At 38.1% G+C, this 116,193-nt stretch overlaps 2 protein-coding genes and 1 long non-coding RNA gene across 3 annotated transcripts; 2 read left to right on the forward strand and 1 right to left on the reverse strand.

Annotated features, from left to right (window-relative positions):
* Positions 1–48,732: 48,732 nt before the first annotated feature.
* Positions 48,733–66,698, reverse strand: PLA2G15 (phospholipase A2 group XV). Its single transcript, XM_066327827.1, is given in 7 exon segments — positions 48,733–52,871; positions 55,636–55,860; positions 56,278–56,376; positions 57,827–57,945; positions 59,331–59,487; positions 66,467–66,497; positions 66,499–66,698. Coding segments are annotated over 7 exon segments (1,275 nt in total). The 5' UTR covers positions 66,631–66,698; the 3' UTR covers positions 48,733–52,359.
* Positions 66,699–81,092: 14,394 nt separating this feature from the next.
* On the forward strand, positions 81,093–82,431 carry LOC136366319 (leukotriene B4 receptor 1-like). The gene is given in 4 exon segments (XM_066327305.1): positions 81,093–81,250; positions 81,252–81,416; positions 81,418–81,932; positions 81,934–82,431. Coding segments are annotated over 4 exon segments (1,011 nt in total). The 5' UTR covers positions 81,093–81,169; the 3' UTR covers positions 82,184–82,431.
* Positions 82,432–100,112: 17,681 nt separating this feature from the next.
* LOC136366320 (uncharacterized) lies at positions 100,113–108,018 on the forward strand. The gene is made up of 3 exons (XR_010744508.1): positions 100,113–100,225; positions 105,644–105,768; positions 107,855–108,018. It is a non-coding gene; the product is annotated as an uncharacterized lncRNA (long non-coding RNA).
* Positions 108,019–116,193: the final 8,175 nt, after the last annotated feature.

Below are 116,193 nucleotides of genomic sequence, written 5' to 3' on the forward strand. Positions count from 1 at the left end.
AGCTTGCCTTGCACACAGTCATGTGCACAAATTGATTTTTAATTTTACGGTAAAGAACTATTGTAATTATTAACTCAATTGATCCCTAAAAGGCTACTGTTAAAAGCCAGATGTTCTGCCCCTGCACCTCCAAGTTGCCTATTGGAAGGAGAGCTTTTGGATGTGAGATGACTGTCAGACTGCATTCAATCTATTCAACTTCTTTTTATTACAGTAAAGCACAAAATCTGTTAATCTGCAGCCTCTATAAGACAAATTGAATGCATGCTATCTTAGAAATTAATTGCATACCGGAACCCTGATCATTAGTACAAAAAAAAAAAATTTTAGAAAGAAAGCCAAGTCATTGAAAATGAGAAGAACTGTGTTTCTGTCCAGACTGGAGATTCTTTAATACCATGGGAATTTCTGTGAGTCTCTACAATTTTGCTTTTAAACACTTACCTTACTGCTCCCTGCAACTGTTTCTCTGGCTCTTTTCTTCTGACAATGATACAATGTAACATGGGGAGCGTGAGACACTTAATACACAAATTCTAGAAACAGGGCAGAAGTAAGTTAAGGCAAAGCCCTACGAGTATGCTAATGAGACAGCATTTGATTTTCTAAAAGGGGCTATTTTTTAATCTCAGTTTGGTTCTTCAGTTTCTTTTGCAAATCAGCACAGAAACTGTACAAGTTCCTGGTGTGACTCCATGCATCTCCTGGGTTAAACTTTTCTCGCCATCTACCTGAGGAAAGTGCTGAGTTTCTGTTTTGCCAGGCTTCCCCTTCCCTGCCACTCTCAGAAGTGCAAGTTAACCCGTCTTACCAACAACACAAAAAGGGTGCAGCTGCATCCTACTACATTTAGGGTGAAAAATTCTTTTGATAGCTCAGGAATACTCGCTGATCCTGTAACAGAAGGTACTACACATACAAGCGGAGAAGAACACTTGCTGCTTGATTATGCATGGTTAATATGCTCGCTCAATTCCCTATTCATCACCCAGCACTAAGAGGAAGCCTGAAGCATCAGGCATAACAGCACAATGCTCGGCTGTAAATGACTTCATGTAGGATGCAACTTGCCATTTGGCCTTAAATACAGTGGAATTTTCTCCTCTTTCTGACACCTTGTCACAGAAACACTGTGCCTGTTACTCTGACCTTCTGCTGCTTGTCCTAGCTCTTCAGTGGGGCTGGTAATCCACACGGAAAGAAGTAAGAAATTATTGCATTGCAAAATCTATACAAGCATTACAGTTAAGGAGGGTACTCAAGGAAACCATTTTGCAGTCTTGACTATAGCACTATCTTACCTGTATGACAAATACATCTTTTCCCTTGCTGAACCATGAGAATCTGATTCCATGAGCAAACTAATACACGTAGGGGTATTTCTCCCCTACATCTAAGTACAGATATTTGCAGTTAACCAGCCATTCCGCTCTCCCGTTCCCCACTCCCCGGAAACTAAAATACCGAAACTACTCAAAAAACATCTGGAATGTACCGCTTTGTTCCCCGCGGTCCGCCTCGCGGAGCTCGCTCCCTGCACACAACTCTCGCCTCCGGCAGCCTCAGGCTCTGGGCTCGGCAAGAGACCCCCGAGCCGGCAGCTCCGAGCGGAGGGCGGGCGGGGATGCAATGCGGATGGGCGGGAAGGGAAAGGCTTTACCTGCCGCCTTCCCCCGCGGAGCCAGGGGCGCCGGGAGCTGCTGCATCCACGCCGGGGCGCGGCGGGCGGGCGGGCGCTCAGAACGCCTGGCGGAGGCGGCTGAGCGCCGGGGCCATGGCCGCGCCGGGGAGCGGTGGGAACGCCGCCGGAGCCTCCGTAAGCCGCGGGGAGACTCAGCACCTGGGCGCTGAACAGCTCCACGGAGCGCCACGGGCGGGGCCGGCGCCGCGCTCCCGCCCCTGGGCGCGGGGGGGCCGCGCTCCGCCCGCCGCCCGCCGCGCTGCGGCCGCCCCGCCCCGCCGCGCTCCGCGGGGCCCCGGCCCGGGCGGCGCCCGAGCGAGCGGGCGGCCGTGACCACACTTCCCAGCCGCCCCGCGGACAGGAGGCGGCTTCGCTCCGGGGACAGCCGGGAGGTGTAGTCCTGGCGCTTGCGGAGCGCGGAGAGCGCCGGCTCGCTTGGGCGGTGCCGGGGGCCGCGCCGGGGCTGATCCCGGCGGCCGCGTCGCCTCTGCCCGGGCGGGAGCGCCGCCGGGAGAGCGCCTGGAGCCGCCGCCCCCCGAGCGGGGAGCTCCGCCCGCCCGGAGGCCCGCGGCTGCCCCGCGCCGGGGTGTTGGCACTGCGGCGCTGCGCTTTGTGTAGGGACTTTTCAAAATGTTTGTAAAGCACAAAATGGGCTACTCTGCAGCCTGTATAAGACGAATTGAGTGTATGGTATCTTGGAAATGAATTACATGTCTGAACCTTCAGCATTGGTCAAAAACAAAACAAAAAACAAACAAACAAAAACCACCACCAAAACAGCTGAATATAAGATATACTATATTTCTGTTCGGACTGGAGAACCTCTAATAACATCAAGTCACATCAACTTGATTTTAAACACTTGCCTTACTGCTCCCAGCAATTGTCTTTCTGGCTCTTCTTCTGGTTTAATATGGGGAGCATTTCCGTAACGTTTGACTGTCCTTTTTTGTCGGTTTTTTGGGAGAGGAAAAAGAAGTATAGTTCTTATGGTCTTTGAGAGAGTCCTGAAAGCTGTGCTGCCTTCCATCCTCCCACCAAGATTCAGAAGATAGATGATACGCATTGTATGTTGTATAATACATGTTTAGCTGTTTAAAGCAGCTAAACAGAGTCAGGATTCTGCCTCATCGAAAGCAAAACACTGCAGAAAACACTGTAGCAAAAAGGCCTGTAGTCCAGTTGCAGAGGGCTTTTAGAAAGGCATCTCTGATATCTATATTTGAACAGGGCTTTTCATGTGCTTATGAAGAATTTTCTGAAACAGGATGTGTTATTAGTTAACTTACAAATGAAATGGTACAGTATTTCCAAGCATTTTCCATTTAATTTCGCATCAAAAGAAAAAGTCATTATTTAGTGTAGTTTTAAACTGGAAGTTAATTTACTCTTTTGCTAATGGCTACAATAGAAGTATCTGTCAAGTGTTGTTTAAAAAGTAGTTAACAAGTTAATTTAGAAGTTTGGGCTCCCATCTCACCCTGAATCATGTGGTGTTGAAAGATGCTGGAGGCTTGTGTGGAGGATCCAGTATGTTTGAGCTGCATGAAGGTCCCTGCTTTTAATGCTTTGAAATCCTGTTTTCCAAGCATTGCCCTCATCTAAGAGAAGGTTTTAGCAACTGCACTGCCAGCTTTCAAGAAATATGACAGAAATCTGGGGCAGCCAAACAAACTGAGGAGTATGTTTTATTTATGCTGTGTTAGCAAAACCTTCCTCTGGGTTGTCTTCATCCCTGTGTGGTTTATTCTAAATTAGTGATGCAGGAGTTAGGTTTACTGCTTCATTCAATGGGTAGATATTATAATGATGTCTTTCCCACTTTTGGATGCTTTCTTGGGTAGTTCTTAAATGTAATAGGTTTCCCAGACAGCAACTGGATCACACAGTCACACCCTACTGAGCAAGATCTCTTCTGCAGCCATCCTGAAGGGATGAGAAGTTGACACTGATGTTACATTTTGCATAATGGTTCGTGGATTTAAAGTACTGGCAGATTTGTTGTAATGGATGCCTGATATGATATGACATTCTATGCCACCAGCATGCTAACTTGATCACAGCATAAGTCTTTGGAATATATACAGCTGCTTGATAATTATTCTCATCTTTGCTACATGCTGACTACTAAATTGCTTCCTGAAGTACCTTCCCCAGTGTTTCTACAAGACTCACTCAGATCAGAATTATATATTCTGTTCCCTACCTTGCTGAACTTTTCAGCATTAGAAAGCTGTAGCAAAGTATAGTAGATAAGTTTAAAGCAGCACTTACTTTATTACAACTTTGTTTGTTTGACTGGAATGTATTTGTAGATATGGAAAGTATTTATGAAAATATTATGGCAAACACTTCACTTTGAATAATGACTCTTGAGATTATTCTAGATGTGGGTTTGATATAGTAAAGAACAAATTACAGAAAACTGTTTCTTCCATTTGGCATCTCCTTCACGTTCATGTAACAATAGAATGTGCCTCCTCAAGGCTGGGGCTTTAGTGTGCAACTGGGGCTGTCTCTCCAGAAGGCTGCCTGAGACAGAGGCAGTGGGAAACCTGCCCTACCAAAGAGTCTGGCAGAGGCAAACACGAGGCCTGAGGAAAACCTGCAGGAGTATAGGCGGCTATAGGGCACTCCCAAATTACAAGACCACAAGTAAGCAAACCTTTTAATGCTAATGTGGAGGACAGCCACTACTCCCTGCTCATTGCTCTTTGTTTCCCCACCTCATCAGTCTTTAATTAAGCCAAGTTTGTTCTTTTGTTAGCTGAAAGGGTCCTGCTAAACTACTAACCATGTTCTGCTTTGCAAAGAGAAAAATAGAAATATAGACACATTAAAAATACATTTGAAATAGTTGTGAGTAATTTAAATATATAAGTTCAAACAGTTACAAAATTCAAATTATCTTTAATTAAAGGATTTGGTGACTGAAACAATTTAATACAATTTACTTTAGTACATAGTAACTTAGTTAATCAAAAGCTCACATCATTTCTACTCTCCTCTTTCATACCCCTAGTTCTGAACTGTAACTTTCTGAACTGTAACTTTCTGGGCATCAAAACAGAAGAACAAACACTGCTTTGCTTCTGAGCTCTCATAGAAATTCCTGAGAACTACCTTCAAATCTGGAATTAGGTCTGGCTAGGTTAAGGTTTTTACACTTACACTTGATTCAAGATGGAAGTAAAATTGGAATATCTTTATCAAATCAAATATGAAAAGTTCTTTGGGATCCTACACGAGGAGCCATCAGCCATTCAAGTACAGCTGAATCACTGGATTCATGGATCCTGGTTTCTGCTAACAGCAGCTGTAGTGTGCTGTTGTCAGCAGCAACCAATCTGCTTACCCTGGAGACAGTGACTCCCATTTTCCTGCACACATAAAATAGATTCAGGGAAACCCAGATAGAAGATTAAATTTCTTCCCAATTTCAATGAAATCCCTGCATTTATCTCAGTAGGTCATCTATCTTATGAAGGAAAGCAAGAAAAAAATTACTGTTATTTTCAACAGATACCACAATGTGTTTCTTCTTTTTAGGTTTTGTACATCCAAATTCTTGTTGATGGGCTTAGTAAACATTTAATTAGACATACTGAAGAATCACTGATCATTCTGTCTAAGGACTGCCCAATTATGCTTTCAAAGGTTTGTTCTTATTAAATGAAAGAACAGCAGATGTGATGATTCACCCTCACTACCTCCATTTTCTCATCCTCAGTAAATTATAACCATACAGGGTCAACATTTTCTTTGCCTTGTAAAGAAATAAACTAACAGAAAAAAGTAAGAATAATTTCTCTTAAGTTGTTAACAGAATAGAAATGCTGAGATTTTGCCTAATAGTATAGCTAAAATAAATGACACAACCATATAGAGTCTCATAAAATTGAACGGATATATAAAAGAAGAAATTCAAGGTATTTGCTCAAAAATACAACTGCTTTAAAAAATTCATAGATACAGCCTTGATGAGGCCTTAAGTAGTTACTATCTAAATAGGGCTTTGAAATTATTTTTAGACCTTCCAATTCACATAGAGAGTACTGCAGACTGGTTTGATGTGTCTTGCATAAGTCTTTCATGATTCTGCCATTGGAGGCTCAATGTTTTATCAGTAAGTGATACCATGGCACAGTATTCTCTGTGTGGAGTTGTAATGGTTTGTTTATCACTGCTTAAGCATAGATGTCAAATGCACAGACAGAATATACTGAACTGAGAAAGTAGTTGATCTTAGAGCATCAGATAACAAACCAGGAGAAAAAAAAAGTGTGAAATAGTTGCAAATGTGCAAGACTTCATAATTATGACAGGGAACTGTCACACAATAATGCTAAAAGACTTTAATTAGACAGTCCAATCTTTTGCTGTAGTTCTCAGACATCTGGAGATTCCCAGAAGGTGATCAAGTGGGCTTCACAGAAGATGACAACAGCTGTCATGTTTTCAGAAATGTAATGGAGCACAAGGTAGTATCTCTAATCGAGCTGTATTGATGGGAAGCAAGTCTGGTAAAGGAAAAAAGGAGAGAATGAAAAAAGCAGAGAAAGCAAGGTATAGTGAACAGTAGGGCTATAGGGTAGGTATTGGAATTGTTGCCAGCAAATTTTGTTCTTCTATTGCTATGAAGAGACATTTTTTAGTTATTCTATTATTTATTTGCATACTTTCATTTATAGTATCCACAGTGAGAAATTAATTTTTCCAGTCTAACTTTATGCTGGGCCTTCTGACCCTCACTGTGAATCCTACATGAATGGAAAGAAACTTGAAGGAGGAATATTTTTTCTACAGGGAAAAAAAATCTGTGTCTTGTTCATCATAAGGCAGCTGTGCTTTGTTTAAAGAAAAGAGAATGGATTATATTGACTGTCCTGCTGTCACCAAGGAAGGAAAAGGGGTCTCAATAACTAAACTTGTATCTGAAGGTAGTAGAAGGTAAAAGTTGATCCAGAGAGTAAAGCTAGGTAGGTTTTTCATTAATAGTGTTCTATGATAATGAAAAATATTTTACTGACATGGTCCCCCAAAAGCAGGTTTGCTTAATCTGCTGCACTTTTAGTTTAACTTCTTTAGCAGAGTAGTATTTCAAGTGTCAGTTTCCAAAGGCAGGCAAACATGTCATGTCCCTACAACTGAGTTTAGTAAAACAAGTGTGCTAATTAAACACTGAATCCTTAAAAATAATTTTTTTTCATTCATCTTCCTAAATGCAATCAGAATAATGCCCACAAATCCTGGCTTTCAAAATTACTTGGATTTTATTGACGTGAGAGTCTAAATTCAGCTTACCATCAAGAGCTGAAGACATCCATTAGTTGACAGTGAGTGTTCTCTTTTGGTATTTCTGGTACATGAGTTAGCTTGAGGCTGCCTATAACTTATGGATGGAATTTTTTATGGGTGTGAGTGAGAATTCTCTTCCTGTGATGGGGAAAAAAAGTGCAATACTTTTAATCTGAAATAATTTTTAACCATGACAGATTATTTCTATTTCCACGTAGGGGGGAAAAACCCACCACAACCTGTGTCAGTTACTGGGTGCAACCCAACAAAGCTTTCTTCACATCACCACCAAAACCTTCATTTTTTTATCAGTGTTGTGCTTGTAGCTACTAGTTTTTTATTGCAAGGCAATATGCTGTTGAAAGTTTCATTAATATAAATTGTAGTCAAATCAACTGCATAGAGCAGATTGCATTTAGAAAATGTTGAGAGTTAAAAATAGCATAATTAAGGCAACTCTCTTGTGCTTGTTTTCACTTAATACTTCTCTCAACTCTCAGAGTTTAAATTCAAGACAGCAGTATTACACTTAACTTAGTTAGCAATCATCAGATATCTGGTGCCAGAAAAACTTATTGAGGTCAAAATTGCAAGAGGTTTTATTACCTCTTGTAAGGTAACAAGGGTGAATGATTTATCCGGTATCTGGATATCTTCAGGGAACAAGATGTTCTGAAGTTTGTAGGTAGGTTGTTTTTACCTCATCAGAATTGGAAAGCAGTCTGAAATTTTTCCTTTTCTCTCTCTCTCTTGACCTGTATTTCTCTTATTTGCTCATTAGAAGTCTAAGAAATCTCATTTTAAATCTGACAAATATCTTGAGACCTAGAAAGGTCCTAGTGGAAGAAAAATGTAAAAGTGAAGGATTAAAATTACACAGTCACTCAGAAAAAACAGGTAAGCTTAGGCTGAAGAGATATTCCATTCTTATGTTCCTAGGTAGAATGTACAAAAGACAGTAAAGTAGGAGCCAAATGTGTATTTCCAGCTTCAGATCTTTTTGTTGCTCAGCAAATTGAATAATTATGGTTGGATCTGCAATTTAAGCAGTGTAATTATCCAGACTAGTAGACTATGCTTCAGATTTCTGGGAGAATGGGTATCCTTTTTCAAGTCCTACTGGCCAGGATAATTGTAGCTTCCAAGTGAGCAACAGACGATGATGATTGCTTTTAGTCTAGTCCTGATAACCAGAAACATCAGGGCGTCTCAAGCTCTTGTTCTGTGAACAGTTTAAATGACATGTAATAGACACTACAGACCTGGTTTCTCTGGGCAAATAAAAATGTCTCCCATTTTTGATTGTTTTGTTCGGTGCTGTACACTCATCTGTATTCCTTCTTGTTCATTTTCCATCCTTGGGAATGCAGACACATTCCTTCATTACTGGATTTATATAGCATATAAAAGTCCCCAGTAAAAGGGAACCTTGATTTAAAAAGCAAAAGCAAACTGGAATCAGTACAATGCACAGTTACCTCAGTTACTAAATGTAAGGATTTTCTGATTAGTCCTTTGTACTTGGAGTGTTTACTAGTTTGTGTTGATTTCTTTAAAAGCTTGTCCTTTCTTGATTTTTGGATTTGCCATTTAGTCAGAAATGAAATTAATACCAAGTAGTAGTTGCAATCTCCTAACTTGATTTTTGGCAGTTCTCTTCCCTTGCATAATATTGCCAAGTTTTGAGGATTATAGATATTTCAGAATAACAGACTATCTTCTCCTCACAACTCACATTGTATTGATTATTTCCCTTCACTTTTTAGCATCTGAATTTCCCTTGTCTCTACAAGGGGTTTGCAGAGCTTCTGTTCAAAGCTTGAAAAATTAACATTAAAGCAATAATTTGTCAGTGAATCTAAAAATTTGTTCTTACATTTGACTTGGAAGCTCTTCAAATCATGCTTAATGTTTATTTTTCTGGATAGCCCAGTGGTGCGGAAACTTAAATGTACCTACAGATCTCTCACACAACACTTGGGATGTATATTTTAAAAACTTAGACATTTAAGTGACTTTAGAGGAAGTGGTGAATTCTTTTGAATGCTTTTGAATGCTTTGAATGCTTTATTCCTTGGGAGTGCCTGATGCAGCTATTTAATGTTTGACCATTCAGGTAATTCTCTGAAAATGTTATCCTTTTAATGAGTTAGGCTGGACCACTTCTAGAAGAGTAGCTCTCTAGACTTGATGTCAAGAGCACAAATTGGAAAATGCTGCTAGACTCCAGTTAAATTCAGAGGTTCAGTTAAGTTGCTTTACATAATTGGATGTTTTTCGTGCTGGCCTGAAATGAGTTCTCTCCCTCACTGTGCAAGAGGCCAATCCACACAGAGCATTGGGGTATTTGATATCAGAGAACAGCATTAGTTAAAATGTGCAGCATCTTGTATATTTGAGTCTACTTGGTTCTGCTTCTTACTGTCCCTAGGAAGGATGTGTGTACCTTTCATCAGATGTGATCTTTTATTGGAATTCCACTTTCTAATGCAACCAGATAATTTCTTCCCCCACAGAGTGACTCAACCTTCTTCAGGGCCCAAGGCATGTTTAATAGCAGTGAAGACTGACAAGCTGAATTTTCCTTCTTTGTTGTGACCAAAGTTTCACAGAAATCATGAAATACTAAATGTTTTGTTGCTTTTTCTCCAAGTTCAAATTGTGTTAATAAGGTCCAGCCAGCCAAACAAAGCTTTAGAGCATTTGAACATCATCCTTTGCGAGGAAAAGTCAGTAAGCAAAATGAGAAATGCTGGGAAATGTTTGAGTTGCTGTCTCCTTAAAACAACAGCAACAGCAACAAAACTGAAATGAATTTAATTTCTGGCCGACTACCTTTGGCAATGCCTCCTGTATCTCACACTAAGCTTCTAAGAGGATTATTGATTGTGTATGGTAGCAGCTTCCAGTTTCCACATTAGCCTTAGGAGGAAATTAGATGATCTATAAGTAAATACTGTAAGCGTAAAAACTGTGCTGAAGCCTTTCATTATTCATTTGAATTGGATGTTTTGGTTTTTAGAAGACAACTCCATTGATGTTATGGATGGTTTTACTGTTTTGTTTAATGTTTTATTTATGTTGGAGTAGAAAGCCACTTATCATGTTACTTTTTAGTATAAAACATTAAAATATCATTACTCTTTTTGCAAGCTGTTTGTGAAATGAAAATCAAGTATTTACCCCATTCATAATCCTTCAAAACTACTAACTTTGTGCTAGATTTAATTAGTTAAGCCTTATTAGAGCAAAAACCAATTATTTAGCATATTTGAAAAGCCAGACCATTAATTTAGATTCCTAAGCATAGATCAAGCTGCCTACATTTGGACATCCAAGTTGGGAAATTTCAAAATTCTTTGTAATTCAATTTAGTTTAATATTGAATAATTGCCATAAACAGTTTACCTTATTAGGTTCTAGTAAAAAAATGGACTTTGATTCTCAGATTAACATTGAATAACAGATTATTTCAAGAATATTTGATCGGAATATAGATTATTAAGTAGTACAGGGAGGAGGGAAAGAATTAAGCTGGTTAAAACAAGATTCATTAGGTATTAGTCCATACTGAAGGCATATACTGCCTATCTGGTGAAAAAACTACTGTAATAAAAAGTTAAGGAAAAGTTTAATGAGCTTTATGAAAAATATTTAATGTCTGCTAAAACAGAAACCATTGAGAAAAAATATTAGACAGATGAGACAAAATGACCACATTGTGTTATAAAACAAATCAAAAGATCAGACCGAAGTCTAGAACTGAAAAGCTTCTCTATTTCCTTCTAGTTGTCTTGGTGGAAAACAAAATCCAACAACAACAACAACAACAACAACAACAACAACAACAAAAAAGCACAAGCAAGAATTTGAAGACATTTGTGGCTACTTGGGGTGATCTTGCAAGTTGGCTTTATTGTGTGATTCTTTCTATATTTGAAAGAAAGATTTTAGTGTTTATAACTGTATGTTCTATGATTTTTTGATTAAATATATTCCCACTAGGCAGTTGGTTTTTAAAAGTTACTGATTATTTAAATCCTTAATTCCTCTAAGGAATTAAGAGGAATCAACAAGTGAATCAGGAGGGAGAGTGAACCTGAACACATGAATTTGGTAGAAGTATCAGTGACTTGCTGACTCAGAATTTGCGAGAGGTCAGCATATTTTCTGATATGACATAGTATTCTCCTGTGAAACATTTTTTGGTTTCTACTGTCAGAGAGATTTGTTTCTCAAGTGATAGATTGCCAAGCTCCTTGCTTTTATCTCCTGCAGCACTTGAGTGCATTTCTTGAAAGTGTTCACTGTGGTAGGTGCAGAACTACCTCAAACTGTAGAACAGGTGCAAGATCATCTCACCTTAGGAACACTGTTCAGGTTGGATGCTAACTGAAGGCTGAAGACTTGCTTCAGACTGGATTTCTGTGATAAATATTTCCTTTCTCCAATGCTAACTAAAAGAATATGAAGATGACACACTCTAATTTATTTCTCAGAGTTCTTTTTCTGCATGACTTCATCCTTGAATTTCCAGTTCTAGCATTTTAGCAGTTTCACACCCTGTGACATAAAAAATGAATTGGGCCAACAAAACAATGTAATTGGTTTCTTATGATTTTATGGTACTTTCCAAAGTATCTTCAGTTAACCAAAAAATAAAATGGATTTGAACAGCAGGCAAATTGTTATTAAAAGGATTATGAACTTTTATCTATGCTGAGCATTTGCCACAAGCCATTTAGATGTGAAATTGAGAATGAACAGAAATGCGGTTTTGTTTAAAGCCCTTTAAATAACTCTTTATTTCTCCTTCTCAACAAATTTTTCATTTTTAAAATTGTGTCTTCACTGAAATTGGAATCAAGAATTGAGGGGCTGAGGGGGGCAAGGGGAAAGGGGAATGGGGCACAAATTCCTCCAAGAAAGATTTTTCCTCCTCCCCTTCACTAATGGCTTCCATAAAGATGTGTGCTCTGGAAAAGTAGCAAGTTGACGATTCGAGGGATATGATGGTAGAAGTGCAAGAAATTTTAAGCTATTTAATCACCATTGCTATTGGAATGTTTCCTGCTAAAAGCAAGATTTCCAATAGTCAAGTTGTGAACTTAAAATGTAGAAATTTTATTGTACAATACTTTAATTTTAGAAGAAGTGTTTATGCATAGAATAGTTTGGGTTGAAAGGGACATTTAAAGGTCAAGTAGTCCAACCCCCTGCCATGGGCAAGGACATCCAAAGTGTTGAATTTCCTCATGCTGATGAGGTGCTAAGAACCTCTTCTGCTAATTACTACATACCATTTAGGGCTGAGCAGTTTTGTAAAAGCAATTTGTCAATTCATTTCAACAGGCCTGCCTAACTTGTGCTGTGCATCCCTCCAGATCACTAGTGCCAAAAGTTCTGTCACCTATTTTGGCAGATGAGTGAAATATCTTTCATTTTCAAATGCTTAGAGTGCCCAAGTAAGCAAGGGAATTCTGCAGCTTATGCAGAAATAAATAGAATATACCCTTTTGATCATGCTTATGCATATTTTTTGAATGGAGTGTGAAGATAATTTCTCGTGGGAGAGGGAATGAGAACTGAAAAAAGCATTAGCTCATATAAGAGGTCTTTAAAACTTTTAGTGTAGAGTTTACTTTAAAAGTTTGTTCTTAATGACAGCAGGCTCAATATTAGCCAAAAGAGGTGGGCCAACTGTTGGGATGCTCATTGTTCATTTTTGTACATTGTGTGCAGAAGATTTTTGTTGAGATATGTATGATTTCTTCATTAAGCTTATTTACCTACTGGCAGTTCTGCTTTTGTTAGTGCTATGTGCTTTGCATCTTTAAAACTTTATTTCCCACATCTTGCAAGTTCATTCTTTCCAGGTGACTTCCTCAGGGCTGAACAAAGCATAAGTTCAGAACAAAGGAAGGCAGCATGAAACCTTTCCATTCTACAGGCAGACCTTTGTACAAACCCCAGACACACCCACAGGCTTTGCTCTAGACCATCACTTCACATTTATGCTCAGTACTCTCTTACCCAGGGAGAGAAGTCTGGGCCCTCAAGAGATCATCTAAACAAAAGGTTGCAGTCGGGTGAATATTCCAACTGGATTAGGTCATATCAGCTCTTACTGAAACAATACATTTCAGTCTCCTCTGCATCCCAGCAAAGTTCAGCAAATAAAAGACATAACATTATCTTCTGGTTTAGGAATTCACAGGTGGGTTTTGGAGCAGAAGATTCTCGTCTGCTTGCTGTAAAGCTCCTGTGAGCAGGTGCTTTGCAGTGTCATGGCAGAGAAGGGGAAATGCAATTTCTAATTATGAGAATCATAATTTTGAATTACCTGACTTTCATTTGAAACCTACACTAGCTTAACACAATATCAATTCTCATTTTCACATTTATTTCCCCATTAAAAAAAAAAAAATCTTTGTACCTGATCCTCTCTTCGTTCTGATATGAGCTGGGCTCTTCTGATGCAAGCTACCATCCAAGAGAGTGATGTGGGTTCTTGTAAGTCAACTGTGACACTGAATACAACATTAAACATTTCTTTATTTTCTGAATCTGGTGAAATGGATTTTTTTTTAATGTTGATGATAATAATCACCATTCCCAAAAGCTGTATGCTGTGGCACTTTAACACTATTTGCTTAGTTGGTTAACATTTGTTGGATTTATTTATGCACAATCCAGCGTCACTTGATATGAAAACTTGCCAAGAAATATATTTACTTACCATTTAATCTAACTAATATAGAAGAGGTGTAGAACCAATCATAGGTCATAAAATAAGATTGCTGTTCTTTTTGTTGTTATTAAAACACCAGAATGTTGTCATTACACATCATCTGCTAAGACTGATATCAGAGGACCAAGAGAAATTAAATTTTCAGTCAGGAGACTAAAATAGAAAGTGTTAAAATACACTTAGAGTCCTCTGGAAACACTTCTTAGTCACAGGTAGTGAACAGCATTAAAGTTTGGTGGTGGTGGTTTTCTTTCTTTCACTCTATTTTAAAATAATTGGGTATGGAATGTATTTAAGAATGAGCTAGCAAGCACAAGGACTTCATATTCTGTGAATTTTTTCAGACAAAAAATTAAAAAATCATGTGTGTTCTCATATGCTCTTTGCATATGTAAAGAAGCCCTGAACAGTTCTCAAGTCCTTTTATGTGTTTATTAACAAAGAGAATGGCAAGGAGACACACAGTTTGTCCTGCAAATTGGAGAAACTTTCTGCCAAATATCCTTCTTTTCATTCCTTTTTACTGTGTGAATCTTGACAACATTGTATTTTCACAGCTTCTGTGCGCAGAAGCTGTGCTGGAACACAACAAATTCTCATTATTTCTTGAAATTGCTACCTGTGTGCCAAAAATTAATAACAGCCATTGTCAACAGCATATTGAGAAATATAACCTCTTTCCTGAACTTGCTGGTTTGAATTTGATCTCTCATCTCTAAATGGTTTGCTTTCAGGGTGCAGCTCTTAGTGTTTGTTTCTTTGTTGATCTGTTCAGGTATGAAATCCCATCAACAAGGAAATGCTGAGGCAAACCTGCTGTCTGTCTGGGTGGGCAGTAGCTTGGATGTTAGCAGCCAGGTTTGAATTAACTAAGCCAAGGTTTTGGATCTTAATTTAATAGTGAATACCTGAGACAAGAGTTCCCTTTTATACTTCCATTAACACGTATAAAGCCTTGATTTCATTGTGATTGCAATGAATTTGTTTTTCATGTCAGAACACTGATGAACAGGAAAACCATTACTCTGCCAGCTTCACTTTTGATAGTAACTCCTCTTTTTACCCTGACAAATACAGAGTGTTCCTGCCGTCAATAGATCTTTATGGGATTGTTTTAGAATTATGTACATGATTTGTTAAATAAGAGCTACTTTGGTATTTGAAGTATGCTGGTTGTCTTGCTCACCTCAGAAATTCTGGCTTGCAGGTTAAGATTCTATTAAATGGCATAGCATTGAAACTAATCTTCCAGTAAATTAATTAAATGGTTTAATGCCATGAGCAGTGCTGAAGTTTTAATCAAATAAAAATGCAATCTCTGTGCAAAATGTTCCCATCTCTTTTCACTGGGACAAGCTATGCCTGGTTTTGTTTACTCTTCTTCTACTGTCATGCATGACCTGCAGCAGGCATCTTACCAGCTGCTACAAGAATTCACAAGAAACACCTAATTTCACATACATGGGTGGTTATAATATTTGTAGAACCAGAAACCTTTACCAATTATTAAGATGTTCACTTTGACATGTTTTTCTTTACCCTCTCTTTGCTCATATGCACTCTGAGTGCACTTGGTATGACAAACTAATACATTTCTCCAATTCTGGGGCCTTCTGTCTGCTTTATGAATCTGAAAGACTGAGTTATAACGCATGGTAAATGTATCTAAATGCAGTCTATACAATGTAATGGGAAATCTAGCCTAGCTCATACTATAAGCAAAAGCAGAAAACTGAAATAAATTGAGTTTCTCTGGTGTCTTAAAATGAGGTCTTGGGTTTGGGAAATTCATATGCAGGAATAATATACAGGCATCATGGAGAAAGAGGTCCGAGGTCTAAAGTCTTCACAGAAATTAGCATTTAGAGCAATTTTTTTAAAGTTTGTTATTTAAGCTCCTAGTGTTGACTTCACTAAGACAATAACACAGATATCTTTCACATAAGATGTATCTGAGAACTGGATGCTGTTGCATCACCATGATTATATCCTAAGAGGATCAAAATCACGCCCAGGACTTCAGTCTTTGTTTTACATGCTCTCTTTTCAGTTTAGAAAGGATTGCCTTTCTTATGTACTTCCTATGAACACTTCTCTGAAACCTTCCTTGGTTATGTTGCAGCTCTGTCCCTCCTGTGTTCACTCAGACTGGGCTCCGCAGGACCTGTTAAGTCTGCCATGGAGTTCTCCTCACCATAAATAGAGCATTTCACTTCCTCGCTTCCACAGGATCCCAGGCCATTTTGTGATCTGTAAAATTGCTCCCAGCATCCAGAAGCAGAATTGCTAAACAGCTGAGAAATGGACTTTAGAGCCCTCTGGAAAAGAGCCACTTCTAAGCTGACATAGGAGGTGCAGTTTTTTAGTTTTTCTAGTTTTAACTGCAGAACAGAATTTTGCCTTTTTGTACACTTTAGTATGATTGTTACTGCATTAATGTTGTGGGGTTTTAAGAATTACTAGAAAACTTTCACCTCCACAGCAAGCCCAGAGCCTAGAAAAGTAACTCACTGGTTGGCCTACAAAATGGATTCAAAATTGTTATGCTTTTGCAATCAGTGTCTGATATTGGCCAGCACTGGAGACAAGACTGAGCTAATCATAGGCATAATCAAGCTAATATAACGATTTCTGTCTTTCTAGCTTCTTGCTCAGTAGAGTAAAAATATCATCAGAAAGCACTAATTTTGAAGTCTTTGCTCAAGTAGATAACTTTATTCTCTGTGTATAAAATACCAGTTAAGCAATATTTAAGTAATAAAAATATAAAATAAAGGTTGCTACAACATCAGACACCCTGACTTGATTGAGATAATATAAGAAAAGAGGAAAGTCCAGTGGAAAGGCACTATGCATCATCCTATTTCTTTTTTCAGTTCTGAACTCTGTAAATAAATGTATTAGACATAATTGGTATGGGTTTGGATGAGATTAAAATCACTTTCTTTACAGTATTTGGACTAATTCTGATCTCTTCCATTATATTATGCAAGTTAGAAAAAACCACAGAAGACAACAAGAATATTTTAATTTCTTTGATTTTCCCAACTAAAACTCACAATTCTCTACATGTGAGAATGAAAAACTGTTGCAAATTCTTAGCTTGATTAGGTGGAAGACAAACATGTATTTCATATAGTATCTGACGTGAGAATTACAAACCTAAGGATGAAATCTTCCTTGAGAAACAGATGAAAGATTTGTTTAACAAGAGGCTGAAAATAAGGCATAAATTAAATTCTTATTTTCATCATTCACATGAAACTTTTTAATCTTTATGTGCTGGCTCTTTCTGAGAGGACACTAAACAATACAGAATTGAGTTTTGGCTTTTGCTTGTTTCTGTTAGTGAGAGCAATTTCCAGAAGAGGTTTTGTAATGACTCAGTAGTAAGTGATTTCTTGGCCTGTAAGTACGTGTAGACAAGAACCTGTGCTTGCAAGAATTCTGATTAAATGAACTGCAGTAACAGTTTTCTTGCAGTTAATGGTAAAGGATTTTTGTAGACTATTCCAAAGTAGTCAGTAGCCAAAGAAAGCTGTTACGTTTCATAGTAGCACTTTGCCTAATCTGTCCACTTAGCAAACCAGTAGCATATCATTTCAAATGTAGTAAACATGACCTTTTAAAAGATTTCTTCTTTTTTTCTCCTCTGGCAGGATCTCTGATCTCCTACCAGAGAATCCGTGGAATACACTAATACATTTTAAAACCATGGAGAGCATTACATAGAAGTGGGTTTTAGTTTTACTGACGTACAAGTGGACTATAAAATACACAAACTAGTAAGAACTTAGGCTATGGTTCCTAGGAGACTGAAGCCAAGCCCAGCCATCTGTGATCAGAAATTTGCAACCTGCTGCTGGTCTGACACTGGTGCATCTGTGGTGCTGTGATTGTGCTTTTAGAAAATTGCTCTTTGGTTTTTTCTTCTCTAGAAAATGTAGTTTTCTACTCCCATATTTGTTGACTGTATATGTCTGTGCTGCTGGAGGGGTAGGGGGCTGAAATAAATATCCCTTACAAAAGTGAGAGAGCCAGAATGCAGAGCCCATGGGTAACTCACTATGAGGGTACATTTCCAAGTCAGCTCAGGGAATATGCAATTGTGTTCTTTTCAACTCAACATGAGAGGGGGTTTTGCTTGGATCCTGGTTCTAGGTCTGTTTGACTGGCAGGATGCTGACAGCTGTTGGGCTGCATTACCATGGAATTCTCCTTCAGAATCCCTAAAACATCTCTAGCTTGAAATAACTGGGATAGATGAGATATTTTAGGATTAAACTGCATTGGTTTATGTAGATATAATGCTCTTTAAATCCTAGAGGATGTCAGAAATCAATCAAGTGTCATGGACAACCTTGGTAGGGGGACACTTTCCTGCTAAGTTGGTCTGTTCAGGTGGGATAGATTTTTTACTTCTTTTTTGATAATGCCAAATATTTCAGCAAGAAGTTCATGTTCTTGTCTACTGTGGCAGCATCACAGGGCTGGCTGCCACAGTCTACCAACCTTGCTTATTCCCAGGATTTTGCTAGTTCTCATAGCAGCTTTGATACACCAGCATCTTTCTTCTTGTGATATGTGGTCTATTATTGATTAAAGTAGAAGGGCCAAAGTTCTGCTTCGGTTATGACATTGAATAATTCCTGTTTGCAAAATCACTTTTACAATTATGTTGGATAGAGTTTGAGCAGCAACTGCAGTGGCTGAGTTACACCCAAAATCTGGCTTGAAACAAACTGGCCTGTGGTTAACTACTGCTGAGGAGGACATTCCTACATTGCTTTGTAGAACTTTATTGCAGTATGCAAAAGTAGTTTTACTGCCTTGCTTTTCCTGTGCTCATGATAATTTTCATCATGTTTGCAGTTATGTTGAGTTTTGTCACAAAGAAACAAGCTTAAAAGTTTTCCCAAACCATGGAAATTAAAATCTAGTGACTGACCACAAAGTGGACAACCACTAGTTTAAGCCAGATGGGTGTTTTTGTTTGTGGCATCTGTGCAGCCAGCAGCTACCTAGACAGTGGTTTGGATCTTTCATTTCTTGCTGTTGCTTAAGCTTTAGTTTTCTGTTTCTAAATTTACTGCCTTTATAATAATAATTAGCTCTTCTCATACTAAAACACTAGTTCCACTCTGATTTTTTAAAGCAAAAATGTTTACTTTTACTTTATCAAGTTGCAGGAGTGGAATATGATCCAAAACATCTTTACTAACTACTGTATTTTGATCTTCTAATTTAAACAATAAGGAATGAAACTGAGACCACAGAGGAGTCTACCATTAGTTTAAAGAGAAGCAAGCCTTGCAATTCAAGCCTTCTGCTATGACTAGACCCATCATTCATATCAATTATGAGATCTTTAATTTGGACTCTGTAGTGACTTTTACATAATAATTATCTTCGAACTACATTGATGTGGGTCAGTAGCAAGCATTAAAAACAAAACTGAAATCTGAGATGCTGTAGTCAGAAAGCAAATGCTGAGAGCTGTAGTCATGGCAGTGTAATTTCTGTTCTCTTGATCTCCTGGGATATCATAACAAATGAACAGAGAGAGAGCTTTCAGCTTCTGAAGAAATGGGAAAGAAGAATCATCATCCTTTGGAGAGTGATGAGAAATAAGGAAACTATACTCCATTTTACAACACTGTTGATACTTGGTCAAGTTCTAAGTTTGTGTGGTTTAGAAACAGTTACAGCAGGACTTTCAATACTGAGACAAGCAGAGGAAAGGTTACATATATGACTCTTGTTCCAATTATGCAAACCATCATATTTAGGTTTATGTGCCCTGTGTTCTGTCTTTCCAGCAGTATTGATTTATTGGTAAGCTTCCAATTGTTTTATTTCTCAGAAGTATCAAGAAGATGCTTATTTATTGACAGTCATTCCAGTTATTTTTTGAGAACATACAATTGTTTAATGTACTGTTAATTCTCAGATCTGTGTCTTTGATATGATAATTTCAGATTTGGTCCCAGGTTAATTAATTATTTCCCTTTTAGTTGAAGGTGAAGGAAAAAGAGCAGAAGAAGGATTTCTTGTAACATTAGCTCAGTAATTTGCTGAAATAGAGTCTAAAATATCTTTTAGCATTTAAACAATCTCTAACTGAAAAAAATATCAGAGAGCAAAAGATTGTTCATGTTTTATTCTTGCAGTAAAGGATAGAAGAAATACAGATAATTTTCCCACCACCACAAGTTAACAAAATTCACTCAGTACAGAAGAGACTGGAGTAAATCTTGCCAATTCTACAGCATTGCACACACAGTTTTACAAAGGTCTTTGTTTTACTGTTGTGAAAGAAATTACTGTTGTGGTAATTGGTGATGAGATGAATTATTTGAGATGCAGAGATTACTATGCAGTGAGAAGTTCCTTAATTGATCAGAATTTGAAATAATATGGTTTTCTAATATAAAATGGCATATTAATTAATGCATTTTCTAATACCGACAGCATTTTTAGAAAACTTACACCTTTCTACTTTCAATTCCTCTCTCACCTAGGTGAAAACATGGTCCCGATGAGCAAATAACAGCTTATGCTCCTTTGTCAGGGTGCTGTTTTAGTGGTTGCTGTTATCTATATTGAAATTATTTGTATAAACTGACCTCTAGGGTGCACTGTTCTTTACCACAGAAACTGATCAACGCCCCCGTCATGAGGCCCTCGGCAGAAGCCATTCAACTGTAGTCTGAAGACAAAATATAGTGAGTCCCTCTTCAAATAAAAATCCCACTTTGAAAAGTGTTGTGTTCTAGTAACAAGTAACAGTTTAAATTAATGATGGGTTTCTTAGTAAAAAAAGAATAACATTTTTCCTCCTCAGAAAAGTTTCTCAGAACACCAAGTGTTAAATTGCTAAACTTTTTGAGGGATGTTAAAGGTTTAGGCATTTGCCTTGAAGCACAGCAGAATAATGGAGACATTTTCTAGCTAATTCCAGTCTCAAGAAGGATATTTTTCCACAGAAATTTTGTCCTTTATCAGCTCTCTAATTGGTCTAGAATTTCTGCTGGTTTTCTTAATGGCTGTTAAATTTCACTGGGCTCTGGAAGACTGGTCAAGTACCCAAAGGAATGGAATGAATAGCATATGTTATAGTCATGGATTTTAGGACACTTTTTCTTTGAGACAGATGTGTGCAGTGATGGAATAAAATTACAAAAATATGTTTTCAGGCACTTCAGAGACTTAAATCGGAGCAAGTTGTAAATTCTGATTAGCTAAGGTGGAATGATTTTAGAGCTGCATTTGGCTCACCCATAACAGCCCAATTCTAACCTAAGATGTCATTTTTACATCTTACTCTTACATTCTATTTGTGTGATTCTCATTTTCTGTGGCTGAGTACTTGACAATGTACAAGATACTTTTGTGGGTAAAATGTTTCCTGGCTCCTTCTCTTCCCTTCACCTCAGGGTGGTGAAGGCCTCAAGTTTTATGGAGTATCTTAAATAGCCCTTTAGCTGCTTTCTTTTCCTTAGACTTTTTAAAAATTGTTGGTATGATAAATTCAGTCTAAGAAGCATGGTTAATGTGAACTCCTCTTCAAAAATTTTAGTTGAGTTTTTAATGAATTTTCTGCAACGAATGCATGTGATGTGAAACAATAGAAGATTGGGGGGTGGGGTGTTGGGATAGAGTTGCTAACATTTCTCCAATAGTAAATCATGTTTAGAATTCTGAGGCATATCCCTCAATGTGACTTCCAACGTATCCATCACTTGGATTTGGAACATTGAAAACATAAGGTTATTAAAACTCTCTACATCAGTAACTGATTTCTATTGTACAAATAATGGATCTCCTGTGTAGGAAAAAAATAATTTAGTGCCTTAATTTTATTTAATGTTTTAATCTTTCTGCATCCTACCAAAAAGAGTATGCTGTGAAGAGCTGTGAATTTAGTTTCAGTACTTGATTGATTGATTCTAGCTGAAAACTGAGCTGGATGCTCAAAGTTAATTTATGCTGGAATCTCACTGCTTCCCAAGTACAATTATTCAGAAGTGGAGATTTCATTACTTTGCTGTTTTCTTCTTAGACTGCTGCTGATTAACCAGAATGTTAAGATTTTCTTTCAGTGTCTGATGAAGCTATTTTTGCTTCTTCAAAGTAAAACCTGCTGAGATGAAGTGGCAAATGCACTGATGATATAAATGGCACACTGTGTCAGCTCTTACCTCAATCAGCTTTAAATAAACATTTGTTTCAAATGGTGAAACAATTAATGAAAACACAAAATATCAAATTCAGTTCTGGAATGAGCCAATGACTGTCTACTGACTCCTGCTGGTTTATACCAGTGTCCAATCTGAACACAATTATGTCTCTCATAACTGGTGAGGTTTTCAAATGACCCTCCCTTCAGACACCCATTGGTAGAAGATGATCTCCCAACAGGAGAAGAAATAAAATAACAGAAGTTGGAAAATGGATTATGACCTCAGAAGTGGGCAGGGACCATGGGAAACAGAAGTAACTTTAGTGTGCTGACACCTGTTTCTTAGGAAGAGTGATGAAAAGAGGAGAATTCTATGAACACACTGTTTTAGCTAGTATGAAGTCTTCTATGAAGACATTTTGAGAGAGGAATTCTGCAAAGGCAGCTCAATATCAGAGGTGAAGGATTATGCTCTCAATTCTACACACTGTAATGCATTGAAAGTTTCCACAAGTTTAAAGGTTTTTTAAAATAGAATGTATAACACTTGATGAAGCATAGGCTAATCTGACCCTCTGTAATCAAACTGGCTTTGTGTGCTACTGTGCTCTTCTTGACTCGTTAGATCTTCAAAATTTAGTTATCTTTCATCTGCAGAGGCAATTATTTAAAGGCTGCCTTCAGTTTTTCTCTTTGAGCTGTGAACAATTTCAAAATTTCAAACAGGGACAATGAAGTACCCAGGAATAGTATTATGAGTTCAAAATGTTTTAAACACTGGGCAATAATAGCTACTTCAGTGTTATTTAATGATTTTTACTTTACAAAAATGGACAGTACACTTTAATATGGAGTTTCAGCCCAAATAACCCTTTTTCATCAGCAGGAAGATGTTGAACTCCAATGTTTTTTCTTTCTACGCAATAGGCAAAACTGGAGTTCTGCATTATTTTTGGAGCAGAGCCCTTAAATTCAGTCACTGCTAAGTGCCAGTGTTTATTCTGTGAAAACTCCAGCCAGAGCTGTGTCCACTAAGAACTTTTCCAGTCTCTCAGTTGATTAGTGTCTCAGATGTCTGCCATTTTGGGAAAAGAGCTAGTTCTCAAAGAAAAAAAAAAAACAACCAGCCCAACAAAAAACCAAACCAGATCAAATCACAAAATTCTTCTATTTCAGTGGGGGGGAGAGGGGTAACAATCAAAGAATTTTTTTTTTTTTAAATGCAGGACTTCTACCATCCCACTGGCTGCCTAGTTAGGTAGCTTGATATTCCTTCTGTGTTGGAAGTGAAGGTGTTAGTTCTCTTTTTTCCTGTTATAAACGACTGATTTATGTAACCAGAGTAGAATTATGCACACAAAGGGTAGGGAGTTGAGTATTTTCCTTTTTCTTTGCCCTTGGGCTTTAATATATGTCATTAAGATGTCCAAAAAAAAAAAGGATTTAAGTTTATAAATGAAAGGAAGCTTCCAGATTAACTAAGTAAATTTGGATTTTGGAATAGTCAAAGAAGCATTTTCACAGGAAAGCCTTGCTGCTTCCATTGAAGGTAGCATTAATGTCATAAGCCACTCTTTGGAACACCTTCTTTTTCCCCAACCCATCCTAATGCATTCTGCTCCAGACAGAAAAGATTAGCTATATGAATCTTGCAATAAATTGTATAAATTGGAGGTAATATTTTAAAACATAGTACTTAATATTTTTTCTCTCTGTCTACTGCTAAACCATTCAGTGGGCAGTCAAACAATTTTCACAGTAGTCCTTCCCAGCAGTCACTTCCCTGCTCACCACGGCTGCAGTTTCCCCCCACTTAAATCTTAGCATTTGGGTAGTCAACTACTGGTTTGCTTGATTGGTACTTCTGTATTAAATATATAGAAATATAAATTTTATCCATAACAAAAGAAGATATCCTGAAACCTCAATGGAAAGCCATCATATTTGTAATTATAACAGGAAAACTCCAACTTGACTGTACCAGTACAGTGAAAACCTAGTTGAAAGATCAGCTCATCATACTATTTATAATACTAAGTTGTATTTGGAATTCTTCATCACAATGGGACTGTTTGGTTTTGCAAGACTAGCCAAAGGAACTGAAGTTTTGTGTTATTATGTACAAGTATCACTGAGTTTTAAAATTTTTTTAACTCATTATATTTTTCTATGTCCCAAGACATGACTATGTAAATGGAGGTTGCAGTGCTTGAATCTCATTTTGTATAGAAGGCATTTTAAAATAAGACCCTATAAATTCAAGAATGGTTCACTCATGGAATTAGAGTAAGAATATATTTATAAATTATTAATATTAAATTATATACATCAGAAATACTATCTTCATTGTTCTGCCTCATATGATGAACATATACATTAGCTTTCTCTATACTGTATTATCTATGGTACATTATATACATTTATTGCCACACTTATTTTTTATTCAGTGACAATTTTCCTATTTTCATTCCATTTTATCTCTAGTCATAAAAAGTAATCTATATTTAATATGGTTGTATCCAGCTAGGGGATTAAAAATCTAAAAATATTTTTACTCCAGCATGTGTCTACAGGCTTTTATTTCATGACATTCACTGTCAGAGCAGAGAAGGATGTGGTCAGGAGGAAATTGATTCTTCTTTTGATCAGGCAGAATATTACCTGAATCATTTTAAGAGCTGATGGGGAAAGGTTTCTTCCCAGACCAAACTGGCTTTGCTGAACAAGGCAGCCTACATTAAAATGTTGTTAATAAGTAATTTCCTGTCTCAATCCTCTCTTTAACAGCTGTATGGGAATGTGGCCTGGAACTATTCCATATTAGTGTTTAAAAAGTTCTATTAAGTGTGAGCTCTAGATTTTGGTACAAGTCAGGATATTTCTGTTTGTTGTGGTGTTGCCCTCCATGCCAAGCATAGGGAAATACAATGAAAGCACAAAAGCTATCAACAAAATTAACAGCTGCTTACAAAAGATACCTGTAAGAAAGCAAGCTGATTTTATTCTATGGGAAAATCTGCATTTCAAAAAGACCTGGATCACAGACATAGATTGTTTGTCCAGCTTTCCCTGAAGAAGAGATGCAATCTCATCTAAGTAGCTTATAAATGAGCTATAGTAGACATATTTTGCAGTGAACTTTTTCTAACTGGTTTGTCTTTGAGTTCATTCAGCCTTGTATGATCGTATTTTTCATCATAAAAAAATGCTGCAATTGCATTGGTGATTTGTCTTGAAATGTTACAGGTTTTTTACATGCTTCAGTTTTGCTTTCAAAGAACTGATCTCAGTACCTGAGATTTGGAATATGAAAAGAATGTCACTTTGGCTGGACTATTGCTCTCCAAATTTCAATTGTAATGCTGTTCTTTATACCACTGTATGTCATTTGTTCTCACTTAATTTTCATTTGTCTTTTTGCCACACAGTGCATTCCAGTTCTGTTCAGGTTAAAAAACAGTATATTGTGATACAGTATCATTAATGAAGGTGAAGCATTTAATATTGTCTGTAGCAAAGCATTATGGCAGTCAAGTTGGTTGCTGAGTATGCCTAAATTGTTCTCTTTCTATTATGGTCTATTTATTTTAGCTATACTTGCTCAAAGCAAACACTTGCTAAAAAAAGTCAATACGGCTTCACTGATCACACTTTGTTTCTGTTCCAAGTCCCAGCTCAATGCCTGTCCTGAGCAGATGAGTCAGGTTGTGGCCAAATGTGTCAGGGCCTGAAGGGCAGGAATCATGGTCACAGCCATTTCCAGCTTTCTGCAGCAAGCCACATTGGCAGAGAGCACTGTTGGTTTTCTTTCCGCTGGGCTCTTGTCAAAGGGGAGAGACTTAGATCCTTGTTTCTCCTCTCACATAGTTTTATATATGCTTGCTAGGAAGTGAGATATTACCAAATATGGCTTACAGGGTTCCAAAAGAATCTTCTCAGCCTGGCTCTCTGCCCAAAAAAGTAAACTCTTCAGAAAATGCAAGGCTATCATATTTGCCAGAGATTTGTGGGGAAGTTGTATGTGTATGTGCACTATGGAGCACTCATGCAGCAACTCTGATGTTTCTCAAAAATCTGAGTTTACTTTGCAGCTGATACTTTGCCAAAATTCTAATTGTAGTTACCGTTTTTCTGAACAAATGTATATGCTCACTGTAGTAAATAAAATGCTTTTCAGAATGCACACACATAACCAATAAATGTGGAATTTTTGGACATATGGTGACCTGTTTGGTGCCGCTGTGTGTGCATAGCTGATGTGACCTAAATACAAAGTAAGTAGGGTATGTATGTACATGTGTATGAATAACAGAGAGATGATTCCCAGGGGAATTGGAAAAACCTCAGGAGTCAGAGGCATGCAGGGATACACTGAAGAAAATCTCATGAGTAAGAATCTGTATATTACAATTCCTAGGATCTGAGGAGAAATGATTAACAGAAGCTGTACAGGAGTTGTATGGCTTGGCGGTTTTATCTGTCCAGCCACAGTTAATGGCATTATAGGTATTCACAAATTACCCCACCATCAACATTTTGTCTGTTATAATTTTCTGCATTCACAGATGGGATCTCTAAACAGACCATTCCAAGTATAATTCCAGTCATAATTCAGTTTTCATAGTACTTTGCATAAATGTCTATTTTTGATGATACACTGCTCTAATTCATTACAGCATTTTTGTCAGTTCTAGACTGGGAAAACTGACAAGAAAAGCCAATTGCTTTTCATATAGTATTGTGAAGGAGTTTCAGAACCAAATTACACAGACATATGTCAGAGGGAAATACAATCCTGTGTACAATTTATGTGTTTCATGGTGTTGAGTGAGGAAGGCTAAGTACAGAAAACAGTGGTTTATAGTCAACCTGTAACCCTATTGATTTGAAGCACATCAATTTTAAGAAAAGCATCTGTATGCTTGACTAATCTATATTAAGCATTGCAGTTATCCTTATAAAGAATAAGCTCATTAATATTTAAACTACACATTAGCTGCATCTCTTATAAGAAGATAATATTCCCCATTATAATGGGGGATAATATTCCATTAATTATGGCCAAATTAACATGAACTGAGAATAACTGATTGGGAATAAATATTTCATGTTTTAAGTGAAACCTGAGTTAAAGTGATAACAACAGTTTTAGTCACCCATTATCTGCTCATTTTAGAGTGCATCTCTTTTAAAATTGATGCAACTAAGTTTTGGATTGAGACTGGCTAATGCTGGAATTTGGACAGTTGTTTTCTTATCCCATATTGCATTCACTTTGCATTTCTTTCAACTCACGTGCTCTAAATGAGCCTAAATTTGAGCACCCGTGGAATAACTGTGATCTCCCAGAACTGCAGTATTTGCATTTATTTAGTACCCATTCATCTGTTTATAATCTCAAGGTTAAAACACTCAGAGATGTGTATTGTAAGCTCATGGTATCTGGCTCTACCAGTAAAAGCTTTCTCTACAGATAGGATGTCAACTGAAGCTTTTTCTCAATACCATGCAAGTTTTGCAAGTTTTACAAGTTACCACTCAGAAAACAGTTTTTGTGCAATGACGTGACAGGGAAATCTGAAGAAGCTCTCTGTGCTGTGTCATATTTATTTGGTTTTCATTTGAAAACATAATTCCTGCAGGGAATTCTGTTTCAGCCACAGAACAGAGGCCTGTGAACAGCTCTTCCTTCTGCCTGAATGTCCCCTTACGAATTGCTGATGGTTAGGAAAGCTCACAGTGACAGAACAGGAGACAGCAGCTTTGTGCTCAGATGACAATAGTCTGTATCTGTGCTAACAGCAACTGGCACCGTTAACTACCTATCCATAGGCTAAAAGCAGAACAATTATCACTGCATGCCTTAGAATGATGAAATCCATTCTGTTTCTATAGTAACAGGAGTGACAATTTATATTATGACCTTAAGAAACTACAATGTGACCATTTCTTCTTTCTATTTTTTATTGCAGTTTTACCAGGAGCAGCAATTCTCAGAGAATATAATGTTTAAGATGATGCACATAATTGGCAAAGATAAAGGTAAGATGTACTTTACCCATAACAAAGAGATGCACAACATACATTCAAGTTGAAATGTTGCTTTTGACTTATGTTATCTAGAAACATACCAAATTTAGTGATATTTGAAGGGGATTCTTCTTTTCTGTTATTGCAAATAATTTTGAGTGGAAGCTTTAGAAAAAATACAGAGTAGGAGAAAATATGATGAGGACTTTAACAAGTCAAAATTTTGCAATTGTTTTGCCACCTGGTCTGAACATAAACTATCATATGAAAAAACAGTTGTATATTATGAGCTTTCTTCCTCAAGCATATCAAAATATCAACAGTTTGTAAGAGATTACTTCATGGATGTGTTTATTATACTGCAGCATTTTTAAGCCTATCCAAGCTAGCATTTATTTAGTTAGCTTGTTTTTTTTCGTAGCAGAATGCTGTGGCTAAATGTTGCTCTAGGTTTTGAAAAATCTATCTTTATAGATATTTTATGAATGTTATGGTATAAACCTGTCAAGAGAGAACAGTTCTTGAGTTCTTTACACTGATTTCAGCATTCTGTTTTAATATTGCTTTACTTGATAATCACTTCCCTTTACAAATGATATAGCATGTGTAACTGCAGTCATTTAGTAACAGTCACAATTCTTGAAACATTAAATAATTTACAACCTTCCTTCTCCCTACATGTTTGCCTTGCCCAAAGCCTCTCTCCTCATTATATGCTAAATATATGAAGTGTTCCTATGAGCCTCTCTAGAGCTGGGATCCTCTGCTATGAGTGAAGGATTATGGAATATCTCTTCAAGTTACCTACAGTTTCAGCAGGGTGACACTAATCTGTGTCTGCTGGTATTTCCTTGCATGTCACAGAGACAATCAGATAAAGAAAGGAGAACTTAATCGTAACTCTGTGCTAGAACATCTTGTTCAGTTACTTGATGTTCTTTCTTTACATGCAGTAATTAATTGCTATCTTGAATTTAAAAGTTGGGGGGGGTTAACTAAGATAAATTACTAGCCTTTATCATAATTCCAGGAGTGTCTATAGCCATGTGTTTTAGAAACGTTTTTAGCCTCCAGCTCATTTTTAAATTTCATTTCACTGCATCCTAATGCCCTTTCTAAGCCCTGGCTTAGATTGCTGATTTAAACTGCATTTTTTAATGCATGTGGAGTTTTTAAGTTCTTTTTTCTTTTGTTTTATTGTGCATGCCAGTTTTAGAAACACGCCCTCTCTGCACTGGCAATTACAGTGATAAACACAGACATTTTTCTTTAAAAATGCAAATAATTTTATTTTAAATGATAAGCAAGCATTCTGTTCAAAGTCTGAAATATTCAACTAATATTATCTCCATTTCTAAGGGCATTCAACTGAGCAAATCAGAAAAGTTAAGTAAAAAGTTAAGATGCTGAATATTTCTAGCATCTAGATTTGCATATTATATATGTAGTCAGTGATATGAATATAAATCTTGCCAGTCATTAGCCAGATTTTGCATTACGTGTGAATTAAGAGGTTACGTGACTGTCATAAGAGCCAGCAAGGAAACTGCTTAAATAGAACAGGAAGAATGAAGGGGATTGCTTTTGTTCGTGTAAAAAGAGCAATACTCAAATCCACCTAACACAGTTCCTCTTCTGGAGCAAAAATGGAATAAAAAACTCTGTTTAAGGCACATAATGACATGACATATTCTGACTTCATGAGATCAAGTGTGGTCTGAAAAATACAGAAATCTGGTTACTCTGACTGTACATTCTTCATTTTGATTTTGATGATTCTTACATATGTTTAGGTATGTTCTCTACTCATTTCACAATTCATGTCTGGATGGAAGGAAGATTATCAAGAGTACTTGTGTGGAATGGAGAAAAAAGAAATTATGCTGTTCTAGGAATTCCAATGATGGGATGATTTTTTCATAGTTACACAGGTATTTTGCTTATTTTTGCTTGCTTGTTCATGGAAAATATGGAGAACTGTTAATTTGCTCTTCCTTGGGGTCCTTTATAATTACAAAAGATAGTTTATCTGACTCAAAACACGTAGAATTTCCCAATTATCTTAATATTAAATATCTGAGATGACCACCCAAAAAAATACATGTGGCACCAAAAAGAGAATTTTGTGAATGAAAAGTTAATGTTACAATTATTGTGCAAGTACTATATAAATCTTCAAAATTTCAATTAAATTTAGACTTAACACATCAAACTGCAGCTAATAATTAGATCCTTAGAAGAATAAAATATATTAAATAGTTGGACTGTGAACACTCATGAGTACACATTGCTTGTTAAGCCATAAAAAGCTGAAGGACCATAACAATGGTTAGCCAGTAAATTCTGTTCCACACACAGACATGCATCAATAAAATATTACAGTAATAATGTTAATATTACATTAACAAACAGTGTTTTGTAATAAGCAGTAAACTGAAAAAGACCTGAGATAAGGATAGATAATCACTGTGTTTTATAAAGAGAAATTATCAGCCAAATATGTCTCATTTCAGTTAGCATGTACCAGATTGACTTTATTTTTTAGTGACAATTTTTTACTTCTTGAGTTTCTGTTTGTTCATGCAGGTTTTAGACTAGAAAATTATTGTCCCTTAATCCCTATGCCAGCATAACTACAACATTATCATTGAGAAATATTCCAGTTTTATTCCCCACATTGATAGATGTGCAAATATATGGCTTTTTTTCAGTCACTGATCCTTCAAAACTGAACACAAGTGAAAAAATTAAACTCCACTTCTCTTAATGAAAACACCTCAAGCAAGTTTTTTAGTTTTGGCGAATTATAGAGAAGATCAGGGAACAGGATTCTTTTCAAACTAGGTGCTCATTTAGAAACGAAAATGAAAAAAATAGAAGTAAAGTGAATATGACAGCTCATTTTATTCTGCTGCATATGTTCGTCTACGACTAATGTACACAGTATTTGCAATTCGTTCTTGTTTGCCTGAAGAATTCTGCTCAAGATCCTGAATGTTAACACATGCCTTGAATTCCTGTTAGTATCCCTACTTTACCTCTGCTGCTACAAAGCTTCATAAATAGTTCTGTCTTTTGGCCTGGAACTATGCAGAGAGTCTGTAATGACAGACTTCAGTGATGAGCAAGAACAGAGAAAGTTCAGTAAATAAAGAGCAAGGCTGTGGTTCCAATTTCCAAAAAGGAAAGGCTATATGCAAGACATGGCTTTCAATATAACTGGAAGTTTCCATTTTGTGGTTTTAAACATATGAATTTCAAATTAAGCCTAGGGTGGCTTTGATCTGGTAAGATTTTATTAAATGGAATCCATGTCTAAATTTTTCTTATATCTTGGCTTCTATTTTTTAAAAATTATTCTTAAATTATGCACACCAATATGAAAGTATTTTAAAGTTAAGTCATGAGAAGGCCAAAGGCTAATCTACCTGTATTATCTGATTTTTACCCTTTTTTCCACCATTTCTCAATATCCTTTAAAATATTAGTTTAATAGAGAAGCAAAATGTCACATACTTGCATATGTGTATGAATCTGAGTTGTGTCTCTATGCCATATGGTATTCAGCTAAGCCTGGTATAGTTGACATATGTCTGAGTAAAATCTCTTTCTGGTATTAGATATTTCAATTTCTTCCTTTGCATTTGCTGAAGATAAGATGACACAGGGCATTTGTAACAGTCATAGAGTTATCATTTTTCTTGAACAAACTGTTCCTGTTTACTTAAACCTTTCCAGAGGGTTTCTGGAAAAAATTTGCTTTGCCAAGTGAAAACACCAAATCTCTACTGCTGGTAATAAACTCAATTTGCAATAAACTGCAGTCCAGCCTGATTTACTCTGTTGTCCATAAATTTGTGACATCTCAAGGACTGAAAGACTTTACTCTTCTGCTGTCATTGCTTGCTGTTCTATACTGAGGGAATTTACTGACATTTTTTGGATAAGGTATTGGCAGTCTGGTCACTGTAGTCTTTACCTTTGTTTTTTGGTTTTTGCTAGGCCACTCTTAAATCTGTGAACACACTCAGTGTCCAGAAGAGAGTTCTGGATAGTTTTTTAATCCCCCATTCTTGAGTGTGGTAAGAAACACTGGGTCCCAGACTGGAACCACTGGCTTGTCATACTGCAACAAATCTGGATAGCAGATCTTTCCAAAAATTAGATTCACTCCTCTAACGTTGCCATAGCAATATCAACTGCACATTCTGAAGTGAAAGTTTTTAATTTAATGTGAATAACTGAATTAGGGAAGGAGCACTTAAAAGCTTTAGATGTGTTCTACTTTCCTAGACATCCATAATAATAATGTACCTTAACTTGAATTTATTTTAGGAAAAGGAATGAGAACAAAGAATTCTTTAGTGGCAGAGTATGACGTCTTTTAATTATGTAGTTTACAACGAGTGCAAAAAATGGAGAACATAATTTGTAAAGTTAAACTGAAACATTTAACAAAGAAAGTTCTCAGTGATTTCATGGCTTCATGAACTACACTCCTGAGTGACAGTAGTCTTCTGCTCTTAGCTTTATTTCCTATAAATTCAGATACAGTAGAGATGTATGCGAATCATCTACCACTGCAAACAGATTCCTGATCCAAGCATGTACATTGTCTTCTTTTATTTTCTCCTTAATCAGCTTTGTACTGTGATCAACTTTACAAATTTTTCTTTCTGCTGATGTGTAGACTTGGAATGTTAAAAAATATATACCCTTTACAAAGAAAGGAAGAAATCAGAAATGTCAGGATAAATTTAACAGATGTTTTACTATCTAATGTTTATTAAGGATGCAAATCTAAGGAGTGGACCTAGCTGGCATGCCACAAAACTCTATTTTTATGATGGCAGATCTGTAGGGCTTTTGTTGCTGTGAATAAGGTGGCACTCCAGGACAGTCATTGAAACACTGTGGCTGCAGTAAGAGACTGGATGACAATTTAGTTGGGTAGTCCTGGTTTTTCAAAAGTATGTTTTAAAGGAAAATATTTTTCAAATACCTCTTCTCTACACTGCATCAAAGATCCTATTTAACAAGACCTAATTCCTATTTAGACCTCAAAATCCAATGTTAAAAATCCATGTTAAAAATACATGACCTGATTGGAACTTGCTGGTTGATCAGGAGTTTAGGAGACTTAGTTCTTTCATTTCTATCCTAAATGGAAATGGTTGACTTCTTAAAAGAATCTCTCCCTTTAATTGTAGACTTTGTTTGCTAACACAAGGCTGTAAATTTGGGCTTGAAATGGTAAAGTACAAAGCACGTATTTCCAGTGATTTTTGAAAGAGTAGCCTTTTAATCTGGTTATTTGGTTTCATGTTCTTTGCTATTTAAAGTTTGTGTATGTGGTTGTGCTCCTGCATGATCCTACAGTGACTTCAGAACTGTTAGTGGTTGCTATCCTTGAAGCCTGAGCTGCTCCCCTTATAGTAGAGAAGTGTGTCATTAGTTCAGGGCTGTGTTATTATCTCTGAATCTTTTTGCATCCTTGGGTTTTCAGCTTCTAATTCTAACACTATCACTAACTAAAATAACACAAATAAAATGAAGTCTTCCCAAACCCTCTGACAGCGGTCAGTTTGTGCAGCCATATGTATCTGGATGCTGGCTGAGATTAGATATGGATCTCCCCCATGTTTATTGTTTGCATATAATTTGTCTATCCCAAGATGGAATGCTATATAATGCTGCAATTAAAACATGATTTCTGTATAAAATATGTTAAAAGCACCCTCACGCTGGGATGCCATAACAGCGAATGCAGTTCTTTCATTAATAATTTATTATCATTGGTTGCTCATGGGGAAGCTGACCAGCCTTTCAACTTTCATTTTGCCCCTTAAATTACAGGGGAAAACATGGCATACTCTAAATTGCCCTACTCTAAAAACATGGCATACTCTAAATTGTCTGAAGTGGAGAGTAATTCTGTTGGAAACAGAGCCTCATTGATGGGTAGTACAAGCCAGGATCTTTCTTCAACAATAATGGAATTCAAGGGATTATGGTGGATATAGCCACAGCATTATGACAGGGGAGAGCTTGTCTTTGGTTTACATTATATTAGCTACTATTTTGTCATTTCAAAGTCCAAACTCATTTTATTAAAGGATTGCTTTATTTTGGAGACAGAGGAAATTTCCTTCTACCTAATGGACAACATAAATCAACATGTGGGTATTGGGAAGGGAAAAAAACCCTGTATTTTTGGTTTGCCACAAAGCTGTTTGCAATGCAAAACTGCCTGTAATTTCAACATACAGATGCAAGCCTGATTACTGCATTTGAGGGAAAGCTATTTTTGACAATTTAACCTCCTTGAGTGATACAGTTTGAACCACATTATCCTTGTGGAGTCCACTTTGTAAGGTGCTATTGCTACCAAAATAGCTGTGGTTGGTGTGCTGGTTGCCTAGCTGTACTTAGAGCACCACAGGCTCTTTTTCCTATGTAAGTGGAGCAAATCATGTTATACAGCTAGAGAATCTTATTCTAGGCTGGGTATCTACCCAGAGACAAGAAAAATCATGCTAAGAAAGTAAATAAGGCTATAATTGTTTAACCACAGTTATTTTTGCATAGCAGAGGAACTAGATATTGAAGTGTTTTTTTCCAGTCTTGTTTAAAACGTGTAAAATGTTGAACTGAAATGTTGGACAGGGAGACTTACTATCCCAAAGTTGTCTGGCCTTACCACCTAAAGCTATCAAGCAGTGGAATAGACTTCTGAAGAAAAATGGCTGATATGGCAGCAAAAGACACAAATTCAGAGTCAGTTCAGAGTTAGGATTAAAAATAAAGACAGGAAAGCATATCAAGGCATTTGGAGGCAGCCATGGCAACCATTTAACTTTTTTTTTCTTTCAATTACATTGTCATTTAAAACATTCTAGGCTTTTGACTCAGTTTATATGAAATAGAGTTCTAAAAATTACTTTTCCAGAAAAAAATTATAGTTTGTTCTGTGTTCTCACTTCTTTGCCTTCATATGAAAGCAAATATAAGTGCTGACTGAATTATTTCCCTATGAGATCTTCCTTTATTGCTATTCTGAAAAGAGAAGCTCTCTTTTTTTATTATTCATGGAGCTTAAAAGAAGTGCCCGCCAATTCTTACTCAGAGATTATTTTGCATTTGTTATGGGATTCATGCATCAAACATCAGTGTAGCTTAAGAATATTCTGCCTGCTAGATTCCTACTAAATGTTCTCAAGCTGTTACAAGGCATGTGAAATGCAGATCTAATTTAATGGGTTTTGTGCAACCATGCATCACAAATATAATACCTTGGTGAATGATAGATATTTATTTACAGGCCTAAAAATGCATTTAATACTTGCCATATGAATAAAATATACTGGTTGCCTGGAAAGCTCCAGACTCTGATCTGTACAGCTTTGAGCATTGGATCTGCTGTGGTTTGTGATACAACCTTACTTTATGAATAAAATGAGGTCTGGAGGACTACAGCTAAACTCTATAGGCTTAGTGATTTCTAATATGTAAAAAATCACTGAGTCCTGAGTTCTAAGAAGTGCTATCAGTTCTGATCTCCAAGTTTGACAGTCACACTCAAATCTTTGTGAATTGAAATAATGGTTTAGACAGTAACTGATCACTAGTGAAATTAAACCATGGTGGTATTACTTTGCAAATGGTTTTGAAAGAAAAGCATAACTTAATACCCATGACTGTCCTGTGGATATTAAATTGTATTTTAGCATCAGCTAATATAATAGAAGTTTAATTTATAATAAAGACTGTTAGGATTAATTTAGTAGTAAATTAAGCATCTACCTATGAATACTGTAGGAAATTTATTCTTCAAGGATCTTTTTTCAGAAGCAGACCTCGAGTCTGTTGTAGAAGTGTTACTGTATTGATTTAAGGAGCTTTTTTAATGAGTAGTGTGTTCTAGTGCAAGCAGCATTTGCTTATACTTCATTACACATTTCATGGTGTGATATGCCACCTAGTGTCATATTCCCCAAAAGGAGGAAAACACTGCAAAATCCTTCAGCAAGTCACTTGGAGGGTTAGGGGATTTTCTGAAATGTTAGGTGTTCAGCAATAAACTAAGCATAAACAGCAAAGAACTACTGTTTACATCTGGTTTTACTGACTCTTTAATTTAATATTTGCTATGTAGTTCTTTGTTCAATAACCCTTGTTGTCTGGGTACACATCTATTAAAAAACTCTTTTCCCACCTATAGCCATGCATTTTGGTGTTTATGCCTAAAGAACTGTTTATACCTGTAGCATCCTACATGAGTGCTGATTTCATGCTATGCTTACAAAGAAGTTAAATTACAAAGAGAAAAATTTTCTAAAGCATCTAAATGCATATAACTGGGCAGGGAAAACTGTTAATAGCCCCAGAGACTTTGTAAAGATTACTCATACAGTATGTTTATAATGCTATGGTATATTCTTTTAGTAAGCTTAATTGGTCAATATTGACTTACTTCTATCCTACAAACAGATGGGATTTCATACAGTCAGTATGTATGCTGTGCACACTTAAAAACCTTTTACAAAGCTATTAATACCTGGGGTGGTTTTTTCCCACCTCACACAATAACTCACATCATGACATGTCATTCTTTTTCATCAAAACAAGAGGGAGAAATGGAGAAACTCACTATATATTTAAGCTCTTTGTGTTTCTGGTATTTATTTTCTGCATTGAGTCAATTTTCTAAGTTAGCCTCATTTTTAACAGTGTCAGGCAAAGCAGTGCAGAAGCAGTTTGTTTTGTGGTCTGACAGCCACCTTGTCTGAAATGGGAACTATTTAAAACACTTGCCAGACAAATACAACTTCATCTTGATTGTAGTTGAAGAAGGGAAATGGCTTATAGTGAGTAATTTTACTGTGATGGTGAGTTTCAGAATCACTGTATTTTTGAGTTAGCAGCAGATGAAGTAGTAGACTATGAATGGAAACGATTAAATGGTACATCTTACAAAAATGCAACAGACTTTTATTTCAAAATTAATGTCAGTTAAAATACAGTAGAAAACTGGAGATCTTGGGATTTTTAATGAGTTGAATACATTAAATGTAAAGTGGGTAACTCTCAAATCTCTTCTGGTTTTGTATGTATAAACAAATTATACCACTACTTTTGTTGCATGGTAGGTTTTGTAAAAGCTTACTTTGAGTCTTCTGTGTTTCTATAACAAAAAGAAGGAAAAAAACAAAGCCAAAAGTGATTCGTACAATTCACACAGTTCACTATTGCTCAAGAGAATTGGTGCTATATACCTTTCAGTGCATGTCCATATAGACATGCCAGTCATTCTCACAGTTTTTAAAACTCTATTCAGTAGGCACATGAATTTAGGGTTATGAGACTAACATTTTGACTGGGATATAAAAATGTTACCTCACAAAATTAGTTTTTATGGGAATCATAATTAGAATCCTGGTAAGAGTGTGAAAGAGCAAATTGTTCTGTTCATTAGAAAGTCTGCCTGCAGAATTCTAATCTCACAATATTTATTGGCAGTGGTGGTTGTAAATATTGTGTGCAGCAGAAGGAGCTCAGCTTGACTGTTCAAATCCCAGATGGAAGTTGGGTTGCTGGTGGTTTAAAAATTCTATATTTGAATTACAAATTCCTGCAAATGTTGATGCAGAAGAATAATCATGGAACAGGAAGAAATCAGAAAGCTGGAAAAGTAGAACTGATCTGAATATATTTATTACCTTCCACTTTGGATGACGTTTTCCTGACACTGCCGATGTCTGACTAACGGCTCCAAATGTCAAATGAAGCACAATATGGTTTCCATACCCCAGGACAGGATGCTCATCAGGCAAGTTATTAGTCTAGAGAGCTCTTCAATGAATATTTAGTCAAATTAAGACATGAAATACCATTTTTTATGTTAAGACCTACAAAAATCTTTAATGATAATTTCATGGACATTTAAAAAGAAGGAATCAATGGGACAGATTTCTGGAATACTGCTACACTTGCACGGGCTTTAGCTCTTCTTCAGCTGGCTGCCTGGGTTACCTTACCCTTTTAAAGCTTTGGGGATGTGAGCTTTTGAAACTCTCTATTAGGATGAAAATGTTTTATCACCAGTTTACGGAAAACATCATACCTGTTACTCTGCACAGCAGGAAATAAACTCTGAAAAATGGATTTGTTGAGAGATTTTGAAAGAACAAATGAAAGCGTATGTCATTTTGCAAAGTGTAGTCCTTTTAATGCATAAAACAAAAAGCAGAAGTGACTCTTCCTCTTATCTTTTGAGGAAGTGGAAGGAAGAAATACATATTCCATTTTGTTGAATGAAAAAATGCCACTCTAATATTGTTACTGTGGCTCTGAGTTCCTGCTGGCCTTTGTGTCAAAGCAAATGCTGAGTGTTCTGAGTTTAATGCTATGAGTAAAGGAAAACTGCAAAATACACAAAAGAGGGTTCAAAATCCTGAGGAAAAATTTACACAACGTGGGGAAAAAAAAAAGAAAGAGGTATATAATGGGCAGGAAGAATGAATGAGTAAGCGAGCATTATTAATATATTTAAGGAAAAATAAAAGATGAGGACCTGATAGGAAGATAGGAAATCACAAGTTAAATACAAAGTATTTAAAGTATATAAAGATGAGGAAAAAGAGTTCTTACACACCTGGAAGCAAGTAGTGCTTTGTAGAATCCTTAAAAAAATATAATGCAAAATTATCAATGGAATCTTATTTCAGATCAGGGCATATAAGGCTTTAAGGTTAGCCTTTATTTTGATATCCTTGCTATCCATCCTGGCATAATACATACAAAAAAAGCTAAAAATGTGCTGCCTGTCATGTGTGATCTACTTTTTTGAAAACCTGTTCCCATAGCAACACTGCTGTTGCATGGTAGCCTAGGTATGTAAGTATAGGAAATTAAACCTAAATTTGTATGTGTGCACATACTTTTTCTCCCCTGAATAAACACAAACACGTGTGGGTACTCAGAGGGCATAGTGCATGTCCTGGAGCCCAGGACACTGGGTTGGGATCTTTTCTCACTTAGATACAAATACATTGCAGAGATTAATGATTTCAATAATACCACAGAACCCCAGGCTAGAAAACCCAAAACTATAGATTAGGTTCATATTTTTAAATTAGGCTCTATATTTTTAAAGATTTCAAAACATATTTTTGAAAAGAAGAAATATTCTGTGGAAGTAGATTATTAACTGCAAACCTGAAATTTAGTCTGTTCTAAAGATTAACATTTAAATTGTGTATTTATGTTACATCTTGAATTAGGAATGTTGTGATAACCCAGCTGACTGATTAAAAATGTACCAAACCACAGCATACTGGACTGAAAACCAGGTCTAACAATCTACGTGGTGAATTCCTAGAACCAGATGAAGTGTGTGACATTAGCTGAGAGATTTTGTTATTGCTCTTTTTCCTTTTAATCAGGTAATGATGAAAATACAAATGATCGTGTATGTAATAATGATAAATGCAGTAATAACTGATCCAGAGCTGCAAAACAATATTTCTCATGCCAGCTTTACATATAAATTTGCACAAATCACTTATCTGTGCACCCCTACCTTACTTCATACAGCTGTGCATGATAACAATGGAACTTGAGTGTCTATAGACTGACTAGATGAAAAGTGAACAAACATTTTTCTACAAAGAATAAAAAAAGACTCTCTGTTGACTCCAAAGGAAACAGGATGATAACCAGTGTTTGTGTACTATTATTTAAATGCTAAATAGAGGGGAAGCCGTAGGAGGAGCGGCTGAGGGCGTTTGTCTTGTTCAGCGTGGAGAAGAGATTGAGGACAGAGCTCGTCGTGGGCTGCAGCTTCCACAGGAGGGACAGTGGAGGGCCAGCACCGATCTCTTCTTGCTGTGACAGGACCCGAGGCGAGGGCTGGAGCTGTGCCGGGGGGGATCAGGTTGGATATTAGGAAAAGGTTCTTCACCCAGAGCAAGCTTGAGCACTGGAGCAGCTCCCCAGGGCACTGATCACAGCACCAAGCCCGGTAGAACTCGAGGAGTATGTGGATGATGTTCTCAGGCAGAGGGTGGGATTTTTGGGGTGTCCTGTGCAGGGCCAGGAGTTGGACTCCGTGATCCGTGTGGGTCCCTTCCAGCTCAGCATAATCTACGATTTTATTTTAATTTACAATTTCCTACATGAAAACCTGTCACCTGAATAATCTTCTGTTTTTAGTTGCATTAAGCACTTCAGAACTCTGGTTTATTAGAAAGCAAGTCACACAGATTCAGATCAAATGGGTTGAGATGTTTATCTTTTATTATATAACAACGTTATCTTCCTAAAAGTAAAAAAAATTCTAGTGAATTCTAGAGATGCATATCTAAGGGCCAGCAGATTTCTGCAAGGAGGCTGCTGCATCAATTCAGCCCTGATCTGGCAAGCATGTGTTGCTATGGCAATGGAGATTATTGAGTGTGAACATGCTGCTGCAGCTGGGTGACAAAGACGAAGCCTAATTTTTACACTAATTTTTGTTTTAAAATTAAGGGGGGTATTTTGTCAGTCAACCTTAGGAACCCTGTGTGAACTTCTAGAGTAAATTAGAATGTTACTAACAACTTTATAACTTTGCTTTCTATTCTGCAGCTGGTGTGCCTGAGGAACATGTTCACTCTAATGGAGAAAACATCCAGCCTTCCTGGTTTAAGTTTCTAGCTGCAGGAGACAATTGTAGCACTTAACTATAGAAAATAATTTTTAAAGCAAACATCAGTTTGTGTAAATACATTATTGCCTGCATATTCTAGGCACCTTCATCAATGCATCAGCTCTGCCAGATTATCTCCTGGCAGTTACGTAAGGAAAATTAGTTTGAAAAGTAATACCTTAGTTTCCATGGAACTCCTCTAGTTTTCATGGGTATGTTTGTAGGTTAGAACTTTACTGTGGGTAGAAAAAGCACTGAAATAAATGGAGGGCAGAAAGGGAATGTAAAAAGATAAAAGAAGAAAGAAATTACATAGTAGAGAATAATTAACATTAGGCACCACATAGGTTAAGTACTTCTACAAGTTATCAGATCACCCTGACAGGTACATAAATACTTCTCTCTTCTTAAGATATCTGGATTTTAAAGAGTCAAAGGCATTGTTTATTATTAGCAACATAGAAATGAAACATTAGGAATTGCTGTAACGTCGGGTTTGTAGATTTGTGTTTAGTTAGTGCTATGCTGTGCCAAATTATTTCTGGACTGGCCATCAGGTGATGTCAAGAAAATTTCCATAAGGTCATGGACTTGTGCATCTTGTTCTAACAATTCTGACTTAGAGGAGTGAATAAAATTCATCTTAAAACCTAATTTAAACTTACTCTCTTTCAGTTAGAAGCCATTCCCCCTTGTCCTTGGGCTAAGCATCTCAGTGAATGAGACGGGACTTTCCACCCACATTCTACTCCCCCCCCCAAATTCCAAATATCCACAAAGACTGTAGAGTTCAGCAGGAACACAACTGAGAGTCAGCTTGATTAAAAAATAATAATCAAAAATTTTTCCTCTAGCAGAGAATCACCATTTATGTAGTGCAATATGCAAAGCAGCAGTATTTTCATCAGCTTTGCAGATTGCAAGGTGCCAGTTCTCAGTGCTCAGCAATCTCTGTCAAAAGGCAATTGTGTCTGACTGGACTTTCCAGTGGATTGACTGTCTCAGCCAGCATCAGGGACCCAGCTGTGTTTGAAGTGATTGAGTGTCCTCTGTAAATCTAATTATAAATATAAACAATATCTTCAAGGGCTCATTAAGAGGGTAATTACTAGTTTTGGAAACATCTAATGAAACTCTGCCAGTCTGGAACTGGAGTTATCAGTCACAAGCTGATTTTAAAGCATGATATAATAAATCTCTGGCCGAAATGTAGGTTTTTTTCAGGCAAAAGTTTTGCAATTTATTAGAAATAGAGAATTCAGTAATTAATTAGAAGATGTACTTTCTTCCATAAATTTCATAGACTTTCCAGCACAAGTCTAACTTAGAGAGCAGATTGATGGTAAAGCTGAGAAGAGTTTTGGATACAATAAACTCAGGTTTGAATTCTCTGTAAAAGGAAAAATACATAAACACACAAATTTAGAATCAATTGTGACCACTTAAAAATGCAGTCTTTGGTCAAGGGTATAACTACTCTCTGCCCAAGCAGCTGGCCCTGATGCTTGTGCTGCTCTAGAATCATACAGACACCCACCTACTGAACCCTTTTCTAGCCATGCAGTGCTAGAATTCAAACTCTGCTATTTTTCTAGGAGAGCTTCTTAACTAATGGACACACTGTTTGCCAATTCTGCGGCAGTTCTAACACCCGGATGAACCAAAAAGAAAAGTTACATTTCTTGGAGCATCCAATGAAACTTTGTATTACAACATGTGCCATGTATCTCTCCTGTTTTATGTGAACAGTAACACGACAGGGCTTCTTTGTCTACAAAATATTAATCTCTTTAAATTCAAGTGTAGCAGAACTATGGGATACAATACATCTTTGGGAACCCTGGATAATAACTGACAACTGCAAGCTAGGTTTTAAACTCGCATTGGGAATTGGTTCATCATATTTCAGTAAAATCTTGCATCTCAAATTTAAAGAGAAGAGGAAGTGGGAGTAAAGACAGGTTAGCATCAAGAATGTAGCACTTCTATTCAGTCTTGAAATAACCATGTAAAATAAGAGTGCTTAGGCGGTAAAAACTGGAACAAGTAATTGAACACATAAATAAAGAGTAAGGAGAATTTTTCAAGTGATTCACTACCTTCTTCGGCTTTGAAGTTTGCCCACCCACTCCTACATACCACCTCCTGTGGTGCAGGACATTTTAATGTAATGTAGGAGTTTAGCATACAAATTCCTACTGACTGCATTTGTGCATAGCTTCCCACACACCTTTTGAAATACGGTGCCTTATTTAGAAAAGTAAATGAGTCTTATAGCTATGTCCCAAACTACAAGTACAGCGGGTTGAAAATTACCCATTACATCCATTTTGAATTAATAAGCATTTCATACTTTTTAACCTTGCTACTGAGACAAGTTTATGCACCAACTCTGAGCAGTTGGTAATGCAGAGGACTGTGGTCCTGTGCTGAGGACTGGAAAGCTGCAGATGCAGCATCTTGAAACAAGGACCCTGCAGAGGGTTAAACCACAATACCACTGAAGTCAAATTTGCTCTGATGTTGACTCATTGCTTGCCTTGATGACACACAGAGCTTGGGAGAAAATGAGTTCTTTCTCTGCAACCAATTCATAACAGAATTATAGTAAGGATGACATGACAACAGCAAAGCAGTAATTAACAGCTTATCAGTAAAAGTTTGTGACAAGTCTCAGCAGCCTTCAATGATGTGCTCTGGGCTGCTGCAGTCAGCTTTGCGACTTACAGGAAGCTCCACAGCCCACTTCTATTTGCTGAAGGCAGCCAGAGATTTCCAGTCTGTTTTGGTGCTGTCAGTTGGTTCCTGGTCACAACTGGAACTGTTGTAGTAAAAACAGATGGAATGTGAGGTCTAAACCCCACTGCTCTGATTATTTATCACAACTTGGTTCATTTCAGCAGAGAAAAATATGGCATTTCCTGTTTTCAACCTGCCACTTCTTTGTAAACAAAAGTATATTTATGGATCATATGTTTGTACATTTCTGGAATCTCAGTCTGAACCTGACCTTTATATTCATTAGTGAAACCAGACATATCAGTTTAATTTCTCCAATTACTAATTGGAGTACAGGAAATAGAAACAAACAACAAACAATAACAAATTAAATTGCTTACTCTATTGACCTGAAACATTCAGGAAAAAAGTACTGACTGGACATACACTTAGCATTTACAAAAGCCTTTCTGAAAGAAGTAAGATACCATCCACTTACTCTATTCCAGTAATGTATCCTGCTTCTTTAGGGCATTATGCTAAATGTTTATTCCCAAGAACGGCCTTACATTAAGTATAAGATGACTTTTTCATGTAGATTTGATCCCAAAGTCAGGCTGCTTCATTGTACATAAATAGGGTGATGTTAAACCTTAAGGATTAAAAAAACCTATATTTAGCTCAAAAACTAAATAAAACTTTAAACATGTAAATATTTAGCAAAGAATCACAGCAGCAGTATTTCTTCTTGTGCACCTCACTGTTTCATGCTTCTGAAAAAAAACACTTACTAGTAGTTGGTCACACTTAGACATACATCCAACAGGTCATTATTACATTGACAAAACGGATTTATTTTACGGATTAACAAAATCTGGCAAATCTTAAAATAAATTTGGTAAAGCTCTCTCTAACTTTTGCTATAGACCAAACTATTTCCATACCTAAATCCTATGAAATGTCATCACAAAAGGTTTAAATTTTACTTTACAATTTGAATCCTTCTAGACTGATCATAAACATATCAACTGGTTAATAAAACTTGTCTTGCTCTACTCTTAAGCTGCAACAGAGAGAAATTCTTCTGTAAAGTAGGTGATAATTCTGTTTTAGAGATGTCTATTACTGTCTGGTGTGTTTATGTCCCTGTCTCTGTGGTAATAAATTAGTGATCCTCCTCAAAGTTCATAACAAAAACAGGTGGAAAAGGAATAACATGATGACCTTGAATTTATTGCACAGGCTGCTCTGAACAGGGAGGTGAAGTAAACTATGGTCTGTTATCTCAAAATGAAAGGCATGAAAAATGGCAAAATACAGTGAAAGTTGTGGTCCTTAGGAGAGTCTCAATTCCTTAGCTGGGAACTGAGACATCTTCAGAGCTGAAGCCTAGAGACTAGAGCTGGGCAAATCACTCAACATGAATAGTGGAGGTCTCTGAAACCTGCAGTGCTAAATGACTTCTAGCTAAGTGGAATTAGAGAAAAGGAGACAATGTTTTCTATCTCCACATGTAGATCCACATCCTTTGCTGCTTCTCACAGGAAATATTCTCTTAATACATTTGATCTATACATGGATCCTGTGCAAATATTTGATAACTTCAGGATTCCCAGACAGCCACAGTCTTTACTATTCAGCAATCCAACACCACACTCTTCTGGCCAGGGAGCCTTAAGCTAGCTCTTGCTATGTAGATTTTGATGTAGAATGCCAGTAACTGCAGTTCAGCTAGCTGAATGTTTTTTCCTTCTCTCATGGAGTCAGAATTTTCCTTTTGCTTTGATGAAGTAGATTTTAAAAACAAACACAAATACATCATAGCCCCACAGACATCATTCTACCAGCCCAGCCTCTCGCTTCTTCCTGCTGCCTGACATTTCAGTTCTCTTTTCTGATTTCCTGACATCCTTAGGCTCTGAGCTAAATGCTATCTTTGTATAGGCATCCCTGCTAAGAAAACATGGGTTTCTTTGAAGTAATTTGCCATTATTAAAGCATTTGGTCTCTCCAAAAAGAGACGACATAACACGTGATTGTCAACAATTTGCTTCTGTCTGTGTGGAAGATTTTCATGCTGTGTTTGGCTTTGGAAGGTTGATTTTTGCATGAGTGCTGAGATTTACGCATCACTTAAGCAAGGAAAAAAACTGGGCCTCAATCACAAAAGCCTGGTTGGAAAGGTTTGAATTGAAGGCAAGGAGGAAAGAGCTTATGTTACTGGATTAGGAACCAAACCTAGACTGAGGAACTTTTTAATGGAATATTTGATGGGGGTTCCTTAACCTATCATGTTCATAGCAAGGTTTGGGTTCAAAGGAGCCTTAAAGATCATCTTGGGCAAAGTCCCCTGCAATGGGCAGCTAAACTAGGTTGCTCAGAGCCCCATCCAACCTGGCCTTAAACAATTTCAGGTATGGATTATCCACAGCTTCCCTGGACAACCTGGGCCAGTACCTCACCACTCTCTCAGTAAAGAATTTCTTTCTAATGTTCAACATAAACTTACTGTCTTTCAGTTTGATGGCATTCCCCCTTACCATGTCATGTCTTATTTTAGCTCTGTTTTTCTTCATTGCGTCAGAGCCTGGCATAAAAGTACTAATGGACATAATAGAAACATGGAAAATGTGAAGCAATGAATACTCACCAGTAGATAAAAAAACAAGGATGTGCCTTCACTGGGGATAAATGGCTTTGCAACCTAGAGTTAGTTCAGCAAGATGAAATGACTAACAAGGAATGTATTATGCAGAAAATGTATTGGCTCACACATTACATTTTTTCTCAAGTATTCCTTCCTCCATCCAGGAGTAGCATGGCTACTCTGCCTTACTCACTTGTAAATGGTTTGCAGACTGAAGATGGTTTAATGACAAGAGAACAACTTCGGAGTTAAAGGCATATGATTAGATTCCCCCTAAAGGAATCTGACCAAGTTACCTATGTCTGAGTCAAACAGGGACAACAGCACTTCCTGCATCTAGAAATACCACAAGAGCTCAAGGCTGAAGCTGTTACAACCAGAGTGAGGATTTCACATATATTAGAGATTGTATCAGTCTTTGCTTTATGATTTTAGTTCTACTGAAATCTCTTTAACAATTCATTATACAATTGCTCCTTCCAAAGTCCTTGCAGACCTGAACTGTGTAAAGTAGGGCTGGTCAATCCATATTTTGGCACCTGCAGGATATGCTTTGATTTGGTCACTGAAAGTATGTTCTCATGATGTAGAGAGACAAGGACCCCTTATTACTGCCCCCCTTGCCATTGTTGCTGTCTCCCAGAGCTGTTTACAGATTCCACTGTGATCTTTCATCTGCCCTGGTCGCTATAGTATTTAGTCATTATAAGCATTTAGTGAGATTTCCTATATTGTAATCTTGCCTTTTGGTTTTAATACAGGTAACAAAGGCTCTACTAGCACAGCTCACAGCAGTGCTCCTGGCTGATCTTAACCTGCTTAGACCTGGACTAGAATGCTTCTTTGACTACCTCAGACAACACAATCTCAAAAATACTAATAGTGATGAAAATACTTCATCTGCAGGCACAGAATTTTCATGCAGTCAAATTTACCATCTGTCTTGATGATTTTACTCACATAAGGTGACATTTTTAGTTACACACGGAATTGCAGCTTTGTCAATAAATCTGCTTTCCCAGAAAGGTTACTAGGTGTGAGTCAGTGGTTACAAGCAAAGTGAAAACTTGGAGGTACAAGATTTATCCATTATTCAGCAGTGCAATAAGAAAACAGAGCTGACAACATTTGCAACACTTTTTCAAAAATACATTATCTCTTTTATGCATCGTAGTACTATACACAGTCCACTCCATGTAGTTGTAATGTTCACTTTGTGCTTTAACCTGAGCATGTAAATAGGAGTGAGTATCTAATTCAAGCCTTAGATTGTTTTACTTGAAATTGAATCAAGCTGAAGTTTCTTGCCTTTTCCACCAGAGAGGAAAAAAGTTCCTCCAGTAGCAGAGTCTGCATATGTGCAAATGCTTCAGGACGTGAAACATTTTGTGGATATCAAACTTAGGTCTTAATTTCCCTGCAATCCTGTATCTCTCAGGTGAAACTAACACAGATGCCCTTCAACATTACCTAAAAACCCTCTAACTTATATACTACTGCCCCCTACTGCATATATATATATATATATACACACTCACAAACCACTAAAATAAACTTAACATCACTATTTTTAGTAAAACATTACACGTTAATTTCTTGCATTTCCTGGGCTACATTCTGGTTTTGCCTAAAGGATGGTGATTTGGGAGCTAACTATTCCACTTAACTCATTTGTTGATTTAATGACCACAAAGGACTTTAGTCTTAAACCAAAGCAAACTATTAATCTAGACCTTCGGAGGAAAACCACAACCCAAGCAAGAGAAAGTCAACATCATTTCTCAAAACTGCAATCCCATCAATAATGAAATAATTTAAGATGGCAGAGCAAAATAGCATTAATCTGCAACTGTAATGCTGTTATTTAAGGTTGCACAAGCCGTGCTAACTCCAGAGTTACATCTATACTCCAGCATTGGACCACGTGTCTCTCTCACGGATTTGCATCACTCTACCAGGCCTGTCATCATCCTGTCCTCCTCTCCCCTGTGCTCTCAGCCTTCTCAGCTTCTGGCAAGAACTGGCACATGGCTTTAGTGCAGGACCTTCCTCATATTAACAGGGAGCTGGAAGAAGGCCACATTCCCCTTTTTCCTGCAATCATATGGGGTCATGAACCTTGAGGCAGGTGTGAACAAGATCTGCACTGGGACAAGAAGCCCAAATAGTGCATCTAGGGCACAGAGAGGAACAGCAGTCACCAACACTCAACTGCTATTACAGTCCTTATCATGTAAAAAACCCCCAGATGGTCACAGAATCACTGTCCAGCATTACAGTTTCTTCAGCGCCACAAAGCACTATTCCTAATTGGAAAAAGATTGTTTTATACAACTAGAAAACTCATCATGCGTGAGTTTGTGAATCAGTTTGAAAACCAACAGTATAAAGGCAACTGCAGGCATTTAATTTAAAACACTTCATGACTGAGGAACTAATTTTAAAATAACAACCTGAGCAGAATTTAAAGGCATCCTGAGGAATTTTTTAACACAAGACAAGCAAATAAGATGCAAGCAAAAAGAAATGGAATAGTCTCAATCCCCCACCTCCATAAATTTAAGAACAATTAACAGCGAACTCCAGATGTACCACAAGACAGTAGGTGCATTTGGGAGATTAGGCAAGAAGTAATTACAGTGAGAGACACCAAGCATCTTTAGGGAAGACAAACAGCACCAAGTTCTCATTTCCTCTGAGAACTGAGACAGCACATTATTCACAACAGGAGACAATCTGTATTAGATCAACTTTATTATATTATCAAATTTGACAATAAAATATTCAAAATCTATTGAACACATTCATACACAAGAACATATAAAATGCCAGGCCTCAGAATAGGTTCTGTACAAAATACTGGTTAGTGTAGAGCAGCAAAGTCACTGCCAAACATTCCCTGAATTTAAGAGGGCCTTGAACACACTGTGCTCCAAGAACTACCTTAATACCAAACATTCCTTCCTTTGGTCTGCAAATCCTTTGCAATTATTGCTAGTTATTGAAGCTTTCTGTTTTTATACAGAATCACATAGTGACTCTGAACCTCTTCAGAAGTACTACAATGACAGCTGAAAGCTTCTTCAGCATTTTCTATACATGTTGTCAAAAATAAGAAAACACATTTGGTCCTCAAGACTAGTTTTGGTTTTTGAAAATATCCTGGAAGAATAAAACTAAGTAAAAATTACGGAAAGAGACACATAATTAATGCTTTAGGTACAACAAAGATACAGTAGTGAATTCAGACATTTCACCTGTGCAGCGTGGCAAAGCACCTGAGTTAATCCTCATATCAAAGTGCCACATTCTCCTTAAAGATTTTTTCCAGACCTCTCTCCCCACAAGAACTGAGACAGCTCAATGCCCGTGGCTGCAGCAGGTCTGTACCAGTAATGCTCAGTACTGTCCCTGCAGAGGAGCTGCTCCTCACACACAGAGTGCAGTGCTTCCATTTCAGCAACTGGAATAATGCATTTGCTCTTCAATGAGAGCTGCATCCTAACATGCAAGAAACTGCAAATGAAAGGGCTGATGATCATTTGGTAGGGGAAAGAAATAAAAACACCCCCACACTTTCTGGACATAAAACTACAGCCTGCAGATGGACCACATCCAATCAAAGAACACCAGAGGCGCTGTGCTTGCTCTCACACAGTACTCAGAACACATTTCTTTACAACAGTACAACAAGGCTTTATAGTGACAAACAACAGAACAAATAAAAGCCTTGAAAAACCTTCAGCTTCATTTTACCACATTATCACAAGTTTAAGGAGACACTCTAGGGCTTGTCTACTAATGGAAAACCAGTTTAGAAGACTTCAGGTTAAAAGATACAGCAAACTAATCTCAAACACAGTACTAGGTTGCGAAAATTAGAAAATAAAAGAGTTGTGCTTTTTTTCATCTTTTGGGTCACAAAACGTGTATTTTAAAAGTATCAAAGGAAAAAAAGAGGAAAGATCAAGCATTTTTTGAATCATGTCTTTTGGAACTTCAAATCACAAAAAAACCCTGCAGCTGAATTCTTGTTATGAGACTGAAAATACCACTGATTAATGGGTAAGGCTCCAAATTAATCTTACAAACATTCTCCAGATCAGGTTAAGAATTGTTTACCTATATTGTTTTCTCCTTTTTCTGCCCCTGATGTCTATGTCAGTATCCTGCAATACAGCCTCCAGCTCCATTCAATCCAGTGCTTATTAACAGGCACTCTCCTTCAGCAAGAAATACTGATTGTGATTAGCTGTTTTCCGTAACTTATTCAAATAGCCATTTATTCAAAAATTGAGTCAGACCAAGGAAGAGCTTTATCATCTTCAAGCACTCTTGGAACACAAGCCTGAAGCTTATCCAACTGACAAGCCTTGCATAAAATAGATCACTTGGCTAAAGGACAATTTTTGGTGGTGATTTTTTGGAGGGGTTTGGGGTTTTTCCCCCCCCCTTCGTTGTTGTAGGATTTCTTATATTGGGGGATTGGTTGTTTAGGTTGATTGGTTGTGGGGCTTTTTATTAATTTCAACAATTTCATATTACAAAGGCTGTGGGCAACTCGGTATTTACTCTGGAAAGGTCTAGGGAATATTGCTGCTGGACTGTAAGTGAGGTAAGTGAGGACAAGATTAATGATCCATTTTAAAAATCAGGAAAATTCCCTCAACATAAGCACTAGGAAAAAATGCAGAGGGGGAAATAAAGCTACATAAGGAAGTTAAACCTAGTAAGATATTTACCTTATTGATGACCCCTCCTGGTTCCATTCTACAATAGCAAGAGTTCAAGACCATCAATTTAACACAGCATCTTATTGAGATGTCCAATAGCAGAAAACATTTTAGGCATGCTACCAAAATAGCTAAAACTCTAGCCTTTAGATGAATTCAGTTTCTTAAGTAATGAATCCTTAATAGTTTGATGAGTTTCTGAAACTCTTAAAATATTTTTCTTGGAGAACCTAGCATTTTGAAAGCATTCAAAGCTGTGTTTTTAGAAAACTAAGTGCTGTCTAACTGGGTGACTGGTTTTAAAGCAAGCAAGAGAATTTTTGAGTATAGCTATTTCTCCAACAGGACTTCTGTAATCACGGTGGTAAATATGATGGCCTTTAGGCCAGCACTTTTGTGAAGGTCAGAGCTGAAATTACTATTTTAACATTGAGTAAAACAACACTGTAGGAAATCACAGAATTGCATGTTCAGCAATTTATAGAAACATCTAAAGAACCACATGTCTCAACTTCTTGAAAGAGCAAAAATGAAACTTGTAATCTACAGGAAATTACTTTTAGTCCTAAAGCAAGAAATTTCTTTTCAGTGGAATGCAATGTTGATCTAATCACTGCTTAGTTAGGTAACTGGATCAGAGCCAACGTATTTGACTGAGAACAAGTCTTATATGCCATACACCATTATGCTGGCTTCCATTCCCCACTCCATTTCAGAAGTTCACTTTTCTTTAAATATTTCCCACCATCTATTATCATTTCCACTTCAGGAGGTTGTTTTCCACCCAGAAATGCAATTCCATACCTTATAGATTGTTTGCCAGTATTCAATTACCTTTGATTTATGTGCTACTCCACACCGCTACAGTTATTACAAGCACCAACCACAGTTTAGCTTCATTCCCTCACTGAGAAACAAAGCACAGGCTGAGAATTCCTCAGACTCCAGACTGTATGTGGTCAGAGATTCTAGAAGTTGATGAGCAAACAATTTCTTCTTTCTAAAATAACCCAGCAGGGCACCCAGTAAAGAAGCTTCAAGTAATTCACACATCTATCTTTCCCCCCCCCCAGTCTGTAATAAATAAAAGTCTGGATTACAACAATGGTAGCACAGTTCCAGGCAGACCTCATCGCTATTTTACCTAGTAGATATGCACATTTACAAATTAATCCACTGGGAACTGTGGATCAGAATATGCAAGACCCTTTAAAAAGTTTACTGTGTTTGCCAAACTGTTAATACCATTCCCTTGGGCATCCAAAATTGCCATCCTTCCTAGCCTTCCACTCCAAACCTGCAAAGACCACACAAAAGAACTCTGGGATCTGACTCCATGTGGTATGTGGAAGGGGCAGCACAATTTCCAAATGAAAGTCTGTATGACCACTGGACACACCAGAGGCACCAGAATGCATATTTGACAAAATTTGCAGAATGTGAAAATGAAGCATAATAAACACAAATCAGAGACAAACGATCATTTAGAACATCAAGCAACTTGAACACAACCTTTTAAAAAAAGCAAAATAAATAATTCAAATATCTAAATATCAAGGGATTAAAAGGCATTTCCCTATATTTAAGGGAAGGCATCACAGGTGAGGAAAATAACTATCAACACAAGGTTATCACAAATCAAAGAGCAGCTTTTTCACATAGGAGATAGTAGTATCATTGGACAGCATTTCAATGTGCTCATTTCCCGAAAGCTCAAACATCACCACTTCCTGTTTTTGCTTGTCCACCCACTTTCTACACTGCAAGGCACTCTGTAAGTTCACTGTACCATCCCCATCGCTGTAGAAAATCTTGGGCTCTTTGTCAGGGAAGGTTTCATAATGGAAAGAGTCGGGGGTGTCCACACCAGTGCCGTACAGGCAGTGGATGCGCACCCCGGGCGGGGTCATGTCGTACACCAGATGTTCTGTGTTCTGCCTCATCAGCCAGCCATCCTCAAAGTTAATGTCCCTGTAGAACCTCCAGTAATCCTGGAGAGTGTAGTTAGCTGTGGGTGTGCTTACAAACACCTTGTCTGGAGGCCACGTGTAGTTGTAGGGCAGCATCCAGTTCGTGGAAACTGCTGATCTCTGCTGGTCTCTGATCTTGAGGGAGCTGATAACAGGGATTCTGTTGTTGTCACCTTAGGAGAAAAAAAAAGTGGAATGTCATTATCCATAAAGCAAGACATCAATCTTAATCAGTAGCAATTTTTAGCACTCATGGTGATAACAGGAATAATAAGTTTGTTCCCCTGGCTTACAGTGACAATTTGAAAAGTTTTTCCTCATTTATGATTCTCTTGTAAATTAACTTCTGTAAACTGACTTTTAATAACTTCCAAAATTTAAATATGATTTGATGAATGACTGAAACAAATGGCTTAAACTAACACATGACTAAGTGATAATTTTTATGCACCTTTCTGGATATTTCAACAATTGCTCTTCCATCTTCATAAAATCAAAAGCTGCTTAATAAATATAGTGATTACTTTAAAAAAAAAAAAACAACAACAACACCCTGTTACAGATTGGAGATTATATCTCTTGTTTGTTTTCATTATCACAGTGGCTGTCACACCTCAATTCTTTTGTCAGCTGAACTTCGAGTTTTATTTTCCATTATTAGTTCCAGGTGGTTACAGCATGTAGTGGTCCAGGGCAACCATGCCATAAAAACTGAAATGCTGCAACTGAAACCACTATTCCTGAAAAATACACTCTGGTGCTATTTCAATTCCATGGGGGGGCACTATTGCTTCAGCAAGGAGACACAAAGCACAGCAGTGCCATCTTTAGGACTATATGGAGACATCGCTAGTGTGAAACAAATAATGAAAACTCAAATGCACAGCAAGAATCACAAAGGGCCTGAAAAATTGGTCTCATAATCTTGTGTGGTGTAACCACTTCACTGTGCACTCTCACCACTAGGCTACTAAACACTTCATGGCAGTTTTCAATGAAGAAGGCCCAAGTTCTGAACTGAACAATGAAAGGAATGTGTACAAGATTTATTTCCAGTAGAATAATCAAACACAGAATCTGACTCTCCCAGCCTCCTCTTACAGAACTGTTACAAAGTGCTTCTCAAATCCTTTACTTTTCTCTTAAGTGAGGAAGTACAGGATGGCCAACACCACATTTAAGTCATGAGACACATCAGCCACAACAAAATACTAGGTGTAAAGAAGACACTGCTAACATTTTAACATGTTAGAAGCAGAAACAAACCACGGTGAGCTTTGCCCACTGTAGTGGGATCCAGCAATGCTCAAGTACAAGTAGCTGAAAGAATCACAGAAATCTCCAGAAAACAATTCCACCTGTGTCCTGTTGACCACTTTGATAACACAGCTGTGGATTGGACATGAAGCTCCTGGCATCACGTATATAAACAGGAATGGGAGCAGAAAGAATGCATTTATAGAGTGTCTTGTCTTTCCTGCTGAAATGCAGTATTTTTCTTTAAAGCAACAATTCTTCAGTATACTAACCCTGATAACTTTAGAAACTCTTAAATAGACTAATGCAGTCCATGGGTTGATGGTGGTGGTTTACTAGGGATATTTGAGACAGAAACAACCTCAAACTACACATTCTGATATTATGTTTGCCCATGTAACTTTCCAACATGATTCTTACACATCTGCTCAAAACCATGGAAGTTTAATACAACAGACACACAGATTAAACTATGACTGACTACATTTTAGTAGAAATTTATTATGCATTAGTAGAATTAGCCACTTTGCCTGAGGTGCATTATAAAGCATAGATAAGGCATGATGCACAAAAGTTTAATCCAACAGATATAGGACTACGGAATTTTACATAATCATGTAATTTTATGAGGGTCATATTAACATTATTCACTTCTTGCCATTTCTGTAGCAAGCAAATATGTCAGACAAAGTGTCTGTGGGAAAAGGGAAATCAATTTTTACAGTGGCGTTTCAACAGCTTTAACAATGTGTAAATTGGATGTTTGTATTGAGCCAAGTTTTCTAATTACTATTGGAGTAGTGCACGACTGTTCAGAATCAAATGCCTTTGCTGAGCAAAGTATTCTTTGCTCTGTCCATGCATGGCTGGTTCTTGCTGTGTGTTTTGCATTTTGATGAAGTCCAGTTTCTGATGTCAGCTTTGATTAGGAAGAAGATAGTGGATATCCAAAGCTAACAGGTCAGAAACAAGCTACAAAACCAAGCCAGAAACATCAAGAACTAAATGTCAAAGCACATGGTGTAATTATGGTATCACATGCTCGGGTAAGTGAACATTTCCCATAGTTATTTTCAGTTACTTAGAGAGGTACATTATGCTGCTTTATTCAATTTTTTTGTTTTTTAATTTCTGGCATACCCAGTGTGCTAAACACAAGACCTCAAAGATTCACTTTCCTAATCTGTAGAGTTAGAACTTTCACCTGACATTTACACTGTGGACACCAGTTCCCCACCATCTCTGCAAATTTCCTTTAATGCTAACCTCAAGCAGATTAACTGCAAAGCAGGTTAATCAAAGGAAACTGCTGAATGCTCTGGAGTCCTTGGTAGCTTTGCCATACAGAAGAGAGAGCAATCAAGCTGGTGGCAGAAGGGACAGAAAGAGAAGGCATCAGGCCAAACAGCAGACAGCACAACAATCTGCTGAGAAGAGGTCAGGAGAGGTCAAGAAGGGAGAAAGCACATCCTGGTTACAGGATGTGAGAAATCTCAGTCCACCCCCACAAATATGAAAGATAACAGTTGGGTTGCAAGGCTTGAAACATCAAGTTGTCATCACTTACAAAAAAAGTAATTTTCCCTTCATGGTACCTTAAACTCTCATCCTGCAGTCTTACAGTCTCATTAATAATGTGCACTACACACAAAACACAGGGCAAAGCCTCAAATTACCCACCCGAAGCCAGCACACGCAGAGTTTTAGCCACTCCTCCCCACGGAGCCCCTAATGACACATAATCCTTGATGTACTTGTCCTTCCAATCCTGGGGCTGGCGGTTGAGGAAGTAGAGGGTGTACATATTCCCCATGCTGTGGGCAATCAGCACAACGGGGCTCCCATATTGCTCATACAGCAACTCGATCATCTTGCGAAGTGCCACAAAATAATCTTCATTCTCATCTAAGACACAGAGATTGCAGAGTGGTCGTTACTCATTGGGAATGCTGAGCTTTTTCTTTTTTTTTAAAAAATAAGCTTTTAAATAACCATTTTGAACTGTCTGTGGAATTAAAAATTCAGACCCTAGAAATTCCAATATTAAAAGGGAGGGCTGGGGGCTTTGTGTGCACATGCTTTGGTGAAATGGGTTTTTTCTGTTATTTTGTTCTGTTTTTAAGCAAGTTTTAAGTAGCAAGTCGTTTAAAGAAGAAAAAACCCCTGAAACCACAATGCTGAGCTTGCATTTGCACCCAGGAGTACCCAGGCCCCAATTAAACTAAGTTTTCAGATGCAAATGTAATAGATGGAAGAAGAAATTAAACACATTTGCTGGCTAGGAGAGTCAAAATTTTGTTAAAGTAACAGTATATTATTTACTCGGTGCCTTTCTCCAGTCATAAGGTGCTCCTCTTACATCTTCATCACGTTTGTAGCCCCAGTCTACTAAACTCTGCACCAACATATAAAAGTAACTTCCTGTAAATATCAGATAAGAGAAACAGAAAAGTAACAAGGTTAGTGTGAGAAGCAGAAGTGCAGACACTACTGCAAAACAAAGTTCCAGAGGTATTTATCTCTGACACCACATGTACACATTAAACCTGCAGTTTGCATTTAACAATATAGAAAACTGCATGCATGTTAAATAAAAACGAGTTATGCTCACTATCCCCCAAAATTGAGAGAATATCACTATTAAAACTTTGTACTAGTTGGTTGACCTCTCAAACATTTTGGCAGCCAAATGTAGCACACACAAAGTGGATAAATTTTACTCAAAAGAGAAAAGTTTACCCTTGAACTTTTATAATCATAATTTATGCAACATCATAATTTCTGAGGGGTTGTCATCAGTCATAGCTTTTGTTGATTGCAAATTAACATCAGGTAGGGTGTAACAGGTGGCTGGACTTCACCAACATCTTGGAAACAAATGCTTATCATGTACCCCAGGGCAGAACTGGAAACTGTCCCAAAACTGCTTTTTTTATCTCTGGGGTAGTGGATGTAGACTTAAGTAACTGAACATAAAGCTTTAACAGCAAAAAGGGAAACAGTTGCAGACTGCATATTGAAAGATGTTACATATTAAAAGGTTTAACACATAGGATTTAAGTATTAGGAGGACTAAGTGCATCCAGTAACAGTGTCAGAACAGTCTAGTGAACATCAGAGTCATATTTAAGTTTTAGTCTTGAATGTTTATCATACAGTGCCTCAAGTGAGGAATTTAATCATAGCCCTGTTCTAGTTATGAGTGACCTACTGCAGATCATTAAGCACATCACTGCCCTGACAGAACTGATCCATGTTATGCAGCATGTGAAGCTCAGTGCATTACTGACTATTCAACTGCTCCAGTCTTCAGCCACAGAAAAGAACTCACAAAAGCTTATCAAACTCAGTGTTTCTGAAACATGACTTCTACAAAAGCAGCAAACAAAAACTCTGCAAACACATTAATGCAGAAATAATTTGCAGCACAAATGCAATTACATAATTATTCTGACACCAGCAAAATACAAGGAGTATTGTAATACATTGTGGTACTATATCTCCCAATCCAATTAACTCATTCCTGAGGCCAAAGAACATCTTACTCAGAACTCATGCTTTTATTTCAGCTTTGTTCGTCAAGCTTCTGTCAAAGAAATTTCAGAAAGCATCTGTCCTCAATATGCCTACTCAGATTTCATCCACCAAACTTAGATTTGACACAACCCCAAATAACACAGAATCTTCTTGTCTCAACCTATCAGGCCACGCAACCAAAAAAAACCAAAAACCCAATACAATGCAAACTCTTAAAAGCCAAGTGAGCTCACAGAGCTGTAATTTGAAATCACATTTCAGAAGCTTGTTGCATAAAGACAAACTAGGAGAACCCTCCAGGTGACAAAGCACTCCAGACACAGCTTGTACATACCAACACTCCTTTTGCTTGGGTCAAGAAATTCCAGGGAAAAGGTTTGCCCAAATCCTGGGACTCTGATATCCACTCCATCTGGTGGTTCTGTAATCTTACTTGTTCGATTATATACCAGCCTGGGGAGGAAGGGAAGAAAAACAAAGAAAAAAAGCCATGAAACATGTTTTATTGCCACATGACAACACTCAACTACACTGGGCATTACATTCTGAGTGCAGTACAAGAACTTGAAGTGCTGTTATTCAGAAGGAGGAAAAAACCCAACCCAAGCAGACATGATCAGAGTACTCTCATGGCTAAGAGCTTATACAGTGCAAGCAATTACTTCATGTACAGAATCTAAGACTTTTTGTCTCTGTAAACCTGAGTATATTCAAATGTGACTGAACTTCATCTTTATAATATAAGTTACTTTATACAGTTCTATGCCATTTGACTTTGCATCAAGCCACAAAATGAAAAAAAACTTATAAAGAGCATAGGAATGTGGCAGTAGGACATAAAACACTTACTAAATCAGACAACAAAAATATTAACCTACCTAAAAATAATTAATTTCTATTTAACTAGAAACACCCATACCAGCCTAAAGAAATACTTTATTTCCTGATTAATAACAACTGGCACCTCAGGAAACACATTGAAGTATTGAGTGTTGTGTAAATACTTTTCAAATCAACTTAGGATGTGAAGAATGTGGAGCATTGAGTCAGGAGTTTATTTCTTTAATCATCCCTATTATTACAGTTGGGGATTGGTTTCTTTTTAGCACTGTATCAATACAATTGCTAATTCTGAATGCAAGTTTTTGCCCCTAGATGGAGCTTAAGAATCTCAACTGATGCACAAATCTCTTAAAAATCTCTCTAATCCATAAGGCACAGGGCAAGAAAAAGCAGACTGCTTTACAACAGCTCAGTACATTCATAAAAGACCAAACTATTGCAAACACAATAGTTTTTAATTGCACCAGCTAATTATTTCTTGTTTTCATACATATATTTATAATTTTTTTACAAGAACACTAATAAGGCAGATCAATCTATGAAATAGTGTGAAAGCTTTAAATTAGGCAATTTTTAAACCCTAAATATTCCAGGTGGAACTTCCTGTACCTGTGTATCAGTTTCTGCCCATTTCCTCTTGTCTTATTGCTTGCCAAAAAAACCCAAACCAAACCAAACAAACAAAAAAAAGGCAGAAAACCTCCTCCTTGAGATAAGGCCATAGTGGTGTCTAACAAGTGCTCAAACCTACACTGAGTCACTAGGAGAAAAGGAAGTGGAAGAGACTAAGAGAGCCTCTGCTCCTCATCAGCAATTACAGCTACCTCAGATGCAAGAGAGCCAGATCTTCAGACCCATCCTGACAGCCTAGCCAGCAGAATTCCAAGTCATTCCTCTCACTGGTCTTGAACCAGAAAAGGAATTTAAAGGCAGCCATTCTGCTTGACAGCCTAAGGAAAGGATGTAACAGCAAAGAGTAACATTTCTGATCTTACCTGATATTATCAATCCAGCAGTCAATGATGACAGGCAGAAGCAATTCTAGATTCAGCCAGAGTGTAAAATAACTGTCAGTCTTCTTAGAGCAGAGATAGTGCACCACTGATGGCTTATCTAACTTTGCTTCCAACTGATTACCTAAGTCCCCTGGAACTGGAAAGTATAAAAAGGAGAGATAGATACAAAAAGGAGACAGTTAATGAAAGCATGTAACATTTTCTATTGGAGTATACACAGCCAAATACTGCAGCCTGTATATGCATTATCACTGCATCCAGAGACACCATCACATTTTGTAATTGGAGAAAAAATACTACTACAAGAAGAAGGTACTACATACACATTTTCCACTGAAAATATTCATATATTTTTAAAGCTCATTAGCTGAGAAACCAAAACATAGAATGATTCTGGATGAACAGCTCCTAACTTGAAAGAGTAGGCTACACAGGAGCACGTAAGGCAGTGAGTATGAAAAAAAGAAATTGTCTAGGACACTACCAAAGTACAAATTGAATCTTTCTGAAAGAACTTCTTTCCCAGAGCATCACAACTGCAGATGCAAGTCTTTGGTCTCTTTAAACAGTTGTCTGCAATCAATTTGACATTAGAAATGTAAAAAGTAAAAGATCCATTTATATTATTGATCTTCCCTTCTTCACATAAGACCAGACTTTTACAACACAAGACACCCAGCTGACAATGTAAAAATGCCATTTTGTATCTTTTACACTCAGGTTTTGGCAACAACAGTTTTACCTTTTTTTTTTTTTTTTTTTTTTTTTATTCCAGTAGGACTTGGAGGAAAGAATCTTGGATATTTGCACCTTTTTTAAATGCAGGTCTACCCATACATTTGTTCCCCCCATTCCACCAGTAAACTATGTGATCTAAACAGTTCAAGTTTTATAATACACAGATACTTAGGAATGGTTTAAAGAAAGAGATATCTTTCAGCAAAATGCCTAATTTAACTGCAAAACCAGATGTGCTTTTAGAAAAAAACTTATTGCAGAACTGAAAAAGGCTAAAACTTCATATAACCACACTCTTACACCCTCCAACCACTGCATGTTACACTCGACCACAAGATGTACCTCAGGATTTCTTTATTAACTACTTCTATTTTCTCATTAGGTTTTAGGGGCTTTTTTTTTTGTCACCTTAAGTGAAATGTTAGAAGGCCCAGTAGCTGACCATAGTTTATTTTAGGTCGTATTTCAAGGACTCTGATATACTGGAAAGCATAGTAAGGGAGATTACAGCATTGCATCACACCCTAGAAAGAGTTTACCGAAGTTCAGTCTTGTAACCTCACGAAATCCTACTTTGTAATTGCTTAGAAAACTAAGGCAACAACTTGTTCCAGTCTCGTGCCTCTGCCGTATCAGTGCTTTTAATTGGAAAAGGAACAGAACGTAATTCTATTTATATCAATCTTTCATGACTGGCCAGTTTCAGCAGCAGACCTGCCAAGGACAGAACAGGTTGATTTTGTCTTCAGTTTCAATGCAAAACAAAGAGGAGTGACATTTTGTTCTAGCCTGGAATCTCACTTCCTTGGGTAAAAATAAAGTTCTTCCAGCAAAGATACCCTTTCAAAGACTTAGACAAACATCTGGGGTATTAGAGTTTGGAGAACTTGCTGAGGTTTCCAAACTGCACTCAATCAATCCTGCTCAGAGTAGGGAAAACTCACAGCTGAAGAAGTTTCAGATTATAATCAAGATACACCTATCGACAAAAGAATTGAAAGCAGGAAACTGTACAAACACTTGGACTTAATGCAATGATCTTAGATTAACCGCAACTTTCATTTAGTTAAGATATTCTATCTTCAAGCTTCTGGAGGACAGAAGCTGTGCTCCTGTGTCCAATTCAGGACACAAGATGAGAAATGTGACATGCTGGTTTTTACCCAAGGGTTGATAAGGAACAAGATGAAAAATGGCAATTTTTTCAATTCTAAACAAAAGATAAGGGACAATTTCTACCTGTGAAAAGATAAATACTATAGTTAAAGAAAAATTCTTATGTACAAGTGTGATGCCTGTTTGTTTGTAAAGCAGGGATTAACAAAAATGCTATGTTTACATTTCTATATGAACAATGAAGCTGCTAATCACTATCATTCACACGTTGGGGCTTTTTTATTTTCTAAAGTATGCTCTGCAAAGTGAAGACGGTTCATGATGAACCTATAGGAAACAAAACACAAATTTTGGTTTCTGAGATTATGGAAAAAAACATGCAAGATCTTCAGTCCTCAACCCACCCAGTTTAACACTGTTAATGATTTACATTTTGCCTGGAGAACTACTTAGTGGTTTTTTTATAAGTAACAGGTTAAAAAATATCACACTGAAGATTAATTCTGTAGGTTAAGGACATAGCTTTCCAAATTTTCTATGGTGGAATTTGAAAACAGTCGAAAAACATCCTTCCATTTGCTTTCAGGCCATACAGAGGATGTAGCTGCAGGCAGAGTAATCTGCATGCAATTTTCCTCCTCATCCTCTCCACTACCAACATCTGCGGTTTCTAAGCCTTTTTGATGGAAATATTAGAGTTCTTAACTTTTTAAAGCCTGCAGACTGACCCCAAAATAACTTGTTTGAAGTTCTGCAAAATACATCAGCACTAGTTAAGACCGGATGTCCAAGGCAAGTTCTTTGGCAGTAGACAGCTTCCCTAATTTGCAGCTGTATAATTCCTCTGTTGATTTCAGAACTGCAACATTTGAAAAAATTAGATTTCTTATTCAGCAGAAAAAAAGTGTTTCCATAACATTTTGTGTTCTAGTTCTAGCACATCCTCCTTTTTCACAAAGATGCTAATCCAAACAAAACTCACCCTAATACCTCAAGAAGCCAAATTCACTTCCAGTATTTATGGTATCCTTGGCTAATTTTTCGGTCTCACATGCCCTGACAAAACTAGATCTCCCTCTGGGATGTGTTTTTGTATGATTAAACCGTATGGAAAAGCAAATTTAGAAATATCAGAGTTTAAGAGAGATAACAGACTGTGAATTGCAGCGATTAGCTTTAGGATACATTCCTACTCCTGCCTATCACCATCCTTAAGCCTTAATGACAGATTCACAGTTCCCATCAAGAGACATTAATAAGCAAATTGCACTCTAAAAGAGACTTTCCTTAAGACTGCTCAGACAACAAAGAAAAAAAATTATTAAACAAATGTCCAAATATGAGGATCCTAAAGAGAAAAGAAAAAGGTACCTATTCAATAACAGGGTGGGTAGCCAGGATATTTTTTTTATGTGGGGGAAAAAAAAAAAAAAAGGCCAGTAGTTGGTGCTTTTTTATTACTTTTATCTGAAATGCAAAGGCCTTTGGATATTTATCAACTACCATAACTCTTTAACCAGTATTATTGCTTAAATAACTGTCATCTTTTTTGTTCTATAAATTAGTCCTCCTTCAAAAAGAACCAACTTTCCAGGAAAATTAATTTTAAACTCTGACTATAGGTCTCTGAGAAGAATGTCTTGAAGTAGCTCATGGACTCCACAGACTGCCACAGAAAAGGCCTTGTTTAAAATTAGGAACAAGAAAGCAAACAACGTCTCACATGATACTTCCAGATACCTTGGATCACATGAGGCATAAACATTTAAATCACTCCTGACATCTAGCCAGCTGACCATACAAACACACGCAGCTCAATTAGCAGTCAGCAGGAATTCACAGGCAAAGCTCTTTTACATGTAAATCAATTATTAACAAACTTCATTTAGGTGTCTCTCTAGAAAACTTTAGCCAAGTACCTAACAAATTGTTTGCAGAAGGTATCAGAACATTGATATAGTTATTGTGTTGAGTCAGCTTTAAAAGGTAAAGAGTTCAGTGCATCTGACACTGATCTTATAAAGATGGGTTATCAGCTCCAAAAACGTCTAAGACATAAGATAGTATGCATGATTATTGATGGACTGTGTGAGAGAATGAAGGAGAAAGAACAGTCACAAAAACTACTTGACACGAGCATTAAAGACAAGCCTGTTGAACATCACCAAACTGGTAAGTGTAAAAAAAAGAGAGTTCATCTAAATATAAAGCAGATATGCAGAAATAATTGCACAGAATATATGCAACACACATTTTAGTAGATATTTTAGTAGAACAGAAGCATTCAGAGAGTTATTTTGGTTCTTAAAGATTTGTCTATATGATTATAGCATCCTGGCTAAATGGAAAACCTTTAAAAAGGCATAAAAGCAAGTGAGCATCATAATAAGATTCCTTTGCCCCCAAAACACTTAAGAGAAAGGAATCTGAAACAATCACCTTAGGTTTTAATGAGCATTGTGCCTAATATCAGGCCTTCAAGCAGGCTCTGCAAGTAAGGTTTTGACTTTCACCTGTTTCTTCTTCTCTGATATCACTATTACATTAATACACTTCAAGGCTTTTTTATTTTAATCTCAGAGAAAACTGAGCAACTGCACGGCAGGATTTCACTGTCAGTTGCTACCCATGGCAATTTGGTCCCTGGTGTTGCTCCTTTGGTATGAACGAACATGAACTCCAGGCACAGCAGCTCCTGCTACTAAGGCACCTCGAGGATGCACAGATCAGGTTAAAAAACAACCTAATGCAAGTGGTGTGGCACCACTCTCCACGTTCTTTGTGCCAGCTCCTCCATTAAAGTAATTCAACTACAAAATTAATCACTTCTTCCTCACCAGGTCATTTCCTCATGTTTTAGCAAGACAAAGGACTCCACACAGTGGCCAAACTACAGGTACAAGGAAAGCTGGGTGAGCAGTAATGAGCTGCTAGACTGGCACAGCTGCTCCACAGAACCACCTTTCACCTGAGCCAGCTGAGGGCTCTCCAAATCTGAGAGCTGTTGCCACCGCAGCTAGGGCCAAGAGTGACACGGTTGTATTCATGCAGCTCAGCTGTTTTCAGATGTGAGATTCCTCGAAGCAGCAGTTTTGTCAGTACCTGAGCAGCAGAACACAAGTTACCCATATATGAGCAACACTCCATATTTTGCAAGATTCGGCTCTAGTGCCTCTGTTACTTGGGTAAGCACAGATTGCAACTGCAAAGTGGGGTCATTACACAAAAAGTTTGAGAGCAAGCTACACTGGGTCTTGTGACCATCCCTGGCCCAAAACATTTCTGAAGTGATCACTATGTTGACAACATTCCTTTTTTCTTTATTCCTTAAGATCAGGTGGCCAACTTGCCACACACACAGAGTATGACCAAACTTAATTCCCCTTTCTACTAAGGTGTGTTAACCTCCAAACAGATCAAGAGTGTCTTGATCATGAGAATCTGTTTACTATAAGATAAAAAAATTATTTAAAAACTGAACTCATATGAGAAATTAGGAGTCTAGATGCCAGTCTGATAAATCAGGAGAATCAACTCTGTACTCCCATCCGGCATGGGCTCCAAATTCATATCAAGCTTGTAAAATGCAGCCTCTTACACCTCTGAATCTTTTTCATTTGTGTATCCAGGTGATGTGGGGTTTCCTTCCTTTCCCCAAACACCTGTGTTAAGCCAGTACTTAGAATGCTTCCCTAAATGATTCTCCTAAGCCATTCCATCATCCTTATCACAGTAATTCCTAAAAAGCTTATTTTAACATGTCATATATGCAAGAAGGATGAGAACTGGGCAGCAAAAAACGCCAGCAAGTTTTAAAATGCAGAGACTGACTAGAACAGTAAGAGATGCAAGTTCTGCAGCATTTGATGAAAATTCCCTGTAACAGCGAGAAAGGCTGTTGTAAAGCACTCCGGATGAATGTGTGCTCAGTATTTACCGGAGCGTCTCTTAAGGAAATGTAGGTCAGCCACAGTTCTTAAAACCATCCTTAGGGAACATATATACTTACAGTAGATCCATCAGTAGTAATCTACACTTCTACAATCAGTAACCCTTTCTCCCAATCGTTTTAAATCTTTGATTCCTTCCCAGATAGTGTTCAAAATTGGATCAGCAACTAAAACATCTCTGTCACTAAGAAGCTTGCACTGGAGCAAGTGCCAAGGCCTATTGCTACATCCCAGCACTACAGAGTGGAAAGATGGCATAAAAGATTGTTTCTAGCCTCCCCAGACAGAATTCAAAGAATTTTTCCTGTTTCACAACTCCTGCCTCTTAGGACATTCTTCTGCAGTTTCTACTTCCAAATCCACAGCCTTTCAGTCAGTTTTGCAGCCTTTAAAGAACTGAGGATTTGTACACGCTGTTCCCTGAGAAAACAAGAACATTTTTAAATGCTGTGTTAGAGTTTGTCCTTCTAAGTCAGAAGTTTGTAACAATAGTAACAAAGTCACCATCAGAACCTAAATTATTATCAAGAAATGGAGCTTGAACTGAACAACATGCCACTGATAAACCTTTTCCCATCTTAGTTTTTCTTCCACTGTGACCATCAAGGTTAATCAATAATAAGAACATGCAGCATGCTCGTGCTCATGTCAATATATTCACAGGACTGGCTATTGACACTACTGCCACCAAATGCACTTGCTGTCTTGGGATGCTTAAGAATTACAGTTTCAGTAGACAAGTTATTGAAACATTTAAAATTTATTTATGTCTTCTTATCCGTGGATACAAAAAGCAACTAACAAATATTACTTATTAACTAGTACATGAATATTACCTGCATATTCATTGCAAACTATTTTGTGTTAGCAGAGGAAACCACAGGGCAGTAACAAATACTCGTTTTCATGGTATACGATGAAATAAGCCTTTTTTAAAAATTCTGTAATTCAACTGCTGGCATCATTCCTCTTTCCAACCTCTTTCACGAAAGGTTCATAGAGAAGAAAGACTTAAGCAGGGATGCTCTGATGTTATTTAATGAGTGTGGAAGCGACCCTTGTCTGTCCCCCGCCCGCTGCAGGCCAAGGCAGCCCCGGCCTGCCGTCCCGCCGCTGGGCCGGGCCGAGCTGCCAGCGCCGGGGCAGCAGCGGAGCCCCGGCTCAGTGCGGGCTCTGCGGAGCCGGGCACTGCCCGCGGCCGAACCGAGCCGCAGCGCCCCGGCCCCCCGCCGCCCCGCCGCGGGTGGGTAACGGGGCCGGCGGGGGCTCAGCCCGGGCCGCAGCGCCGCCCCGCCGCCCCCCGGCTCTTACCCAGCACCACGGGCGGCCCCCGCGGGCCGGCGGCGCGGCGCGCTCCCGTCGCCGGGGCACAGCAGCAGCAGCAGCAGCAGCAGCAGGAGGAGGCTGAGGAAGGAGCTCCGTCCGGAGCGCGGGAGAGCCTGGCGCTGGCCGGCAGGAACATCGCCCCTGCGCATAACCCCTGGCCGGGAGCCGCCACCGCTGCGCCGGGGCTGCCGCGGCCCGGCCGAGAGTGCGGCCCCGCCGCCCGGCACGGCCAGAAAAGGGCCCGCCCGCCCCCGCCGGGCCCGCCCCCCGCCCGCGTCACCGCCGAGCGCGGCGGCCAGGGCGGCCGCCACTCGGCCCGGCCGCGGGGCTTCTGTCTTGCGCTGAGAGCCATGTCCGTGTGTCCCTGCTGTGGGGGCTCCATCCCCGCGGAAAGCCCTGGCAGTGTGTCCCCGCTGTGGGGTTCTGTCTCCACAGAAAGCCCTGGCAGTGTGTCCCCGCTGTGGGGGCTCCATCCCCGCGGAAAGCCCCTGGCAGTGTGTCCCTGCTGTGGGAAGTCGATCCCCATGGAAAGCCCTGGCAGTGTGTCCCTGCTGTGGGAAGTCGATCCCCATGGAAAGCCCTGGCAGTGTGTCCCCGCTGTGGGAAGTCGATCCCCATGGAAAGCCCTGGCAGTGTGTCCCCCGCTGTGGGGGCTCGGTCCCCACAGAAAGCCCTGGCAGTGTGTCCCCGCTGTGGGGGGTTCTGTCTCCGCGGAAAGCCCTGGCGGTGTGTCCCCGCTGTGGGAAGTCGATCCCCATGGAAAGCCCCGGCAGTGTGACCCCGCTCTGGGGGCTCCATCCCCATGGAAAGCCCCGGCAGTGAGCGGCCCCGGCCGCAGGCACCTGCCCCGGACAGGTAGGGAACAGCTGCCCCCATTCTGCTGGGGCCGGCAGAACGCTCTGAGGAGAGAGACGTGCTGAGGGAGGAGAGCGTTTGTCTCACATTATTACATCTCCATTTGTGTGACGGTGATAAATTCTAACAGCGATGTAATGGGTTGTGCGCTGCAAAACATGTCTAAAAATAAGTAGCGCATAGGGGCGTTGGTCAGAATGATTGAAGAGAAAGCCGAAGTCCTTGGAAGAGCTGGAATTTTACTGTCACACGGTCAAAGGACTGGGCATCTGATAGAGAAGCTCATGGGCATATCTGCACTTCAGGCGACACCCGACTAACGTGAGAGCTAATTGGTAAAGAGGATCCCTGAGATCAGGGCGTTTGGCAATACTGAGAGGGGAAAAAATCATTAGACCTTTATACATGTAACAAGAACAGGCAGACCTGTAATTACAGTAATTTGCAACCAGGAGGTTATAAGCCTTTGTGCTTCAGCAATACCAGCTAGTAGAAGCTACGTGCTCTGTTTGGTGTACAGGTCATCTGGTGAGTGTCTGCCTGTGGAGAGGAACAAGGAAGGGTATCCACAGAAGCAGAAATTAAATAGAGAAAAAATGGTACTTGGAGCCAGTGTAATCACAGCTCATGATCAGTAATGATTGTGCTGATGGGCCGGACAAGTTTCCCTGATTGAGTCATATATCTGTTCCTGCTGTGGAAACACTTTCTGTGCCAGATGTTAGCAATTTATGCTCAGGATAAAGCTATTTCTGATAAGTTATTTTGGAACAGGAGCTGTCTACTAGGAACTGTCTACTTCACAGCTTCCTACATCTCCCAGTGGATCTACTAATTTTCAGAAATACTCCTATCTTGAATGGTTTATACATGAGCATGAACAATATCACAAGTGAAGATGTGAGTGAAAGACACTGACCTCACTGAATTCAGTATTCAACAACTTCTGTAATTCCTGAAGAGAGACATGTCAGATATCTGTATGTGAAAGCAGAATCTGGTAAATCAGATACAGAGCCTACTGAGAGGAGTTTAGAAAAACTATGTTTCCCTGGCATTGACATGGAAGGAGAAGGATACATCTTCCTCCTTAAATAAGTAAAGAAAAAGCAACAAATCATTCAAGGAAGGTAAGGCTAAGTCTAAATCTAGGCCTGCCTTTTTCTAGGCAGCAGCCACACCTTTTATGTTTATATCCAACAAACCCAAAGACAGGTGCTTAGTCACCATGCAAGTGTTGACATGAAATGACCTCCCACTAAAACAAACTACAGGGCGTGTAAGTATGACTGACTAAAACTGATTGCAACAGGGAACCCAGTGTACGAATTAGAAGTTACAAAATGCAACAGAAGATCTTACGGGAGGGTAAAACACTGTTTAAAAGAATGACTCTGTCTGAAATCAGTTTTCTCTCATACTCAAAAGCTCCAAAATGCACATGTCCAAATAGCCTGGCTGGGATCACTTGTGCTGTGACACAAGGTTCAAGGAATGACACCTGTCAAAGTCCTCTACATCTTATGGGTTCCCTTGGGTGGCATCAAAGCATCATCTTGGGACAGATTTTCTGTGCCTGGCTGTAGGCCTCTAAGAGCACAGGCCTTTTGGGCTCCACATACACTTTGCATTGTCAGCATTTACAAGTGCTCCTAATGATTATCACGTATGTATCACTTCTGGAACCATTTCCTAATTGATTCTACTCAAGATGTCTTCAAACCAATTTTAGTATTTCCTTTACAAATCTCTGTGCTGTTTTGACAGCTGGGAATATCTTCACATGTCACTAAATACTCTCCATCTAATTGTGTCCCAGAAAAGCCTTCTAAGCACATAATAGCTATTCGTGCAATCCCAGGCTCTTTAGATAACGGTCTTTCAGCTGATGAATCAAGTAGCGTTTGTTAGTTATATCTTTTATTGTCTCCTTTTGTGAGATCAGGACCATTTACATTTAAACACAAAGTGCATTAAGCTCTTTGCCTTTGTAAGGTTTAAATATGCACAGCAAATTCCTGTTTTCACACTGAGTGCCTGGTCCTATTGTCACTCACAACCAACAAGCCCAGGAACCTGGACATGCGGCATTGCTTTCCAACTGATGATGCCCTGCTATTAATTGAGTCAGTGTCACTATTTCCAAGGGCTGCTTTGTTAGAAGAGCAATCCAGCTCTTTCTCCACAGAGAATGACTTGACAGCAGGGCATTTGTAGGTTAACAGCTGTTCAGGAACATGGCTGTGTGTAGCCGCACAGAAATCTACCAGTCATCATCCAAGGCAGATTCAAAGAATTACAGAACCAGCTGCACATCGGAGCTGCCAGTAAAATGCCAGCCAGCTCATTATTTTGTGAATACATTCTATATACTGCTTCCTTCACATGTTTCGTATCCAAAGTTGGCTAGAAATGGAAAATGAAGTTGTTACAGTTGAACTACTGTTAAAAGGAGGACTGCATCCTTTTCATTTATGTATGAAGTGAAAAAGAAATCATTATCCATATTTCAGAGGCCAGGGTGGTTTTTTTCACATGCACAGTCCATCTTCTAAGAAAATATTCTTTATTTCTTCCAAAAAACCCATACCATAGGAATAAATTATATTAAGTGCTACAGTGTCAGTAGCATTGTCCTTGTTTAAAGACTCTTTGAGGGCTTGCACTGGCAACTTGACAAAGACTGTGAATTGGATATGAGTTTGCACATTGGTTATTTAAAAGAAATAATCCTTTTCAGAAATCTACCATTTGCTTAAATGTCTTTTTTTTGATTGAACTGAATTCTCTGTTTACCTCTGATCCTTGCCATTTCAGTGGTGTTTGTATTGGCTCAAATACCCTCAAAGATGATTGTGCTGAGTTACACACATGAGTAGAAGACAGCCAGTTTCAAAGAAAGATGTGAAGACAACCAAAAGTGTTTTGACAATCTACTCTGTCCTTGCACCTCAGTAGAGTCACACAATCCCAGGACACGACCTGACATGCATTTGAACCAGGGCTGCAAAGACACTTCTTCATTTCACTTCTTCCTGCTTCCTCAGCTCTTCACATCCACTTTCATATTGTTCCCCGTGGTGCTGCTCAGTAGCATTAGGACACTAAACAAAACCTGTGTTCTTCATTGTATTTCAGGCTAAATTTGGTTACAGTGTCATACAGAAACTGGATAAAAGGGAAGAGAGCAATTGGGTAGTGGGAGTACTGAAATGTAGGTTTACATAACCATCAACCCACAAGCTCAGAGCCAAGGCAGGATACCACAATTAACAGATTAAGTCACTGTCATCTCCTATCTTCAAATCTTTAATCCATATGATAGAGATCATATTACTCCTTTGGCTCATGTTTTGCTGAAGCAAATCAATTTGTCCTTGTAAACCATCCATGTAATAGAGCTTCATAGTAAACTGTGAAAATTTAATTACTAACACTCAGAATTTCAGAATTCCTGCTCAAAGAGAATTTTGTTAGAATCTGGAGTGAGACATTTTTAGCAAGAATGCTCAGATTTAACTCATAGGACTTTACTCAAGATTTACTCAGAGTTGGTATTCTGGGTTGGACCACTGAAGAATTTTGAAATTGGAGCTAGGCAATATATGGAATTAAAAAAAAATTAAAAATAAAAGATGGCATGGGAAGATGAAATGGGGAGATACAATTTTGTGTAGGATGACTATATGAGGAAAATATAATCCATGTTGTGATGAAAACTGAGTAGGTTGAACCCTCAGGGACAGTTTATGTCTTGCACAAGTTCCCACAAAAGTACAACAACTTCCCAGCACATTGCGAGAGTGGTAGAACCTGATGCCTTTTGCTCTGCACAGAAACTTGGGCCCTCTGAGGCAGAAAGCTGACAAGGTGGTTTAATTTGCAGACAAGGTACTTTTTCTGTGAGAAGAGATTTGAAGAAAAAGCAGAATTCAATATGCTGTCACTGTAAGGCTGAACAAGTCTTACAAGACTGTGTGTGGTTATAGAGGGCACAGTGACACGAGTCAAGCAGCAGCATTTCAGGATTCTAGTCCACATATAATGAAAAGGCAAGAGCCCCCTGTTTAATAAGCAGTTTCATCCAGTGTCACACCTGTTTGGTATCCCAGCTGGACAGGGTGTCAGGCAAGTCACAGGGAAATACAGGGCTTAGGAAATCTGCTAGCTTGGACCTGCTTCTGAAGACACACAACACTGCTACTACTAAATCCAATGGATTAGTGACAAAAGTGAGTCCACCTCTGAAAACACAAGTGTGTCCAGAAGAACTGAAACTGGTGTCAGTAATTTAGTCAGGTATCAAAGGGGATGTTGGTCTTTGTCTAGTCTCCTTAAGGTTTTACCCACTCATTTCAGTGCTAAATTTTTCCAACACTAAGAGATGGAAAACCGTCTGACCCTGATGACATGCTGAGAGGCTTCTCTTCAACCTATAAGAACCAATCTTAGAGTTCCTCTTTAGTTGTTGCATTAAAAATAAGAGTTTACCTGAGTTTAAAGGATATGTAAAGATTTTTTTCTTCATTTATGTCTCTGGTCCTGAAATGTGTATGCAATCCCACTAAATGATGCATCTGTAGAGCAAATGTCATCTTAGATATGAAGATATAATGTCCCTGGACAACCCATTTCTTTTCTATTCTTTAATCCAGATTACCACATTAAAACTAGATATTAATTGGGAAATTGGACTACACTTAAGAACCAAATAGGACGGACCCACCATTTTACCAGAGTTTCTCGATTAACAATAAAACCAAACAAAACTAACAAGATTAATGAAATTCGTTGTTAAGATCTGAGTTTTGACTACCACTGAATGTAAAAAAGAAATGCCTGATCTGCTGTTTGCTGGTACTATGTTCTAGAGTAAGGGATAGATAGGCTGCAAATGCACAGGCACTTACTGTCCCCTCCTTTGGGTGTATTACGTTAGGAAGTATTCCTTGGTGATTCCTGTAAGGACACAGTTCCCTCTAGACTGAGGCACACAGGTGCCTGGGAACAGTTAATCATGGGAAATGGCTCAATCAGCAGCATCATGAGTAGCATCATGTGAGGCTCTGTCAAACATGTCCCTGCAAAAATACAGCTCCAGGGAAATTAAGGTTGGAAGGGAGACCTTGGACGGTCATTATTTTAATCCTTGTGTGTGATCAAAAGCTGTGATCAAATTTGGATCAGGGCAATTATTTTGATAATTGGGGCAAATAAGTGAATATAAACTGAAAATTCTGATAAAATTCCGCCATTTCCTTTAACACCATTTCCTTCAGTGTTATTCCTGGTAATAACACCTAATAAAGGACATTTTATAACAGGCAAAAGTGAACTGACCTGTCATGTTTTAACTTGCATAATGACATTTTAGAGACACTTATGAACATAAGAGAAAGAAGCTTGACAAAGACTATCTGAGCATTGTACTTTGAGAAGATGGATTTATTGGACTTTTTTTTTTTTTTTTGTTTAATTAGTGTGCTAAAGACAGCTTGAGATGTTGCAACTATTGTTGCCGGTGCTACACTGACAATAGACTAACACTCATAAAGAGTTTCTTTATGGTATGGTGAAATTAATTTGGCTATCAGTGCTTGGCAGCTGGATGTGAAGCTGCTCAGATTACAAGCCAAAGAAGCAGTAAAAAATGGGTATTGCTATCATGTGACATGAAAACAATTTTCTGCTGAAAGCAAGAAATACATGAGTGTTCCTGTAAAAGGTTATAGCATTATGAGGCAATTTCAAGTCTTCTACTTGGACCTCATTCTTACATAACTTGTGAAAACGGTCTGCTGCGTTTGTGTGCTGCAAAGATGCCTTGATAGCTGCAGAAAGCAGTTCTCTCAAAGCTGCTCTCTTACTCTGTTTTATTGGATTTCCTCATTTGGGGAATCTGCTAGACAGCTCTCATGCTTTACTGCTGTATTTACACAAGGTACTTGTTCTCAGATAACACAGAAAGACTAATAGTGTTTAAAATGAGAGTTCTTTATAAATGTGTTGGTAAAATCTGGTTTTATAGCCTTTGCAGTTGTTTTCTTGATATCTGTATAAACTTTTACAGAAGTTAGTGTTACATGTATGCTGACAACAACCTAGCAAATGTCTTAAATTATAAATTGAACCTAACACTGTTTGAAACCTCAGTCAGAGGACTAGAACATGGATAAAGTTTGTGACTGCATCTGTGATTTGTCATGCCAAGGGGGATCCCTAGTAGTTTGATCAATGGATACTCATGAGCAGTATCTGCCAAGAGTCACAGCCATATTTTCTGTACTATGTGTTCTGTTTTTCACTCACTAACAGATCCCAGAATGTGCCAAAAGCCAACGGTGTGTATCAGGGTGTATTGCACACCACAAACTCTTCTCTGGGCCAACATGAGGTGCCTGCAGCTAACCCTGAGGGAGCCAGGGCAGCAGAGCTGCAGTGAGAGCTTCAGTGACACCATGGTCTGATACCACAGGCCCTGGTGAATAGTCACAAACTCAGAAGACAGGAAAACCACAATCATGAGAGAAAGAGGAGTCACACATTTGCTGTGTCAGAAAAGATGTTAAAGTGATACTGTTCAATACCATGGAGGATTAAATGCTTCCCACACAACCAGGCATAACAAGACACAAAACTACCTAGAAAAAGGTAACAGATGTAATTAAAGCTTTCATACAACACCAAATAATGGCAATTTTAGATTATACTTAACTTTTAGTGGTTTTTACCACAGAATAGACACACAGCAGAGATACAAATCTCTACCAGTCGGGATAACCTATGGTTTAAGGATTACAAGGTAATTGCATCACGTGAGGATTTCTATGATTCTGAAACATCTGGAGTAAATGAAGGAAGAATGACACAGTGACCTGTGGAACAAAGTCTTCTAAATCTTAAAGCACAGACTGGCATTGAGAAAGACAAAAGCTAATTATTATTTTTGTGGTTTGAATGTAAGCTAAACTAATCCTCAATTAGGGGGAAAAAAAAAAAGGACAACATGTTTGAGTGCAGTATGTCCAGCCGTGTTACACTGCAGCAGGGTGAGACAAACAGACTGGAGGTGAGGGAACTTTGCCCTCTGTGTGTCTTGATTTCTTTAATTTTCCCTCATCAGCACACTGTGGTTTGATTGAACTATTGAATTTCAGAACTAGTCTGTTCTTCTGACTGAAAGAAACATAAAAGACCTGAATGAAGAGACAATGAGAAGAATGATGGGATGATGAAAAACACGAGATCATTTCTATACAGGGTATAGGAAGGTGTGTAGGTGCATTCATGTGTGTAAGAATTCTTCAGTCTGCAAGTAAGAAATGACTGAGAGCTGTAGGGTTTAATCAAGGAAGGACTGTGGAAAGGATGAACACGGATTTGCTGTTCACTGTTTTCTGACAGATGAACTGGAGAGTCAGCTGGAGCCAACAGGTGAACAGCAAACAAACAAAAGGAGGTGGTTCTTCACACAGCATGGATCAAAGCTGCAGTGCTAAAAGTTCACTTCAGTTCAAGGATGGGCTTAGGAAGTGTACAGAATAAATGTCTGCAAAACCACACAGAAACCATCCCTGATCCAGGAAACTCCTCAGCTGTACTTGACTGAATTCCAGAGAATGTGTAGGACAAGTGTAGACACACATGGCTTGTTCTTACATTCTTCTCTAAACACCTGCTTGTGGCCGCTACCAGAGACAGGATACTGGGCTAAAAGTACTTTTTGATCTGACTCAACACTAGAACATAAAATGTAAGTCTGCCTAAAAGCAGATCATATATTAGGCTCAAGAGTCAAATATAGGAAAACAATGACATCAGATGATTTTACAGTCTATTAGCTTTACATTCTATTAAATTCCATGAACAGTTATATGTTTGAACTAACAAAACGGTGCTACCATTCCAGTGAAAAATTGGAGAATTTATCATTGTTCACAGTCATTTCTAATATTATATAGAAATTCTACAGGAACATTAGCTCACATTACAGAATGATAAACATTACCTGTGCCTGAAGTTTGCATATCTTACTCTTTTTCCATACAGTATGTTATGTGTGTGTTTACTGAATAGCTGTTAGTGTGACTCTGTGCAGCATCTCAGAATGAATCCTGACTGCTTTTTGTTCCAGATTAAGAATGCTTAGACAAGACCATTCTGAAGAGCAGAGCGGCACAGGGTGCTGGTTTCTCTGGCTATGCAGAACAGAATGTAAGGTATGCTAATTACTGGGTGACTGAGCACACAGGCATTCCTAACACACACGTGGTGGCTGCTACAGAGCAGAAGAAAGATCTTTGTATTCCCCATAAATCAGAACAGTCTGCTAATTTCAGCATTATTAACCAGCCTCCTGACACAAGGCCAGAAAATCAAGACTTCATATCACACTGGGACCAAGCTTAAGGCATGTGTAATAATGGAGTTAAATAAGTCTTCAAAGGTGCTCAGATCTGCTGGACAGAGTTGTTTCACAACCCAAGAGATCACAATTTTTAATCTGCTTTTCAAAGAATACACACAAATGGAAACTACAATTGTTAATGTAATTACAAAACTTTCCAAATTTTGTTCCTTCAGAGGCATAGAAAATAATTTTTTAATTAAAATTGATGTTATTTTTGTTGCAGAGGAAGCTGTCCTTACCAGATCAGTTAAAACAGAATATAGCACTGGAAACTGATATGTATCAAAATAGAACTGAGAGAGCTAGAAATATGAGTATTTAGAAAATAATACCAAAAAAATTTGTGATTTTTCTTCATAATTTTATTGACATTTTAGTCACAATCACCTAACCTTCTTACTCAAAAGCATCGGATGGACCATGGTCCTGAACTCCGTGCAGAGAAAGGCAACACCTCCGGGCTGCAGGCTCAGCCAAAAACCAAGGGATGGTTTCCCGGTGCCGCCGTGTGTTGCAAACACAGAAGTGCACGGACAGCCCCTTCCCCGTGGGCAGAACAGCTGCCGTCTGCTGCTGCTGCTCAGGCACTGCAGTCTCTGTTTGTGGGGTTTTAATCACAGGTCCTTCACTAAGACACGCTCTGCTAAACACCTCTTTCATCACTGCTGAATAACAGAAAGAGACATTGATTGTACAGCAAAGTAATATTTACGTGCAATCCCAGTGAACAAGGTAGAAATGCCCGTAGGTTTGGCTAAAAAATTAAAAAAAATTCAAATAATGTTCGGCAGCAAATCATCCAAGCAGTGTTTGTCATCTGTAAGTTATTACTCAAAAGGAAGAGCATGTAAACAGTATTTGATTTACCCAGTAGCAACCATGGTGCCAGATGTGCTTATATGGGTAAGGATTTTGGCTAGCAACAGTTAGTGTACAAATAGCTACTTAATAGTAGCTGATCCAGAATGGGCCAGTCTTGCCTTAAATTGTAAAAAATCTATACATTTACTGTGCAAAACTTGTACTGTATCAGGATGCTAAAACTGTATGTATTCATAACGTCAAGAAAAGGTGTCTATAAGTTTTCCATAATCTCTGCATAATTGTTATTTATATTCCTGCTTATAGTCAGAATTGTGAGTACAGTTCTCCATTATCTTAATTAACACCTCTAATCTAATGCACCCGGTGTGTCTGTACAAAGAAAATATTTCTCTGTGGTTTTCAGCATAGAAACATATTTTGATTGTCAGTGACCAGTGTTAGGGCAAGAAAGGTGCCAATATGTAAGCATGTCTGATGCACACACACGGTGCCTTGGAAGCACTTCGCTGTCACAAGTCCTAAAGCAGTTTTTTCCCCTGAACATAGGAAGCAGGAAATCTTTTCTCTAGCCAGCCATTTAAAACTATCATTGTTTGCCACTGAGCTGGGTAAGGAATGCAAATTTTTTATAATGTTGGAATACTGATTAACAACAACGCACACAGCACAGAATATTTCAAACTTTATAGTGGAAAGTAAACATGTTTTATTACATTCTGGAACTGATCCAAGTTCTTCCTTGAGTTATTTTCTCTCTTATAAAGCAGCACTAGGAGTGTTCTTATTTGTACTTGCTGCCCCATGGGCTGCTGCCACCAGCACTGCGAGACCTTAGAAATGTCTGGTGTGTGTCTTTTCCTACACTGCACTTCCCTTTGCAGTAACTGCAGAGCACAGACATTATCAGCCACTGCACATCCCCATGAAATCCCCCTTATATAGGAGCCCCTCCTGTAACCAAGAAAGCAAAAATTAGATCAGCTGTGAAGTAGCCCATAGTCCTCTGGTCAAGGCAAAGGGGTGGCACTTCACACTGTCCTCAGTAGCACATAGACTTGAGTTTGGACTTAAAACTTTTGTATAAATCCTGCAAATACACCTTGATTCAGTGGCTGAATTCTGAGGGGTTCTGAGTCTTGATAAATCCTGCAAATACACCTGATTCAGTGGCTGAATTCTGAGGGGTTCTGAGTCTTAGTTAAGACTAATTACTTCTTCCCTTTCATAGTAACAGTAAATGAGGTTATAACATCAATGTGCAGTGTCTCAGCAGATACATGATACTTGCTCTAATTATTTTACAATCAGTTACTAGACAAACATCCAGGGGACTTTCTGAAGACAAAATGTAAAGGATTTTAAAAGTATTCTTGGTAGAGTTCTAAATACAAGTTCCACATTCTGGATTTGCCATTTGCCATGTGTAGCTCTCTCTGTAAATCCTTAGAGAGAGATGCTCTAACAGCATGAACACACAGGGATCCATCTTATGGGATGGATACACTTTAAGCAGAGGCTCTCAGAGTTTTGGAGTGAAACTCTGTTTCTCAGAATAAATATGCAAAAGGTGGAAATATCAACTACAATTTACATTTAGGGATGCAAACACCACTTCTTGAAAATGCTCAGTGGTAGTGTAAATTACAAAACATCCACCAGAGGGGAGCTCATGTATTCATTCAGAGTAAAATAAGTAATTTGAAGAAAGAGAGAAACACACACCTGATATTTAAGGTAAAGCAAATTCTATTTAAGGAGTTTCATAGCAGTAGCACAGACTTTTTGAACTTGGAAAGTTTTCAAAAGTTGTTTACCAATCTAAAATTAACAGATTTACAGAAAGTTTCTTGTATTGAGACTGGCTTATTGCACTACATATAATATGCGTGCACACAAAAGCTTGAACTGTTTTTGTTTTAAACATACAGATGCAGCCTAATTTCACTGCTGTGATGAAGTATACCAGACCTGCTGTGTGCAGAAGTCGAAATGCATTCATACATTAAAGCCCATCCACATGTGGTTGCTAGAGTGAGTAAGATCCTGAATTGTTAGCTGCTGTTGTTTTAGCAGTTATTGACTGCACTATATTTCTCTTCCTGTTAATGTAATATTTGCTAATACAGTTTGTGTACTTCTAATTTAAATTTATAAATAACAGTCAGACACTTTTAGAATATTAAAGACACCTTACAGTCTGAAGTTTTCATAGTGGGTCTAGCAGTCACATAGAGTTGCTCAGAAACAAGCTCCTGAATTAATGTTAATTCTAATGTCTGAGACATTTAGTCTAATTGCCTGGCTTCAGAGTCTTACTCAAGGAAATCTCAGCAGTTCAACACTTTTCTGAGATTTTTCTGAAACAGAAATTCCAGACTATGACTGCAATTCAGAGATTCATTGTTTTCTCATTTAAATGAAAGACCAGCCAGAGGCAGAGGCCTTTGGCAAGCAACTTCAACTCAAGTGGAGAAACATGTTTCTGGAAATTGTAAGGCCAGATGATTCAGAAATACAACCACATCCATACACTACTGGATTAGAACTATACTTATACCAATGGTTGTTCAGACAACTGCTCTTTTCCACCAAAAGTAAAGTTTTACAAGAAAAAAATCCTACAGAGGTGTCACACAATGGTACATACAAGTCCTTTTAGGATCCTTGGTAAATGAGGATGGCCACAAGATTGTAGCTACAATTAGAGCTTTATTATGACATAAAAATTCACTTAGCAGCATACCTTATTGTTATCTACAATTTCTAGCAGTTGGTGTATCTTACTGCTACACTGGATTTTTAGCAATTACGCCAGCTTTCAGTTAAGCAGAATTTCTAGTAATCAGTGTTGCTTTCTTTGCTATCTAGAGTCTTTGGTTATATAGGCTTTTAGTCACCTGAGCCCTCTGCAATTCAGGTCAAAGTCTTGATAATCAGTGTCTGACACAGCAATCATAATCAGGTTGACTTCACTTAAAGAACCTACCAGTCCCTGCAGCACTGGGTGACAAGAGGTATTGAGCATCTCTCCTTGATTATCTTTTCCAACAAAAAATCTGCAACTTAGTTCAATCTAGATATGCCACTGGCAATAACTAAAATATTCTATGAAGGTACTTCTGGAGAATAATGTGTGTAAAGGTATTTCATTAGAAGAAGATACTGCCCAGCACTTCTTCCTGTTCTTTAATTTTCACAAGTGGTTTTCAGAAATTCCCTTCAGAATACAAACAACTTGTTTCCTATTTTTCCCCTACCCGATATTCTTAAGTAAATCAAAATGAAAGGAATTGGAATCATGTATGAATTAAATCCCAATTAAAAATCTGTATTATACAAATAGTATTTTGGAGGTATAATACTTAACTTCAGTGGGGTTATTTGGGATTTGCTTTTGATCTCATTATACTCTTATGGAGCAAAACCGGCTAAGCTGCTTTGGGGTGCTGATGTTACAATCCTTTTTCCATGGTGAAAAATACTTTTTGACTTAACACTGTGCACTACATTTGCCAGGTTTGTAAAATTAGGGAAATAATCTGTGTCACGTTCTTAAATTTAAGAAAGCTATAAATAAGTCTTTTGTTTCTGTGAATTTTTTTATGGTAATACCCTTCCAGTTGCACTTCTTGAATATTTCTGTTGGTTCTGCTGTTCTAGTTCCTCCTCTAGCATTTTAGAAATTTACTGCAAAAGATGTTTTGAAATCAGGATAACAAAATAGTTTCATACTCTTTGGCCGAATTCTGAAGAACTTAGGATCCATTTAGGATTTGATTTCTACTCTGACTACCAAGTTTCCTAGGAAAAAAAACATAAAAGGCCATTGCTGACACAGCAGACAATAATGTAATCATATTTTCTCTCGGACATGGTGCATTTCCTCCTATAACTCAACATCCAGACTGAATACTCTGATGGTTATTGTTTGATAAAGAACTGCAGTTTCCCAGAGAATTAGAAATACAGCTCCTTCCCACTTTATTGTACCAGTGTGGTACAAACAGTTGATTTCCTTTGTGCCATATTTCTAAAATATGAATTACTCTTTTCTGCTGAATTAAAAAGATGACATGAAGGTAGTAAGCACAGTTTTTTGTGCTTTAAAATTCATGTCAACACATAATGCACATTAGTAGTTTACCAGCCATCCCTCTTTTTTGTTTGTATAAAATAAAGTGCTAAGTTATTCATAGAGCAAGAATAGAATAGCATAAAAAGGGTGACTTTCTCGTCACAGCTGTTGATTAGATCAGTAACATCAAAACAGTAGTAAGTTTCTTTAAATAGGGACACTTTAGAAAGACCACCAACAAATTTTCAGTAAAATTCGCTGAAGCACAATGAATGTGTAACTAACAGCCATGTCAGGTCTGCACTGTATTTTTACTTTTGCTTTGTATGCAAAAATACCCATCCTCCTAAACAGGAGGAACTGCCAGATGTGGTCAGATGTCTGTAAGACGTGAGCATGAGGATGTGAGCTCACAGTCTGTATGAGCCTTCAGACATCGTTAGAGGAGAACTTTGAAGTAGTTCACCAACATCTGCACAATAAAACAGAGCACAGAGCAACCAAGGACGGAAGAATTTCCAAAATGAGTGAAGCTGAGGAAAGCAGTGACAACTCAGCAGGAATATTGTGAGGTCAGTGTGTTTGTATACTACTGGGCTTGTCATTATACAATTTTAATTGGCACCCCTGGAAACTGCATCATCATCTGGACTGTTTGTACAAAAATGAAGCAAGTATCTCTTCAGTCCTGCTGATCTGAACCGGCCATTGCTGATGTCCTCGTACTGATTAACCTTACCAATTTGGATTACTCTTTTGCTGACTCATGGGGTTTTTGGAGTCATCTTCTGCAAAACGCTGGTTTTCCTTATTTACTGCAGCATGTACGCCAGTATATTTCTGATTACAGCACTCAGCTTGGAGCGGCTACTGGCTGTGTTTTACCCTTTGACAATTCAAACATATAGAAGAAAAGAAAAGGTTTCTTTGATCGTGTTCCTCATTTGGTTCCTGTCTGTTGCCTTTGGCATTTCTGTCATTCCGTTTCAAGAGACAGGAGAAACCAACGGTCGAGTTTTATGCACGTGTCGCAACTACACTTCGAATAGACAGAAAGTGTCGTATCTTCTGCTGGAGACCCTTGCAGGTTTTGTAATCCCTTTCTTAATTATTTGCACTTGTTATGTGTGTGTTGCAAGAAGAATAAGCAGAATGACTTACCAATCCAAGCGGCGATCGGAACGCCTCATTGCCAGCGTTGTGGTGGCATTCATTCTGTGCTGGTTCCCTCACCACCTCTTTAACATCCTGGATATTATTTCAATTGAAATAGAACTCTCTAATGAGGATGTCTTTGGCACTGGAAGAAGTCGTAGACAAAGGAGTGTACATCTCTGGAGCACTTGTATTCATCAGTAGCTGTATTAACCCTCTGCTTTACGCTTTTGCTGCACGAAGGTTTCAGAACCACCTGAGGTTTGCCAAGATGTCAAAGCTGTTTGAACAGATCAGTCAGTCTGTAACAGAGGAAGACAAGAAAGAAGTCTGGTGTGTAGCCAAACATGAAGATCCTTTGGTAGGCACAGAAAATCTCTAACAAGGAACTCAGTGAATATTCTGAGCATTCCTTCAGCAGTCCTTTCTCATCATTCTCTCATTTACTGAGCAGTCTGGGGAAAAGCTGGAGAGAAACAAAAGCTTTTTGGGGATTTTTTTTTTCTTGTGCTTTTTATAAAATTGCCATTAACAACCTTGTTCAGTTCATAGTTAATGTTCACATCATGAAATGAGCACTATTTCACTGTTGCTGGGAACCTCAGCAAGATCGGCTAAAGCTCAAATTGTAAGGAAACACAGCATTTTTACTTTTTATTAAAATTATTTCGATTTCTAGAAATTATGTGTGCAGAAACAGAAAATAACTGCATCTGAAAAGAGAGAATTTGAAACCTTGAAACTAAGTTTTTCTTCAGAAAAATGTTACTTTTCCTAAACCGTTGTACAATCTAAAGTTTTAAGAAGTTAAATTCTTTATGTGGTAAGATGGTTTTAAGTGTTCTGATGACACAGAACTCTTCAGGATCAATGGAAAAATCTAAAGCTATTTTTATTCATTACTTTATTAGATTTGAAAGTATAAGGGCTGTTTACACAGTCAAGCCTCATTACTACATTATCTTGGGGTAGTAGGTTTGAACAAGTCAAATGTGGAGTGTGACTTCCCTCCAGAAGGAGCAGGAGGTATGAGAACTCTGTTGTATTGCAAACATCACTGCAGAGTGCAGGCTGTATTTGATGGCAAACACATTGCAAACTTCAGTGGCAATTTTATGTATTAAATATATATACTTTGAGTATCCTCAAAAATTTTGATTCAAAGAAGTTAAGCTTCCAAGATGTCTATTAAGTTGTGGAAGAATCGTCCCAGGCTCAGGCGAGGAGGGAGGAGAGATCCTTCACCTTTTTTTATATGTAAGAAAATTATGATAGTAGTACAAAGCATCTCACATAAGAACTTCACCTTCACTTCATATAAGAACCTCATAAGAAGAGTAGTGGACACATCAGGCAAATAAAAGCATTTTTTTTTCTTCTCTATAGAGCAGTGGACTTTGCCATAAGAAACCAATAAAGTTGATTATTGGGCTTTAGTTTGTGAATGTGTGTAAACTCACTGTGAAAAATTGCATGGCATCAGGTCTATACTTTTGAAATTTATTTATTTCAATTGTGCTAACATTTTTTTATACTTGCTTTTTAAGTTTAAGTCAATATTTTTTAACAATATCAAGATAACTACTGATTATGAAGCATATTGTAATTTTACATTTCTTGTTCTGGGACAGCTGATAAATAGCTACATTACTCATCTTTACAGAGAAATTACAGATACTAACCAGAAAATTAATTTTTGAAGTCTGATTGTGTAAGGATATTTGAGTTGTATTAATTTAGCTTGTAAACTGAAATAAACATGGTGAAGTAAAAATCCTAGCTGCTAATGGAAGAATATTCTCTGAACTTTGCATATGTATTTGTTATTCCTGCTTCTTATCAAAAAGTATTTTTTCTCCTGACTAGGAGAAAAGTCTACAGCACAGAGAGTTTTCCTTCAATAGGATGCCTTCACTGAAATTAAAAAAAACTTAGCACGATCTTGTTTGCAGCATATAGTAAGCAACAGTGAAACCCTTTAGAGTTTACCTCATCATTTAGCTGCCAGTCTTTTTCACCCCTCTAATTGCTATTCAATATAGCAATGTGACATTATCTCACAAAAAAACCCCAACAGCTTCAGTTATTACTCATAAAAAGTGAAGCTGTATTTCCCAATATGTTCTTGAGATAGAAGGTCACTCATTATTCAACACAGCATAGAAGAGATAAGGAGATTTACTATCTCATGAGCACTGCAACTGAACTTGTAGGCCACAAGGAGTCAAGCATTTCACAACTCACAGGGTGAGAAAACACCTGGGCAACTTTAGTACAAGCTGCCTGACTAGTGTTTTCCTTTCTATCAGTCTGTTCATGAATTTTCTTCCTCAACATTAATTTTTCACATTTTCTCCACTGCTTTTTACTCACTTTGCTGAAGTCCTTGTATATCAGGAGGTCCACCAAGGACCTAAACAGTCCCTCTTAATTTCTCATTAATAGCCTTGGTTCTACCTTCAGTAGACAATCATCTCTCATCTCTAAGAACTGTGTTTCTTTTGAAGGCTGATTGAGAAGTATTAGAACATACTAACACAGCAACCTTAACTGGTTTCAGTTTTATGTAAATACAGTTAGTTCTTGCACAGTTAAAATCCTCACTGATTTGATATTTTTGTCAATACAACCATCATGTAACTGGGACCATAAGAGTCCACCTAAAATACAAACAGATGACTTGGTTGTCTGCTGCTGCCTGATCAGATACACATCAGACCAAGCAATGGAGCCAGATTTGGCACTTCATCAGTGCTAACACGATCTCACATCTATCTGTTGTTCAAATTAGATCAAATTGAGACTTCATAGTAACCCAAGACACACTCAGATTCGCCTGAAGAAATAGAGTTCCTCTTTTTTTAACTTACTTCCTAACGCCTCTACCCTTGTTTATGAAGCGGCTCTGTGGTCAGTGTGTAGCTATGTCTCATGACACAGCAAGGCAGAAGGCTGAGCTAAGAGGAGGCCACTTCAGTCACCTGAGTCAAATCACCTCAAACCACACTGAAGTACAGGGAACATGATGTGGAGTCAGTGCAACACCACATAGAACACTGAGTACTAGGAGGTGACAGATAGTTTGAATTTCTCACATTTGTAAAAAATATAATCTTCTCAACATTTATCTCTAACATTTCAGTATTTCCCAGCCTGAAACTTGCTGCTGTGAACATTCCATAGGTTTACATCAGGACGTTTTCACATTTACTATAGTAGGATCATGCTGCTAAAGTGAATTGAGGTTGTATTAAATGGATTGAAGGAAAACCTGGGGAATTTTTAGTTCAATATACAAGAAGGATAGAAAAGGACATAAAGAAAAAGCATCAGTCCTTACACTATTTGTTTCTTGTTGACATCAAAAGTGTTTCTGTAAGCATCATTATAAAAGAGTATTAATAGATACCTGGATTTAAAAAAATGAGATTTGTGAATATTTACAGGCAACTTGTAATTTAGGAGTAGCACAAGGGAAATCAGAGATCCTCATTGCAATCAGGAACAGGGCAGCTGCATTATATTAAAGAAAAAATTTTTTTAACCACCAGGACATTTTCTAGGAAGAAGCAGAGCAGAAGACACATTTTAAAGACACTTAAGGCTGCAGTTATTGAATTCTCAGGGTTACAATTAAATGAAAGATTTGCCTGCAATGCCTGAGTGAAATGAATAAAAGAACCTGAAGCTAACAGATGGCACAGAAACAACAAGGAATGCAAATTTTCACATTCAAGCAAGAGTCTGAAACAGAAGAAATATTTTAGAAGATGCAGTAAGTAGCAAATATTAACAGTGGTGAAGGTTTCTCTACAGGTTAGTTTATAGCTCTTATATTATTCCTTTTTCTGCATATGTTGGGAAAAGGGAAAACAAAGAGAAAGTTATTGGGTTTTTTGAGGTGGTAAAACATGAGAAATGAGTTGGTCAAGATTATTAAGAATAATATGGACTTAAAATGAAACTGAGAAGTTCACCCATGAAGCTGCGTATAGAAAGAGAACAGACAGGGAAGTGAAAACTATTCAGTTGCCAGACAGTTCAGATTTTTGTGAATGCTTTCTTGTCAGTTCATCACTAAACAGCTCTTTATTAGAGAACTTCTCAGTGTGATCCACACTGGTGGTCAACAGGTTAAAGAGAAAAAAATCCAATAAACCAGAGTTTGGAGATATGCCTGTCCTCTGAGAGGGTGAGGAGCTTATGCTGCTCCTTTTGCTTTAAGAGCTGGGTGTGACCCAGGGCTATGATGAGGGACCCCAGGATTTTACAACACTGGTTTACTGTCCTAAGAGAAAGCTCTTGCACTCGTAGATATGGAGGACAAGAGAATCATGTACTATTGAATTTCTTTGCATCTTCTTTCCCATTAAATCAAATATACTAGAAAACTTGTGGATGGTTCTTAGTAAAATTCAACATTTTAGAATAGACTGAAGTTAAAGAAATGTTTGGATTAGAAGAAAAATATTTTTATGGAATGCATCAAGTCAGTGATTTAAATTATGGAATTAATGAAGAGATGCCTTGGGAGTCTTCAATACAGGTTAAAGAGTCATAGCTCTTAAATTTGGAATCCTGATTACACACCTGCTAAACAGAAAAATCCACTTACTGTTTATCTAATAGAAGTCAGCTATCAGAACTATATCTTGATTGTAAAATTAACTGGTCAGTCCTTCAGTTTTGGCAGCACCTGTGTAGGTACTAAGAATGTGTGCAGGTAAGGGCATCACTATTTCCACTGGCTATTAACTAGAAACCAGTGTGAACTGCACTGAGACATCTACAACCAGTGTATTGTGATTAAAGTGAAGGTTATGTCCAGATGATTTTAAATTGGAGGATTAGCCTGCTCTTACTGGATCTTAAACCGAAAAATCAGTCTTCTCATTTTTGGGTAGCAGACCTGTTTCTTGGGTATAGCACATTGCACAAATATTAAGGGGCTAACTATTTCATTTTCATAGAATTGTGAATTTGAAGCAGTATTTATGGCCTGTCGTTGGTAGTGTCACCATAAGAGCCATGATAGGAAAAACAGCTGTGTGGAAGATCACTTTTAGTCATTGCATGCCTGATGCTATGGGCATTATTTACAGTGTAAACAATCTGAAATAGATTCAATACCTTAACTCTAGTACATAATTTCAAAAGTTACTGTAGTATTAACATTACTGTATAATTCCTGGTGGACTTGGTGAGTAGTATCAGAAACTTAGAAGTCATGGACACTTTTTAAAATATTGCAACTGATGAGTTATGTTTGGTGCCTGTTAGATTAAAAATACAGCCACAGACCTTCAGCTGTGCTGTAGAAGGGAACATGATGTAGTTAAATCTGAGGGAACCATTTAGCAGAGCAGGTTTTTTTACATGCCTTGTTCTCTTCTGCCACCATGTGGCGTTTCCATTTTAAAAAGTTAGGCTGAATTTTTGACTCCGGAAGTCACTGAAACAAGCAGTGAAGTACTTTGTTCATTATTTCAGTTGTGAACCATGTTTAAGGTTCGGATCATTGAGACAGAAATGTTCACAAAACCCCACAATAATATATTAAGCATTTGACTTCATTTCTGAGTGATCTAGTTCATCTCTTTCTTGTTCTTCAGGAGCCTAAGCCCACGTTGTTTCAAATATTGCATAAATTAGGCAAGCTGAGAATATTTGACAGAATGAGCTTGCCTCATGCCAGTTTATGAAAAGTCTGTGCTGGCAAAAGCTTCTCTCTCCCCACCAGTGAAACCATCAGTGAACATGTTGAGCTGGACCTTGACTTGAATTTGAGTAGCTCACATCTCCTGCCAGGTGTTTTATTGATGTCTAGCTTTTTGGTAGTTTGAGATTCTCTCAAAAAGTTTCAAAAAGACTTGATTTCTTTGTGGTTAAAATACACATGGTTCTTGCAGCCTTAAAGATATCCATGATAAGAAAATTGTGAAAGCTTTCCTTTAAGAAAATAATAGAAGTGTTAGCAGTAAAGCAGAAAACAGACTCAATAGATTTGGTTTCAAAGACCCCTTTTTTTATTGCAATATTTAATTTCTGTGTGTAATGCCTTGGTGTCTCTGAACAAGGCTTGGCTTAATCCTCTTACATTTGTCATGTTGGATAGCATTACACTAATTGATTAATCCTGCTTTTAAAACGATCAGAAGAAACTGATTTTGCTGAGGAACTTCTCATAGCACTTCTAGGAAGAAGACATCATGTATTAAAGGTTTCTAAGCAATAGCCATTTCCCTAAATATCCATTCTACCCCAAGACTTGCACTGTATATTACACTAAACTATTTTACATTACACACCTTATTTTGTTCTTTGACTAAAGAAAAATGAAAATTGAAGATTTTCTGTCCCTGGGTTCAATCCAGGCTCCTGTTTTTTTGTTTTGGGTAGATGAGGCTGGCTCAAGGATGAAGCCAAGGAATCAATCTGTATGTTGAGGTCAGGATCAGGTCCATTGGGAATAAGCATCATAAGAACCAGGCAGTGATGACCCAGCAGCACCACGCTGGTCAGTCAGGGTCATGTCAGGAAGTCAGTCCATATGTCAGGATCTGTGTCAACAAGGTACATGGCCAGGCACAGGCATGACCAGGGCAGAGCTCAAACAGGCACTCCAAAATGCAGGTCAAGCAGGGGGTGAAGTTCCAGGCCTGAATTTATAGGGACTCCCAGGCCTAAAGGCAGAGTCTGTAGAGTGGAGGGTCATTAACAGTAAAACAGTGCATCCAGGGACCCGATACATTTCCAGCAGCAATGGAAGCACAAAGAACAAGAACAGGAAAATGCATATTATTCAAGGAATAATGTCCATCAGCCATAATTGCCATTTTACATAATGGCTTAATTTAGGCAACTTTGTAAAAAGTTGGGGGGGGGTTCCTAGAAAAAACAATGTTGTTTTTACACTTTAACATTTCCAAGTATCTATTTTTTCACTTATACTTATATTCCTTTAGCATTACAAATGAAGAAGAATCATAAAAACTTCAGACTTCCTACAACCGACCCTTTTTCTTCCCTTGATTCTTCAAGTCTCATCGAAGTTTTTCGGTGTTTGATACACAAAAAGATACTTTGCTCACTCCAAGATACAGAAAATTACATCTTTTATCCACTGGAAATACATAGATATTCTATGAGCACAAGAGCTAGGAAAGCATACACTGTTCTGATCACAAAGATGTTATCACACTCTGCACTGAGAATTTCCCCTGCTGTGGGTCACTGAACTTTGTCTTGAGTTAACCAGACAATTAAATAGCCCAGTGTAAGTGTTGGATTTGCCATGTGATAGGATCTTTCATTTCATTTAGATAATACCACTGGTTGAATAAGTTAAATATTTAGCATCCTGAACACAAGAGCAATAAAATGCTTGGTATGTGTTTGAAAACATAGCTATGCATTTCCCAAGCACCATATTCATATTGCATTTGTTATAAAGTATCTGTTTCCTTGTTGCTATATGATTTAATTCAGGCAAATACTTTTAGGCACACTGATAATTTCACAAAGGGGTTGTGGTGTAATTTAATCCTTTAAATTACTGTATGTCCACAAGTACTGAAGTGTATCAAAACGAATGACTGTTTAAGAGCCCAGGGAGCATTTTGCTGTGTTTTTCACCTGTGGATGAGGGAGCTGTGGGAGGTGGGCAAACCTCTGCTCTAGGCTGATCTATGGCAGCTCCTCAGACATGCATTCCTCCTTGCAACAGGGGTCATAACACCCCTTTGTGTGCTTCAGCTGCTCTTCGAGTTGCTTAGTTCCTAAGTGTGGACGTCAGCTTGGGAACACCCGTTCTGAAGGAGCTGCCCCAGCCAGACAGAACTGCCCTTGTGGCTTCAGCCCGGGCCAGACATCCCAGGACAGCAGTTCCATGGCAGGTGAGCTCATTGCCAGCTCTTGTCAGCGTGTCAGAGTAACACAGTGAGACAACAGCGAATAAATGCCCCTCCAAATTCCCTCCCTGCCATTGCTTTTGTGGGCCAAGGAAATCCCTTCTCATTTCCTACATGTATAGGCAAAAATAAACTCGGAGTGTGGCATTGCTAAGCTGGGGAAGTGAAGTTTCCTACTTTCAGAAAAGTGTAAGCATATTTCACCTTTGCTGCTTGAGGAAAAACCCCTTCCTTTTCTCTCTGCTTGTTGCCCTTTCCATCCACAAAACAGCTCACCATCACCCCCGTTAAAGGAGAAGTGTGATGTATCTCTGATCACTGGAAAGGCTGTAGTGTGATGCTGAAATGTGCCTTAGATCAGTACTTTGCTGTAAAGTGAACAAACAACCAAAACAAACCACCCACAGGAAACCCAATTTCATTGTCTGATCAGAAGATAAGGATAAGCTGCCTTAAGCTAGCAACTTCCTATATTTTGATTAATATTATAGTGTATTCAATTCTTCAAAGACCAGTATTAAATAAACAGTAATAAATAAAAAAAATCCAATGGCAGAAAAACCCGAAGGATTTATCTCCTTTCTATACATGATGAACTAATTATCTCTGAAATCTGTTGTTTAAACTCTAACTCTGGATATGTAATTAATGATTAGATGATAGCAAATAAGTAATACAGCATTGGTTTTTGTATATTATTATTTAAGGGAGAAGAATTTTAATCTGTACAAAAAAAAGTTCAGGAAATGAAAAATTGCTTTTTTGCAATGGTTTAAAGAATTGGTAGGACTCCATTCAGTCCACAAGAAATTAGAGGAAGCTTTAGTAAGAAAGGCAGTAAAAGTAAGAAATATTTCTCTACCGAATTTGAAACTGGCCTATGGAAACCAGAGCTGCAGGTGTTCGTGGGAATAAGTGGTGTTGCGGGAATTTTAAAACTGTAACTTTATGAAGAGTTACCCAAGCCAAGGCAATGATACCAAGTAACCCAATCTACTGCCTCAGGGCATGAGTGGGGGTCAGGAGGGCACTCCTTTAATGCCCCCACATCACCTGCTTCTCAAAGAAGAGTTTTGTTTGTGTTTCTTTCTGAGTAGGATTCACATTCATAGCAACTTCGGATGGTTGTTGATACTGGGCAAGGAGTGCAGTTTTGTATTTAATATAAAACCTTCCTGTAGAAATTTGAAAGAATGGATTAGAGGGGATGCCTTGACGACTTGATTGCCAGCAATCCCCTCTGCACAGCTCAGAGAGGCCGTGTGTGGCTCCAGCTGTGCTGTTACTGCTCCTGGTTTGCCATCAGGAAAACAGAAGGTGAAGGGAAATACCCAAGGCTACACAGTAAATGCCATTGTAAGAGTGAGATAACTGTAATAATATATTACCATAGTTAAGTCTAACAAAATTATCATCACATGCCACAGGTGGGCAAAACTCTTCCAAATATTATTATCAAAACACTTCGATTTTTTATTTATTTGATATAAATTCTATAGGAATTTACACTAGTTAGACAGGTATGTAGATAGACCTCTTCAGGAAGGTAGACTTCTCAAACTAGTATGGAATTTAACTTAGTAGAGTTTTCCAAGTAGCTTCCTGAGTTGAGAATGAGGCGAAATAGTAACAGAGAAGGTTACACTAAAATAATACATTAAGGTTTAAAAATTAACATTTTCTCAGGGTACAGTTGGAATGACTGAAGTATATATTAAAGCTATAAATAATTGCCTTTATAGGCAAAGTTGCCTCCAACTTAATTAAAGTAAAATTTTATATTTTGTTTGCAAAATTCTCTGAAATTTTAAGGAAAAACAAGGAATATGTCGTCACAAAGCAATCTGACACAGCAATTTCAATCTGGAAAAATCGTTTTGCAGAAACTAAAAAATAATAGTTTTCAGGGTGAAACCCTATGGTTTAGGTATTTGATTCCATATGTCTCAGAGGTCAGACTGGAATCCCAGATTATTCCTTACACTTACAGGGAAGATCACAAATAGTTGGTTTATGTTCATCATGAGTAATCCCTTTCTTTTAGAAATGAAACCAGAGACTACTGTAAGATGGCTTAGAAGCATAGAAATGTCTTTTTAGAATCTTTAACATTCTTAAGACCCTTGTTGTATTTTCTGGTATGCCGTGTCATGATTTGTGATTTTAACATTTGACTTCTAAAATAAGGTTTTAAGATTATTGTGTATTTTCCATGTAGATGTAATGAGCACAGTAGCAGAGAATAGAATTTTTGTATGTTAGTTTAATTTTGGGCAAATCATAATTCAGAGAAGCCAAACAAGGTGAGGGCTGCACCCATACATTCATTGAAAATGGATTTCCTTGGCAGTCTACAACATATTTACCTCAGGTACTGCCTTAGTTTCGGGTATTTACCATGGATGGCTTTCTTCAGGAGTTTAAGCATCGTGTCCAACTCGGGCTGCCCGTCATCCGTCGCGTTCAGGAAACACGGTCCCATGGGAGCGCAGCTGTGCCGATGTGCTGCTGCACCCTCCACTCCTCACCCTGGTACTCGGCACTCCGGGCTGGGCGGGTGCTCCACTGAGCTTTACTTCTATGTAACACACCTACCCCAGTGCCTCTGGCATTCGTGTGTTTTAGAACCTGCAATATTTACATATCCATCAGAACACAGAGGAATACGACACCTATTCAGAAAAGGTTTGATGAGCTAACAAATTATCGTTTTACCTTCTGCTCAAGCAACATGAGGAGCTATTCAGCACAGGAACGGTTTGTGTTTGTGTACACACATCTATGTGCAGGGACAGACCCTGGGGGACATAGGGAGACATTGGTGTACAGAAGGTGTCATATTTTCACAGTATAAACAGATTGCTGTACTATAGTCAATCAAAATTTTTTTATATAAAAGCAAAGATAATTCCTAATGGTGCAAGGAGTTTGTTCCTGCAAAACTGTTGCACGCATTATTTCCCCTTATTGACTTTAATATGACCACTCCCAAGCTTAAAATTAAGTAAGTACTGAATGCTTAGATTTTCAAAGGAACCAAAGTATAAAAAATTGCCCCAAAAGAGAGCTAGTTTCAAGGGTTTGGTTTTTTTTTTTCTTTTGGAAGGTTTTCCCAAAGTGTATTTACTCTTCATGATGAGATTTCTGATCCACAAGTTTCTTTAAGTATGTAGGCATGTGCACGTGTGGTTGAAATATGAGATCTGCTATCTGAAAATACTGGAAGGTTGTACCTCCCAGAAGAAAATAAAGTTGTATATTAAGAACAAAGGGCCCAGCACAGTCACGTAGCCTGAGTAACTATATATTGTACACAAATTCTGTTGGCTGACAAGGTACCATAAAGTGCAGTAAGAAGACATAACAAACCAGAGAAGGAACAGGTTGCAGAGCTTCTGCAGAGCATGTGATGTGCTGCGTGTTCACACCCTGGCTTGGTTTGTAGCAGTTTGTTTGTACATCTGTTCCTACAGGTAGTAGAATCCTTGTCTCACCTTCTGTTTAAACTTCGTTTAATAGTGGCAAGCAGCCTGGCTATTAAAAATAGGAAAAAGTTGTAAATTCGCTAGATTTAATCTGAATACCATACAAAGCCTTCCTGACTAAGGTATATTGAAGTATATTTAAGGTATATTAAAGAATCAGGGATTTCTAAATAAATAACCAAAGGCTCTAAAAAAAAGAAAACAGAGAACACCATTGAGAAATCAAAATTTGAAAATGCAGATTGACATCTATTTGAATACTGTAAGGCTTTGAGGCTAAAAATAAAACCCAACAAGCATAATGAGATTTGCAATAAAATTAAGGAGTGTGTAAATCTAATACTAGCTTCCTCTTGTGTCATGCTTTCAGTACTATAATAAAAGTCAGTGCTGTGGAACAGCACAGGGGAGTTTGGCAGTGGAGGATATTCCTAATTCAGCTTTGACAAATTTTTGGCAGATGATTTGGTTAAAATGAACAAGAAAGTTAAGGATGTAAAGACACAGGTTCAAGAACAGTAATAACACCTCCTGTGTGTGCATGAGAGATGGCAGTGGCACAATTCCTCCATCTAACTGAAGGTATTTAACTAAGTGCTTAAGTTATGGAACTGGCTGAGTTCAGCTAAAAGCTAATTGTTGCCAGAAAGCACTTACCTTTTCTCTCTGCCCTTCTCCTGCAACCCACTCTGCTCTTGGCTATGTGATCCCCCTGCTGGCCTTGAGCCACCTCTGGAGCTCATCTGGCTGCAGGTTGTTCAACCTGATAAAAGAACAGAAGTTACCTTTTCCCACCTTCCAAAGTGTACATTTTTTGCCAAGTTAGTGAGTTTTGTTGCTTGACCTTGAAATGAATCAGATTAACTTCAGAGGCAACACAAGAAAGATGTAGGAGAAAAGAAAGGAGCTGGAAAGGTGGGGACAGGACTCAGTGTCCTCCCTCCAAGAACAGTTGATTTGGCTCAGCCACTTGTCACTCTGTGGACTCCCTATTTAACCTGGAGAGAGAAGTAAGTTGTTCCTGAAGTAGTTTAGGGGAAGGTCTTATTTGTCTATCAACTATACTTAAAAATAAGGAGAATACTTTCCCAATTATTTTCTTAAACTAAAAGTGTAACTTTATGTGGTATGCCCTGCTTCATTTCCTTAGTCTAAATTCAACATTCACAGCAAGCTGGAAAATATTCTGTGGCTTTCAATTACTTTTTTCCATTGTTAATCTTTTCTGTTTGGCACCTCTCTCTCAGTTTTGTTTGTCCTTTGTTTACATTTCCAGGTGCGGGATTTAAGAAAAAAATTAACTTTCACTGAATGCTTAATTTGATGTTTTCTTTCAGTGGATGATTTTATTTATAATTCTTCCCATTCCATCATTTGCATTAACAAAATATCTTTTGTTCTCCAGTCTTCTTCTAGCTACAGAATCATGTTTGCATTCTTCTGTATTTGTTTCAGCTGCATCTGCTTGAATTTTCTTCTTTGAAGGCTGTTTGCTATTGGACAACATAGCTGTCTTTACAATTGCTTGCCTTCAGTATAACATTTTATTTGGGGTATTTTTCCAACTACATGTATTTTTCTATTTCAGGTTTTTTTTTCCCCAGAAAACAAAACCAAACAAACCACAGGTGGTTGCAAAGGAGCAAGACTTCACTAGCAAATAGGAAAAAAGCCTCAGGAAAAGTAAGAGACAACAATCTTTATCACATCAAAATTGTTCACTCATTTGTTTAAGCCCTGTCAAATAGGCTGAGTCAGAGATTTGACTTTTCCTGGTGTTATGGATCTAGCCAAATATTTGTTTCAGAAGGTGCTTCTATAACCCAAGGAATTTGACTCTCTCCAGTTCTATAGCATCTCAGAGATCTGTAGCTGCACAAGCAGGAGAATCCCTCACAGAAGCAGTGTCCTCCTGCCCACAGGTGACACGGGTGCCTTGGAACAGATGTGGGGGATAAGTGCTGGGACCAGAGGCTGGAGGGACCCTGGGACTGTGACTGAGAGGTGGGAAGAAAAGGGAAGCTGTGGCACTGCCCAGCAGAGGTATGCAGGGCTGGCTGTGGGAGAATTTGGTTTTGGAAGCAGTTGTGGAAATCTCATTTTAGTGCATGAAGCTTGATGGGTCTGAAGATTACTTACAGGTTTTTCTATACCTGGGTTGCCTATCAGATAAGCGTTCTCTCTGATTTTACAGACAGAAAGTGCAGTAGCTTAAGTAACCTCTGTACAATTTATTGGAAACACAGGAGGTAATTCGAAAAATGAGTCAAGACTTTCTGATTTCATGGCAATTCTGTCCACCTTATATTGTCTTTCTCAGATGTTTTTGATGTACTTGTTCTTTTTCTCTTTGTATCTATCTCCTGACAGTTGTAACATCCATATTACATTGAAATTCATACTGAGTTTAAAACATTTTTTCTCCTACATTCTCCTACATATTTTGTCCCTTTCCCTTTGTTTCTTAGCTACATCTTTCAGTCATTCAAGTCCCTTCTTTGAGAGGTTTTACATCACTTTTGTCATATTGATGCATAAGGAAGGAAAATCCCCATATCGAGTATTGGAAGAAAGATGCATTTGAGATTCTGTAGCAGTGAGGCATAACACAAGTCCTGCTAATCCTGTGTCTTGCAAAACTATCCCCTGAATTTTCCTTCTGTCATAACTTCAACTTGTGAATGAAAACAGCCTCACATGGCAATAGCAAACAGAGGCTACACCATGAGCGATCTGATTATTCTGTTCAGTGTTTTGTATGTCTGTTTTCTCGACTCATCTTCATAAATGCATGAAATCGTGCATGAATTGAACAGTCTTTCTTAACACATAATGAATTTATTTTGTGACTGAATTGTCCTTTAACACTGTGAGGGCTAGTACTGCAGTAATGAAGTTTATTTTTAAACTATCTCTTAGCCCTTGCTGAGTAGACCAGAAATTTCAATGTTTCACTGCTGCTAGGAACAGCCCTTTTTTCTCTGTGTGGGTGTGTGTCTATGCACAGAAAATACATTAGAAATCAGGGATAAACTGAGTTTCTGCTTATAAATTTCAGGGACTCATTATTTTCTTTCTTACATAATATATTATAGAATCAGGTCAGTTTATTGTGGTGAAACTTATTTGATCTGATGGAGTTTGGTCTATTACATTTCCTTTCCTGTTTTACGGGTGATTGAGTTTTTCCCTTGGGATATGGAATGAAGATTGAAGTGAAAGAGCAAAGTTTAGTCCTTCAAGTCCTTTGCCAAAGTAAGGTAAATCTAAATTTTACTATATCCTACTAACAGCTTTAAGGAAAAAAAAAAAAAAAAAAAAAAAAAAAAAAAAAAAAAAAAAAAAAAAAAAAAAAAACCACACAACCCCTTTGCTTCTAAATACAGTTAAAAAATTTAAAAGTATGAACTGAGCACAGTGCTACCTGAGTATAAATGTTGATTAGGCAGCTTTACTCCTGGCATGTGGAAATTACTTAATACTACCACAGTATCAAACAGAAGAGACACAGCAATAGTCAGCTTTCTGTCTCATTATCTTCAAACAATGCATTGAGGTCTGTTTTAGCCATATTGCAATAGCTGCAGCAGCTAATTTAGTGGAAGAAATGATAAACAATACAGAGAAAGAAGTCCAGTTATTTGCATACTTAGTAGACTTCCTGAAGCTGGAAGTAAACAGTGTTTATGGTATCAAAATTCCCTGCATGCAGCCTTCCTCTCCACCATAGCTGGCAGTTTACAGTAAACATCAGAGTATAAACATGTCTTGAGGTTGGTAGGTTAAAAATGAATTAATTTGAGCAGGGTTTTCGAGATTTAAAGGATAGTGTGAAAGACAGGTTTGGCCATAAAAATAAACAGGCAGAAAAAACTGGCATCTAGCTGGGAGTATTGGATGACAGATGAAAATGACTGTGGAGGACCAACCTCACTGAGATCTGTAAATGTAAGGATGAGATGGGGGTAAAAATGAAAGATGATAACAGAACTTCTGACTGATTTTAACAGCAATTCTGAAAATTTAATTTTAAATGTATGTTTATAGATTGTTTTGTACTATTCTGATTCCTTTTGGTAGTGTCCTCATCACTGACAAAGCAAGACCTGATTGTGCACAGCCACTCCACAGAAATCTTTAAGAAATCAGGATTTTGGGCCGTGGGTGCAGTTTTTTCTCTCAGTAACAAGGACCAGTTACAAAGTTTGCTGACTTTGTACCTTTATCTGCTTGCTTGGTCCTTGGTAATAGTCCATCTGCTCAGCAGATACGAGAAATTTTCTGTTTTCAAAATAACTCTTTTTCTTTGGGTTAACTTAACCTTTAATATCTTAAGAAAAACGGTGATTTTTAACACTGATCAGTTACTTAGTGTGTTTCATTTGCAGGTCCACAAGCTGTTGTGTGAACCATTGTAACAAAGCCCAAAATGGGGAGAGGGAACTCCCTAAACAGACTTAGCTACAGAAAACACAAATTAGCAAGACAATCCCTTCCTTCAAGTATTTGAAACGTACATTTTTGGTTTTCACAGTTTTTGAGTGTAGAAATGTGCTTTATTGTTTCTGTGAAGCCACTAGAGAGCAGCATGTATTTCAGGAGTGTTCAGTCAGAAATGTAACTGAAATATTGAGATCAAGATGATCAATCAGGTAACTACATATAAAGAAGCAGAACTGTGGCTCTGCTTGTCTAATTTTTTTACAGATATCTTCTTGGCATTTTTCTTGGTATATTTGCAAATAGACAGTACACATTTTCAGATTATTTCTTTTCACTGGCCTCTAAAATGATATCTATTCCATTCAGAAGTTTAAGTAAGTGCTTCATCATCATCACAAAGAATAGTCCACCACTTTGAAGGGCAGGAAGTGTAAGAACAAATCATTGCTAGCAACAAAGTCTCTCTAACTGTAACTAGCCTGTTTTAAACTGTGAAGTTGATTAGAATCCAATGTGTCACTAAAATTTTTTATAAATATCGCTCACACTTCAGTTTTCTTGATGAAAAACATATCTGTCTGAACTGGCCCTTTGATTTTCAGCATCAGCAGAGAGATGAAGCTTAAAGGATGTGGAAGTAAAATCCATTTTGAAAGGAAAAAAACCAAACAAAAAGAAACCCAAAACAAAACAAAAACCCACAAAAACAACAACAACAAAACCCACCCAGGCTGTACTGGGTTTCAGAAACTCAAAAAATGAGTTTTTTTCTTTTAGGGGCTCACAGTATCTTTAGTAGAAGTGTAAAATCTTGCAAATTTGGCTTCCCAGTTTGAGAGTATCCATTCAGTCCATTGTTTTGATCTGCGGGAAACGTGCCTCAGAGTAATAGGAAACCTTAATCTTTGTGCCAGTGGGCTCACAGGCTTTGCCGTGAATGTGACTGGGCATACCAAGCATATTTGCATGCTGACAGGTGGGGCAGCTGCGCTCCCCTCGGGGCAGGGTTGGTGGATCTCAGTTGTAGTGAAAACATGCCCGTTGCACTGAGGAATTAATTACTGGTGGGAAGAGCTTCAACAGTAGTTTTAGGATGCAAATGCAGAGAAACAGCTGAAAAAATCTTATCTCAGGATCCTAATCAGGCTGAAAAAAAGTGGTTGGAGCTTTTTGGAGTTTAAAGTTTTAGGTTGTCAGAGGAATTATAAAATAGATACTTCAAATATAGCTTTTGTTCTTTGCTGTGATGATCACTAGTTTTTACAAGTGAACTAACACATAGGCTGCTGAATGAATCTCCCTTTTTTTGATATTCAGTGGAAAAAAATAATACTAGAAGTTGGAAAAAAATCTTTACTATCAGTCTATCATCACAAAATAGTCAGATATGAGTTTGTAAATTTCTGTGTAAGCTTGAAGTTCTTTACATTACATTTTCAAGCTAACAGTATATTAGAGCACCAAGTTTATGTATTTAAATATAAACAGTGGTAACAATTACAAAGCCTTTATAATTAATGTTATAATTATAAACAATGAAAAATTTAAAATTCTTTGTCATTAATTTAATATTTAATTTTTTTATGATTTATATATTTTCAGTCTTTCATATGCCGGACATTTTTATATTATATTAAAGGTGCTGTATAAAGTTTTTGACTCGGTTTTTTGCAAGGCACTAATTGAGATCACCACCTTCCCCAGATGATTATTTCCCTGGGGTCAGGTGCAGGACTCTCAGGGCTCTGGTGAGTCCGGGGCAGCTCCGGAGCAGTTTCAGGTGAGCAGGATGATCTCAGCACAGTGGTAGCTCCATCCTTCCATCCCCTGCCGTCCTCTCCCCATCCATCACAGCCTCTCGCTGAACCAAACCCTGGAGCTGGAGCTGCCCCACACTGCTGCTGCCCAAGGACCTCCTCTTTTAGGAATGAAGATTTTATCAGCCTAAGCAGGAATCCCTTAGTAATAGGAGGTTTTATTCCAATTATTGGTTTCTAATAAAGATTTTTCATTGCCAGAAGAATTTCTCTGGAGATGGCTAAAGAAAGGTCCAACAGTTTTCTCAGTGTTCTGGGTAAGATGGCAATTTCAGAGCATTTCTCTGAGTGCAAGGTGTGAGCAGGTAGCTGCTGCCTGTGCAGCACACACAGTTCCAGCCTTGGGTGGCTCCTTGGGGCACCACTAGAGGCTGCTCAATAAACACAGCCCCACCTCCGCCTCTTGAGGAGAGTGGATGAGATCATGTGTACGACTGCGGGAAAGCATTCCCAGAGCACTTGCCTAAAAGACAGCGTGTTCTTCCTGGATGGGTTAGGGGGGAGACATAAGAATAGAAATTTTAAAAAAACTTTTTTTTTTTTTTTTTCTGATTTTTGGGTCATTTAATTTGCTGGTAGAATCTGTTAACGCTTGAAGACATGATCTTGCTAATTGATGGTATTTGCTATTACACAGAGGTCATCAAACACATTCTGTTTGATGAAACTGAGGGGTGGAAAAAAAGAAAACTTGCACACAGGAACAAGTTAGAACTCCAGCAAAAATATCCTACCCTAAAGAATAACTGCTGGGGAAAAAAAGGGGTGTGTGTGTGTGTGTGTGTGTGTGTGTGTGTGTGTATACTTCCGTAATTTACATCTGAAATATGTATGTACCAATAAATACATACTCATGTTGTTGAGGAAAGATTTTGTAACAAACCTGTTCTCTTGTTTCCATCATCCACTTGAGTTTCTTGTTTAGTTCCGACGAGAAAGAGAAACTTTCTGCCGACTGGAACTGCTGTCTTCTCAACAGCTCGACCAACGCAATGCTTCCTTGTGATCTTTGGTAAGGTCACACAGGAAATTTCTATAAGTATGATATTAAACCCTGAACCAAACATCATCTAGGATCTGCCCAGATAAGAACAAAAACGACACAGGCGACACGAATTCTAACAATCAGAAAGCACCACATCACAGAAATGAATTACATGTACTGGAATTCTAGAGACAGACTCAAAGGAACAAGAGGTGAGAAAACATCACAGGCAAATGTGAGTCTAGAATGACCTCTCAAAGTGGAGCTCACCAAGTGCGGGCACTGTGGTCAGTAAATTTAGTAATGTGGAGCTGAAGGATCAGTAGTCAGAAGGTTACTTGTAGCTCAGTGCTGATTCATCTCGGGTGTTAAATGTTGCATTAGTTAAGCAACAATTGAGAAAGAAGCTGTTTCTCGGAGATTAAGAGTTGATGGGGAAGACTCGATGGCCTGAGGCTGCTTTTGTTCTTAAAGCTGGGGATGGGGAGGAAAAATGCTGCATGGTATTTATTCATGAGCAAAGCGGGTTAACAAACGGGGACAGGGTGTTTATAAAATGACTATTCCAGCCATCAGATTGGAGGCTTTTCTTGAAAACATCAACCACTTTCTAGCTGACTGAAGTTATACTTAAAAAAAGGAACTGTTTGAAAGGCTATAGATACATGTGCAGAACTATCTGAAAGGAACACTCAAAATACATATGGTTGTGCATCTGATACCTTGAAAAGATCTGCCCTTCACACCATCAGGTTTTTGTGATATTCTGGGAAACAAACACTGACATTCTTGTTCAAGATCAATTTCTGTCTCAGGCATTGATGATATAAAAATTTAAGGACAGTGCTGTACTATTATTTTTTTCTCAGCTCTTTCTTTCTTTTGTGCTCTAGCTGTCACTCTCTAAAGATTGGCAAATGTAAAATTCTAACCACCCAGAGGCTGAAGTACTTGCTGTGGATATTTCAAAGTACTGCTAAGTAGCTATGAGTTCATGACCCATTAACTGATTAAGAATTTGGCTGCTTGCTGTCACTTTATTGTTTTGTCTTTCTGTGCCTGCATTACTGTCCTGTCTTTAGATCAATATGGTCTGTACTAAACTGACTAAAATGTATGCCACAGCACTTCAGCCAAGGAATTTCCTTAAGGAAGTCTGTGATTACATTACTGTCACACTAAAGTATTTGTTTGAAGGACCCTGTGATGGCATGATATCATTGTGGTTCCTCTTCACAGAAGGACTTGTGAAAGTAGCTTATAGTTAAAATGGCATTTCTGGTCCCAGCCAACTCTCAAAAAGACAAAAGTTGTGAAACTGTGACTTAGTTTAGCTAAAGAATAGTCAGGGAGTTAAGGCTTCTAAAAATTTCCCCCAAAATTTACTTGCCAGAACAAGTTTTAAACTCGTGGCTAAAAACACAAAATCATCTTTTTACATTTTGTCAGTAATGAAAGGGAGGCTGCATCATAGCTTTGGCCAGTCTGATGGTTTGCTAAAGGAGACTCTTTTTCCTCCCTCCTGACTGTGGCCCCTCTGTTTACGTAGGCTCTGGCAGTAACAGGACTAAGCCTGGTTGGTAATCAAAAAGGGTTTAACTGGTGAATTAACGAGTGGTTTTGGTTCAGCCAGAGTCTGACCACAGCTACAGCAGATGGGATACATGAAGCTGGGAAAAAGAAGTGTGGGGAAACAACAAGGCTTCCCACTTCTGGCAATGCCAAGCTGCTGAACCAGCTTAGCTGTAGTATTTAACTTCAAAAGTTGTGTTCAGAAGCTTTACCTGAAAAGATATGTGTAAAATTTCAGATTTTTCTGAACAGAGTTTAAGTTCAGAATTCAACTCAAATTTGCAGGTGGTCATGTGAACCTGTTGTCTGATAACTATTCAAACCATTTAAGTTTTAGACTTAGGTATTATCTCAATATTAAAGTTTTAGGAATTTCCCTTGGTTCTATGATGCAATGAGATGAAACACAAGGATATTTAAGCACCTTCAGCCAGTTTTGCAGTCATCTTATCATGCCCACTAAGAGGAAAAGGGGCAGAGCAGTGCATCAGTTCACTATGAATTTAGCAGTTTGATAAATGCTAGTCCAGCATTCTCTCAGCAGTGCTCCTGAGACTATTGAATATCATGTTGTCACACATGACCTGCTGATCTATACCGGGTCTGGAAACATTTTCCTTTCTCTGAGGCTGACTAGGTCTTTGCCAGGCCAGATATTCAAACATACATCTGTGTTAACTAGTTACAAGTCACACAAAATAAGAAAAATTGTTAGCTTTAGGCCACATGAGAGCTGAATTGTGCTTTCCTTCTGGATCATAGCTTGACTACATGATCTACATAACAGAAAATGCTCAAGGAGAGGATGCTCTATTACTCAGCTGTGAGAGTTAAAAGTAATGATGTAAGCTACACTGAAAAAATAAATGGACATTTGCATTTAACATACAGGATGTAGTGTTTTTATTAACAGATACTGCTACTGCTGAATGTTCTTATGGACTGTAGATTTTCCTCTATTTTTGGGGTGGGGTTTTTTTTTGAGCTGTAGTTCATGTAAAATACTCAGATTTTTTTCTTTTCTAACGAATTAAAATACTCTTTTGTTCCGCCTGCCCGTTCCACAAACTGTACAGTGGTGCAGGAGTATGTTTGTCCCCTTGCCTTGGGTTTATTATGCAGTCACTGCCCAAGAACATTTTCAATGATGACCTAGTTCTGGGTGGGCTATAAAGAAAAATGCCTGTTTAAAAAGGGAAAGGGAAAGGGGAAGAATATTCCAGGGCTCTTTGAGGCTTTCGTCTATCACCTCTATATTATGAAACTCTTGTATCAGATTCCCACATGTCATTATTATATGTATATAAACATACATATTTTATACTTAAAATTGGATGAGTTTATTATCCTGTGGTTTTCTTTGTAGTGCAAAAGAAGTGTGAGACTTATTACTGTTTGAACATGCCTACTGTAAGTTTCAGATACATCTATTTGTTTTGATATTCCTCTCCAGGGTAAAAAATTCAAGTTGGCCCAGAGAACACACAAATCTTGAGGGAAAGGGAAAAGTCTAATCATTGAGTAAAATTTGACTGTCATCTTCCCAAGACATTAAGGAGAATTATGAGAATTAAGTTGAAGGAAGCAAAGAGAAAGAAAAGCAAAAGATTATCAACTCTGAACAGAGATTTCTTTTATAACACTTTGTAAAACAAACAAAAGCTAGACTCTCTTCACATGAACTTTGCCATGCAAGATTGACTTTGCAAGTCTGGAAGGCGTTAGGTCAGCACAGTGGTCTGGCCATAAACATAGTCAAGGTACAGCTTAATGTTACTTCTACTTCTTGAGCAACATACAAATTAGGATTTTTTTTTTAATGAGTACAGACAAAATTCCATATAAGATGTTGATTCAGTTGATAACACCATTTGATTTGAAGGTCAGGCAGTAACTGCAGATCACTGCTCTGGGACACTGTCTCACTCCCATCTTCTAGAGCATCTCATGTAAGAGGTTCAAAGTAACACAGCTGAATAGAAATGCAGCTCTCTAGAGCATATTTGACTGCATACCTGAGCAGTGTGTGGCCTTCCAGAGATAAATGGCACTTATGTTCCATCAGTATAATTCTACCCTTTAGCAGTGGGCAAAGGACACAGTTTTGGAAAGTTCAAAATTAAAAGACAAATACAACAAATGTCCTTAAGACCTGCAATCACTGCATAGCTCTCTGTGATGGAATAAAATGCACTTAAATATTGCAAAGGAATAGGTTAAATTCAATAGGACACTAGCAATGCGTTCTTTATTCAGAATGGATCCAGAGTCCAGGAAGTATAATATGGCTAACTGATATAAAAAGTAATGACAGTAAAGCTTTTAATGACAGTAAAGCTAAATTTCAGTAGGAATTCACTCATGTTCTACTCATGACTAGTAAATGAATTTTTATGAGTCATGTGGAGTCTTTTATTTGCTGATTTCTGTTGAGTCTGTTTAACAGGAAGCATTGTTGAACTTGAATGCAACAGGTTAGCTCTGTGTTGAATGCTGCCTTCACATCTGATACTTGTCATGTCCAAGTGAAACTTCTTGAGAAATTGTGCAAATGCTAAGAAATACCAAATCTTTTGCAGCAATGCAGTTTTTACATCACATTTGGAATTTTTTGCATGCCCTAGGAAAAATTCAGTCATGATCCAGCTTTGGACTAAAGCCTGATGCTGGACTTGGCTTGATTTACACAGAACTGGTTTGTGTGTTCTTTATCAGTGGTGGTATATCCTCATCCCTTCCCAAAAGCCTTGTTGAGAAGATGTCTTCTAAATTACAGCTAAAATATGATTCATGCTATTGTCAAGGGAGAGCAAATATCCTGAGTCCTGAATCCTCAAACACTCTTCTACCAGTCATGCCTTTTGTTATATCAAGGATATCAAACTCAGTCTATTGATGAACTATCAAAGTCTGTCATCTCAAATGGACTACAACTGTGGCCATGTGTTGGTGTGTGTGCACAGAGGAAAGAGTAATGGGGACAAAAAGAGAAGAGCTTCTACACCCCTCCTGTGCAGTACTTGTTATTCATAGCCAACATATGAAAAAAATGCACTGAGTCAAGCAGTCCAGAAGTAATCCTTGCTGTTCTGACATGAACTCCATTTTATTAGGTGTTTAAGGTGTAGCCTTATGCAGAGTATACGGCAACAGCATTATCCAGATGGAAAGCAATTATTAAGAGCTATACAATGAGCAGGAGTTGCATAGCTATAGTAACTTCAGAGTGAAGCTGCTTAAACATGAAGGCACTGCTGGGAGGGGTGGAGGAAAGGTGTCATAAAGCATCACTTATGTGAAAGGAGCACATTTCTCCTATGCAGTCATTCCTAAAAAAGGTCATATCTACTGCTGGTAGGAAAATGATAGAGTTACACTCAAATAAAATGTGAAATTAAGTATAAATGGCCTTATAGAAGATGTAAATTCCACACTACTGAGGCAGTTTTTCTTTGAAGTGTTGCTTCCTTTCACGGGGGATCAGGGGAGACATAATAACTGTGTTGTGAATGATATGTGAAATATGTATTCAATTAATACTTGTAATGCTATTGTGGGAAACCCGTGATCTCTACAGACATTTGATTATTCTGCACTGCTATGTACTCAGCTAATGTTCTGCATTTTCAGATACTTAAGAGAAAGGATAGAAAAATATGAACGAAAAGAAGATTAAAGAAGTCAGAAATGCTAAACAAGAACAGATCAAGTGTATGCCTTTGGCCCAAACTTGAAAACTCTGAGAGAACAGAAAGGTGAGGAATGAAAATGAATATGTGATAAAGGAGCTATATATATGTGCATGTAGATATACATCCATATTTGTCTGTAATGTGGGATCATGTGTTTTGATGCGCTTGCTATCCAAATGTTAATGTTGCCTTGTTTGAAAGATGTATTTTTATTTAGGAGATAGATTAGGAAACTGAACTTTCATATTTTAATTCTTTCTCTAAAGGGCCAAAGAAACAAATAGATCCCTGAACTCAGATTTCTTTCATGTATAAACAATGCTCTCGAAATTACTGGGTTTCATTTCAGTCAAGGACAGTAGATGAAATAAACTCCCCAGTGTTTCATGCCTATACTAATTTTTCTTGATACAACATCTAGATACATAGATTTTCTTGTTTCATATTAAAAATAAAGGTAGCAAATGTGGTTTGATGAGTTTAAGAGCATTTCAGTGGCTGTCCTTTCCCTCCGTATTCCTAAACCATTTTACAAACCATCATGCCCAATGCCAAACCAAGTTCCCTGTTGAAATGTGACAAATGTTTTTTGTTGTCTAGCCTTGATTGTGTTGTGGAGAGGCATACAAAGACTGAAGAGAGCACATTTCATATTAAATAGCAGCATTTGACAACGAATATTTGTTGCCAAGAGCAAGGAACTGTGGGCCTGGTTTGCAGAACTGTTGGCTTAATAATCCCTTTTCCTGAAAGGAACTTCACAATTTTTGTCAGTTGTCATACACTATTTTTTTTTTCAGCTGAGACACTGTAATCCTGCCTGCTTAATCCCATATTACCAGTCCCTTAGGATTTTTCTAAGGAAGGGGTGTTTTCTGTTCTACATATGAGAAAAAACCTTAAGCCTCTCTGATGCAGCATGTTGTCCACACAACAATGAAGACGTTACTGTATGACTCTGAATAAGGGTTGGTCTGGGTTTGTCAATCCCTTTGAGCCTGGTCTTGAATAAGGCAAATAATCCCAGTCAGTCAGTGGGTATTGCTTCACATGAAACCCTTGCAGAGCTGTGGAACCCATTCCTCCACTCCACTGCCCAGGCTGTTTGCCTACTGGGACTTTGGTTGCTACTATAGATAAACTGTGCAAATAAATGAAACTGGCTGGTACTTTACACCCACTAGTTTCGTTTCATGATGTGTATGCTCACAACCTCCTTCTCTGCACCCCAGTAATATATTGGGACTATTATGGAGATATGCTGTTCCTTTGAAGCAATGAAGCTGCATCCTCAAATGCATTGTCTGCTCCCTGTAGTGCTTTTAGGCCTGTACAACAAGTTCTAAGTCTTCAAGTGGGAATCCTTTCCCATTGCATTTCAGTCTGCATCATTCTAATGTGCACTGCAGATTTCATTCTCAGGAAAAAAAAGAAAAAAAAAAAAAAAAAAAAAAAAAAAAAAGCAATAAAGTAACTGATTCCAAATTTTTAATTTTCTATTGTTGCCTGTATCTTCCTTTGTATAGAAATCCTTAAGGAAACTTGCACTAAGATGCTGTTGATTTTCTGTCCTTTCTTAGAAATGCTGAGAATACAAAATACTTTCATACCCATGAACCAGAGGATTCTGATTAAGTTCCCACAGAATACAATTACTCACACCTACTCCACCCCGCTTCTGTGCCAGTAACCGTATCTTATTAATCATCCCTACCATCCACCCAGCCTTAGAAGCTCCTATCATTTGTAACGTGTCATGGAAACTGGAAGAAGTTTTTAGTGGGAACGTAAAAGTCCCATTTGCAGTGTACAGTGACAATAAAACAAAAGACAGTTTTATACTCTGCATTAGAGGGAAGGGTAAAGAGGGGAATCTATGAAACTGTGGGACACATTTATCTGTAAGAAGGTTTCTGATATGAATGTTCTATGTGCTGTAGGCGTTTTTAGGCAGCTTAAGTTTCAGCAATGAGTTCTGTGCTTAAATTTGTTTTATAGTACTGAATGTGTGTGTGTTGAACAGTTGTTTCTTTAAGTAAACTATGTTAAAAACCCCAAACAAACAGCAAACACAACTTCCTGAGATTAATGCAAATACTGAGCATCAACAGGGCTGACAAATCCTTCTATATAATAATTTAAATTACAGATGAAGCAGAAAAATGAGGATGCAAGTGATCTAGCAATTACACCACGGTGCTGCCTCAGAGCACTCAGAGAGGGTTGTTTACATATACTACAAATAATGAACCCTTACCCTGTGTGCTGGAGCTACCAGTCAGCCTGGAGCATCTGTACCAGCCCAGAGGGATTTCACAGCAACGCGCCAATTCATTCTCTTCTAGTCACAAAGCAGCCACCAATGGAAGCTCCGGATTCAAACAGATGAAAGGGTAAGAAACATATTATCAGCATCCCAAACACTGAATTCTTTTGAGAAATACGTCTTAGGGTAAACACTTCCTCAAGACCTTGTGTGAACTATTTAACAAGAGCACAAAGACAGGTGGCTTTGCCAGCTAGGCAAGATCTGTAGATGTAGATGTTTATGGTTTTTTTAACCTCCAATTATGTCTCCGGAGTAGAGGAGGCTGCTTTTAAGGCTGCGCGGAGCAGGAAGTGCTAAGTATATTCATAAAGGTGTGGCTTAGCTCCCTAGCAATTCCTTGGCAACAGGGACTGCTAGCCTTAAGTAAAACAAACAGGCTTTGTGAAAATCAAAAGTTGAGAATGCAAGCTGTTCACATCTCTTTGATTGGAGCAGCCAGTCTTTGATTGAAGGTGGGCTCCACCTTGTTCCCGTAAACCAAACAGATTCACAAGGTTTGGATAGATCCATCTTGCGCTTTTGGTAACAGTGCGAAATAGAAAATGTTTTTTAAGGTCCGTTTTGCGAGACGTGTTGTGAGAAAAGGAGAAAATTACACGTTAATTTATCAAAACCTTAATGTTTTATACATCCTCTGATAGGGATTCCTGCATAGCCAGAATGTAATGCAGTGTTTTCAAGAGACAGGAAGGCCCGATCTCACAGTCTTACATCTTGTGTCTATATAAAGTAGGTGTAAAATGCTGCCATCGTGACTCACGTGTGACAGTGACAGATGGCCCGGCTGCCCTTAGTGAGGCTGCAGGTGTTCAGCGGTGCCTGGCCCTAGAAAAGCTTGATGTGCCCTAAAGCCATGGATGCACCACGCTATCAGGCAGAAGTGCCCCCTTGTTCGCCCGTTCTCATGAGTCACTCTCTTGTTTTTGTCAGGATAACTGAAGCAAATGAGGGAATGACTCCACTCTAGAGAACAGAGGAGCAGATCGGACTCCTCAGACGCCCTCCTCACACAAAGCAGAGCACTAGAGTCTGGAAGGGAGTAGTTAAAAGTTAGTAAAGTCCTGGACATCTACTTCACCCAGAGCCAGAGCGTTATCGGTGCATTCAGCCAAGTCACTGCAGAGGCACTCCCAGAATGTGCCAGGTAACTTCCTCTCGTGTGCCCCAGGGCTCTTTTTCTGTTCCTCACCACCACGTATTTCAGTGTAGAAAAGGCAAAATCTTTGTTAATGTATGTTAACTGTGTCACACCATGATTGAAATAATTCCTTGAGGAAAACGAGGAATGACTGAACACAAGGTGACATTTCCTGCCAAACAAGGGTGTGCCACATTAGCAGAGGACTGTGGAAAGGAGGTGAGGTAGTACTGGCACTTATGAAACAGCTCTGTCAGGGTATATTATCACAACTCCAACTTGTTGGGAAGGGAATTGCTCCTGCTTGCGTGTGCTGTTATTATCTGTGCTTATAAAGCAATTCTATAGCTGTTAAGTGATAAAATGCACTGAATTGCATCATATGGCGTCTCAAATTTAAAATTTCTACAGCATGCCAAAAAGGAATAACCTAGGCATAGCTGTCTTCTTCCTGTCTGAATACATTTACTGGCTGTGCAATATGTTTCTTTGAGAATATTTCTTCTCAGGAAAGCATAGCAGTCCTCTATCAGCCAGATGTATCTGTAAGGACAGAACTTCTATCTTACTTCCACAGTGGGTAAGATGCAGCATCAGGCCAAGGAAAGAAAGGTACTTGTTTAATCATGCTCAGAGGTTAAAGTGAAAAGAGCATTTGTTGAATAGAACAAGGAAATCTATTTGAGTGAGCATCTGATGATTACTGACACGACTGTAACTACACAATACAGTTCAACGTGAACTAGAGTATTCCTTGCAAGAAACTGCATTTAGAGGCACTGTATAAAAAAATTTTGCAAAACCTGCAAAACCTTGTCCTATCAAGCTGCAAATGGTAGAGTAGAAAATAAACTCCTCTAATCTTCCTAGAAATTGGCATTAGTTCTGCTAGAGGCTGGTAGTCATGAGTCAGACAAGACTTTTTAAAGACCTTGCACTTTCAGGACGTTGAAAGCAGAAATTAAAAAAAAAAAAATAAAATCAGAGGCCTGCTGCTTTTTTTGGGAAATTATGCCATCCTTGTGTTGGACAGAACAGGACACAGGGTGTGGCTGAAATCCCCTTGTCAGATCCTAAGTATGTAACAATTGCTGGTAGAAGTGAAGTGGAGCAAAATAACCATAATCAAGATGAAAGATCAGGAAATCATTGAATGATAAGTCCTATCATGTCTATTTTGGATGCACATGATTGCATTCATCAATTTATTATGCAAAATGCTTTGATGAGATGTTTTTAAAGCCCAAGTACTTCAACAGGTGGTGAGGTTTTGCTTATATTTTGCATTTGTGTTTTACTTCTGTTTATACAGTGGTGAGAAAAATAAGTATTAGCATATCTGTATGTGGAATAAGTTTAATTAAATTCTAATGAAGAAACAGGTTAAATATCAGAGCATTTAATTCAAATGGGAATGAAATATTATAGGAACACATCTTCCTCTTTTATCAAGGTTTTTATGTCAGCTGAGAGTTTGTGGTTCAATCTGAATAAACAGACAGAGATTAGTAATTTCTGCCAAGATAATCTCATGAGGCCAGTATTAGTCAGTTATCAGTAAAGCTTGAGAATTTATAACCTGCATAAATTCATCATTAATTGTATAAAATTTACAGTTGCTTTTCACGGAAGAAGTTGGAGCTCCAGTATACAGTCCTTTGTATTTGATAATCAGTTCTTTCATCACTGCTACATTGCAGCACTGACTGTCAGCTCTCAGTAAGTGAGAGCACGTGGAGCATGCAGATCTTTTGATGTAGATAATGGCCTTTATATTTCTTATGTTGTCTATTTGTTTTTTGTGTTTACATGCAAGGGTGACTGGAATCCAATGTTCCAGATGCTGTGGCCACTTCTCACTCTGAAACATCAATGATTTGTGGTTCAGTGAACTTCTGAGAACTTTCTAGCTGTACAGTGTGAATGCATTTATGTGTGGGAATACGACAGGCTGAATGCAGTTGAATCATTGAAGGAGTGTTACAAAAGTTTTCTATAAGGGTAAAGGACTACTGAATTTCCTGCCTTGCTACTCCTAGGACTCTGAGTTGGTCTGTTAAATATAAAGTACAAAATGGCCCAAATTAAATGCTTTACGTATACATCAGGTTATTCGCATTATGAAGAGTTGAACTCTTGATCTTTTCCCAAGAGGATATAACTTTATCCTGTTAAACCTTAAATGTGTAGTTTTAAATTTTATTGTTTATAACTTAAGATGATTTTATTTCATTGCATGTAAATGCTAGTGAATAACAGAGGGCATTTTGGCTTTTAGCTATTGCAGTGGATAGTGTTATCAGTTTATGTTTTTACCCCTTTCACTAGAATGTTGGTAATGGAATTTCTTTCTTTTATAGCTTATGTAACAAATAACTCACTAGATTAACTTTATCATTAAAAAGCAAATTTTTTACTGTTGAATATTCTGTCACACTGACAGGCTTGTAGACTGCTATATCCTTTCAATTGACAAAGAGAGGATGGGTTAGTATACGGGTTTTTTGTTCTAAGATTGAGCATCAGTCTTGCTTATAAACCTGCCACAAAAAGAATATTTTCCTTTGAATTCACTTTCTCATACTATACCTGAGACTAGTAAAAAAAGGTGAGAAATTGCAATGAAAATTTATTTAGGCAGGTTGTAAGTGCAATAAAGCTTCACGCGAAGTCAAATTTCAATCACAAGTAAGGTAGATTGAAAGGGTCAGGAAGTACTTACATATTCATCTCATTAGGTAACAGGAATTGTATCACATGGCTTGTCTAACTTATCAGAGCTTAAAGATCCTGTCTCAACTAGTTGCAGTGAACTATTTGAAAATTTAGCAGTGAGATCAGATTGGTGACCAGGAGAAGGTTTCTCATCAACAGTGCAGTGCAGCTCTGGAATGGCTCATCCATGGAGGTTTCCAAGACACAGCTGCACAAAATACTGGCTGGTTCAATGTAGTGCTGGCAATAAGCCAGTGTTGGACAAGAGTTTACAGACCTCTCTGTCAGCAATCATTTCAGTGATTCTAAATCCAGAAACCTGTTCAGTAACTTATTTAACTGACTGCATTATTTCCAATTTTCAAAAAAAATAGATATTCAGTTTGTTTGTTATAAACTGTTTAATGTAAATCTACAATAATATTTATGAAAGACACTAGTATGCACGCATGTTTGATCTGTCCACAAATTTGGTAGCAAAGTAAATGCTTAGATTTTCAAAAGCCTGGCAAGTGCCATCTGGAGAAATCTGGCTGAACAGCTCATGCCAATGGGAACTCAGCACATATAAAACCTTTGTAGGATTAAACCACTGGATTGATTGTCATCCCATAAAGAGGAGAAACTACGTAAAATAATAGGGGAAGTAATTTCCCTTATTACAATTTCCCTTATTTTAATTTCCCTTATTATTAATATTTTTTTATTTATCTTGTCTAGTCACCAATTTTGTGTTTTAACTTACCTTTAAGTCAATAGAAATAAATTCCAACTGCTACAAGATTCTAAAGGAATGCTTCCAGTGCAGTTTGATGGTGCAGGGTAACAGTCCATCAGAACCATAGCTCTGAAGCTCTTGTGCGGATTGCTGAGCTTTTGTGGGTCTCTCAATGGAAATTATTTCAAGGCTTCTACAGTGCATTGTAATCGTGGCAGACCTACCTGGCAGACCAAAAAAATCAAATCTCTCCAAACATCTGGACAGCAATCAAAGAACACTGCTAAGCACTTGTTCCCATGCCTTTTCCCACCCATTTGCTGTTAAAGAAAGGATGCCAGAAAATTCTTTACATATAAGTTTATGTTTCAGGAGTTACAGTAAGCTCCCACTTCTGCAAATATTGCTGCAGTAATTTATAATCCAATCCAGGAGCCAAGGACTGAATGGGTATGAAATCTAAATGTCTTCTCACATTTGCTTACAGATCACTTAAAGATCTTTTACTTCCAGTGCCAGTTCAGTTCGGAGATGCTGAGGCATGCAGAGAATTTACTATTATTCCTATAGTGCACAGAAACACCAAACCTCCATTTAATATCTCTGTTTCTCAAAATCACAGGAAAAAGAATTAGCTAGAAGAGACCTCTGGACATCTTTTGGTACACCTTGCCCTGCCACCATGGCCGATTTTGAAATTAGACCCAACTTGAAAGTTAATTCACTTTTTTCAGGGTATTTCAAACCATGTCACAGGGTTAAATGTCATTATTATCATCATCATAATTTTTCTCCTTTTAACTGATGAGTAAAATATTCATCAGGACAAACAACTTCTCAATATCATACTAGTTTGGAGCAGAGGATTGACTTCCATGTTTCCTGAAAGGTTATTGAGTTATTTCTCTAGATCTAAATGCAGCCAGGATATTACTCCAGATCTCATGTCTCAAAGTTTCATACTCCTTTTATTAGGCTTTATCAAAAGGACTTCAGTCATCAGGACATTCTGTTCACAGGAATTTTTAATAATGTCAAATAAGAGATGGTTTATTTTCTTTGTTTCTCCCTTCCCTTCCCTTCCCTTCCCTTCCCTTCCCTTCCCTTCCCTTCCCTTCCCTTCCCTTCCCTTCCCTTCCCTTCCCTTCCCTTCCCTTCCCTTCCCTTCCCTTCCCTTCCCTTCCCTTCCCTTCCCTTCCCTTCCCTTCCCTTCCCTTCCCTTCCCTTCCCTTCCCTTCCCTTCCCTTCCCTTCCCTTCCCTTCCCTTCCCTTCCCTTCCCTTCCCTTCCCTTCCCTTCCCTGTTGAAAATGCCACTACAGATTTATCTATTGCAGGCACAATGCTTTTAATGAGTCTCTTCAGTGTTCTCATGTCGTCTAACTGTAAAACTGACGTATTTTATAGTTTTAATTGCTTGATTAATAAGAAACAAAATAACCACAGTGCTGAGCTTGCATAACAATGAATGTCCACCTTTAAAATTTTTCTTCTCCACCCAGTTACAATTATGAGACTGGGTTATCCTCAAATGGAGCCTACAAAAAAGTACCTTTGTAAATATGTCTGCCAGGATTAAAGCTAAAGGTGAGCAGTAACTCTTTATTTCTGCAAGATCTGAGTTACAAATTAACTTTTCTATGCTCAGTGTTCAGGGGCTTGTCCCATATGTTTTTCAGGAACTGGATCCTGTTGCTGTTCTGTTGAGACAGACGGTGTCATTCCTTTCTATTTTTTAGATGGATATATTGCTGGTAAAATTCAGAGTGGAGAATGGGAGTGTTGTGGATAGAAGATGAATGAAAAGCCAGTAGCATAATCTTATATTTTGAAATGTGTGATATTGCAGGAAGGCCGCATTTATTCAAGGTTTTTTAAACATTTTAGAATATGTTTCAAACCCATTTAGCTAGAATAGTTCAGATAAATTAGTAACAGTAGGATTATATGAGTCAAGATAGTCTAGAAGTAGAAACCAGATGGGCTTTCTATGAAGAGAGGTTACATTTTATGAGATGAGCTAATATAATGGTAAAAAACACAGAAGCTTTTGGGCTCACCAGCCTTCAATACTATGTATAGATTTCAAATAAGTTTTCAAGGGTCTTTGGCATTGATTTGAGGAGGACTTCTTTAATCTGACATGTCACTTTAAGCAAAATAATTTTCTTTCACATTAGATCCTAAAAACAAGTGCATATGTATTGGCATTCTCTGAGCCAATTCACTGGAGCCTGTGAGCATCTGTCAACCTGGTCGAGAATTTATCATGTGTGTGATCTTCTATAGAAATCTGCAAATTAAAATCCCATTATGTATGAAGTACTCACATATTAGGGCTACAAAATGACATCCCCAAGAAGGCAGCTAAATTGCCTTCAGCCTGGTTTGTTTCTGTGAACACAGCTACAGTTAAAATGTGCACTTACACTTAATCTATGTTTACGCTTATCTGTACAAACACTGCCTCTCTCCCATATATACGTGTGAGTTTGGGAGGCGGGAACAGGTTGGGAAAAGAGGAACAGTTCTCACACTTGCAGTCATTTTTATGGTTCTTAGTGCAGACTTCAGGGATGAGAATCATCCCACACACAATAACAGTCTGTTACACTGTTTCATTACCACCATATGCAAAGGATGTAACAAAAGGACAGGAAATGGGGTTTTATTCTACCAGAGACTTCTGGAAATGCATTGACAGAGGAAAATATAGCTGTGGCATGAATTCAGCAATGCTAGAAAATACAACGCTGAAAACGTTTTGAATATATAAATATATACATGTTGCAGATTAAAGTTTTCATCTCTGTTCGGGAATTTGCCCTTTCTGTAACAATGTATTTTCAGGATTCCTTGTCAGGCAGCTCCCTGAGCTGCAGAGACAACAGCTGAGAGGTGTTTAATTGCTTTGTGGTGTTCAGTGAGATGCACCTGTGCAAAGTGTCCTGCATGGCCTCTGTCAGGTAAATACTTGTAACACATGAGTTCTGAGATCCTTCACATTGGACAGCATCCTCAAACTGTACATTTTCACTGAAATAAATGGAATTAGTCTTGCTGGTGGTGTTAGCATGGGGAATCAGTGTTTGCCAGGAGGTCCACAATAACTGCTATAATTAATCAATTATAAAATTGGAATATTAAAAGAAGATGAGAAAATGTGCTTTGATAATTTAATCTATCAGATATTCACAGTTAAATGCCCAGCTCTGCATTTTCCCAGGGTAGACGTCAGTAGCTAAATAGCAGCACCAATTTTCATCCACTAATAACTTTTTTTAAACACAACACTAATATTGAAGTATAAACTGAAGGCTTAATTAGACAAAAGAAAAATTATGACTAGTCTAGATTGCAGCATTTGGCCTGTAAAAATCATTAGCAAATCAACAGTAGTGGAAATAGGAATAACAACTTTCAAAAGCGTTTAGAAGCCTTTTGATCTTTTTTTTCTGCTTTAAAATCAACTTGAGTTTAACAATATATCTGAAATTTTTCAGTCCCGGATGTTACAAATATTACTGCTGCTGCTGTTGAGCAGGAGTGTTTTCATATCCACTAAACTCTGGTGGTTTCCCATTGTAACC

Source organism: Sylvia atricapilla, chromosome 12 (assembly GCF_009819655.1).
Source record: "Sylvia atricapilla isolate bSylAtr1 chromosome 12, bSylAtr1.pri, whole genome shotgun sequence".
NCBI lineage: Eukaryota > Metazoa > Chordata > Aves > Passeriformes > Sylviidae > Sylvia > Sylvia atricapilla.